General features: G+C 50.8%; 3 protein-coding genes and 2 pseudogenes across 20 annotated transcripts in view; 3 read left to right on the top strand and 2 right to left on the bottom strand.

The window, feature by feature from the left end:
- Positions 1-14,482: 14,482 nt before the first annotated feature.
- Arap1 (ArfGAP with RhoGAP domain, ankyrin repeat and PH domain 1) lies at positions 14,483-78,383 on the bottom strand. Of its 10 annotated transcripts, none has more exons than XM_027942842.2 (36): positions 78,294-78,383; positions 64,323-64,407; positions 60,429-60,492; positions 53,158-53,710; positions 42,939-43,081; positions 42,124-42,191; positions 41,400-41,521; positions 41,114-41,263; positions 40,681-40,750; positions 40,278-40,398; positions 39,674-39,876; positions 39,213-39,319; positions 36,457-36,656; positions 34,418-34,503; positions 32,778-32,960; positions 31,558-31,732; positions 30,265-30,399; positions 28,086-28,221; positions 27,686-27,788; positions 26,655-26,850; positions 26,341-26,392; positions 26,069-26,232; positions 25,755-25,967; positions 25,344-25,449; positions 24,805-24,952; positions 24,629-24,715; positions 24,475-24,543; positions 24,067-24,184; positions 22,649-22,762; positions 22,276-22,421; positions 21,708-21,740; positions 18,125-18,207; positions 16,979-17,029; positions 16,729-16,792; positions 15,301-15,450; positions 14,483-15,051 (listed from the first exon to the last, which is right to left on the bottom strand). In XM_027942842.2, the coding sequence occupies exons 4-36, from the start codon at positions 53,664-53,666 to the stop codon at positions 15,034-15,036; spliced, it is 4,323 nt and encodes a 1,440-aa protein (XP_027798643.2). In that variant the 5' UTR covers positions 53,667-53,710; positions 60,429-60,492; positions 64,323-64,407; positions 78,294-78,383; the 3' UTR covers positions 14,483-15,033. The 10 variants fall into 10 exon arrangements, with proteins under 10 accessions (XP_027798643.2, XP_027798642.2, XP_071472567.1 ...); XM_027942841.2 differs by lacking the exon at positions 78,294-78,383 and adding an exon at positions 65,186-65,269; XM_071616466.1 differs by lacking the exon at positions 78,294-78,383 and adding an exon at positions 65,186-65,236 and having other exon boundaries at positions 64,323-64,485.
- Positions 78,384-80,294: 1,911 nt separating this feature from the next.
- Positions 80,295-114,983, bottom strand: Stard10 (StAR related lipid transfer domain containing 10). 2 transcript variants are annotated; one of them, XM_027942863.2, is made up of 7 exons: positions 114,906-114,983; positions 103,546-103,867; positions 84,064-84,211; positions 83,371-83,474; positions 82,621-82,738; positions 80,920-80,972; positions 80,295-80,697 (listed from the first exon to the last, which is right to left on the bottom strand). In XM_027942863.2, the coding sequence occupies exons 2-7, from the start codon at positions 103,750-103,752 to the stop codon at positions 80,452-80,454; spliced, it is 876 nt and encodes a 291-aa protein (XP_027798664.1). In that variant the 5' UTR covers positions 103,753-103,867; positions 114,906-114,983; the 3' UTR covers positions 80,295-80,451. The 2 variants fall into 2 exon arrangements, with proteins under 2 accessions (XP_027798664.1, XP_027798663.1); XM_027942862.2 differs by lacking the exon at positions 114,906-114,983 and adding an exon at positions 104,246-104,334.
- On the top strand, positions 112,408-118,062 carry LOC139706994 (uncharacterized; annotated as a pseudogene).
- Positions 118,063-118,531: 469 nt separating this feature from the next.
- LOC114098649 (U6 spliceosomal RNA) lies at positions 118,532-118,630 on the top strand (annotated as a pseudogene).
- Positions 118,631-129,489: 10,859 nt separating this feature from the next.
- Atg16l2 (autophagy related 16 like 2) overlaps positions 129,490-139,716 on the top strand; it is a 13,419-nt gene continuing 3,192 nt past the window's right edge. For 5 of the 8 annotated variants that reach the window (XM_027942854.2, XM_027942856.2, XM_027942857.2 and 2 more), the window contains exons 1-10: positions 129,490-129,662; positions 131,562-131,661; positions 132,344-132,446; positions 135,569-135,642; positions 135,923-136,174; positions 136,367-136,432; positions 136,737-136,850; positions 137,842-137,904; positions 138,495-138,603; positions 139,040-139,145. In XM_027942854.2, the coding sequence (XP_027798655.2) occupies positions 129,545-129,662; positions 131,562-131,661; positions 132,344-132,446; positions 135,569-135,642; positions 135,923-136,174; positions 136,367-136,432; positions 136,737-136,850; positions 137,842-137,904; positions 138,495-138,603; positions 139,040-139,145 (1,105 nt within the window). In that variant the 5' untranslated portion in view covers positions 129,490-129,544. Of the gene's footprint in view, positions 129,663-131,561; positions 131,662-132,343; positions 132,447-135,568; positions 135,643-135,922; positions 136,175-136,366; positions 136,433-136,736; positions 136,851-137,841; positions 137,905-138,494; positions 138,604-139,039; positions 139,146-139,716 lie in introns of those variants that run through there. The other 3 variants (XM_027942855.2, XM_027942858.2, XM_071616469.1) reach the window with 2 other exon arrangements.

The following is a 139,716-nucleotide window of genomic DNA, read 5'->3' on the forward strand; positions in this document are numbered from 1 at the left end:
CATAGCTTCCTCTGAACCAGGGTAGCCATCCAAAGAGTGAGAGCCCAGAAATCTCAGGATGCACACATCTCAGCGGCTACACTGTTAGGAAGTCCTCTCAGATATCTGACTTAAGTCCCTCCTGCTTCAAAAAGCCCCAGTTGCCTCCTGTTTTCCAAGGAGGGCAATAAGAGGGTGACTTCAGGGACTTTAAGAAGTGGGTCACATCTCTAGGGACCTGGCCTTTCCCAGGGAGTAAGCAGCTGAACAATGGGAGATAAATGTGTGAAAACATCCCTGTTACTAAATATATCGACTTCCCCAGAGGCTCGGGGTGCTGACAGGGAGCCTGTGGGCCCCGCCCTGGAGGCCACAGTCTCATGGCTCAGGCAAGCTGGGGTACTCAGAGCAGCAGATAAGGCTGTCTGGCTGGCCAGAGGCTGGGGCAGAGGGGGAGGAGGCCAACATGGAAGGGGTGATGTCTCATGCTCCCAGCCAAAGCTGCCAAGCTGGAGCTGGCTCATTTGCATATTACTTTGCATTCATTTGCATGCCACTTTCTGGAAGGGACCCATATTCTTCAAATGCTGCCTCTCCCTCATTTCCAGAGTCTTTGCTTGTTCATACCCATTCTCAAGTAGGATGGTCTCCTTGGCAGGCCCTGGCCAGGGGCACTGAGAGAGACCAAGATGTCACAAATTTACAAGGATCTCCACATGTCAAGGCTGCTGGGGACACTTTCACAGCAGGAAAGTGCTTCCTATAGTCTCACCTCAATTCCCCATGCCTGTCCCACTCCGTCTCTGCCCAGTGCTTCCCTCCAGCGTTGAACGTCATCCTTTGGCCACTCTGACCTCCCACAGTCCTGGCATAAATAACACCACGCTAGCTCTGCCTCCAGGCCTCTGCACACGGCGGACGTCTTCCTGGTGCTCCCTCTCAATTCAGCCTGAAGTGACTCTCCCTTCTAAGGACAGTCCCAGGGGCACCTCCTCCTGAATGCCATTCCTTGACACGCACAGGTAGGGAAGACAGCATCCCCCTACATGATCAGTGGCTCTGTCCATGTCCCTCCAGGGCCACCATGTTCCTCTGGGCACAAGCCTGCAAATGGCTCTGTGAACAAATGAGCCCCCACTCTCCCTCTCCCTAGCTCAGTCTACTTCCCTGCAGAAGGGTCAGGGATGGAGAGCACCTGTCTCCCACTCCCCTCCTGCCCCGGGACACTCTCCCGGCAGCCTCACAGTCCATTCTCTTGTAGCCAGCAGATTTCACAGCCCTTTTGCTCAGGAAGGAAGTTCTTCCTATTGTCTCTCCTCACTCCCTATTCAAGTCATGCCTGTTTTGTGTGTGTGTGTGTGTGTGTGTGTGTGAGAGAGAGAGAGAGAGAGACAGAGACAGAGACAGAGACAGACAGACAGACACTGGGAATCAAACCCAGGGACACTCTATCACGGCGCTATATCCCCAGCCCTTTCTGTTTGAGACAGTGTCTTGCTAAGTTGCTGAGGCTGGCCTCGAACTTATGATCCTCCTGCTTCAGTCCCCCAGGTAGCTGGGATTACAGGCATGAGCCACTGTGCCCAGCCCATGCCTGCTTCTTTATCATTATTTTGAGATAATGGTAAAGAGAGGAATCAGGGCCTAGCCCTACCTCAGTTTCACTGTGTGTAGTTGAAACACAAACTGCCCATTTCCCCCACTCTCTAGGATGTATTTGAACCACTCCTGGATCATTATGCCCCAGCCCGGCTCTGCTTAGGAGAAAGACAGCGACCCAAGATGAAGAAAGGGGATGAGGCCGGGCCAGGTTTGGTGAGGGAGCCAGGCCCTGTAGAGAAGGCCTAGGGCAGATAGAAGCACCAGGATTAAAGGAATGAGCATCCTGTGCCCAGGTGTGCAGGCAGGGAACTGGACAGATCCATAGGCACACAGCAGACAGGAGGGAAGTGGTTGATAGAAGGCAGCTCTTAATATCTCCTCCCTCTTAGAGGCTGCTCAGCCCTGTGCCTGAGAGGGGTGGGAGAGCCAGATGAGGCAGCTCCTGCCCTTGAGGAACTTCCTGATAGGCTGAGTAAGGCATTCCATACAGGAGACGTGGCAGGGGAAGGCCAAGTTGGAGTCACATTCTTGATCCTATACCATTAGGGACAGAAACATCAGAGTAGGCCTTGAGGTCAGAGGGAGGGGGTAACCAAGGAGGGCTTCCTAGGGGAGGCATCCTGTTCAAAAACCTTTCCCCAACTCCTTTCCTATAAGGAAAAGTCCAAGGCCTTTAGCATGGCATTGGAAATCCTAGAGAATCTGGCCCCTTTCTTCCTCTTCGCAATGTCCCTTCTCGCTTCTATCAGCCTCAACCTTCTGTCCCCTGAACATGTTGCTCTTTCTTACCTGCCCACTTTTCCATGCTATTCATCGCCTGGGCCATTGCTGCCCATCCCACAGGGTCTAGCACTGCTCACACTGTGGGGCTGTAGATTTCCACTCCTGGCTCCCTCAATGGCCCAGTGCTCTCTAACAGCAGGTTTGTGTCTTCTCTGTGTCCCCAGTGACCAGCCCAGTGGGCGCCAAGCAGGCACTGGGGAGCCCCTGTCCAGTGAGTGAATGAATGAATGAAGGCAGTAATGGGAGCCTGCAGAGTGGGTGGATTTCATAGGCCCAAGCAGCAGAAGTCTGGGGAGACCAGGCCTGGCCTGACAGCAGCATGGCTGAGGGTGAGACTCCCAGTCCATTAAGACTGGAGGGGTTACTGCCGGGAGTTCTGCTCCCCGCCCCAACACCATTTGGCTAGATCCCAGCCAAGCCATCAGCAGTCCCTGGGGACAGGAGGCTGGAGTGGGAAGCAGGAAGAATTGCAGGAGCTGCTTGGTGGGTAGGGGGAACTGGGGGTGCAGGGAGCGTAACGGCAATTAACCCTGAGTGAGCTGACCCAGCTCAGCTGCCCAAGAAGTTCTGGGCAGGGCCTGAAGGAGAAGGATACTGAGGGTCAGGGCTGATGAAGGGGTTCAGCCCAGCCTTGCAACCAGAGGAGACTGACAACCTGTTTCTGTCTGTCAAGAGAGGCCTCTGTGACCTCTGACCCTGTGTGTCCTAGCCAGAAACTCCTCAAGGGTCTGTCCACAGCCTGAGCCCACACCCAGCTGGCCTGAACCTGACAAGAGCTCTTTGTCCTGAAATCCTGACTCTCTGAGGTCCCCCCACCCCCGCCACCCAAAGCCTGAGCACCCACAGTGCTGCCTGCTCCATCCCCCTTTGTCCAGCCTGCCCCAGGTCCCCAAACCTCCCTGCAGAAAGCCCTGTCTGGTCCTTGGCCTCCTGGTCCCATCCCACTCTTCCAGTTCAACCTTGACAGCACCACTGAGGCAGATTTCTAAAACCCAAATCTGATGGTGTCCCTCCCATGTAGAAAAACCTTCCCAGGCTCCCTGGGGCCCCTTGGACAAAGCTCAAAAGACCTGGTTTAAAAGCCCACAAATCCAGCGTGCCCCAGCAGCCACGTCCCGGGCCCTCTTCTCTTCCTCGCTGCTTCAGTCACGTGTCCATCCCAACCCAGGGCCTTTGCTCATGCTGTTCCCACACCCACCCCACCTGTTAATTTGATGCTGATCTTTACTACCTAATTATTCGCCAGCTATTTTATGTCTATGAAGCTTAGGAGGCCCCAGAGGACAAAGCCATTATTGCCTATTTCTTTTCGGCATCTCCCCACAGGGTGTAGAATGAATTGTCCTGGGCTCTTGGAAACGGTCACACATTCAGCCACCTGCTCCTGCCTCAGCAGGCCAGTGTCCCAGCTGTGTCCTCCACCACCAATGGAAGGAAACAGCCACCCACACACTCACATGAACACACACATAGTTATACACATGCACACTTGCACACCAGCCACAGAAGCGCCAAGATACACACACATGGATACACACTGGCACCATGCTCACATACCCACACCTGAACACTTGTGCTACTACAGACACCCACCTACACACACAGCAACACACTAACAAATAACACGCAAACAGGAACGCACACACTGGATCAAACAGATGTATTGAGTCACTAATTTTACAGACATAGCACACATATTAACACGCCCACCAATGAGCAAACCCAGCCCAACGCACATACACACCAAGCTTCACTCAGACACAGGAGATGAACACCCACAGTCAACACGGCACTCCCGAACTCCAACAGGCGGCTTCACATCGGAACACCAAGGACCCCAGAACCCTACAGGCCCCTCTACACCCACCATGTGCCTAACACCCCACATGCATACGCACACGCATACACAGATATACACACTCACATAGCTTGGCATAGATCTACACCTCTGACTTGGGCACATGTGCGTGCATGCACACACGTGCATGCACACACAATCATCTGCCTGCCACCTCAGCAACCCTCGAAGAAGCACCTCCACCGAGTCCACCCTTCATCTGCATATGCACCCCTCTGCACATGGGCAAACACGAGGCTGGCACGCAGGGGCCTCGTCCCATCCAGCTTTGTAGCTCTCTCTACCTGGTCCTGGGATAGATGCTGTGTGGTAAAGTTGCATAAAGTGGTGGCTCTGAACCCCAATTCCCAATTCCATGAAGGCTGATTACCCCGACCCTCTCTTGCTGCAGGGTTACTCTTCCTTATGCACATTCTTTCTCTTCCTTACTCTCTCCTACACACACACACACACACACACACACACATACACACACACACACACACAGCCCTCGTGGTCCAAGACACTATCTTTCTCCAGAGTCCTGAACCATTCTATCTCAGCTCCAGAGCTCCTTGTAACTCCTGTTCCCTGATCCTAGACCCCAGGGGACTGTTCAGGTTCATCACCAGCCCCTCCCCAAGCCAGCATTCCCTTCAAGGAGACCCCAGTCTCAACACCTCCAAGGTTGATGCCAGGCATCCCCACCCTGCACAGAGGCCCCCACGAGGCTGCAGTCCTGCAACCAGTGCCCAGAAGCAAGATCGATCCTCCCACGTGGCTTAGCTTCATGTCAATCCCAGTCCTTGGAGGGACTCCCAGGACCCAGTCTGTGGCGCCTCTCAGCCGCTTTCCTAGAGCCCCAGCCCCTCGCTAGTACTCACGGCTCAGCCGGTCGCGCTGCCGGGTACTGCTGGCTCCTGCAGAGGATGGAGTGGCCGCATGCCTGCCCCATCACTCCTCATCGTCTGCCTCCCCAGCCAGACTAAGGTGGCACCTTGCCCTGTTCCCTCACCCCTGCCCAGAAGTCTGGGCAGGGCGCCCCCAGCAGGCACAAAGACCAAGAGCGACAGCCTGTCCCCGACTCAGCCTGGACTCAACACCCCAATCCAGCTCTGCTGCCCCGGCGGCTGCTCCGCCTCTCCCTCTCCCGCTGCCACTGCCTAGGCTGCTCGCTGGCTCTGGGAGGAGGTTGGAGCAGGTCTGATAATGCAGAAGGGGGAGGGAGGAGGGAGGAGGAACTGAGAGAGGCCCAGACAGAGAGAGAGGAGAGAGAGAGAGAGAGAGAGGGAGAGAGAGACAGGGAGGGAGGGGTAGGGAGACTGGAAGGGAGGGAAGAAAGACTCACACATGGAGGGAGAGACCGAGAGATAGACAGAGACAGGAAGGAGGAGAGAAGCATGAAGAAGAAGAGGGGAGAGGGATCATAGCCTCAGAGACATCAAGATGGAAATACAGAGATCAGAGAGGCATAGGGGAAAACCCACACAGAGGAACAAAGCCAGAGGAAAAGGGGAAAAAAATAAATCAGAGGCAGAAATGGAGGGAGGGAGGGAAGAAGAGGTGGGAGAGACAGAGGGTGAGGATGAGGGATTTGCAGTCATGAGCTGGGGACTTGAAGGGCAGGTGGACATGACCCAGACCTTCTGCTGCCCCATCACAGAGTCCTTCAGGGTGAGGGACATGCCTGTCTTCAAGTCTGAGAGGGCCAGGCCTCATGCAGACTAGTTGCTACCCGCTCTGTGTTTGAGTCATGTCCTAGGGTGCATCCCAGCATGGACATGGTACGCAGCAGCCTAGGGGGAACTTTTGTAGATGGCCTTTGGACTCAGAACCTGTGATAGAGACCCCTCATGGTGGCTCTGCTTGGCTGAAAGCTAATATGTGAACATGGACGTTTACTAGAAATTGTGGGCACCCAGGCCACGGTATACCCCTCATGCCCTTCACCGCTGGGCTTTAGGCATGGGGGAGGCACCCTGCACCTCTGCCTAGTCCTCAGAGAAGACTCCTCGGGACAAAGCTTTAACCCAATGAATTAGGAGCATTTCGGGCAGTGGGACAGCTAGGGAGTTGTCTCAGCCGAGCTCCTATTGTATTTAGGAGGAAAAGCTCCAGGCTTGAGGCAGAAGTCAGGGGGCAGGGTGGGTGGAGCTCTGGCTCCACAATTAATTTAGTCATTCATTTGCAAACACCTACCACTGGTCAACCCCATCAGATACAGCTCTGACTGTCCCTTGCTTGTGAGAAGCACCCAAACTTGTAGGCTATGACAAAGGGAAGCACAGGATCTGTAGAGCCCAGAAATGGCCTCTGACCCAGCCAGGGGAGTTGTCAAGCATTTCCGGGGGAGAAGATCTGAGCTGTGTCTTGAAAGGCAGAGGGTACATTCCAGGGAGGAGGAACTACAGTGACCCCACCACTCGAGTCTGGAGTCTCTTCTCTCACAACTCCACTTCACTGGCTTGAGGAGTCTTCACTGGCTGAGTCTGAAGAGTTCAAAGAAGGGTGCCTCCTGGGCAAGGGTGGGTGCAGGTGCGGCGCCTCACCTGGCCCTCAGCCCCCTTTATGCTCTCCCACTCTGGAGACACTGGTGGCTTCAACCTTAGAAATCTCCTGGGAGTATGGAGAGAGGGTCTCTGCCCCATCCTAACGCCACACCAGATACCCCAGTTGCCCAGAAGTAGGGTCTGTAGGAACAAAATCAAAGCCCAGGACTTAGATGGCCTAAAGGACTTTAGACTCAGAGTGAGGCAGGCAGGATTCAAATCCCGGCCCTGCCACGTGCCTAGATAAGTGATTTCGCTTCTCTGAACTCCAATTTCGTTTTCTCATTGAAACATGGGATCACAATTTCCAAGCCTGAAGGGTTGTGAGGTTTGAGAGATGTCTCTGAAGTTCCTGGTAAATGGTTGTCCCTCACCTGGAAAGTGGAATTGATGGAGCCGAGGGAATGAGAGCCCTGTGTTGGCGTGGGGACGGGGAAGGACAGGAACAACTAAGCTTGTGCAGGAGGCTGTCCAGGCAGAGTGCTGCGGGAAGCAGCGGGGCAACACGGACAAGGGTGGTGCAGAAAGGGGCGAGAGCTGGGTCCAAGACCGGTTTTCTGGAGCTCGGGCCCCGCCCCGCCCCCCCAGCTGCTCTCCAGGGTGCTGAGCCCCGAGAGCCGCGTTCCCAGGCCCTGACCCCCGCCCGCGGGCGGCCAGCCGACTCGGCTCCTCGCCAGATGGGGCGCTGTAGAAGGGACTGGGAGGAGCCAGGACGCGGAGTAGGGGAGCGGAGTAGCCGCGCAAAGTGATGGGGCGGGAGTTCACGTCTGGAATCGGCCTCTGCACCGCTCTCCTAGCCTTGGGAGGACCGCAGGTTCCCGGGCTCCAGCTATCTCCTCCTTGCCCAAAAAGGCGACTTCTCAGCGCCCGCCCCCGCCCCCTCCTACGGGCGACCAGATTCCTCCCACTTTCCAGACGGCCCCTCCTCGGTCTCCCTCGCTGGCTCATTCTTGGCCCCCTCAATACCGAGCTTCTCACAGGGCCGCGGCGGTCTCTCCTCAGTCTCCACCCCGCCCCCACCAGGAGGGAACCTTCCCCCAACATAGGAACTCTCGCTTCCTGAAACCCAGGTCCCTCTCTGGCGCTCCAGCTGTAGGCCCCCTGGTCTCCGGGAATAGCCCACTCATCTATTAAACATCCAACACAACTTTGGCCTGTATCAGAGGCACCAGCAAACTTCTGAAAACTCCAGAGTCGCTTGGTCTCTTCCCTGCCCTCCGCCTTCTGTGCCCAGTGTGTCCAGAGGCCTGTTGGTTCTCTCACATCCTCCCCTCCCTCCATTCCCCATGCACCCACTTCCTCCCCCTTCCCCTGGTCACCTCCCAGCCCCCTACTCCAGTCCAGCCTCTCTACCCAACATCCAGTCTGCACCCGATGGCACTGTCCTAAGACACCTGTGTGGTCGTGTAATGTCTTCTCAAAACCCTGCTCAAGGCAACACAGTGTACTCAGGACCAAAGTCAACCTCCTCACCCTGGCATTTAAGATGGCTCCTTGATTTTGTACATTGTTTCTCCTCTCAGACTGACTTTCCCTCATCTTTCTTTTCTGTGCCAGCCCCAAATCCTGGTTCACCCTTCCTGGGTCAATTCAGCACACACCCTGCCCACCATCCCCAGGATTCTGTGCTGAGGGGCTGGGCAGCCTTTGGCTGAACTTGCCATCTGCCCCACCACCTCACCCCCCACTGCTCAGGTTCACCTCATTTCTTCTACTCGGTACTGCTTTCCTTGAGGACAGGCCAAAGTTCTAGTCAGCTCAGTCCCAGTCCCCCGACTTTGGGCAGCCTCAACAGGTTTGAGGAAGAAATGCTGGTGGAGGAGTCAGAGGGAAGGAAAGAGAGAAATATGGGGATGAGGTGCATGTCAGAGCTCAGCCCAGGGCCACCTAGAAATGTGGCCTCAGTAAGAGGCCATAGGTGATGGGGGAGCGCAGGTCATGTGGAAGGCCCTCACTGACCTGCTCTGTAGCCATGCCTTTTCCCTGGGCAGGCTGAGGCTGCAGAGGGTGAGACAGCTCTAAACTCTCTGGGGAAAGGCTGGTAATTGCAGAATGTGGATTTCACCGAGAGTTGGCCTAAACATTCCTGGATGACTCCCTCTGGATGGAGGCCAGGTTAGGCCCACATCTGGGTCTCGGCAACAGGAGCCCAGGAGAGGGAGGAAGGGGTGGAGCAGGGAGCTACTCACAGCATCCTTCCCCCTCCCCTCAGTCAGGAAGCTACCACCTGGGGCTCCTACAGCAATGGCTAGAAGGGTACCATGCCCATAAGAGCTTAGCACAGTCCCTGCACTCCTACAGTAAGCATGGGCCCTATCACACCATGGATGACAAAACACTGGCTGACAAAGAAATGAAAGGTCATCACTGCCTCTGCGACCTTTTCGCCATCTCTTCTGGAAGGCTTTGGGAACTCAGACGCAGGGATGAATAGTCATGTTTCAGCTTCAGGTTCCGAGTTCAGTCAGTGCTGCCCTCTGAGGGAAGGGATGACCCTAGGTGGGGGTTGTGATCTCATCATGCTGGGCAGGGAGCTGAGGCAGTTTATTATCATTTTAGGAGAGAGGCATCCAGAGGCTGCTCAGTCACTCAGCTCAGAATTCGGTGGCACTTCCTGCCTACCCTGTTCCATGGTGGGAGTGTGCTGAGATGGCTCAGAAAGAACGGGTAGATTGGGAATGAGCAGAAAGAGGGAAGTCAGAATGGAATGGAGCTGGGCCCAACACTTGGAAGCCTCTTGACTAAGTTGGTGTCATCTCCAGAGACAGAAATCAGGGAGCGTAAGATGCTAGGGCCAGTGGAGTTCAATCCCTTGTGGTACCAATAGGGAAATGGGTCAGAGACGTGCACAGGTCACAAAATAATAGGCAGGCCTGGGCCTAGGACCAGGGACTCCTGGCCAATGCTCCCCAAACTACTTCCTCCTCTTCATAATCTACATCTCTCCCTCACTCACCTCTTCCAGTTGGGACAAAGCCTAGGAAAGAAAACTGGATATAGCTTGAGGCTCTGGGGAGGGTTCCCCAGGAATGTGGAATTTCAGTGGCCATGGGCTAGGGCAGAAGTGCCCCTGAAACTTCATATTCTAGGAATGGTTTTGCTCTCCTTGAAGCTCGAGCTTCTTCATGACCACCCTCCAAACCAGCATAGCAGGATCCTCCTTGCCAGGGTCCCCCACTCAGCCCTGATCTCCTCCTCCCCCTTAACTCCCCGCACCTGAGTGGGGGATGGAGTGGGTGTGACTCAGTGGGATAAAGGCAGCTGCTATATTTGAGTGATTACATAAGCTAGCTGCAATGTGACAGTTCCATCAAGGTTGGGAGACAAGTTGAGGCCGGGCAGGAGGCAGGGGCCTTCCCCTTCTGTTCCCAGGCTCCAGCCTGGTCAGTAGACATGGCTTTGAGAGGACCTGGGGATTGGTAGTTATGTCTCTGCATTGTTGGACTGCAAAAAAAAAAAAAAAAAAAAATCTCTTCCTTAGATCTAACCACATGAGGAAGGATGCTTCCTCCATCTTCCTAGAAAAACAACCCTCTAGTTTCTAGAAACCCTAAGGTCAGATCCAGATTAAGCCCCCGATCTTCCCCCATTAACTCTCTCTAGTAACCAAGATAGAAATGAAGACATTTGCTGTTCATCAAGAGCACAGCACCTGCTCTTGATGCTTGGGTCCTCCATTCCATCAGGGAGGGACATTGTGTTTCTGGCCTCACTAGGCCACTCACTGGTCATCTTCCTCTTGGAGACCCTTCTGAGAATGACACATGCAAAGATTAGCACAGGAGGAGGTAGTGCTCTCCCATGACGGACCAGCACTGTCACTTGTATCATCATTATTGCCAACACAAAGGGCTGGCTGGAGACTTCTCAGGTGGCTGGAACCAAGGTTGGACTGACCTCACTGCCCCCAGTGACTGGTGGCACGCAGGAGACCAGAAAAGAAATGAGATTTGAGTCAAGAGCTTGGCTAGACTTGCTCTGTGACCCTGGGCAAGCCCCTGCTCTCTCTGGCCCCCAGGTCTAGAGTTTAGCTTGTGAGGATTCTCAGCCCCAGGGGACTTGCAGCACTAGAGGCTACAGGTGCACCCTGGTAAGGTGTCCTGGGGGTGGTAAGGGATGAGGCAGACGTGGCAGCCAGTTCCAGGCATGAGCACAAGGCCACCTCCTCCAGGCCTCCTGGCAGCTCCTCCTATAGGCCCCCCAACCCTGAAGGAAGAAGAAAACTATGCCCACCCAGACTGTGTTGCCATGACGCTGGTCTCCATGGTGCTAGGCACACAGCCTCCCCTCACCCAGGAGGAGGGACTGAAGGTGACAGTAGCTGAGGATTCAGGCCCCTGGGCTTCCCCAGCCTGTCCCTCTCATCTTCCATTAGCTAGTAAGGCCCCCAAGCCTGACTCAGGAGAGCGAGGAAGGGCAGTTTTCACTCCAAGTCAAAAGAGTGACAAAGAGAGAACTCAGAGTGACTTATGTGGAGAAAAGATAGGAGTGCAGAAGTGGCAGAGAGGGGGAAGGCAGGGAAGACTGGGGAGAGGGGGCACACTACAGTCACCAAGGGGAAAATGCTAAATGCTTCCCAGCTGACAAGAGGTGGGAGGCACCGTCCAGCCCATCTCTTTGGTTTCAGGGTTTGGAGGTGGGTGGTGGTGGGTGGGCAGAGGAGGAGGAGGAGGAGGAGGGAGGAGGAGCACATTTCCTAGAGAGTTCTTTGTGTGTAGGTGTTCTTCCACATGCTGTGTGTGTGTGTGTGTGTGTGTGTGTGTGTGTGTGTGTGTGTGATGCACTTGCAGACCCAAAAGTGCAGGCTGAGGTGTATAGGCACGTGTGTGCAGAGCATGAGTGTGTGAGTGTGCATGTGTGCGCCTGTGCCACTGTGTCTCCAGGGTGATAAATACAGCAGTAGGAGCTGTAACCAGGGCAGAGAAAGTGTGGAAATTTCCACAGGCTGAAAGTGGTGTGGGAAAAGGGACAGGCCAAGGCTAGGCCAGCCTGTGCTGATTGGAGCCACTGTTCCTTACAGTTCTTTCCTGGGGCATTCCCCAGCTAGGTGCATGTGGCCTACCTGCCCCCACAACACACACATGCACAGTGTACAGTGGGATGGAAGAGCAATCCAGAGACCTTCCTGAGGAGGTGTCCTCTTGAAGGAGGGTTGTGTGATTCCCTCCAGCTGCACTTGTATGAATGAGAGAAGCAGTCAGTCAGTCCCCAGAGCAGGGCCTGGGTCACTCAGGTCACAGAGATGGATAAGAGAATATGAAGTATGTCTTTTTCTGATGGGGGAAGGTCCCAAGGAGCCCATTTGGCTGGGATGTGGTCATATCTCAGAGCAAGGGATAGAGCAAAGATCCAACAGTGGAGGAGTGGAGGAGAGGGCCTGGAGTACCCAGGGGCACTAGGCTCCAGCCACAACAAGCTGCAGGTCACATGGCCTTGCCTATGCTCAAGCCATTCCCTCCCCTGGAGATCTCTTTCCCTCTCAGCTCCACCTACAGGAACACCGTCTGTCCGTCTAGGTTCCCATTCCCTATGAGGCTTCTCCCTGATCAATATCCCCCACCAAAGGGCTCCCAACCCAACCCACTTACTCATCTGTTCCCCACCATGTGTTCCAGGAAGCTCTACACATAGTGGGTATTCAATGAGTGTTTGTCAAATGAAAATACATTGGGCCTAGAAAAGACTCTGGATGCCATGATATCAGACATATTTGGAGAGAGAACCAGCAAGGGACAGTGCTAGGTGCTTCACACATCAGTTCATTGAGTCCTTCTGAGAACCCACTAGGAGGCATCCACTATTAATATCTCCCACGTACAACACAGGGGTCAGAGCCCTAAGTACCTCCAGAGAAGCCGCTCAGCTTGTAAATGGGAGTATGGGCATCCACAACCATGCTTTAGTGGGACAGCAAGCTGTGGGTAGGGTCTGTAGCCCCAGGCCACCTGTGCCCAAGGGGAAAGGGAGTGGGAGGTTGGGCCCAGCTTCTCTCCTCCCCTGTCCCATCCATTTCCTGCGAGCCCAATGGGTCTCCTGAGGGCTCCTCAGGCCCAGAGGCTGGACACTGCAGGACAGGAGGGCTGAGCTGGGGGGAGGAGGAAGCAGACCTCACAGCCGCCTGCTCCCTCTCTGCCTTCTCTCCACCCACAATGCCCTCACTCCTCAGCCTCTGATTGTCCACAGCCTTCTCTCCCAGGGTTCCCTGTGGTCTCCTGGGGCAGTGCCTGGACATGGGTTGGCCCTCAAGCCCTGTCCTCCTCTCTCAACATCAATCACCAAGAATTCCCATCCCGAGAGCGGCTCCCCACCCCTATCTCTGGATTCCTCACCCACCTCTCTCCCCAAACAACCTTGAACAAGAGCACAAACCACCCAGGATCCCAAGAAGCCTCCTTTTTAGGAATTCTTGTGACAGGATCAGCAGAGTCTCCTGCTCTAATCCACCCAACACTGCTGTCACAGGCACTTGTCATTAAGGTTGAGGCCCTGAAGGCTCCTGTTGGGGTACAATCCCCATTCCAAGGGAAAGCAGTCTGCGCTGGCATTGATTCCTGCTAGCTCATATCCCCTTCCTTCAGAAGCACACATGGCTACTCCTGAAAGGGGAAAACAGTGCTGCAATCAGGAACGGAGCCAAGAGAGACTCCTCCAATGTAGAGCAGTGGAGGTCCTTAGGCCTGACTCAAGAGAGCCTCCTTCTCTGGGCCTAACTTCCTCCTTGGCCAAGAAGAGATGGAGCACACAGCAGTAGTGCAGACTCACAGCAGGTGCTTGGTCCAGGGCTGCTCCCTTCTGCTCTTAGAGCCCCAGGGTTTCAAAGCACATTGCTGTACTGAGCTACCTTCTAGATATCACCACCTGCAGTCAAAGGCAGAGCTAGGTCCTGCTCCACTCCCCAGCAGAGCAAAACCTAAGCCTATTCAGAGACAGGGATGAGCAATCCATGGCTGCCCCCTGGTGGCCCATAGCAGCCCCTGCAGCCAGCCCCTGAGCCAGGGCAGTATGAGGCTAGCAGGAGGCAACTCCAGTTTCACCCACTCTATGGGACTCTGCGGGTACCCAGGCCTCCCCACTGAGCAGGATCACAAGAGTCAGGGATCGGTGGCCCATTCTTGATCAGCTTTGCCCAGCTCTACTGGCTGAGGCAGGGAGGTCAGCAGGTCTGTTCACTGACAACGAGGCTCTAGGAGAGACGGGAATCTAGCACCTTCCCCAAGAGTCCCAAATCTATCTGTGAACAGCTTATTATCTCCCCTGCTGGTTAAGACCTTGTCTGCTTGGAGGAGATGGCCAGGCAGTATCCAACAAGGGCAGCTCCCTGAAGCAAGATGAGTCCTACCTCTGGAGGAGTGTGCTCAGGGGCTAAGGAGGACCTGAGGCTCTCCTTTTGAGTTTACTAAAACTTTTGGGAATCCATGGCCTTGTGCCTCCTTCCCTGAGTCACTGACTTGCATACCCAGGCCCTGGCTCAGACTGCAACAGGGGCAGGGGCTCAAGCCAATTTCAGTCCAGCCTGGCTGCATAGTGGGACAAGGGATGGCACAGAGCCAGGCCAGGGCTTGGCCTGGGGCAAGGAGGAGTGTCTAATCAGCTCAGGGTCCAGAAAGAGCTGCATCCAGGCTCCCAGCCTCAGAGAACTAAGCACCCACCTCTGTGCTTCCAGACCAACTGTCCCCACCTGCCCCAGGACACACAATCCCCCCAACCAATCACAGGCCTCAGCAACACAGGGTAAAATATACAGATATATTTATATTATCAAAAAAACCCCAAAGTGGGGAAGCCCAGACTGGAAGTGGGGCTAAAGTTCCCAAAGTTCAGCTCTCAGTCCTGTAGAAACTTCCCTAAGAGTTCCCTTCCTGCCTGGCTGAGTGCTCCTTTAAGGCCCCACTTCCTAAGGCTCTGGAGTCTGTACAAAGGGGTAGGCTCCCTTCCAGCGGGGGCCCAGGGCCTCCAGACTCTGAAAGGTTGATGTCCTCCAGAATTCCTGGTTCTGCCCATCTCTCCAACCCCACAAACTCAGAGTGGGTGAGCAAACTAGGCCAGGAGGGCTGCACACCTGAAGAGCCAGAAGGGTCCCTCCCTGGGCAGACCCCAAATCCCCGCATCCCTGCCAGGAAGCCTCATGCTGTGGTCAGGATGTGGGATGTGGGGTACAGCTTCCTCATGCGCCCCCTGCTGGCTCACACCAGGAATGCAGGGCATGAGGGTGTCTGGACAGGAAGGCTTCCTGGTCGCAGTCGAGGCAGCAGAGTCAGTCCCACAGCCAGGCTGGTTGAGTGCTCAGACATTGCGGAGGAGCTGTAGGAAGCACAGAAGCCCAGATTCTGTAAGTGCTTTGTGATGGTCGAGGAACCAGGCAGCTAGCAATGGAGGGGTGGCCACAGAAGCTTCACCAGCTGGTATCCCTAGGCCAGGTAGGGGGGCTTTTGAACCTACTCAGGTAGAGGATAGGTATTGAAGGCTACTCAAATAATGAAGAGTGGGGTGGAAGGCAGGCATCCATCGAGGTCCCCAGCCCCCTGCCCACAGGGACGAAGAGTCACTCACAGAAAGGGGGTCAGCAGCAAAGGCTGCTACACTCCGACGCATTTCATTTTCACTGCCACGCAAGGGGATCAGTGATATGCTGCCAAGCCGGACCTCAGGGGCTGACCGGGACACACGCGAGGGCTCTGAGGGCCACACCAGGCCATCATGCTGGGAAACAGGGAAGAGGAGGGCTGCTGGGGTCTGGGCCATGCCTCAGCTCACCCAGACACTCAGCTCTGGATCCACCCACACTTCCCAGAAAAGCCTCCAGCTATGATCTGAGGTGACACCCTCAGCTTTGATCCCAGCCGATATGAGAAGCAGCTGTTAGCAGAACAGGACCATATCCCCAGCGAACAGCCAGACTCATTACTCAATGACTCTCATCTCCGGATCCACAAACCTCTCCAAGAATGCAGCACCAAGAAAATATTTCTCCAAGAGAAGAAACACGTTTGTGCCTCCTCAGCAGAAACCAAGAACTACAGAATCTACTGTTTCCCTTTAGGCCTTGACTACCAGGAAGCTCAGATCTAAAAAGAATGTAGGTAGAGGAAAGAACTCAACCCAGGGTCCTGGTAGTTTTGTCTTCCTTTTACCTAAACCATTCTGAGGTTCCAGATGAAAATCCTTGTTCTAACTCATCTGTTTTAAATCTGAGGAGCTTCTGTCCCAGCTCTGGCTCGGGGGTCATCACCACCCTGTTCCCTTCTATCTGTGCCACTGTAGCAGCCAACTCCCTGACCTCCTTACCCCAGGCTCTATGCTTCAGGTCCTTCTCCCCTACACATCCAGAGGGAATCTGAGAAGACTGCACACACACACACCCCTCTCTCCCTCTCCCTCTCTCTCTTCAAACTCTTCCACTCCCTTCTGGGGCAAATTCAGCATCTGGGTGTGGCCTTTAAGGCTCTTGGGGCTCCTGCTCCTGACTCCCTTTCCAGGGCCGACTTCTGACCCTCCTGGCTTCTCCCTTTACACCCCACTGGACAAACTGTACTTCTCTTTCAAGTCTCCAGATCTTTGCATACACTCTTCCCTCTGCCTGGAAGCCATTCCTTTCCTGGTAAACCCTCCCCCATGCCCAGAGACTCAGCTCCCATGACACCCTCTCCCTGGAGTCCCCCTCCCACTCGAAGCCCACCTGGTTAGGTTCCTGGGCTTCCTTCTCCCACCACAACACAGATCACATTAGAATATAACGAATCACTTCTGGGCCTGTTTTTCTTCCTGCCTGGGGAGTGCCCCAAAGGGCAGGGGCCTATGTGCTGTCCCTAGCAGGCCTGGTTCAGGGATGGACTATGCAGGCACTAGGAAGGGCTTACTGAACATACAGGTAAATGAATTAAAAACAAGTAGAAATCTCCTTGAAGCAGTGGATGGCCTGAGAGAAGGAAATGCACCCTTCTCTATAGCAGAGCCTCCCACACCCCCTGCCCCTGGTACCTGCACAAAAAAGAAGGTGGCAAACCACTCCCGGAGCTCCATCTGTGTGTCACAGCAGAGGTACCTGCAGGGAGAGCACAGGTCTGGACACTGCCAAGGGCCTGGCTTGAAGGGGAGTTACCCTGCCCATCTCCCCAGCCCACGGTCGCCCAGCAAGTCACAGAGCTGGGCAGTGAGGGGAGACCCAATTGAGGGGCCCATGCTACCACCTCTCCTCAGCCCGGGGTCTCAGGATGGGGCCCTTGCTCACCATTGCTGCTTCTCATGTTTCTCTGTCTCGTGCACCACTGTGAAGCCCCAGCTGCAGAGAGGGGTGGTGGGGGTGGGGTCATTTGACAGCCTGCAGCTTCCTCACAAGGGTAGCATGCCTCTCTCTCTCAGCCCCCACTAACCACTAGGCCCCGAGCTCTCCAATCTCCACCAGAGGCCTGGGCTAGGGTCACAGTTCAGGAGTAGAGCACTAATTTACCATGCTCAGGACTCTGGGTTTGAGCCCAGGCACCACAAAAAAAAAAAAAAAAAAATTACTGATGTCCTGTTCCAGGTCTGCCCTAGACCCAGAAATAGCCAGGCACAGCTAGCAGCTGAAGAAAAAGTCAGAAAACCAAGTCTGGTGATTGCAACATGTAACGAAAGGTAAAAGTGGCAAGCATCACTTCCCAATGTTTTAAAATAAACGATCACCCTTAGAAACAGGTGTACCCTCAGGGTCCCTATTCCACAGCTAAGAAAACTGAGGCACAGAAAGGCCCCAAAGAGAGTCAGAGACAGGATTTTAATCCAGGCCATGAGCCAGCACCAGAGCTCCTTGGACAACTTGTTATTTAAAATAGTGCTGCCCCCTCTGCACCTCAGTGGTGCATGCCTGTAATCCCAGCCTCTTGGGAGGCTAAGGCAGGAGGATCAAAAGTTCAAAACCGGGCTGGGGTTGTGTCTCAGTGGTAGAGCACTTGCCTAGCACATGCAAGGCCCTGGATTCAATCCTCAGCACCACATAAAAATAAAAAAATAAAGATATTGTGTCCAACTACAACTAAAAAATAAATATTTAAAAAAAAAAGTTCAAAGCCAGCTTCAGCAACTTAGTGAGACTCTGTCATAAAACAAAAGAAAACAAAACAAAAGGAGCTGGGGATGTAGCTCAATCCCCCAATCCCAAGGGTGGTGGGGTGAGGAGCCTGAGTGCTGGGCCTCATCCCTAGAATCCAGGACTCAAGAGGGACCTGAGAATTTGTGTTTATAAGGTGTGTCCAAATGATACAGCTGGCCAAGGGGACCACAACTTCAGAACCACAACAATGACCCGTCAAGTTCAAAGCCCCTGGTTGTGCTTCCTCATCAGTTCTGAGCCCTCAGAGGCCCCAGTTTCAGGCCTGTCTCCCCAGTTCCAGCTCACCAGGTGGGTGGCCGGAGTTTCTTCTTCACACCCAGGTAGACTTTAAGACTCTTGACAGGCCACTCCTTCTCAGGCCGGTGACTCTGGGGTGGGGGAGGGGAGAAGAGGGCACTTCAGTAAGGGCCAGCAGGCACAGGGACAGATCGTCACCCTAGGCACCACCCTCCTCCTGTTCCCCAGCCCCCTCTGCACCTCAGCACAGGGCACCTCCTCCAAGGAGCCTTCCTGCCGCATCCCTCCCTGTTCACAATCCAGCCTCAGTCCCCTGGCCTCTCTCCCTAAGGCAGCATCAGACAGTCAACCCTCAGTCCCTGAGGCAGCCAGCCCAGCTGGGACATCTAGGACAGCAAATCCCAGCCCTACCCTGCTGTCCTGCACAGTGGAGAACTGACTCGTAGCATCGCCTGAATCAGATGGTGCACAAGGGAGAACACTGAGCATCGTCCTCAGCACCAAGCTGGAAAAGGCGGGCATGATCTGAGCGCCTCAGCGGGCTGATTGTGTTACATCTGTCTTGGTTATTCACTCCTCACCCCTCCCTGCCCCACAGAGGCTCCAGGGTTGACCGTGTGAGCAGAAGGCTTGAGGATCAGCAGTTACTAGCTCTTTGGTTCCATGAGAAGAGCTCATGACTCAAGCCAAAGCAGAATGACTGTTCGGTAGACCAGAGGGAGAACTTCCCAATGATCTAGGACAGGAAGCAAGAGACCAATGTACTGGGGAGGGGCACCAGATCATTGACACGCTCCTCTCTGGGCCCGCCTCTGCATATGGGTCTGGCTTGGAAGGAGCAGGCTGGCTCAGAGGCAAGGGTAAGAGAGCAATGACCCCCAAGGAAGAGGCTGTTTGGAGATGAAGCTAATGAGCCTTCCTCTTGCTCTGGAGTCCATTTGCTTGAAGCCCTCCCCATGCCAGGCACCTGTGGAGCCAGCAGGGGCACCAGGATGGATGGCAGGACAGGAGGATCCACTTACAACCAAAACTGGGGGTCCAACACTGAGCCACCCCCACTTTGTTCCCACCATTGCTCCCAGCCACCCCCAGGCATGGCTCCTCAGCAGGAGCAAAGAGAAGACTAGGGCACGACCAAGGGAGCTGGGAAGACTCACAAAAAAGATGGGCTATCTAGGGACTAGAGACTTCCATGCTGTCCCAGGATGTAGGGTTTAGGAGGGCCTGAGTAGGGACTTTCCAGGAACTCCCTGACAACCAGGGCCTACCGAGGAGCCCCATGTCCTATACAGACAGCACCTGACCTGATAATCGCCATCTACTCAACAGGACCTGGAACAAACCTGGTTCTACATGTGGGAGGAGCAGGGCTCGCAGGTAAGGAGGAAGCTGAGCAGGAGGGAGGGAAATGAAGCCACAGATGTGGGAAAAATGAGGGGTGGGGAGAAAACAGCATGGATGAAAGGTGAACAGGGAGAGCAAAGGCCAGTGGGCTGAGGAAATCAGCCTACAAACTAGGAGACCTGGTGGTGCGTGTGGAAGACCGAGACAGGCCACGATGGAGAGTAAGCTGCAGGCCAGCAAAACACAGGCTTGGACATGATGGAGGAAGGCCGTGGGGAAACGCGGCTCCCGGTAAACACGGAATCGTGCTGAGTGGGAGGGAAAAGAACTAGGAGCAAGGAGTAAAAGAAGTCAGGGTGGAAGGTGCAGGTCCATGGTGTGACAGTGATGACCCTCTTGGCCAGGTCAAGCATGTTAATCAGGCTGAGGCTCCCTGAAAATCTGAAAACAATCCTCAGGCCCACACTTCCTTGGGATCTGGGGAGTGTGGCTACGTGTAGACCATGGGAGGGAGGCCAAGACAGGAAGGCTGAGGGGGTTGTGGGGTCAGGGAGTATCAGTCAACACAATCTCCTTTTGAGAATAAATCCCACAAGAATTTGACTTCTACCTCATGTTTCTGGCATCTCTGAGGGACAAGGTCACAGGCAGAGAACACAGCTCACCCCTGATGCTCAAGGATCTCTGCTAAAACCAAGATCTTTCTAGAACATGCATTTCCCGGTGTCTCAGGGCACTTAACAATGGGAGACCCCAGGATGAGGCCTGGTTGTTCATGGAGCCTGACTCACCTGGGATGTCCTAATTTCAAATATTTGGTTGTCCCATAAAGCAATTAATACTAGAATTACCAACGCCTCAGTGGCCAAGGCACACCTCACTGTGAGCTTCTGCCTGGCCAGATGCACTGGCTGTCACTGGGGTGTGGAGAACATCACTGAACAGCCCTCCCCGCCATGTCCTTGAGTTCCTAAACTTCTAGGAATACAAAACATGAGTTTCATAGCTCAGACTCCATTCTGTCACCTGGAGGTGGCCAAGTGCAAGTCACCAAAAGCCAATCTTCTTACCTGTGCAGGCAGAGAATACCCCTCTCCTCACAGGACAGTAGTGTGGGCCACATGTCTCAGGATGTGAAGCGCAGGCATCACTCCTGGCTCATAAACATCAGATCTTCCCTTTTTCTAGATTTCCTACCTTCTCCCTTCCATGTGGAGGCACCAGCAGCTGCCTTTCCAGGAGCCTCAGACACTCTCCCTTCCCTCTGCCCACATTGATGGTCTTGCTCTGCTCCACAGTGTTAACTAAGCACCTCTCAAGAGAGGAGCCAGGGAGGTGACATCCCAGAACCATGGGGGACTGAGTGGAAGGACAGATAGGCTCAGAAGTGAAGATGCGATCACAGAGGGCAGCAAAGAGAAGAGGAGGTGTTCTTCAGGAGGCCAGACTGTATTAATACAGGTATAACATGCAAAGATGAGGAGGTGAGGGTCCTGCTCCATCCATGGAAGCCAGGCCAGTCCATATGTCCTCAGGAGATGCACTGGGCAGGAAAAGGGTAAAGACACTGGTGGATCAGCTGTGGAAGCTCAAGCTAGACCACTGGGCTTGGAACCATGCCTCTCTGGCCTGTTTCTGCAGAATATCTGTGCTCTGAGGCCCCAGAGACATAGCTGGGACCCATAGGGGCATGATGGGAGGCAGATTCTCAGCTGGAGTAGAGTATGCACATTCTCCTAGATAGAAGAATCCCATTAAGGATAGGGAGACCTCAAGGGAGGGGTGGAGAGCTCCGTTCTCCCTGGGGTATGCCAAGGAAAGCTGAGCGACCAGCTGAAGGGGCTGCAGAGGACATAACCACCACAGACAGGGATGCCATCCCCCAACCCCAGCACGTTAGGATCAGGAAATGGCAAGGACATTCTGATAGCCCAGGGTTGGAAAGAGAGTGATTCCAAGTTGATGGGAGAGGAGGATCAGAGCCCTGATTCAAGCTTTGGGGTCTCCATTACTGCTTCATAATTTCTACACTGAATCCTACAGAAAATTCTAATAGAGCATCACACTGATAAGGGACCCTATCTTAGGAAAAGGACCCTGGGATGGAGTTACAGATTAAGGACAGAGCTTGGGTCCCAGGTCCCAGGGTGGGGGGCCAGTGTACACTGGCAAGGGGGCAGGGAACCATGCCTGAAGACAGCTGGGAGCCCTGCAGTTTCCCATACTCCCATCCAGCTCGCCTGGCCCCCAGGCGGTGTAAGGCAGCTAAGAGCACACAACTACTCACGGTCTCAGGGGCCCCGCTCCACGGCCTCTGGCTCTGTTTGATAGAGGATCAAGGGTTATGGAAAAAGTCGTCCGAGGTCTAGCACCAGGACAGTGTGTGCACTGATGCACAGGGGCATGGCATTTATGTTCAGAAGTTGGGGGGTCACTTAGATACTGTGGTATCTGGTCTGGGACAACACCCAGCATGTAGATGGAGCGGGTATGGAGAGAGGGATGGAAGGCCTCGGACCTGGCAAGGCAGGCCTAGACCATGGCCTGGGACTGTCATGTTGGAGCAAGTTCCTGGGGTGCTGTGATTGGCACAGGCACAGGTGAAACAGCATGTTGTGATATGATGGCACCAGGTACCATGGCTTAATGGGGTACAGGGCACAGTGGAGTAGCCACCCAGGCCTACAGCGGGAGGATCTCTGGGAGTCTACAGTTCTCCCCCACTCCTGTGCTATCCCAAGACCCCAAGGTAGGGAGACTGCCCCTTGCAGACCAAGGGGAATACGTGTGCTTGGGTGTCTAAGCACACTCAGGATGCAGGCGCCCATCTCAGAGTAAGACTCAGCTCCACTTACCCGAACCTCCTTGTAGAGCCGCAGGCAGCTGCTGTTGAGGATGAAGTAGCGATCGTGGAAGCCGCCTGAGGGCAGCCCCAGACCCAGGAGGCTACGGTCCTCGCGGAACTTCATCATGCCATGCTTGGTGTCACCCACACGGCTGGCTGGGAGAGGACTGGAGTGGGCATGAGCTGCACCAACCACACCCCCAGATCCACATGCTCCAGGGCCAGATCCTCACATGAAGGAAACTGTCTCATCCTGTCTCCATAGGGTCACCAACTTGGTGCTCTGCATCAGAGCTGCTCCTCCCTGGTGCCACCAGGTCCCTCCCACAGGCTCTGGATAAAGAAACTCCCTCAGCCTGCCCCACCCTGCCAGCCCCACCTACCCAGGTACAGCAGCATGGCCTCCATGGCCTGGTGCTTCTTCACTACCAGATGGCTGTCTGTGCCCAGGCTGTGCAGGATTGGAAGCACCTTTTCAGCAAAGTGCAGGGGCCGCTCTGGGGAAAAGTCACACCCACTGTCACTAACATCACATGGCTGGACATAGAGCCAGCATGTCCACTTCCGGGTCCACTAGCAACACAACAAACCACCATCATGACCACCCTTCCCACAACCACACTTCTGGCTGGACACTCCTGACTGTGACCAAAACCAAGCCCATGGTCATCCCCACGTGTCCAAGTCATTCCCATGTGTCCAATCAGCAGCACTGCCACCGGGCAAGCCGCTCGAGCCAGAAATGCTCCTCTGCTCCCGCCACCCCTCAGCATGGCAAATCTGCTCTGTCCCTCTCCACTATCCCACCCTGTCCACATTACTGGCATCTTCTTAGACTACTACTAAGGCCTTCAAAGTGGCCTCCTGCATGTGTTCTCATTTCTCTTGTCCCACCTCTCCCCCAGCATCAAGGCCTCGCATGGTCAGACCTGCGTGGCCACTTCTGCCTCCATCTCCAGCCACCCCCAGCCGCACCCTCTCACTGCTTCCACCTCCTTGGAGGGGCTGGCCTTGCCCACGCAGGGCTTTTGCCTGTGCTGTTCCTGCTGTCTGGGAGCACTTTCCCCCCAGCTTCACCAAATAACTTCCATCTTCCTCCACATCTGGCTTAAAGAATCCAAAGCCAGAGACCCTGTCATAAGCTCTGGAGACTCCTGGGACCTTTCCTCTACACCAGTTAACATGGCTTCTGTTTTCTCAGTGTGCTCATGGGATTAATGGATCAATGTCTCTGTCCACACCAGACCGACCCCCACAAGGGTAGGGATAGTTAGCCTGGCCCCTCAGCCCAGTGCCTGGCACTCAACAAACAGCAGTGAAACATAAGCCTCCACTGATGCCGCGCCCCCTTGCTCAGCCCCTTGCACCATCAAGGCCCTCCACACCATCAACGCCACCCTCACCTACACCGCCATCCCCTGCATGAAGGGTCACCACTACCTACCACTCTCCTTACCACCAAGAATGGTGTGGCCCACAATCCCCTACCAAACTCAGCACTGTGACTCCTACAAGCAGCACCACTCTCTGATACCTGAGAAAACCTCGTCAGCTGACACATCTACCCCTTCACTATCAGCCTCCTATTAGCCCTGTTACAGTCTTCACCTCAACCCCTGCCAGCTCCCTGTCACCACCATCACAGAGACCACAGCCTTCACCAGTGTGTGACAGCAACGGGTGTCATCACAACCCTTTTCACACCATAGTTGCTATACTGCAAGGGAAGGAGGACAGATGGGCTGCAGATCAGACGAGATGGGCCACACCGTGTGTTCTACCAGTCCTGGTGGCCACCTACCTGCCTCCTCCTTCTCACTGACTTCAAAGCAAGTCCAGTAGTCCTTCTCCCTGATGCCCACATTCCGGCGGTCCAGGATCTCCAGGGTAAGCTCCTCAGCTGTCATGGATGCAGGGATCTGCAGTGACCAAGAAGATCAGCCTACCCTGGCCCCAATCCTACTCTGTTACCACCTTACTGTGTGATTCAGGCCTAACCCCACCCCTCTCAGCGTCTTCTGAGTCCTGGGATGCAGAGGGGTGTCTCAGAGGGTCCTGATGAGTAGGGGAAAAGACAGGACCAAGACCAGTACCTGGTCCCAAACTGGGCTCTCCTTGGGATGGAAGCTGTGCTCCCTGGTAATGTGGGTCTGCCCCTCGCCCAGCCTACCTCTACTGGCCCCCTGGCCTCTAGGTCCCCAGCCCCCACCTTGACATGCTGCTCTGTTTCTGCCTTCTTCTCCTCCAGGTACACTGTGCAGATGAAGTCACCGGCATGCTGCAGGGAGACAGGGCTCAGATGGAGGTCTGGGCAGCAGGTACAGGCAGCCAGCCTGAGACCCCGCCCAGGCCCTGGCCTTCACCTGAGTCCCACTGGCAGTGCCAGCCACTCTCATCTTCACAATGGCAGTGACCTCCTCTCTTTGCTTCCTCAGCTCCTCCTCGTCCACCTGGGGAGGGGAAAGGGAAAAGGAAAATGATTGCTGCCATCTGAGAGGCTCAGCCCTCCACTCCCCCCTTCCACGGGCTGGGGACGCACACTAAACACCACCACGTAATGGCTAATAAGGTCTTCCACCACCCGGCCAGCTTTGTAGTCCTGCCCATCTGTCTGGAAGAGTGTAGGCCCAAACACAATAGCCAGGTTGTGTGTGTTCATCTGGTTCGTGTCTGAGAAGCACTGGACACTGGACGGGGGAGAACAGAGGCCATGAGTGAAGAGTCCAGCCCAGAACTTCCCTGTCCCATCTTCTTAGTTCCTGACAGATCCAAGACTGGCCACTAGAATGACCAGGAAGGTCCTGGTCAGAGTAGACCCCTAGTTAAGGGTGGAAGGGAACATGTCTTGGGTCCTGGCAAAGAGTAGAGATGGGCAGCTGGGAAATCTAGACAAGGTACCTCAAAATTCCTCTACTCTCCCATCCCACAGGAAGTAAAGTTGAGATCAGGACAGATCATAGTCAATACTCAGTCCCCAGGCCTACCTGGTTCCCAGGGGAGGGCAGTCAACCAGGTTGGGAGTAGAGGAACCTTCTCCACCCCTTCCCCCCACAGCCTTGCATCAGTATCAGCCCTCACCAGTACAGGTGGCTGATAAGGGCTTTCACGGTGGCCCGGTTGACAGGAGGCAGACGCACCAGAAGCTCTCGGTACCTGGAAAGTTTCTCTTCCTCATCCTCAATCTCTGGTAGGGGAAAACAGATTGCGTCAGGGTCTCCTGCAGCCACCTCCTCTGTCCTACCCTTTGGCAGCTCTGCCTCTCATACTGGTGACAGCACTCCCTGACCCTCCAAGTCAAAGCAGGCCAGGCACTCGGAAAAGACAAGGAATTACCCATCTCTGAGGGGCCTGTCTCCATGCAGTGACAACAGAAGAAAGTGGGGCGGGAGCCCACCAGCAGAGGCAATGCCTAATCCAAGTGCATGACAGGGACCAGGAGAGAATTCAGAGATATAAGGGGACAAGGCTGGGCATGGACTGCAGGCTCACCCGAGGCCTCTAGCCAGGCCAGCCGTTGGGCGCGAGTGAAGAGCCCATCCGGCAGGTCACGTAGGAAGCGTTTGAGTGCAGAGGAGACATCATCCACGTGCTGTTCACCCTCCTTGAGATGCACAGAGCGCGCATCCTGCCGCAGGCTCTCCAGTAGCCGCTGCGTCTTTGATGTCTGGCCACACTTGCGATAGATGCCCTCAGAGGTCAAGCCTGGGGAGGGCCAGAGACATGCAGCTACTTTCAGAGGGATCGTGGCCACTGGGGGCTGGGTATCTGAGGGGTGGAGCCTGGGCAATAGGGGAGGGGCTCACCACACTGCGTGATATAGTCCACACAACGGTAAACAATCACAGGGATGTCGGAGTCCCCAAGCTGCTGCTCAGACAGTGTGTCCCCCAAGCTGGCTGCTGCTTTCTGGATGGCCCCCAGCCAACCTGTGAAGTCCAGCCGCCGCTCTCCTTGGATGTATAAGGTCCTGGAACAGGGACAGTCAATCACTGTCGGTCTATCCCCCGTCCCACCTCTTCCCAAGCCTGTCAGACCCTCTCAGCCTTCTCAGAGCCCAAGGGCAGCAGTGACTCACCTCCTTCGCTCCACCAGCACCAGCACCTGGTTCTCACTGTCACCTTGGATGGCTATGGAGAGGCCAGTCAAGGTGAGGCCCAGTCCCTGGTCATTATCCCCAACCTGATCCCTCCAGAGACTTTCTGAGCACACCCACCCCGCAGCATTCACCCGCCCACCTGGAGGATCACTAAGATGTACCCCAAGGGCAGAAGAAGACAAGGGAGGACAGGCTGGCTCCTTCTGGCCAAGCCAGGATAGGGTTCAGACTTCCAGGCAGGGGCTGGGATAGGGTGCCCTGGAGGTTAGGGGTCCAGGCCCGAGTCCACGCACAAAGTTCCTGCAGTCTCCGTAGCTGCAGTGGCTCTTCACAGGGTCCCTCTGGAAAGACAGCACGGAGCTCAGAGCCAGTGAGGGCAAACCAGCCTTCCTGGGCACGCTGGAGGCTCAAACCAGCTTTGTAGGGCAGCCGCCCAAGCCGCTCAAAATCCCGGGTCAGCAGATCCTCAGCCAAGGGAGACACGAATGCCTGGTGAGGAAGATGGCCACAAGAGACCCCATCATCCAACAGCACTGCCTGTCCGGGTATCCCAGCTCCATGGCTTGGAGCAAGAACCCTCTTCCCACCCAGCTGCTTCCTCTTCTCTTCCAGGAGGAACCCAACAGTGATGAAGCTTTGGTATCATGCCCATCCACTCAGATGTATCCTCCTCTGGAAACCTTCCCAGACACCGCCAGGGATGTCCCTGCTCTGGGCCTCCACAGTGCCAAGCATTCTGCTTCTGTTATGGCGCTGACTACACTGTTGCTGCTGTCTGGACCCATCTGTCTCCCCCGACCCACATGGGAGCTACTGAAGAGCCAGGACCAAGTGGCTCATCAGGTCCCCTGGACTCTGAGCACTGATCCTCAGGGCCCAGCCACTGACCAACAAACAAGTGAATGATAAAAAGAGCTCTAGGCTTTCACAATACAGGGGACCCCAGAGGGCACTTGGCTCTAGTTTCCAAGGTAGGGCTCTTTTCTGGAGGCTTCCTGCCTCCTTCCTCTAGCCTCTGCTTACATGCCTTTAGCTACAAGAAGCCTCCCCTGATCACCTACAGATGCAGCATTGTCCATTCTAAGATGGCTACTCATCCAACACGGATCCCACAGCCTGAAGGATTGACACAGGTCTCCTAACGTCCCACCACAGGGCTGCAGACTATCTCCAGCCCTTGGCCTGAGAGGCCTGTTCCCCATCATGTAGGCTGCCCTTTGTCCAGCCCTTGCTCTATCAGAGATGTGGGAGCTGGGGTTCATGGGATCAGCCAGGAGGTCCCTCTTGCCTCTGTCAGACACCAGCCCTGCTAAAACAGACCTACCTTGGCAATGCACTTGACCCATTCATGAGCCAGCTCCGCACTCTCCAGCCCAAAAAGGTACAGACGTTCTCCCTCTGTGTATACCTCAAAGGTGTGCTCAAAGCTGAAAACACACAGGCCAGGACTCATGCACCTCACCCAGGCCCACCCCCCACCCAATACCTACCATTCTCCAGCACCCCCCACTGCCCTTACCATTGTTTTTCCCCTGGCCCCTTAAGAGGTGGTAGAAAAGCCTTGGCCTAGAGTCTCAGGAGCCTGGGTCAGCACTTGTACAGCTCCAGTTTACTGTATGGCCCTGGACAAGTCCTGCCCTTCTCTAGGCGATTTCCTTGTCTCCCCACTTGGAGGTTGGACCACACAGCACCAATAGCGTGTGATTCTGGCCAGGGGTGCTCACCCATGAGTGTCAGGAGGGGGCACTGCCAGGCACACAATCTCACTGGCCCGAATCTCCCCGTTGGGTGTCACTGTGCGCTCATTCTCATAGTAGCTCAGGACCCCGTCACTAAGGACACACCAGCGTCGACTAAATTCTGGAAAGAAGTTGTACAGAGAAGGTATGAGGGATTCTCCCACATCACCTGAAAACCATCTCTGTATGCTCCCTGGGTCCCTACTCCTCCTGCCCCATGTCCGTCTCCCCATTCCATTTCCCTTTCTTCAGCCTTAACACCCCAGCCCAGTCTACACCTCATCTTCTCCCCCAGATCTCTACAGTAGCCTCTTCATTGATCTCCTGGACTCCCAGCAGCCTCCTCTGCTTAAAACCATTCCCCAGGACAGTCTGTGACATCAACCTGGCACTCAAGGAGCTGCCGGGTCTGACCTGCCCACCTCTCTGTCCACCTCCAGTATTTGTTACCTCCACCCATGGCCCAAATACCACAGGAAACCTTCTATGCCCACCCCTTGCCCCACCCTCTTTTGCCAGAAGCTCCCATCACTCCAGATACTGCCTCTTCCTACATCTGAGGAGACCCACAAAATCCCATACAAGAAACAGAATAGGGAGTCCAGACCACGAAAGGTAATGGAAAGAACAGAAGAAGGTCAAGGCCATGAAGGCTTATACAGTTCACAGCACTGAGCTTCACCATGGCTCAGAGCTTCCTGGCACCCAGGGCAAAAAGGATGACTCAGGCAGTTACATAAATGACATTATCAGACAGACAGAGGTAGACCAGGGCAGTGAGGTCGTGAACAACATAGAGTCCCAAAGAAATATTTTTGGATTTGGAGGGATTCATCCCAGGGGTGCTTCTTGGAGGAGGTGCTGAGGGATGCAGTGAGCAACGGTCTCTGTTCCCATAGCAAACTCTTATCTCTCATCTCATCTAGGAGGGCCCAACATTTGCCCACTGAGGACGATGTGTCTATGAGCCTGTCCCCAGGATGTGCTCCCTCCCGAAGTGCCAGCACTGCCTTTCCCTTCATTCTGCAGACATGTTCCAAATGCCACTGGGTAGGCACTGAGCACTTCCTAGGCACTAGGGTTCCATTGGTACAGAGTATACAATGTACACTTTATTAAAAGACAAACCATTGTCATATAAATGGTTCAAAGAAAAAGTCAGGTCAAGGGACAGATGGGATAAGGTGGTAAGGATGACATCTCTGTGGAAGATTTTTTTAATATTTTAAAAAACTTTTCGTGGGGCTGGGGTTGTGGCTCATTGGTAGAGTCTTGCATGTGCAAGACCCTAGGTTTGATCCTCAGCAACACATAAAAATAAATAAGTGAAATAAAGGTATTGTGTACAACTACAACTAAAAAATAAATATTAAAAAAAATTTTTTTTGTGGTACTGGTGATTGAACCCAGAACCTCATGCATGCTAGGCTACATCCCCAGTCCTTATCTTAAATTTTGAGACAGGGTCTCTTTAAGTTACCCAGACTGATCTCAAACTCGCAATCCTCCTGCATCAGCCTCCCATGTAGCTGGAATTATAGGAGTAAGCCACCATGCCCATTTAGGACTAACATTTAAACTGAGATCCAAATGAAGTAACTAATCATGCAGATGTTTGGAGAAAGCATTTAGGGCACAAGGGAACAGCAAAAGGAAAGGTCTTAGTGGAAGATAATCTGGCATGTCTGAAAAATTACAAGGCCAGAGAGATGGCCCAGGGGAGACAGTCTTCAAGGTAAGGGGCTGGGACAGTTGACTGTGGGATGAGGTAAGGACTGTGGTTGTATTCAGGATTGAGGAGTAAATGGAAGGCTGAGATCAGAATAGGATGTAGCTTCAAGTTAGTCGTCTAACCTTCTACCATCCACAGGTTCCAAATACCAGATGCCCAGCATGGAACCACACCCAGAGGCTGAGTCCGGGCTTCTTTAGTGGAAAGGAAACTCTGGCAGTGACCTGCTCTGCACTGCCCTGCCACACCCCCAATTAGCCCATCTTTTAAGCACCTACTATGTACCAGAGACATACCCAGGGAGCCTTCCAGGTGACTCTGCTAGTCCATTTGGCACCCTCATGGGTCCACCAGACTGTCTAGCTCTGGCTTCCCTGGCCCTGCAGCCATGCCAGAATGCCATGGCCAGGGTGGGGGTGGTATAGCACCCACCTTCCCGGGCACGACGATCCTGAAGCAGCTTGCCAGCAGAAGCAGTCTTGTAGAGGAAGCCGCTGTGGCTCACGGTTGGCAGGACAACTGAGTAGTGCTTTTCCAGGGGTTTCATCGAGTCCAGTCGTGGGACCTCTTTGGAGCAGGGGAAAGAATGGCTGGTCATGATGGCCATCCAGGAGGGTGGCTTCTTGTATTGGGCACCCAGGCTCACATTCAAGTCCCAGCTCAGCCCCCCAGCTTCCTGAGCAGCACTTCCAGGCTCCTAGTCACACCTCCTAGGTTCCGTACAAGCTATTTCCCCACTACTGCCCACCTGTGGGAGCTCCACTCATTCCCAAAACCTAGCTCCAGGACCATCCTGACTCCCAGCCCCCCTCCTACTCCCAATTGGAGGCACAAGGCCAGGCATGCTAGAATGAGGGGGGCTTTGGGCCAACTCAATAACAATCCCTGGAGATAGGTTTGTCCCAGACAGCATGAAGCCCAGCAAAGCAGCCTGGCTCCAGCCTTGCTCCCAGTGGTCAGCAATGCAAGTGAGGGGGGAGTGTCCTACACCCCTCCAGACCAAGCCAGCTGGGTGGTCTCCTATGCCTCCTGGACACCTGGGCTCTCTCCAACCCAGCATACCCCACCCGCCCATGGCCCAGAGCCCAGAACCCCAGCCACTGAGCTCCACCCTCAGTCCTGGGATGTGGCTCCAGAGGCTAGGCCTGGGCCATGACCAGTGCCATTCACCCCCACCATCCCCTCCTCACCCACCCAAGGAGTGGGAGCCAAATGGGACCCAACCCAGGTCTGTGACTGGGCTCCACCCAAACAGAGCAGTGGACAGGGCTGCCATGTCCACTGCAGGTCACACACACAGAAATGCAACACTGCCTCTACACAGCAACAGACACACACTGCATGTGCAAACCTCAAAGCCCTCAACACCCCTCCCCGCCACAAGGAAACAGACCCAGAGCAACTCTGAAGCGTGCATGCCCTGACACACAGATGCCACCCTGCAGGACCCACCCTGCAAGTCAGGAAGGGGCACACAAATACATAACAGTCACAGAGACACAAATGAACACATATATGAAGCACAAGTGTACACAAATCCAAACACACTCCACATCACATACTGCTGCCCCAGGGTGCCTCGAGGACCTGTGACAGCAGTTTCAGAGTAGCCTATAAATCAAGCCTCTGGTCCTTGTTGGACCTTCACCCCACAAATCCCTCCAAAGGGCCAGTCCCTATCAGCAGGAGGATCTGACAAGGGGAACAGTCCCACCAGCCACTCACCCGTGTTCTGGTTGTTCCGAAGGAACTCCATCTGCAGTGTTTGCCCAGCCTGCTCGGCGAGAGCCAGGGGCGTGGGGGCCTGCGGGTCCCCTGAGAAGCAGCTGACCCCAGCCCCACAGCCCAGAAGTGCCTGGGTCTCTGCCAGATCTGTGGTGGTGACTGCAGCACACAGGGCCTGGGAGAAGGGAGGGAGGGTGAGCTCAAGCAGAGAATGAGTGGGGATGGGGTAGAGGAGAGGAAAAGAAGAAAGAGGAAGGAGTCACCCAGGTCTGGGGTGGCTCCAGATAGAAAGACTCCTCAGACTGAAAGAACAGAGGGAAGACAGAGAATAACAGAAAAGACAAGGGGAGGGAGGGCGGCCACAGGTCACCTAGCAGCGGCCTCACCCAGATGGCAGCCCTGGGACACAGCTGTCGGTCAGCCTTTGGAGGAGGATCTCAAGCTCCCTCTGCCTTGTGGAGGGGCAGAGGGGGACTCTGTAGCTAAGTCCTCCCACATTTGAATTCCTCTCCGCCTGCCTGACCTTCCCAACCAATGGGATCTGCCGCCCTCCTGGCTTGCAGGCCAGACTGGGCTGGGCTGGGGGCAGGACGCCTGGGTCCCTGGGAGGTGGAAGCCTGGCTCCCACTGGGCTTCTAGAGCTAGACTGAGCCTGCTGGGATGGGGCCGGTTGGGGGAGGGACTGAGGGCTGACCAGAGGTCACCAATGGCATCCCCCTGCCTTGAGCAAGCTGCCTCCCACCCAGGCTGAGCCAGATCAAGACAGAAGACTTGGCTCCCAGCCTGTCAGGGCCTGGGGCCCATATGGGGCCTCATCTTGAATAGGGTGTGGATAGGGGTGGGTCGGCACAGTCCAGCTGTTTTTCATGAGCCTGACAGGAAATAGCATCCCCATCAAGTTCACTCCTTTTGGCAGGATTCAGAGGGAACAGGACGGGGTGCGGGAGACAGAGGAATCCAGAGGGAGGCAGACAGATGGTAGGAACATGGTACAGGCCCAAGGCCTAGCTCCTCCTACGTTGCCCTAATGTTTCCTTAGGTTCTTCTTCCCTCTGGGCCTCAGTTTCCCCACTTACCAACTCATTGTTCTGAGCTGGTAGAAAAGATGGGTTGAGATAGAGAAATGGAGTGGCAAGAAGACAAGGGATAGTTGCAAGGGGTCCTGACAAAGCAGGGACAAGGGGATGAGCTCAAGGGCCCAAGAGGTACAGTGCCCTGACCTTGTCCAGCTCCTCCTGGTTGCCAAAGAGCGGGTGGTAGCGGCGGTATTTGCCCTCCCTGTACTTGGCCTCCAGGTGGTGCCGCCGGGCAACGGGGCTGCTGCTGGGCTGCAGGGCCTCGCTGGGGGGCACATTGGCTGCCCAGAAGCGGTTCCCAGCACCATTGCCCAGCTGTAAGAAGAGCTGCGGGTATGGGAAAGAGGTCAGAGGGGGTGACCGATGGGGGAGGGGGTGGGTTTCCCTGAGGTTGTGGCCTTGGAGAGCTAAGACACTCCCCCATTCCCCAATGGGGAAAGAGAGGAGTGGCCTGGCCTGCTGGGAGCTGTGAGTGCCCCCAACTAAGTCATGGGCGCTAAGCCAGTTCCTTGGCTCAGCACAGGACAAGAGGCAGACAGTCTGACAGGTGAACGCCCCAGGCCTGGTGCTTGGTCCCTGGGGACCCTGTCATTGCCCCACCCAGCCCCACATCTGGAACTCTGCATTCCTGAGTCTGTCCTGGGTGGGGGTGTTGTCAAACCTGTCAGCCAATGGGATAGGCAGGGGTTTTGGAAACATCTCCTGTCTTGACATTCCTGTCTGGGTGGGGGGGGGGGTGCAAATTCTAGGAGAGTGCAGGGGTCCAGCATTTGAGGAGCTAGTTCATTCTTTTCTGTGCTCAACATTCATTCCACAGCAATTTCCTTGGTTTCCCACCTCCCCTTTCTCAGGTCCTATGCAGGGTGCTGGAGTCACAGTAGAGAAAAAGCAGAAATAGGCCCTACCACTACAGACTTGCTTTGTGGCTTTAACAAGTTATTTTTCTCCCTGAGCCTTAGCGTCCTCAACTGTATACTGGGTATTTAATCCTAACTCACAGGATTGTTTTGAAAGTCAAGTTAATTAACAACTGCAAAGTCCTTATGTACCACACACACACGGTGAGGACAGAGCAAATGGATGTGACGCCCAGATTGCTCTGAAATCCCCAGCTTGGCTGATGCTGTCAGCGATGCCCTACGAGGTAGGTCCCTGGGACTAGCCTCCTGCTCCACGTTCTCCACTGCAACTACCACACATCTGGGTACCAGGGAACTTCAAGTACGCTGAAACACATGTTTACATCTGTGTGTATCCCAAAGCCTGCCTCCTCATATCCACTGGTGTGGATGAGTTCAGATAAGGTGAAGGGGAAGAGGCTCTGAGGGGATGTCTGAGGTGGAGGAGAAGGCCCAGGTCAGCCAGGAGGTAGGATGGAGAGGGGCAGGGCTGTGTGGTCGGTATGGATTTGCTGGGTAATCTCAAGCCCACTACAGCCACATCTGTACAATGGGATGACAGTTGAACTAGATCAGGGCTCAGCAAATCCTCCAAAAAGGCCAAATAATAAATAGTTTTGTGTTTTACAGGCTTATACAGTCTATGTTACATCTTCCTTTTTTTTATAACCCTTGAAAACTAAACACATTCTTAGCTCTCTGGCTAGTTTGCTGACTTTGCCAAAAGTCAGTTTTTCTAAGATCCCCACCCATTACATTATCACAAAGGTCTCCCTAGCTCCAAGGTGCTGGGGTCAGTGAGATGGGAACAGGAGGTGGGAGACCCAGAGAGCAGCTGAGGGGGGCAAATCTTAAGTATTGGTGGCAAGCAGGGGCTTTGCCCACCTCGATGAGTGTTTCTGTCCACACCTTCCTGTCCATCTTCAGGCTCCGCACCTTGGAGACTCCAGCGCCCAGGGCCCGGTGCTCCCCTGTAAACAGAGGGCCAGACTCCAGTCACACGGGCCCTCCCCTTCATGTGAGTACCACCTACCCCAGCAGGCCCCAGGGCCCGGGTCTGAGGCTCTACCTGAGGCATAGCTCTGGAGCCTGATCATGCACCCCTGCTCCCCACATCACAGCACTGTGCCTTGCAACTCTCGCCAGACCTCCTCCTGCTCTCCATCCTGGACCCTGCAGTAGTCCCCCAACTGGTCTCCAATCTCAGTTTCTAGCCACCTGTCAGAGTCTGATCCACAAATCTGACCAGGTCCCAGTGCCTCACACATCCTCTCACCTGGACTCTTGCTGCCACCCCCATCCCACCATCCCGCCACCACCCTGCCTCCCTAGACTCCTACTGGGCTGGTTCTGTCAGGCCACTTTCCACTCAGCCCTGCAGTGAGATGGCTTTAAAAGGCATATCCCTCTTTACAACCTCCAGTGGTCCCTGGGACCAATCTAAATTCCCCACACTTCCTCCAGCCCCATGTTTCTGCCTGGACTCCCATCCCCATCCCCCAATGCCACTCCTTCCTGTCCTTCAGATCTCTACTGACACATCACCTCCTCCGGGAGGGATTCCTGGACAACAGCACATTCTCTCTAGCACTCCCAGCACTTCTCTTGGTTTTTGTGTTTTCTGCCTCCCTGCTAGAATGTCAGCAGCCTGCAGGCTGCCCGAGTCCTGCCTGCCCTTTTCAGGGCTTCATCCTCACTGCCCAGAACAAAGCCTGGCATACGATAAGCACCAGTAAACCTTGGCAGAATGAAAGGAGGGGCTGCAGGGAATGAAGCCTTGCTCAACTACAGGTAACGACAGGGACCCCTGGAACAGGGAGGGGAGTTGGGGCGGCTCTGGCCTTGGCCTGCCTCCCTTGGAACACCTATGTTGTCCCCTCCAGTCAGCCTCACGACTCCATGAGCTGATGCCCTTCTCATATGTTCCCCAGCTGGGTCATCACTTTCCTGTACCCCAACCTCATGGCCCCAGACCCCTGAACCTTTGCCTTAGAAGTCCCACAGGCCTTGGGGTTCTTCCCCGAGCTTAGTGCTTTCCCCAGGCCTGTCCCTCCCCATGGATCCCCACTTCAGAGGATTCCCACTTGCAGTCAACCAAAGCCACCACCTGGGCACTGACAGCTCCCATGAGGGTTCAATGTCTGGCACAGCATCTGGCACAGGGAAACCCCTTAATAAATTCATTGGGGTGAATGCATCCGGGCTCCACCCTCTCATTCTCACCCTCCTCACTGAGACTTTTACAACACAGATCTTAAACAACCCTGAGTACTCATCCCTTCCCCAGGCCAGACCTCCCACTGCTCTCTATCCTGGACCCTGCAGTAGTCCTCCGACTGGTCTCCAATCTCAGCTTCTAGCCACCAGTCAGAGTTTGATCCACAAATCTGACAGGTCCCTGGGTCTCCTGCCTCCTAGCCCCTCTGGACAAACAGCAGTTCTTTCCACCCGCCTGGCTGACCTCCCCCTAGTCTTCCAATGTCACAGGGATACCAGACCCAATCGGCCTAGGCTTAAATCCAGACTCACTTAATTGTTGGGTGATCTTCTTATATATATAAATAAATATTTTTTAGTTTTTATGGACCTTTATCTTATTTATTTACATGCGGTATGAGAATCGAACCCAGTGCCTCACACTTGCTAGGCAAGCGCTCTACCACTGAGCCACAACTCCAGTCCCTGGGGGTGATCTTGAACAAACCATTTTCCTTATCTGTGCCTCAATGTCCTCACCCATGTTGTGAAAATGGAACCCCTGCCATGCTGTGTAAGGACTTAAGGTTAAACCTGGTGAGAAGGGCTTAGCGGGAAAGAGCAACTTTATGAACAGTGACTCCAGTCCCTTTTGCAGCACAGGCAACCTGCTGACCCAACTCACCAACCCTGACCCCGTATGCCTGGAGCCCCTAGCACACACACACCTGCACAGCGCTTGCAGATGACGACGCAGAGGTTGATGGAGGCCCAGTCGGGCTGTGCAGCCCCGCAGTCAGCACAGAACCTGTTGGGGGCTGCGGCCCAGATGCGCTCAGTCACTTCCGAGGTGGACAGAGCCTCAGCAATGGCTCCCTGCATGGCCTCCAGCCACTGCTCCTTCTCTAGCTCTGACTCGGCCGAGAAGCTGGGAACACAGGAGTAAGAGGACTGCTGGGAAAGGGCCCAGAGGGACTTGGGGCAGCAGGAAGGAGCACAGCATCAGGGCGGGGAGGGGTGCAGAACAAGGCTTTAGGAGTTCCTGGAAAAGAGAGGCCTTCTGAGTCTGGTGAGGAAGGCAGGCATGGACAAAGGAAAGGACACTGAATCTGAAGTATAGATGGAGCGGGGGGACTCTGCCCAGGCCAGGGAGGTGGAAAGAAATGATGCATGGACTAAGACCTGATAGATGAGCAGGGCTGAGCTAGGTGAATGGTGGTGGAAGGGCATTCTAGACAGAGGGGACAGTATGTGCAGAGGGGTAGGGCAACATGGGCACTCCAGGACCACATGGGCCTGTGCTAGGCAGAGGAGGTCAAGGCGTACCCCCAGCACAGCCGAGCACCTATAGTGGTTTGAAGTGGGAGTAAGGGAAGGGTACAGATATGTCTCTAAAAGACCCCTATGCCATCCGCATCTTTAACTGCCTTCCTATTCCCAGTCGACCCAATATACACAGATACCTGGAGCCCTGCCATACCATTTCCTGCTCTTCATGTAGAAAGTCCTAGATGGACAATAAATGGATGAGTGTCCCCCACCCTAAAAAGACCCCCCTGGCTCTTTCCCTGCTGCCACCACCACCTCCAAGCCACACGTATATTCAAGATTCTGCACCACATGCACCTACCACCATGCTGAGAAAGGCGTTACTGATAGAGAGGTAATGGATGTCAGCACCACTTTACAAGAGGGGCTGAAGACTCCCCTTATCCACAAAAGCCTGTCACTGGAATTCCCAAAGCTTCCAAAGCCTAGCAAGTTCCAAGTCTATCTTTATGTGCCTGCACCCAACCATACCCTGTATTTCAGGTGGGGGAAGCCCTTTGTGCTGAACATCCATCCAATCAACCTAATTAAGGTTGATGAGGAGAGTGAGTGGCCTCTGTAAAACAGAAATAAAGGGGAAACCCCATCACATGGGTGGTTGCAGTTGTGTGCTAATTAAGAATTCTGGGGCTGGGGCTCAGCGGTAGAGCGCTTGCCTAGCACGTGTGAGATCCTGGGTTCGATCCCCAGCACCACATAAAAGTAAAAAAAAAAAAAAAAAGGTATTGTGTCCAACTACAACTGAAAAATGAATATTAAAAAAAAAAAAGAATTCTGGACTGCCGGTGCAGTGATACACACCTGTAATCCAGCTACTAAGGAGGCTGGGGCAGGAGGATCACAAGCTCAAGGCCAGCCTCAGCAACTTAACAAGACCCTCAGCAACTGAGCAAGACCCTATCTTGAAGTAAAATTTTAAAAAGGGCTGAGGATAAGGCTCAGTGGTAGAGTGCTTGTCTAGTATGTGCAAGGCCCGGGGTTCAATCCCTAGTGCCACCAAAAAAAGAAGAAGGAAAAGAATTACAGCAAAAATCTCAGGCCAAGATGTCATTAGTACTTCAAATGTAAGAAATGGACAAATAAAAACTTGGCTTTCAACGAAACGGCTAACACTCTATGGTCACAGTGGACAGAGCAAAGTGGCACAGTCAGCCACAGAGTGAAGACGTAGGGGTCTGGGGTCAGAGGGCCAGTCAGGCCCAGGCCAAGAGGGTAAGGGCAAAGGAACAGGAACAGATAGAGGTGGGGCAAGACAGGGGCGGTGGCAGATTTGCACAGTGGTAAGGAGACGCAGGGATTCTCAGGGGTAGAGATGGAGCCCTGGGAGGATCAGGGGACCCTACAAAAGGAGATGTCCACAGAGCTGTCAGACACACAGGCCTAGAACTGGAGAGCCAGCTGGGCTAAGGGTAAAGATGGTGGCGGTGAGAATGGTGATACAGAGTGGTTCCCACAGTGTTGGAGTCCTCAGTCTCTAGGAAACAGGGGCACAGACAAGACAGTAGTCTCCCAGGTCACACAACTAATCAGAGGTGGGCCCATGGTTGGGACCCAGGCACAGCATGGTGCCTCAGAAGTGGCAGCTGAAAGTCTGGAAGTGGTAAGGCTGCTCAGGGAGAGAACAGAGGATAGACGCAGACACTGAAGGAAAGCTGGGGACCAGGGAGGAGCATCCAGAACGTACCCTCAAGACAAAATGAGGAACCTTTGAGTGGAGGGAATATTCATGACAGCAGAAGCACTATCAAGAGAGCAGGGCTGGGCTGGGGAGTAGCTGAGAGAAGAGGGCTTGCCTCGCATACACAGGCTCTGGATTGATCCCCAGCACCAATGGCGGGTGGGGGGAAGCAGGGCAGCCAGAGGACAGCAGGGGGGAGTGGAGTGGGGGAGCAGCTGGCTGGTGAAGCAAGCTGGTAGGGGCGACCTGTGAGCTGTGCGGTAGGCATGGGGTACGGGGGGACCAGTGGGAAGCAGAGTGCAGTGAGGCGTCTACTTAGAAAGGAGAGACCCGAGCAGCTCAGCAAGAAAAAGCAAAGGACCTGCATAGGTGGGGCAGGGCCGGGTGGGAAGAAAACCATCCTAGCAGGGGCAGCTCCACATACATGAAAAGAACACTAAAGGCGAGGATGCAGGCGAGCCTGGGGGGCAGGCACACCTGAAGATGCGGTAGGGCGTGGTGAGGTCAAAGCTGCGCCGATCCAAGTCCTTCACGTTTCCCACACTCATGTCGATGAAGGTGATGCCGATGCCCAGGTGGTATTCCTGGCAGGAGAGGGAGGGATGAGGGTGAGGCCTCAGTGGACTAGAAAGTGCCCAGGAAAAAGATAAGGGAGGACTCAGGGATCGGAGCATAGGGAAATGGCCTGCGCTCGGGGTCCAGAGCAACGAGGAGCAGGTGCCAGAGCCAGGAGGTGACAGGAGGGCAGTGCTCAGGGAGCAGGCAAGGGATGGGCTGAGATCCAGAGGCAGAGGAGGGGAGGCAAAGTCCTGAGCTCAGTGCCGGGAAGGTGGAGCTGAAAGTACAGGGCTCGGAGAATGGGCAAGGGACAGGAAGAAGGACCAGGGTGGCAGTCATGGGTCAGGGGGAGCCTCAGTGGCCTGACCCAACCTTCTCACCTCCAGATTCTTATAGAGCTGCACTTTGTCACCGACCACGGTCACATATAGCTTATTTTTAAAGCCACGCAACTCCAGGCTGCCAGCATGCTCTGGCTGCTCTGAGCCTCGAACTCCCAACAGATAAGCACCAGCCGGCCGGGCCCGAGCACGCTGCTCAGCCACTGCCTGTTGCAGGGCCTGCATCCACTCCTGCCGCTCCACTAGGCAGAGAAGAAGGGATAAGTCTGAGCTCAGCCTGGCAGGGAGCCCCAGGGTCTCCTAGCCCTAGGCTCCTTGGGAAACACCTCTGCCAGAAGTCCACCCACACTGGCGCTTCTTCCTCTGCCTGACTTCTCTGACTCAAACAAGTTCAGGCCCCTGTCCCAGCTTGGGCCACTTAGGCTGGGTAAGTCACTTCACTTGTCTGAGCCTGTTTCCCCTGCATACGGGAATATGTGGTTCTGAGAGACAGGGAGTGTGGGGGGCCAGTCAGAGCAGCCCCTTCTTTCCCTCCCTCCCTAGGTGTGAGGTAAGGGAGCAGATGTCTCTTCCTCCTCCTTATCTGACCAAACTTCCAGCTTCCTCTCCCCGCTCCACACATGCAACCCCTCCCACTCCCCACCATCACTCTCTGCCCGGAAAGCAAAAGTCCGGTTGTTAGTGATCACTTCAAACTTCTGGTCCCCAATGGCAGTCACACGGGAGATGCAGGCCACAGAGATGAAGCGCTTAGAGTAGGCATCCTGGGGAAGAGACAAGAGCTATATTTCATGGGGGCGGTGGGGACCTCCCTTGCTTCCCTCAGCCTCAGCTGAACCGAAGGCTGCAGAGGTCTCCGGCAGTGATCAGGGATTGCCCTGTGCTGACCCCAAACATTGCCTGTGGGCCAGGAGGACACAGTTCAAAGAGTCAGACCACACTGTTAATGAGGACTCAGTTAGACTCCACCTGGATCCAACATCAAAGTTTAGCCCAGGCCCAGCCTGAGCAGGGGTCAAGTCAGGACTGATCTAAGTAAGCCTCACCTTGTTACTGTCAAAATATCGCAGGTGATCAGCATCCAATCTCACCCATCGCTTCTGATAGATATAAGATCTGGAGAGAAGAGGCAGAAGGACCACAGATCAAAGGACTGGACGTCACGGGAGAGGTTCCAGCATTACCCTAGCCCCACCACCCCAGCAGTCATACACAAAGTTAGGATCAGCCAGGTACAAGGGAGGAATGATCTCAAGTAGTCACTGAGAGGAAGATGGGCTTTCCCTATAGCAAGAGTAACTGAAGTCAGACTCAAAATAGAACTTCTTAAGAACAATAAAACATAGTGGTTAGGGCATGTCAGAAGGAGTCTCCCTCAAATAATCTTGGAGCCCACTGATCTCTGGAACCATGACACCAGTGTCTTGGAGCACGCCCACCCCATGTGGACACCAGCAGGACCCAAGAGGCCTCACTCACCCCTGTGGTGGGTTCTTGTCCAGCCAGCCAGCCTTGATGACCGGTGTAATGGGGCTGGAGCCCCCAGGCAGCTCCTCCATGGGTTGTGGTGGGAGCTCAGGCGTCAGGCTGGGCAAGGGTGAGATCAGGCCACTGGTGTGCCATCCACCACTAGGAAAAGAGGAGGGAAGGAGAGCAGTGGATAGAGATTCCCTCAGGATGGGGGCTGGGGAGATGGGAGGGCTGGGCTGGGCTTTGAAAAGGAGGATGGCTGGGAGGGGGAACTACCAGAGGAGTAGACACTCACTTGGGGACACCCTCGTAGGCGTGGTCATCCTCATCCTCCTCGTCCCCAGACAGTTCCTCCCCCTCACTCAGCAGACTGGCCACGCGCACGGCCCGTGGGACTTGGCGTGGTGGGGGCTCCTCCTACCCCCCCAGGCCCACTCAACATCAGGCTTCCCTTCAAGCCCCAGATCACAGCCCCGGGGGTTGCCACGTGCACCTCTGTCCACTCCATCCCTTCCCTACACAACTCAGCATTTTTACTTCTGCTTCTTCCCACCCCCACCCCTGCCAGCTAAGACCATGCTGGGACCCAGGCTCATAAGGACCAGAGACCCAGTGGCACACAGAGATCTAGGACAGGGACAAAGACAGAAAGCTAAGAAAGAGAAAGACTCAGGACGAGGGAGAGAAGACAAGCACTGAGAGAGGGTGGCATGGGAACACAGAAAGTAAAATAGACAGAGGGACAGCTGCTCCAAGACAGACACAGAGGGAGGGGGCAGGCCACACATATGTAGATACAGTTGAAGCAGAAGCCCCAGAGCAGAGCCCAGACCCCTGGTTCAAGGTTCTGGGGTTGCACTGGACTCTACCCCTGCATGGCAAGACAAAGAAATGGGAAAGGGAACTCCCTTGGGGAACAGCAGCCCACTCTCTGGTGGTCCCCAGGTCTAGGAGGCAGCTGGGCGGCCCTCCCTCCATACCAACAGCAGGCAACCCAACCTGCCCGCTGTCCTGCCCACCTTCTTGGTCATCACTCTGGCCGGGGCCCTAGGCCCCTCCTCTGGGATTTCATCATAGTCCGAGTCATCTGGTGAGAAAGAGGTGGGGGAGACCCTGCAGCGAATGGCTTGGCCATACCTCTCGAGACTTGGCAGCTTGGCTTCAAAAAGCCCACCTCCATACCGCAGCTCCCACCCCCACCCTGGCCTGGCTTTCAAAAAAGGCACAGGGACAGGAAGTGCTATTTATATCAAAGAAGAGGCAGGGCCACCACAGGGAGGTCTGACCAGGCAACAAGCTTGGAGGTCGGAGCAGGGACGGCCCCCAAAAGGCTACAAAGGCAACAAGAATTAAGGAAAGTAGACCACCCCACAGTCGCAAGCCGGCTCCACGGGAGCACTCCCTACCCTGAAGCCAAGGCTCACTCAGGCTGTGTCCCGCCCGTAGTTGTCAGGAGATCAGGCATTTTATTTATTTAGTTTTTTTTACATTTTTTGGTACAGGGATTGAACTCAGGGGCACTTAACCACTGAGTCACTTCCCCATCCCTTCTTATAGTTTATTTAGAGACAGGGTCTCGCTAAGTTGCTCAGGGCCTCACTAAGTTGCTGAGGCTGGCTTTCAACTTGCAATCCTCCTACCTCAGCCTCCCAGACTGCTGGGATTATAGGCATGCACCACCACGCCTGGCAAGCAGTCTCCATTTTGCAGATAAAAATGATACTCAGGGAGACCCATGACCTGCTCAGGCAGCAATGTAAGCGGCACCCTCGCATGCTCTCCAGGGCTAATCCCAGGTAACTTGCCAGGAGCCCCATCTGGCTGCAGTACCCACCAAACTCCGGTGGCTGGCGGGGAGGCTTCGGAGGGATCTCTGGGGGGCAGGGAGGCCCCTGGGGGACGGTGGATGCAGGCTTCTCTGGCTCTGGCTGTGGATGGGATGACACTGGTGGCAACAATTCCTCCTTGGAGGGAAGGCTGGGAACAGAACAGATGCTCAGTGTCACTAAGCGACAGAGGCAGGACTCAAGCCCTGGGAGCCAGCTCACCTGGCTGCCGCACACCCACACCCTACAGACGCCCCCCCACCGGAGCTCCTCACATAGCCCCTCACCTTACTTTCCTGACAGAGACCTTTCCCGGCACAAAGTCTAAGGGAAGCGGGCGCCCTCCTCAACCTGAATGAGCTGGTCATCTATCCCCAATATTCCAGAATTTAGCCACTGGGTGTCCACTCTGGAGGAAGGATAGAGACTAGAATGGAGATCAGAAAAGGCTTCCTGGGGGAGGTGATGCTGAATCTGCACTTTTAATGGTAGGAAGGCATTTGTTGGCAAAGAAATGAGACAGAAATGAAATGGACATTGAGGCTGAAGGCACAAACCACAGTCTCCAAAACCAACTCCTGAGCCCCTGAACTGTGGGTCTCTGGACTAAGGCTAACTTCTCTCTTGTCCAGACTTCAATACTACCTCCTGGGTACCCTCAGACCCCTCAACTCACCTCGCCCCAACATACTCATCTCTCATGACACCACTTCTTCATCTCCACTATCGCTCTCCTCCCCCGACTCTCCAGGGACAGGTTCAGGACCTCCTGGGCTCTCACACCACCTGTTTCTGACTGGTCTTTGTCATCAAAGGCAAGGTCTAAATATCGCCTCAGTCTCTTTAGCTCCTGTGTGTTCTGGGACAAGTGCCGTGCCTCTCTGAACCTCAGTTTCCTCTTCTATAAAATGGAACTATTTGCACTAGGAGGGTGGTGGGGGATTAACAGACAAGATATGACACAGGACAGTACACAGGATGTTCAGGCAACACCAGCTAGAACAAGTGCAGAGCCCTGGAGGCCAGGTCCCACCACCTGCCTCTGCCAGTGTCCTACAGGGGCCAACAAAGAGCATCAGAGTGGGCAGCTTCCCTTGGTTATTTTTGGTCTGGTCTGTTCCCATATTCCTGGCAATGACTAACAGTGTGTTAAAAGCAAGGAGGACTAGGAGGGCAGGACTGGGTCAACATGGGGCTGTTGTACGCCCTTCTTCATCTCTAGATCAAGTCCTCCTCTGAAAGTCTGCCCTGAGCCCTCCCGTCTGCTCCCCTAGTCCCTATGTTTCCCTCCATTATGAACTTCATACAAAATTATTCCAAATGATACTTCAAAGTCCCTTGTGACAGTTACTGTGCTAGTGTCTAAGCAGATCTGAACCCCTAGCTCCAACCCGTGTTTCTTAGGACACGTAACTACTTCCGAATTGTAGTGCATAACCAAAGGGAATGTGCCCACCCGCTCCTGTGCAGTCTGACCTTCAGCTGGCTTCCAGCCCTCTCCCTCTGGACACTCCTCCTGGTGGCCTGGCAGCCTTGTTACTAGGCAGCACTGCACCGGCACGCTGGCCTGTCAGTAGACTCTGAATCTGGGAGATAAGCCAGAGCTTGAGCTTCCCCCACTGGTACATCCTAAGCAGGGCCTAAAGCCACGCATGTGTGGTTACCCTCTTGGCACAAGAGGTTTCTACACCAGGCTTGGCTCCCTGCAAGCCACATGTCCACTCTGATTCCTCAGCTCCTCCCTCTGAGCTGTCACCTGGAGGACCATGGAGAACGTGCAGATGTTGCATGTATGCCACGAGGACCCCATAGCAGAGGAAGACCTGCAGCTGCTGGTGGCAAGCTGCTCTGGACCCTGTCTGCCTCTCTGAGAATCTGATAACGAGGGGGCTGTTGTGGTCTCAAGGGGGCTGTGGTGGTCTCAAGAGCTTGAACATTTAGCTGAACTTAAGAAAACCCTCTGGTGGGCACAGTACCATTTGACCTATTCTCCCCCATTTGACCCTTAGGTCCCTTTAGAGCAGGGGCAGCATCTGACTCAATATTCCCACTATCCAGGGCAGGGAGGGCCTGGCTGAGTTGGTGGCAAGAGCACGTTGGACAAGGGGGTGGGAGGAAAGGTAGTCTATAGGCAGGTGGGTAAACTGGTCATTAGGGTTGAAAGAGAAGCAAATGAAGTACGAATGATGACCAAAGAACCAAATGACTGAGTGCCCACAGGCCCAAGAACATGCCCCAGCTGATCAGAACAATGTCCTTGGAGACTGCTTGACAGGCAAGTCCATCAATCACTCTGCTGCTTCCCAGATGCCGAGAGCACCAAGCAAGGCTGAAGGGGTGTAGCTCCCAACACCTGCCCAGGTCTAAGGGCTGATGGGAAGAGGGGGACAACAGGGCCAGGCTGCCCACTGCTCCTCACTGTTGGTATCCAGGTGGCATCAGCCCCTTCACTCTGGTTCCCAGTCTGTCCTCATCCCTATCCTGACTATCTTGTGGCAAGGGGTCTACCATACTGAGACCTCTGCCTCCACCCCACCTTCTCAGTTCTTGTATCCTCAGAACTGAGCAGAAATTTATAAACAAATGACTATCTAGATTAATTAATTCTTATTAATAAATGATGTGTGTCTATGTATGTGTGTTCCCAGCCACCTTCTAAGTACTTTACATGGATTCATTCATTTACTTTTTTTCAAGGGCTCTATAATTTAAGGCTTGTTATCCTACTTTACAGATGAGAAAACTGAGGTGCAGAAATTTTAAGTAATTTGTCCTTGGGCCTACAGCTGGATTTGAACCCATCCCAGCACTACAGCCTGGCAAATGAGGCCTGAGAAGTATAAGGACTTCTCTGAGGCCTGTCTCCTCACAATAGCCACCTAGGCTGAGGGTCTAGCCAGCTCTAGAGCTGACACTCTATCCAAAGGGAACAAAATCACAGCTCCGATGGCTGCCCAGTGACCAAGGCAAGAAGGGAGAGGAGAACACAGGCAAAGGGCTCCTCTCCCAGCAGGAAGGGAACTATGTCCCAGGAAAGGGGATAAAAGGGCTTCTAGTAAACCTCCGTGCCCTATTCTAGCCACCTCCTCCAGGAAACCTCCTGGCTGACCCCTGCCTGCCTAGCACAGGGTATCAGGGCCTGCTGAGTCAGGCCTGGGCCCAGGAAAGAAGAAGTGGTTTCCGGAAGGCAGAGCATGTAGGAAAACCCCAGGGAAGGGCAGTGTCCCTCTACCGAGAATGGGGCCCATGGAGTGCCCTTGCCAGTCTCGCAGGGCTTGCACCCTAGAAGCAGCCGCCAGCCCAGATGAGGTCCAACTGGGGTGCTGCTCACTGGCCTCTGCCCCATTCCAGGGCACAAATGCACGATCCCACCTCCAGGCCATTGCTCACTATTTCCTCCTGCTCTTGCCCTCTTCCCCACATCGTCATCCATGGAAGCCTACCTGCACCTCCAGGCAGTCCCCAGGATGCCCCAGTGGAGCTCCTCCCCAGCCTCCCTGATGCCACTGGCTTCCCTGCTCCTTCAGTCCTTCCACTTCTCGCCAAGAGGCATGTGACGCCTACGCCCACAGCACAACAGGGCACCCTGAGCAGGGTTGATCCACCCCAGACTGGGCCTGCAGTCCAACAAGTCTGACTTATGGGACTAGGGAAAATACCCAGCAGACCTTATACCCAGGAGCAGGGGAACATGAAGGTCCCAAGTTGGAAAAAAAGAGCAGAGTGACTGTTTCATTAATCACAAAAAACAGAAATAATGACAGTTAAAAGTGGCACTGTTACTAACCACGTCAAGACAGTAGGCACAAATAGGGCCTGTCCCGGGCAAAATGAGATGTGTGGTCACTCTAATTAAGAGACAGAGCTTAGCTGGGCATGGTGACACATGCCTGTAATCCCTGAGGCTTGGGAGGCTGAGGAAGGAGGATCGGAAGTACAAAGCCAGTCTCAGCAATAGTGAGGCACTAAGGAACTCAGTGAGACTTCTAAATAAAGTACAAAGTAGGACTGGGGTTATGGCTCAGTGGTTGGGTGCCCTTAAGCTCAATCCCCAGTAACCCCCCGCCCCGCCCCCAAAAAAGAGAAATAGGGCTTTGGGCTGGGATTACAGCTCAGTGGCTCATGCCTATAATCCCAGCAGCTGGCCTCACACGTGTGAGGCACTGGGTTGGATCCTCAGCACCACATAAAAATAAATAAAATGAAGGTACTTTGTCCATCTATAATAAAAATAAATAAAAGAAACAGGGGCTTGGTGCCAGGCAGATGTGGGTTTGAATCTCACCTCAACCATCATCAGTCTCTGACCCCAAGCTACTCCCTTCACCTCTTAGCCTGTTTCCCCTCTGTCCTGCCTCCTTGCTTATGGATACCTCAATAAGGGAGCACCATGCATCACCTGCACAGCTTTCTCACCTGGCTGTGGGTGAAGGAGACTCAGTCTTACAGGCTAGGCCAGAGGCAGCTGTCCAGCCTCCTCCTCCTCTAACTGTCTCTGACTCCCCTTCAGATTTTTCTCTTTTGGGGGCGGGGGTATTCCAGGGATTGAACTCAGGGGCATTCAACCACTGAGCCGCATTCCCAGCCCTATTTTGTATTTTATTTAGAGACAGGGTCTCACTGAATTGCTTAGTGCCTCACTTTTGTGGAAGCTGGCTTTGAACTTGTGATCCTCCTGCCTCAGCCTCCCAAGCTGCTGGAATTATAGGCATGTGCCACAGCACTTGGCCCCTTCAGATTTTTCAATCTCCACTGATCTCTGGCCAGAGGAACCAGGTCTCACCTTGAGGGCAGGTAGGCTGCAGAGAGGGGTAGCCTGAATATCTTGCTGGCCTTGGACTTACTAGCCAGTCACATTCCAGGCCTCCTTGACTGAGCTACATTCTATAAACACATCTTTTTTAAAAAAAAAATATTAATTTTTTTTAGTTATAGTTGGACACAATACCTTTATTCCATTCATTTATTTTTATGTGGTGCTGAGGATTGAACCCAGGGCCCTGAGTATGTTAGGCGAGTGCTCTACCGCTGAGCCACAATCCCAGCCCATATAAACACATGTTTGCATGCACTGTTCCTTCACTTGGAATACCCTTTCCTGTCTGGCCAACTTCCTACTCTTCCTTCAAAAGGCACACAGCACACATTCTCCCCTTCCACTGTGGGCCTCCCCTCACACTTCAGGCCAGTGCAGGGCCTCCTTGGGGCTCCCCCAGTCACCATGCTTCCTATCACACAGCATGTCTGTCTGTGCTGCTCACTGAAATGACCTCAGCGGACCAAATACTCTGTCTATACTCCAGCCTGGAAGCAGGAACTTGTCCCTAAGATACCACATGGGCCTTGAAAGAACCCAGGCCAATCCCAGCCCCCCAGACTCTCACCAGCAGGGCTGCAAGGTGAGGCCAGGCCCAGAGATCTGGGGACATCTGTGTCTTTCCCTGGTCTCCCCTACCCATGGGGACAAACTTTCCCAGTTGCCCACTTCCTCATTCGTGCCCTGGCCTCCTCAGCAGCCCAAGCTTTAATCCTATGCCTCTTGCTTCCTCCACGGCTGCTCTGTCCTTCTGGGCATGGTGACACATGCCTGTAATCCCTGCTCCACAGGCCAAGCCCTCTAGCACTCCCACAGCACTCACTTCTGCTCAGGCTGCAGCATACAAAGCCCCTCCTGGAGTCTCCCTTGCCAGAATGGACATCTGCAGCCTGCCTCTCCTGGGGCCAATCCTTTCCCTGCCTCCAGTATCCAACAAAGGGGGCTTAGTGAATATGTACTGAATGACCACTGCCCTGCCCTGCCCACATCCCAGTCACAGAAAGGTCTGCCCACCAAGCGCCAGGGCCCAACGTACAGCCAAGGCACTTCTCCTGAGGACAAGCCTACTACTTGCTATGCATAGTGTGCCAGGTTTCTGCTGGGGGCTTTTTACATTTAATGATCAGAAATCATCACCTCTATGGTGCTCAGAACATGCCTCTTCCCTCCTCTAAGTGCACAGGCCTGCTGGGGCCTCAGTGGCACTCCCACTGCCAGGCCTATGTGGAGCTCCCCACAAGCCAGCCCTGCTGCTGTGGACAGGAGGCAGCAGAGGCCTATTGCCAAGGCAGCTCTGTGTACTTCTCAGGCCTGGCCCTGTGCTGGCTCCTGAGGGCAGGAAGGGGAGGAAGTTCAGCCCCCAGGGAACTCACAGACTATAGCTCACAGAACTCCACCACCATCCCGGCTGCCCAGGTTAGAGGCTACTCTATGTCCCCAGTGACCAGAGAGCTGCTGAGTTCAGTAGAGATCCACAGTCATGGGGACAGCACTCCACAGGCACCCACCACACTAGAGCCCTGGACAGGAGAGGGTGGAAATACACAAACAATGTGCCAGCCCTCTGCACACCTCCCTACCATGCTGGACTGGAGGTGGGGGTTCAGAAAAATGCAACCTTGAGGGGAACAGTAAGTTAAGGCAACCTAAGTCTCCCCAAGGGAATTGCCAGAGGGGTGCTGAGAGCTAGGAGTGGACACCAGAACTGAGGAGGTGGGCACCAGGGCCCTACAGAGCAGAGACCCCACAGGGGAACAGTGAGGCAGAGTCTGAGAAAGGCCCAAAATAGACACTGTGGGCTCTTAGTGGGCCCAAGAAAAAGGTTATGGGGAGACAGAGACATGGAAAGCCCAGGGGAGAAGGAGAAGAGAGGGGAAAATAGAAGAAGTGGAGAAACTGATAGAAGATAGGAAATTCTAAAAGCCAACAGAGAAGGGGGAGCAGAGCACCCTAGAAAATCTGGCCTGGGGGTAACAGCCAACCAGACAGACAGACAGGGACTCCCGGGCCCTTAGGCTCCCTCCCATCCACCCGACAGCCCAGCCAGGCTGCTCCTTGCTCACCCTCAGAGGCCCGCTGGGTCCTGGGCCCAAGGACTCCAAGGCTCCAACCAGGCAGGCTCAGTGTGTGCTCAAGTGTCGTGTCCTGCCCAAACAAGCCTGTGTCAGCCTGGGCTGGCCTCACAGACTGCCTGGGCCCTTTTCCCAGGTGTGTCTGCGGCTGGGTTCCCTTGGAGATGTTGGAGCCCAAGAGTCTCTCTGTGCCTGTGATTTGTCTCTGAGTATTTATAAATCGCTTCTCTGAGTGTGTATATTTCTGAGTTTACCTGTGAATCTGTCTGGGAGAATGAGTGTGTGTGTGTTTGTGTATGTGCATCCAGCTCTGGTCTCCCCAGCTTCCTGCTCTCTGCCTCCCCCACCCCCTGAAGCCCGGGCCAACACACACACTTCCTGAAAACACTGACTGAGAGAGGAAAGTCACCCAGAATCCCCTGGGGCAGACACTTCCTACCCGCCCCCTTGCCCCCACCCCCAAGCTAAGATGGGACAACCAGCAGTGTCTGCTGGTCTTGTGAGGTCTTACAGGATGGACGCCCAGGAAGCCCTGGCCTTGGCTGGCCCCTGCAGTAGCCTCTCCCACTTCCTACGCTCATGAGAAACCCCAGAGAGGCTGAGAAAGAAGTTCTTCAGAGGGAACAGGTTCTGCCCCAGCAACAAGTGATCAGTCTTCAGGAAGACCAAGGATTGGCTGGGTGAAGGCAGTTAGAGCAAAGGAGGGAGACCTTGCAGTACGACTCCAGCTAACAGCTGCCCCCTCCAGGCAAATATTTCCTTTTTCAGAGGTATCTCCAGGCATCCAAATACCAGAGGGGGAAACTGAGGCTAAGAGCAAGCTGGGAGGGGCTCTCTGGAGTGACCCTCATGTCCCTGATCAGAAATGACCCCTATAGAGACCAGCAGAGTAGAGGAGAGGGACCATTGGAAAGGAGGAGGTGAGGAAAAGGGGAAATACTGGGGAATGATATTTACCAAGTTATGTTGTTATATCATGTGCATGAACAAAATAACAAATCCCACTATTAAATATAACTATAGTGCACCAGTAAAAAATATGGAAAAAATTTAAATGTCTTTGGTAGGGAAAAAAAAAAGAAAGAAATAAAGCAGTGATCTCTCTGTGACTCTCAGGGAAGCTCAGAGTTCACATCTATAAAAAGGAGCTGATGGGCTGGGGCTGTAGCTCAGTGGTAGAGCGCTTGCCTAGCATGCGTGAAGCACTGGGTTCGATCCTCAGCACCACATAAAAATAAATAAATTAAATAAAAGTATTTTTAAAAAAAGGAGCGTGGAGACCAGGAGGCAAGGTTGAATCCTTGCTTCCCCTCTGCTTGGCTGGGTGAATATGGACAAGTGTCTTAGCATCTCTAGATGCTAGAGGAAGGAGGGTAAGCAGGATGAGTCCTCTTAGGTGTCCAAGGATTTGGGACATTTGGGGGTCCAGGTATGACAGGAGCACAAGTTCAGCAAGTTCTCCACCAGAGGTTTAAATAATGGTAAAGAATGCAGACTCTGGGGGTGAAGTGGGTCCACTGAGGCCAGGCAGAATGGTGAGCCTGGCTCTGAAGAGTCCCCAGCCTTACCAGGCCAAGAAGGAGAGACAACTCTTGCTTGCTTGCTGATTTGCCTACATGTTGGTCTCTGGCTGAGGATCTTACCCCAGCCTATTCCACCCAGTGGCCTCCTCTGTGCTGTCTCCCTTCCCAACGCATCTGAGGTGACACAGGTTGGGGAGAAGGGATTTGGAGTGGTGAGCCCAGGACCGTTTAACTCTGTGTCCTTTTTTGAAATTTTTTTTAGTTGCAGTTGGACACAATACTTTTATTTTATTTATGTTTATGTGGTGCTGAGGATCGAACCCAGCAGCTCACATCTCTACCACTGAACCACAATCCCAGCCCCTCAGTGTCTTTGACAATAGAGTTAGTTGAAGGACAAAAATTACTCCTGCATACAGAAGAATGGCCAATAGAGGGCACAATTGCACCAGGAAATTCCCATCTAGGCTGTGAGCCAGGCTGCTGGGAGATTCGAGTTCCCAGTTGTGTGAACCTAGGAGAGGCACAAACCTTTTTTGTGCTTCCACCATCCAAACTTCATACCACCACAGACCTGGTTTGACCTTCAAGGCCCCCTGACTTAATGCTCCTCTCTGGGTTGGGAGAACCTCCCTGACCTTCCTCCCAGAATAATACATTTGACATGGATCCAAACAGTGCCTCCCATCCCCTGTTCTGAGCCATAATGTCCCTGCTTAAAACCAGGAAACAAATCCCTCAGAAGGCTTGTTGCAGGGATCAGTGAAATCATGTATACAAAATGCCCCACACAGCATCCAGCAATAACCAGGACCAGTAGACTGCATATCCCTTCCTCCTCTAAGAAATCTTCCTAGTTTAGCCTGACTTGAACCAAGCACTCCAACAAATCCCCCCTCCGAACACAAACCTAAACCTCTTGGGGAGGCTCCCTCCTGGCTGGGCACCCAAGCAAATGGTAGGAAAGAAGGTGTATGTGAAGGAGACAGTATAGAATGTCCACAGAAGCAGGAGAAACCCAAGAAAAGGGGGATCAGGGGTCATGGAGTAAATAGTTTGGAAGAGGAAGGAGGGTAAGCAGGATGAGTCCTCTTAGGTGTCCAAGGATTTGGGACATTTGGGGGGTCCAGGTATGACAGGAGCACAAGCACAGTTCCCACCCTACCCTAGGATCCCAGGCTTTCCATTTTCTCCACACATTACCTCCTTGTGACAGAACATGCCCCGAGTCCCCACAGTATCTCATACTATCCAGGTCCTTTGCTGAATTCAGACTTTCTCCTGAATTTACTTCTACTTCTGGATCCCAAATCTGTCCCTAGGAGCACCCAGTCACCTGAGACAGAAAACTAGAAGTTGTCGCGGCTCCCCCTGCCCTCGCTGCTCACATCCAGGCAGCCACAAGTCCTGGCCCTTCAAGATTCATCTTCACTTTCTAACAGGTGCATCAGCAGAGCCTGATGCACCTGGGACCTCACCTGATCTTGTGACCACTCACTCACCTCCCAGCCTCCCCCCAGCTCCCTAATAAGCAGCCAGAATCATGCTCCAGGCCCTCAAATTTCATCCTATCATTTTGCTGAAAACCTGTCTGGCATCCCGGCCGGGCCTTCACAGCACTATCCCTAAGCCTCACCCACCAACCCAGCCACACTATTGTTGGGGGAACCTGGAGCACTTTCCTCCTCTGAGCTTTGCACAGGCTGTTCCCTCCAACTGAAGTGCCTTTCTACCCCAGTGTGAAGGCCATGAACTCCACACCTACAGTCCAGAATCCTCTGCCTATGTTCCACCCACATGAATGGCACCCACTCACCTCACCAGCAGGCGGGGGGCTCCTGTGCGAGGAGGCACTGGAGGAATGCTCAGCTCCACCAAATGTCGCTTGGCAGGCAATGGGGGCAGCACAGGGTCTGGGGCTGCTGCGGATGGGGTGGCAAAGCAGGCCGGCGGAAGGCAGCTCTTGCGGGGTGGGATGGGCGGGGCAGCAGATGGCACCTCATCCTGCCCAGCTGTGGGCAGTGACTCAGGTGGAGTGGTGGACACGGGCGGTGAACGGAAGACGTGGCGCTTCATGGGCACAGGTCGTGGTGTAGGGCGGGGTGCAGGAGCTGGAGGTGCATGGGCACGGAGCAGGCCAGCCAAGATGCGGCGGCGGTGTCCCGGGAGTAGCATGCCCATGTCCATCAGGCGGGCATCGCTGAGGCCTTGGCACTCAGTGGCCCACACCAGTCCGTGCTGCTCAAAGAGCCCAGTATACTGCTCCAGGTGCAGCGCCCGCAGCCACTCGGCCACTGACAAGGCAGCGTCCCCGCCCTCCGCCATGGTTCCTGCCAGCAGAGGTCCAGCCAGGAGGGTTCGAACCAGACCTGGGATAGACAAGCACAGGTCAGAGACATGGTGGCCCAGAGCAGTTCCCCTAATCAGCATCCCTCTGTGTTCCTTCGTGGCCAATGTCACTCTTTTTCTTTTTTCTTTTTTTTTTTAAGTTTTTAAAAAATATATATTTTTTTAGTTATAGTTGGACACAATACCTTTATTTTATTTATTTATTTTTATGTGGTGCTGAGGATCGAACTCAGGGCCTCACACATGCTAGGCAAGTGCTCTACCACTGAGCCACAACCCCAGCCCCCAATGCCACTCTTTCTCTTTTTTAAAAAAATATTTTGTTTTAGTTGTAGTTGGACACAATACCTTTATTTTATTTTTTTATGTGGTGCTGAGGATGGAACCCAGCACCCTGCAGGTACTAGGTGAGCACTCTACTGCTGAGCCACATCCCCAACCCCCCCAATGCTACTCTTAATCCTCAAAAGACAAGATCCCAAAGGCCAATTCCAAATATTAGAATCCCCAAAGATCAAAATCCCTAAAGTCTAAAATCCCCAAAATTACAATCCCAAAATATTAAAACTGTAAATGGTGAGATTTTAAAAGCCAAAATTCCAAAACCCCCTCATGCCATGGGTTCAAGTTCAATCCTTAAGCTTCCTCCCCTGTGCCCCATGTGCCAGGCAAAGCCAAGTACTGGCAGTTCCCAAACACGTAGGCTTTTCCCTCTACCTAAGTCACCCCCCATCACACTGCCCCTGGGGCCTCCTAGCACTCTGACCACATCTTCCCTAGGAAATCTTCCATCACCTCCAAAGTTGGCATCACACCCACGCCCATATGCAGCCTGGGCCACTCCTCAAGACTGGCCAATGGCATGTCTGATGCTGTACAAGGTACCCCCTCCCCAATGCCCTCAGCAAGAGCCAGGCCAGGGACCAAGTCCCTCTAAGGTAAGTCCCCAGTTGAGGGCCAAGCCCAGGGGCTTAGCCAACATGTGTGGAATTGAAAGGCACTACTGATAGCCCCTCTGCATGCCCAGTGTGGGGACAGAGCCTCACCTCCCTCCACCTCATCTCCAGTGCCCACAGAGGAAGTGGAATGCTCCAGAAGACAAGTCAACCAGATCACACAGCCTCTGGGTTCCTGAACCCCTAAGTCCCCTTTTCCTGCCAAGGAAGGGGAAGGACATTCATTCATTTGTTCATTAAATACAGCCTTGCAGGGAGCAGTGGCACACACCTGTAATCCCAGCAGTTTGTGAGGCTGAGTTAGGAGGATCTCAAGTTCAAAGCCAGCCTCAGCAAGGGTGAGGTGCTTAGCAACTCACTGAGACCTTGTCTCTAAATAGAATACAAAATAGGGATGGAGATGTGGCTCAGTGGTTGAGAGCCCCTCAGTTCAATCCCTGGTACCAAAAAACAAACAAACAAACAAAAAAAGCCTCACACTTGTCAATGGGGACTTGGGTTCCATATCCCTGCACTCAAGAGCTCCTGGCTTGGTGGGAGTACAGAGATGATTAACAGATCAAAAGTCATCCAATCATCCCCAGACACTAAAGAGGCACACCATGAAACTTGACATTCACCTCTTAAACAACACCTGACTAAAATAGCAACAGACAAACTCCTTAAATAAAATCTAACACTTTACTTCATGGAAAAGCAACAGAAGAGACCCATTACAGTTTTGGATGAGACCAGAGTATCCACTTCATTATTAGTATTATTATTATTGCTCTAAATGTTCTAGACAACAAAAATAAACAAAGGTATAAAAATTAGGAAGGAAAAAAAACTATCATTAATTGAGAATAATATAAACTTTTGAAAGCCCAAGCAGTTCAACTAATAAAATATTATAAATAAGAATTTAGTTAGCTAGAGTTGTGGCTCAGTGGCAGAGCACTTGCCTAGCACATGTGAGGCCCTGGGTTCGATCCTCAGCACCACATAAAAATAAATAAATAAAATAAAGATATTGTGTCCAACTACAGCTAAAAAAAATAAAAGAATTTAGTTAGGTGAGTTCAAAATCAATATTTCTAAGCAATAACCAGTAGAATTTAGGATAAAATTGGATAGAATTTAGGATAAAAGAACCCATTTACAGTAGGATCACAAAACATAAAACACCAAGAATAAACTTCATAATAAATATACATGGTCTGGGGGATAGTGTTAGAGTCTGTAAACAAGTCAAAATAACACCTGGCATTTAGCCAGGGGAATGTTAGAGTTCGTAAACAAGTCTGGATGGTGCCTGGCAAAATGCCAGAGGGAGTGGTTTGAGAAGTAACAAAAGTGAGCCATTAAGTGTGGAGATTCCTTATTGGTTGACTGATGTATCTAGTTTATGCTAATTAGATAAGCTGTGTGGAATGTATAAATACTGCTCCTGTCCTGCAATAAACGGCTCCTACTCCTGCTGTATCAATGTACACAAGTTGCTCGTCACCCCCCTGATTATTTTGCTGCAGCCAGCAGGACTGCGGCAGGATAGCTCAGTGATAGGGCACTTGCCTACCACGTGCCAGGCCCTGGGTTCAATCCCAGTACTTGGGAGAAAAAAAAAAATCTCACTGGGCACAGTGGTTCATACCTGTAATCCCAACAATCAGGAGGCTGAGACAAGAGGATTGCCAGCTCAAGGCCAATCTGGACAATTTGGCAAGACTCTGTTCTTAACATAAAAATCAAAAGGAGCTGAGGATGCAGCTCAATGATAGAGCATCACTGGGTTGAATCCCAGTACAAAAGGAAGGAAGAAAGGACAGACAGACTAACACAGTAGGGAAAGAAAAGAGAAATAAACAAGGTCTACATGAAGAAAAAATGTAGTGTTCTTGAGAGACAAAAAAAGGGAGGAAAAAAGACTAAGACAAATGAGAAGACATAATAAGTTCTGGACAGAAACATCACAAAGGTATTAAGTCTCTTTAATTTATAAATACACACAATTCTACTCAGTGTGTACACAGAAATTCCTTTTAAACTAGACAAATGGATTTGAAAATTCATGTGGAAAAATAAAAAAGCAGGAAGACCCAGGAAAGCTTTGGCAGCAGGTAGAAATCTGCCCCATCACATATTAAAACATACCACAGAGTCACAATAATTAAAACAGTATATGCTAGCAGCTTGGGAACAAACTGATTAATTAATCAGAACAAAAGCTCAAGAGGAGATGGAAGAACTGGTACACAATGAAAGGAGAATCTCAAACTAGTGGGGGAAAGGGGTTATTAAGTTGTTGGGACAGCTGCAGAGAAATCTAGAAAAAAACTAAGGTGTTCCCCTCTGTGAAGCCCTGTTCTGTTTTTGTTTGCCTCACACCTTACAACTAGATAAGTCACAAATGGATCAAAGATTTCAATATAAAAAAATAAAACCATGGAAGGATTGAAAAATCACCTTAGAGCAGGGCATGGTGGTATACCCCTATAATCCCAGCAGCTCCAGAGGCTGAGGCAGGAGGATCACGAGTTCAAGGCCAGCCTCAGCAATTTAGTGAGACCCTGTCTTAAAATAAAAAATAAAAAGGGCTGGGGATGTGGCTCAGAGGTTAAGTCCCCCCTGGGTTCAATCTCTGATACCAAAGGGGCGTAAAAAACCCCTTAGGTAAAAATATTTTGGAAAAGATATAAGCCCAGAAGGTATGCAGAGAAGCCTGGAACATTCACCTACTGTCACAGGCCATATAGTGATGCTCCCATCAGTGATGGATCACATAGATGACAAGAGGCCCAGAAGATTATAATGGAGCTGAGAAATTCCTATCACCTCGTGGCATCGTAGCCAAACTATATTCCTCTGGGGTCTGTGGTGATGTCGGTTTAAACAGGCCTCCTGTGTTGCCTGTCATATAAAAGTACAGCCCACACATACTTGATAATGATAATAAATGACTATGGTATTGGTTTATGTGTTTACTACTCTCTATTTTTTATTCTTATTTTAGAGTATATTCCTACTTATAAAAGAAGTGTATTATAAAACAGAATGCCAGCTCACCTGGCAGCAGGCTCATACATCTTGTGTTTACTGCAAATTTCCTGATAGCATCGAGGCTGCATGGAGTGACTGAACCAGACCTTCTAGGTCTGAGTTACTATACTCAGTGATGTTCACACAATGACAAAATTGCCAATGATGCATTTTTTAGAAATGTATCCCCACTGTTGAGCATTGTGTGACACTGTAGAAAAAAATAAACATGCCAACATGGTGGAGACACCATATGCAAAGCAAGAGGTAAATGAGGACCTAGAGGACATCTCACATCCTACTCATTTCAAACAAAAATCTAGTAGAAAAACGGGCAAAGAATATTGACATCAGGAGAAAGAGAGAAGGCTGGGAGGATAGGAGATGGGCCCCTGGGTAGCAACTTCCTGGGCAGTACAGCACCAATAGCACCTGCAGATATTTCCTAAGAAACTTACAAAAAGGCTATTTTTAAACTAGGACCTGTGTCACTGGGGTCCATGCCTCTCCAAAGAAGGAAAAATCCAGCTAGGTGCCATGGCACACACCTGTAATCCCAGCGGCTTAGGAGGCTGAGACAGAAGGATTGCAAGTTCAACGCCAGCCTCAGCAATGGCAAGATGCTAAACAACTCAGTGAGACCCTGCCTCTAAATAAAATACAAAATAGGGCTGGAGATGTGGCTCAGTGGTCGAGTGTCCCTGAGTTCAATTCCTGGTATCCAAAAAAAAAAAAAAAAGAAGGAAAAATTCCTGCTTGATATTTTGATTAGACTAAAGGCTGCATGAACACCATGAGGTATTCATGGTATTCATGGTATTCAAGCAGCATTGGGCAAGGGGCTGACTTCCTTAAACCTATATAAAGCCCTAGACAAAAGCCACTCTTGAGCATCCCTCTCTTAGGACCCCTCCCTCTTCAGCAGTTCTGCTTTCTATTACTCTAATAAATCCTGATGCTTTACTCTCACCATTTGTTGTGCATGGATTTTACTCTTCAAATTCATGAGATAAAAAACCCAAACCCATGCTCTGTGTTACAAAATGACAGAGACAAGCACAGAAAGGAAAATGTAAATGGCCTTTAAACATATGACAAGAAACTTAACAAAATACAAACATCAAATATAGTACAATGCTACTTTCCACCTATGAGAATATCAAAGAAAAAATATTTTAAAATGCACAGCCCTGGTAATGGGGTGGGGCTACTCCTGCCTGGCTGGTGGCTGTGCCTCTAGGGAAAGCCATGCCACAGTAACTACAAGATCCTGAGCTGGAAAGCCACTGTCCTTTGGCCCAGATACCCTGGGTCAAAGTACAGACACTTACTGTACAGGTTTACGGGAACACATCTGCAATGACGGAGGTAGATAGTTATTGGCTACAGCACTGTGTATAATAACAAAAGACTGGAAATAACCAAAATGTCCAACAATTGTAGAATGGTTAACTAGATTATGGGGCAGTCTTCTGAGAGGCCCTAAAAAGGAGAAAACTCCTTACACATGGGCACAGAATGACCTCCAAGATATGCTGTTAAGTAAAGAAAGAAAAGTGCAGGACAGTTTCAAAACATTCTGTTTTTTTGTGTGAAATAAACAAAAAGAGAGAGTGGCTCAGCACGCACGCACAGCAAAATATATGAAGAGCCTCTGCAGAGGCCCAGGGGGTCCAGCAATACTGGTTACCACTCTCCTCAGAGGTGGAAAACAGAGCTGAGAGGACAAGAGGGAACGGAGGCAGATGAGAGCTCATGGGTCTGACGCTTACACAATCCAGATGCCCTTTGGGGTAAAAAGAACACAAGAATATCTCACTTTTGCAAATTCACAAAAACACAGGACCCATGTGTCCACATTGTTCAGGCCCCCTCTTTGGATCCTAGAAGGACCCCTGAATGTCAAATTCCACCTTTCCTGGAAATCTGCCTCTGACAGGAGGAACACTTTTCACTTTACTTAGTCTATCACCTAAATTTTGAACTCTCTGAATTTTAAAAATAAGAATAAGAATATAATGGATACTTGGGAGAGCCAAAGGAAGTTATAAACACAAACATTCCATGTTCTTGGATACAGTGGCTCCTAAAATTATAAAGACATCAGTTCTCCCGGGGTTAAGCTATAACTTGAATATAATTTCCCAACTGAAATTACCAAATGGAATTGGTTTAGACCAACAGGTTCTAAAGTTCATATAAATTAATATTAAAGATTTATTGTTAAGTGGAAAAGTAAGGTGCAGGACAGAGTTATATAACAACTGAGTTTTTTTTTTTTTACAACTGAGTTTTAAAAAAGAAATATATACATATGTACACACACACACACACAAATATATAATAGAATACTCTGGATAGATACACAAGAAACTGGCTTTGGGGAGAGAATTGACAGTTGGGAAGACAGGAGACACTACACCCTTCTATATTTTTAAAATTTTGTACCATTTAAAAACTAAACAAGCAAAGTTTTAAAAAGATAATGTGATAATCATCAATAAAGCCTGGGAATGAAAAAGAAACCAAAACTCACCAGGCAAGGAGGGAAATCAAGTCAGCTTATGCTTCCCAGTCTAGCCTGCTGGAGCCTGCCCTGTCCCTCCTCTCAGAACCCTGGAGGAGGCTCTTAGCAAGCCCTCAGGGCCTCACCTTCTGCCTGCAATACTGGTTCTCAAAATGGAAAGTCCCAGCCTCCCCAGCTCAGGCTTTGGGCTTAGCCTGAGAACTCAGCCCAGCTCCATCCTCCCAGTTCCTCACTCACCGGCTGATCCTCCCAGAAGTCACAGCTACTCCAAAGGGCTCCTCATGGTGGCCTGATGTGGAAGCTGCAAGGACAGAGATGGGGGAGAAAGTCCATGAGGTGAGGCCACTTGGAGCAGCCAGAATGCCAAGGAGGAGGAAGAGGAGAAGAGACAGGGGGGAGAGTGATGAGGAAAAGCAAAGAAAGGGGAAGAAAGCAGAAGTGGGAAAGAGGTGGAAGAAGAAGAAGAAAAGGAAAAGAGAAGGGTCCAGGGAAGCTGGAAGCCAAGCAATGGAGGCTGGACCAGAAGAAGGCCTCCAGGGACGAGGAAGGCAGCCAGACAGACCTTCTGGAGGTGGGGGCTGCACAGGTGTGAAGGGGAGTCAGCACTTCCACTCTCCACGCCCCTAGGACCAGTGGCTGGGTTGCATGTGGGGGCTAGCTGGCAAAGAGATTGCCCCCCAGGAGGTCACCAAGAAGGGACAGATGCAGCTCCTTGGCTAAGGGAGTCTCCCCTAACCTGTGGCCTCTCGGGAGAGGTGGAGCCCAAGATGCAGGGCCCTCTCCACTAAGTCTTAGGACCACAACATGTGCTGAGGGCAGAGATGGGGCAACTGAGGCAGGGCCTGAGACCCCAGGGCCATGCTCATAAACTTGGGAGGGAGGTGAGGAAAATGGGCCAAAAAAGGGGGTTTTCAGGGGAGGAGAAAGAACAGGCCAATCCTCTCAGCAGGCCATGACTCCTACTGCCCAGGCAGCACAGGCTCTGTGGGGCTGGAGAGAGTGGGGTGCAGTGGAATGGACAGGTCTCCCTCCCCTGTCCTGGAGTCAAGTCAGGTCTCCTTGCCATAAGAGCAGGGTTAGCCAAAAAACTCCTGTGTTCTGCAAAATGGCTTTGGCAGGCATTCCTGACCATTTTACAGTTTACTAATAGGTATTTATCTTATGTAGACCCTACAATTATCATTGCTTAGGAAATGGTAAAAACAGGTATGTGCTTCTAAGTAGGTACTATAAAAACAAATTTTAAGAAACTGGTACTTTAGATGAAACTGTTGGCAAAAATGGCAGTGTTACTCAAAAAACAAAAAGAGAAGACAAACACTGCTTATTATGCCAGATACCTAAGCACTTTACATCAACTCAACATCACTGCAACCTATCAGGTACATTTGATTATTAGTCTACTTAAAAAAAAAAAAAAAAAAACCACTAAGGCACAGGGAAGTTAAGTAATTTGCTTAAAGTCACAACGCTGGGAAGAAGCAGTTTGAGTATAGTCTAGACCTGCCCTGTCCAGTACAGTAGCCAGCAGCACCCACAGATGGCTTGATTTTTTTTTTAATATTTATTTTTTTAGTTGTAGTTGTACACAACGTCTTTATTTATTTATTTTTACATGGTGCTGAGGATCAAACCCAGGGCCTTTCACGTGCTAGGCAAGCACTCTACCGCTGAGCCACAATCCCAGCCCCATAGATGACTTTTGAATACTTGAAATGTAGCCCCCCAAAATGAGGTGTACTGAATTTTGAAGACTCGGCACAAAAAGAAGGTAAAATAGCTCAAATTTTCCTATTGATTATATGATAAATGATAATATTATGATTTAGATTTAAAACGTTAATAACATTAACTGCACATGGTTTCTAATTCTTCTCACCCCACCCCACCCGAGCCCCCAGTACAGGGGATCAACTCAGGGCCTTGCACATGCTCGGCTACTGAGCTACACTTGCGGCCCTGGCATCTTTTTCTTTTAATGTGCCTATTAGCAAATTTCCATTGCACTTGTGGCTTGCACTGTATCTCCATTGGGCAGCACAGTTCTCAACTCCTAATCACTCAGCTCACTGCTTCTCAAAAGTGATAGCAAACACGAAGGAGGACCTGTTACAGGCCAGGCACCTGACTGAGGTGTAACACAAGTGGACTGATAATGGTCCCAGCCACCTGACCGGACTGGTCAAGGGAGACAGGAAACCACCCTCTCCCTGAACAGAGCCTGGCCCCCACTGGGCCTCTCTCAAGTTCCTATTCGTTCACTAAAGGGCAAAAGCCAAGGTCAGAGACGTGAGGTCTCACACTGACACCCCTTTATGACTTCCCCATTCAAGGAGCTAGAAGCATGAACCAGGTGCCTCTAGAAACTTTGGGCCAGAAGGGATCAAACACCACCAGCTCATGAGATCAGCCAGGGGGCCCTCACCAGGCTGGGGTCAGGGGCAGCTCCCTGGAGAGGGAAGCTCCTGGACACAAGAAGAGTGGAGCACCGCTCTACAGAGGCTGGGCCTCTGCAGGCCCAGTCAGCAATACTGTCCTCTCTCTACTGAAAACTGTGATATTTTATAATGTTGCTCATCATGTATTTTTGGCATAAATTTTGATTTTTTTAAATGGCATTAAAATATCTTATACCAGGTGTGATGGCACATGCCTGTAATCCCAGCAACTTGGGACAATGAGGCAGGAGGATCACAAGTTCAAGGCCAGCCTCAGCAATTTAGTAAGGCCCTTGAGCAACTTAGTGAGACCCTGTCTAAAACTGAAAAATGTGAAGGGGTGTGGATGTGGCTCAGTGGTAAAGCACCCCTGAGTTCAATCCCAGTACTAAAAAGAAAAAAAAGAAGATATACCTGGATGATCAGAGGTCTTTAGTCCCCCCTTAAATTTTACACCTCAATTACTCTGTCCTCACCCTGGCCCTGGTTTAGGAATTGAAACTATGCTGCTATGACAAGTCCTAGAGAGTCATTACCCCCAGGGAGGCAGGGTCAGGGCAGAGGCAAATGTCTTCCTGTAGCAAGGGCACAGCCACAGCTGGGGGGCTTTTCTCCCCCACCCAAGGGCCCAGGCCTCCTCTCTCGCTTGGCTCATCTCCCTCTGCCATCGCTGGCTGTGCTGGCTATGGCCAGGGTCCCAACCCTGCTAAAGTTCTGCCAGATCCCTGTGTTCTCAGGAGCTCATCAGCTGTCATTCTACCTGGTTCAGCCCTGACTATAACGGAAGAAGAAACAAACACCCACAGGGAGGAAGTGACTTGCTCAAATTCTCAGTGACATACCCCAAGCCCCAGGCAGGCTGGGCTGGCCCCCTCCACAACTCTCTCCATGTCACTTCCTATACCAGATGCTGGCCTGGCTTATGGGGGCCCCTAAAACTGTCAGCTGATAATGAGTAAATAAACCACACCCTCCCTCCTCAGAGCACTGGCTCCAGGCCATCTCTTGCAGAAAGTCCTCCTTGACTGCCCCTTGGTGTCCTAGGCCTCTGTACAGCCATACAGCTCAGCACTGTTTCTGTTTTCTTTGGTTGCTCTCTTTGCAGGGATCCACCTCCATCCAACCAATGTGGCCTGGGGTATTCTAAGAGTCTGTACCTCTTCTTGTTTCCCCTGCTCTCCACAGTGGAGCCCAGCACCTGGATGGCTCACAAGGGCACCCAATCCCAGTTCAGAAGTAAGAAACAGTCATCTGGAATCTCTAATCCTTGCCAGACAGTCCTTCTTCATGTCTTGCTTGAGTCCCTCTTGTTGGAGTCAAAGCAGAGTTTAAATTTCAGAGCCCCACTTCTGTCCCAGCTTGGCATCTCCCTCTCAGCACTCCTACCCACCGCTGATGGATGGCACCATTTTGGTAGCCCAGTAAGAATGACAACCATACCCCAGCTTCTTGTATCTCCTAAGTGCCACTGTGTGCCCAGCCTCTGCAGACTCCCACCTTCCTCTCACTCATCCTTGTAACCATCCCAAGACCTGGGATTTGTGTGTGTGTGTGTGTGTGTGTGTGTGTGTGGTGCTGGGGATTGAACCCAGGGCCTTTTGCATGCAAGCAAGCACTCTACCAACTGAGCTATATCCCCAGCCCTAAGACTTAGGATTTTTACCCCCTTTCACACCATGTGGTGGAAACTTACCCAGGTTACTTGTTGGAGCCCACAGAGCCTTCAGAGGATATGGCTGCCTCTGTCTTGTAGAGTCAGAGAGGTTTCCTGAGGGATCCTGTTCCAGGCAAAGGGAACTGAATGTGAGAGGCCCAAGGACAGGAAAGGACCTGGATAACCTGAAGTTCAGAGAGTTCTGCAGGACGGGAAGAGAGGACACCCAGAGAAGCTACGGCAGGCTGCTGACCCATGCGGTTGTGTCCCTCTCTGAGGCGTCCCTCAGCTTCTTTGCATTCTGCTTCGCATGAATGAGTCATCCTTGGTCAGGGCACAGGGCAGCTTTAAAGGTCCTAACTCCTTCCACACTCAGTTCTGAAGTCCTCTGGGCCAGAACATCTCCCCAGACTGAATCTCCAGGGCCCCCTCTGCACAGAGCTCCACTCTGAGTTCAAAGAAAGATCCAACCCTCCAGGGGACAGGAGACTGAGGTCTCAGCTCACTCACCCACCTCCTCCTTCTCTGCATGGCCAGCCCTTTGCCCCTTGCCCCAGGCTTCCCAGCATGAGCAGGTGGGCAGGAACCTGAGTATACAGACCTCAAGAAACCCCTCGGAGCTGTCTACACAGGAACCAAAAACATACATAGTCACACCCCAAGAGTACCACAAACCCATACTTTGCACTGCCTCCAGGGCACACACCTCCTACCTACCCGACAGCCACACAGCACAACCACCTGCCCCACCACACTGCACCACACGGCCTTCAGATCTCGGGCTCTCCACCAACAATCCCACTCTGCACAACTGCCCTGGAGCCCAACATGCTCCAGACCCTGGACATGCCCTAGACCCCGATGTCTAGCCCTCCCCGGCCCAGTCACCAGGTGATACCTACAGGCAGGGTCACCCTCCTGGACATCTACCAACCGCTTGGGCGCTTGGGACTCCACTAGCTCAGGCTAATGCGGGCAAGCCTTGGAGACACTTCCTGTAGATATGAGGAACTAGGTGGGGGTTGGGTTCCCAGCCCCAAGGGTGCAGAAGTGACCCCCGCCCCTGCAAAAAACAGCTCTTGGGCTGGGTTTGTGGCTCAGTGTAGAGTACTTGCCTCGCACATGTGAAGCCCTGGGTTCGATCCTCAGCACCACATAAAAATAAATAAATAAAGGTACTGTGTCCAACTACAACTAAAAATATTTAAAAAAAAAAAAAAAGCTCTCTCAGCACCCGCACCTGCCTCCTGCAAGACAGCAAGTGCAACTCCCAAATGGTTAGTCAGCTGGCCCTTGGGCCAAGAGACCTGTTTTCTATCTCTCAGGGATAGATGGCCACTGTTTACAAGTCCCAAGAAGACACACCAGGGCTCCTGTCCTGCTCCTGCCTGTGTCTCTGCCCTGTTAACCTTCCTAGCACCAAGAGAGTCCCGTCCCATCTGCAGTACGGCCTGTCTAGAGTCCCTGAAGCATAGGAGGCTGATGGCAAGTGTCCCCAGGGTCCACGTAAATGAAGAGCTGCCTCAGCTACCTAGCGGGAAGCTGGAGGTCTGTGGGCAAGTCCCTGGGCTCCAGGACTCAGGCACCCCTACCCAGTATGCAGAGCAAGTCTGGACTCAGTCCCAGCTCCACCACTTCTTGCCTGAAGCCCTGGGCAAATCATGTGATATTCCAAGCCTCGGTTTCCCTCTCCACAAAATGAAGCGTTCAGTCCCTGCCCAGCACCCAGACAACCATGACGCGTCACCACATGTGTACTGGAGGCTACACTTGCTCATCTTCTGCTCACTTCTCTGCTGCTAAGGCAGTCACTTCCTGTCCCTAATCCCAAGGCCTTGGCCAGTGCTGACCAGAATAGCCCATGGCACTGGACTTACAACCAGAATCTAGTTGGGACCCCCAGCATCCCGAGGTTTTCAGTTACCCCCGACACCAATGACTACCTCACTCACCTCCAGCCATGTCCCTCTGCACCCATCATTCCAGACCAGACACCCACTGCCTGATGGACCTCTGCCTGCCATGCCCAAGACACCACAACCTCCCATCCCAAACCAAACACACCTGCTCTTTGGCACCCTGATCTGAAAGAAGCGCTTTCAACCCAGGTGGGGCCCTTAAACAAATTAGATAGAGAAGGCTTCCTTCTCTGCATGGCCAGCCCTTTGCCCCTTGCCCCAGGCTTCCCAGCATGAGCAGGTGGGCAGGAACCTGAGTATACAGACCTCAAGAAACCCCTCGGAGCTGTCTACACAGGAACCAAAAACATACATAGTCACACCCCAAGAGTACCACAAACCCATACTTTGCACTGCCTCCACGAATCCTGCACCAGGGCATACAGCCCAGCAAGCAGAAGAAAGGCTGGGTTTCAGATCTTCTTCTCCAGCCATCACCTCCACCCATCCCCCAGTACCCTTTGGCAGTGCACAACACACATCCACAGAGTGTGGATGAGAGACATGATTTTTTTCAAATTTTAATAATATTATTTATTTATTTATTTTGGTGCCAAGGGATTGAACCTAGGGGCACCCAACCACTGAGTCACATCTCCATCCCTTTTTATTTTTTTATTTTAAGACAAAGTCTCACTAAGTTGTTTAAGGTTTCACTAAATTGCTGAGGCTGGCTTTGAACTTGCAATCACATCCCTAGGGTGTGCCCAATGAGACATGATATTTTAGCAACCTTCTTATGGTAGCCCCACCAGCATCACCCTGATAAAATGATAAACCACAGTTTTATTAATGACTGAGAGACACCAAAGACTAAGGGACAATAGACTGCCCAGGTCGTAATTTCATGCCTAATGTTAACTTTTGACCCATCTTGAAAGATTTTCTACAAGTTTGATGTCTGTTTTGTTTGAAGTTTTTACAACTGTGTATCACTTTTATAATCAGAAGGAAAAAAGAGAAATGTATTTAAGTAACTAGCACTGAGTTTCTTGCAGTTTGTTCCCTAACACTATCATTATACAGTAGCTTCATTTTAAATAAAGCATGCAATAGATTACTAAGAGAAATATAAACAAAATTGCTGATATGCTGGGTCATCTAGACTGGAGAATGAGAGACAGAGACCCACAGCCCCCTCCCCAACTCCTGAGGATCTCACACACAGCTATCAAATAAGGTCCCCCCCAGTCTTCCCCAGGCCTAAGAGGCCAGAGGCAGAGCGCAGCCTCCTACTCCCAAACCAGAAATGCACCGAGGCCCACCAGTAAACCCAAGGCTCCCCGGACTCCGTGGTTTGTCTTCCAGACAGCATCTGACTCCACCCCAGCCCTGACACTCACCCTTCGGCCCCCTCATGGCTCAGTGCCCTCCGAGTAGAGGGTCAGGTAGGAAGCAAGCTATGACTCCAAAGTCCCTCACTTGCAAAAAAAAAAAAAAAAATGAAGCTGAAAGTAAAAAGGATTTGATTTTAGGCCTCATGAAAGTCTGCCACATTCTAATCCCTCTCCTCCTGTCATGTACCCTTCCCCAGATGGGCCACTTGGGACCACTCCCCTCTCCCAACTCATTCCTCTATGGCATGTTTTGTCACACCTCTCCCTGTCACCTTTTACAACAGGCCTCTGCTGGTTTATTTTTGCAGTGCAGGGGATGAAACCCAGGGCCTGTGGTAAGCACTGGCCACTGACAGCTATACCAGCCTTTGGCCTAGCTCGCCTGGACCCTGACCCCTTGTCCCTGCCTCCCGCTTTTCCCTACCCACAGCCAGCCTGCCCTCAAGTCCACGAGGTGAACCTGATATGGCAAAGGTCCTGCCCCAACCCACATCCATATTCTCTGCCCCACTTCTTCATCCTCCAGGGCCGGCTCAGGCCCTTCCCACCCATGACCCACACCTGCGCTCCTGCCAAAAGCACAACAGGGCACTGGCCTGGCCCATGACCCTCAGTCACTAACATGGTCTCCTGGGGCTTGGGACTTCTTCCCAGGGCACCTCTCACACCACAGAGTGTGTATGCTGAGCAGAGGCAGGCCTGAGGTGCCACAGGGTGACTCCAGGAAACCCTCTGCTGTGACCGCTACCCATGGGGAGATAGGAGGGGCTATCAGCACTGTAAATGAGGCAGAAACAGGAAGACAGCAGAAGGATGGGAACACAGGGCTGACCACAGAATCACTGGTGGCAGGAGCAGACAGAAGGAGGGTGACCACTGCTCTTCTTGCCAGGACCCTTGGCATACACTGGAGTGGCCTCGGGCCAACATGGCATTGACAGTAGAGAGAAGAATTGACCAGAAACCAGAGGCTCCTGCTTGCTCAGGAGGACTTGGTGGGCTCCTCTGCACCCCAGAACTGTGGCCCAGGGGAACAGGGACCCAGACCTGCCCCTCCCTAGGTGGCCCCTAGGAGAATGGAGAAGCCGGAAGATAAGTGGGTCCCTCGCTGCTGCCACCTGAAAGGGGAAGCTGCTGTGTTGGGGGGTGGGGGTGGCTAGAATGGCAGGGGAAGGGGCTGTGACTGGAAGGGAGGAGGGAGATGGGAAACCATTCCCACAGGCTATGGCCTCTGATTTCCTGTGTGACCTCAGCTTTCCCCACTACACAGCCAGCAAGACAGGAGGACTCCCCGACTCAGCCTTCCTCTCCAAGCCCTGTCCAGCAGAGCCACAGTGGGGCATCCTAACCTGCTCCCCTGGTCAGCCTTCCCTGCTCAGAGCACTGTGAGGACACACTATTCAGTGGCTACTATCTGCCAAGTACTGTATCCACAGCCACCATACCACACACATCGATAAAGCGGGTGGTTTTAGACCACTTTACAGATGAGTAAACTGAGCCTCAGAGGTTGCTCAAGGCCACACAGGGGCCAGAATCTGAATCAAGGACTGCCTGGATCCTTTCTCCACCCCATCTCCTCAGAAAGACACAGAGACACACAGGGCCCAGGAAGGGGACAGGGAGGGCAGGTAGAAGAGAGAGAGCAAGTGTAGGCTAAGAAAGAACTTGAAGTCTAACCTAAGATGCTCATTGTTACTGTCTAGATGAGAGGAAGCCATGATAGGCAGTAGAGTGTTTCTTGGACAGAGTGCGCGGCCACAGACGGTGAGACAGGGGAATCCACATAACTTCTCTGAGCCTGAGTTTACACATCTGTGTAATAGAATCATGACAGCTTTGTCTTGCATGCTAGAAAGGAATAAATTTAAGCCTTCAAAACAGATCCACAGCTGACCAGCTCTCACTCCTTTGGAGTAAAAGCTCCATCTGGCACACAGCCTCCTGGGCCTGTGCGGTCTGTCCCTACTGGTTCCTACCTGCTTGTTCTGGATGCTACTCCAATACCACATACTGCATGGGCTCCTGCCTCAGACCAGGTGCTGGAGCTCCCTGGGCCTGGAATGCTCTTGGACAGACATTGGCACAAATCCTTCCCACACTTTTTCAGGCACCTTCACAAATGCTATACCTTCCCTGATCAATGGACCTATAAAAGCACCACTAAAAGTCTCTCTCTCCTCACCCTGTTTCATTCTTCAACATCTCATTTATCACTACCAGACATCACTTTATATATTTGTTAATGTCAACCTCCTCAGCCAGGAGGCACAGGCCTTGTTTTATGCATAGCTATATCCCTAGGAGCTGGAGCAGTCTTCCAAAATATGCTCAATAACTATAGATGAAAGATATTGACGGAAATCTACGAAGGCCTGGCTTGCAGCAGGTGCTCAATATGTGACATCTGTCAGTATTTTCAGCCTTTGTTCCTCTCCCTCCTGAATCCCCCTCCTCCTCTGCCTCACATCCTTCCCCCAAAAGTCTCGGAGCTGCTGTGGGCAGCAGGGGCTGAGCACACACACAGAGGTGGGCAGGGCTGGGCAGGGGCTGCAGAAGGTTGGACCTGGGAGGCATTCTATCTGGGGCTGATCCCAGCTCACCCTGGTGAGGTAGACAGGTGAAGGTATTGGTCAAGATCTATGGCAAAGTTCAGACTGGAGGGATAGAGTCAAAGATTTGACTCTGAGGCTCTTTTGACTCTGCGGCTGGGCTTATCCCTTCTTTTGACCTCTGAGGCTGGCCCAGCCACTTCCTGTTGGGCTGGCCCAATAAACACTTCTGGGGAGCCCCCCAACACAGAGGGAAGTGCTGATTCTCAGGACACCCCACCCTCCCATGCATCACTCAACAGTTCCCCAGAGCAGGTCAGAACTACAACAGGCTCTCAGGAGTCTCTGAAACCAACCACCACCCACTAGGCAAGTGCTGCCTCTCCCCTGCTTGCCTAATTTTCTGTGGCTCCCCATTGCCAGTTGGGGTTCAGTGGGCCCCCACCCACTGGCTTCTGCTTCTTGTCCCTCATCTCTGGCCTTATTCCCTCCACTCCCAACATCAGCACTACCTCCCATCAGGCCTTTGCTTATAACCATTCCATCTGTCTAGAACCTTAGAACATCTTTTTCTACCTCACCCTGTCAGATCAAGTGCCACCTGCTCCAGGAAGCAGTCTCTGACTCCATGACAGCTCTGATCACACCACTGGTCAGTGTGACTCTATCTGTCACATATTGTCTCTCACCCCCAACTCTGACAGGACCATGATCTGATTCCCATGTCCCAAAGATGGCACACAATGAATAGCTATTGACTGAAAGGATACTCCCCAATTTTACACATGGAGAGCAAGTAGCCCAGATCATCCTGCAAGTCAGCAACCCAAGTGTGGCTAAAGTCCAGCCTCTAGCCTCCCAGCACCATGCCCCCATCCTGCTGGGGCCCACCAGCTACAGCTCTACCCTCCTGCTGTCCCATCCAGCCCTGCTTTCCCTCTGGCACTTTGTAATCCCCAACCATCCATTCTTCCCACATTAAGAACCACCACTTCCAATCCTCCACATTTCCAGAAGGAAAAGTTAAGTCCCAAAGAGGGCAAAAGCTTAACTGGGCCACACAGCAAGTCAGGAACAGGACCAGGCCTGAGCTTGGAATAACTAGTAGGCAGATGGTCCTCAGATGACTTCAGAGATAATGGAGCAAACCAGTATCTCTTATCCAGTAACCTGCCCCTCCAAGTGGGCTAAGCCAGTTTGGCCCTGAGAAATGTGGGTTTTCAGGCCACCAGCAGTAGAGGCAGGTCAGTGTCCTGATTCACATTTCTGGAACAGACACTCCCTGGCTTAGCATGTCCATCCGTAGAACTGAGGAAAAATGAAGAAGCAGGAGGAAGAGCCCCAGCCTGAGTGGGGAATTAGAACTTCAGCTGACACTCCAATACCCCTTCACCGAGCAAGGGACACTCCACCCCAAGCTGTCTTGTCATTTGGAAATAATATCAGTTCCCAGCCCTGACTCCAGAGGAAAGGGTCCCTCTCTCCCCACCAGGCCCATGATGGCCTCTAAAAACAAACTTGCATTTTAGCTGCCAAACCACACAGCAGCCAGCTAGAGGTCACCCCTAAAGAGAACCAAGGCTCATAGGCTGAAAGCCTCACCCAATTCACATCAAGGGGTGCAGGGTTGGGCTCCAGCCACCCTAACCACTGGGGCATCAACTGCTGAGCCCACCTCACAGAGTCCCCACCAGAGGGAAGTGGCCAGGAAGGGGCTAAGAAGCAAGCCCCAGCAAGGAGCTCACCCAGCCAGGGAGTCTCCCAGGAAGCACTCCTGTGCCTAAGGCCCTTTGAGCACAGGACCAGACAGCACTGGGAAGAGCTGGGGGAAGCATCCTGAACCACCCCAAGGCCCTCAGCCAAGACCCAGGCACCCTAAGGCCGGATAGTGCTTCCCCTTGGGCTCCCTGACACAGATTTCTGCCAATCACCTCTCTTCGTAAGTGTTCTTAAGCCTGACTAAAGCTTCAAGGCCTGATCTGGGTTTGCTGAGCCACATCTCATGCTGGCTTTTACGCCCGCAGTATGATGCTGACCTTGCTCTGTGACCCAGCCAGTCACCACCTTCTCTCCCTGAGTCTCCATTCAACCTGACCTGGTGTCCATGGGGACAGCCCCACTACTCCCAGTCAATGCAGAGGGGGCCCCTGCCTTCCAACCACAGCTGTCTCTTCTGCTCCCACCCTGTCCTTGTGGCTTGCTCCTCAGATTTCTGGAAAGGGAGGCAGCAGGGTGTGTGTGCTGGGGGTGGTGTGGGCAGAAAGCACGGAGAGGCTGGAGGCCAGTGGGGCTTCTTATTCACCCAGCAGCCTGCAAAACTCTCTGATCCTCGGTTGAACACCAGATTGTCTACAGAGTGGCACGAGGCTCAACCTCAACTCAGGGTGATCCACCCCAACTCCAAGCTGTGCAGGCTCTTGGAACTTGGGACCTTCAGAAATTCAGAAGCTGAGAATGACAGACATAGCAAAACCCTAGAATCCTTGAAATCTCTGATGATTAGAATCTCGGAATCTTAACATCCTGTCAGCCATTGTGGAGAAAAGGAGGGAGCAGAGAGGAAAGAGAAACTCTCCTCTACCTCTACTTTCACCTCCCACCTGTCCAGTTTGGTTGGTTTCTGCCCTGTGCTGTCCACATCTGGGGCTGGTGAGCCTGGAATATCCAAGGAGCCACTTCACCCTGCCCTCCCTGAAGCTCAGGGAAGTTGAACTTAGCTAGAAGCCACAGACAGACCCTGAGTTCCTAACTCCAGGCCCCTCGTGCTATGGTGGGAGGAGAGTAAGGGACACACAGAGGTGGGCCAGGAGGGAAGCTGGCTAGAGACACCCATGGATCTGAAGACCAATGTGCAGTGGCAACTCAGCCCTGCTATTGTCCCATCAGGAGCTCCCACACAGGCGTGATCAGAGGAACTAGGGCCAGACCAGGCCAGGATCCTCCAGGGCCTCTGGGCAGCTAAGATTCCAGGTATGGCCCCTGGTCCCTGGCCTGGGATGATGACAGAGGAATGGTCATAAGAGGTCTCCCCCTCTTGCCCTTACCTTTGCCCTCATGACAATGAAGACAATGATAAGGAGGAAGACTCTACCATATCCCTCTATGGGGGACTCTGACCCTTTAAGCCCTCCTTGGACCCCTCTGGTCATGAGCATCACATTCCTGATCACAGGTGGGCTCTGCATCTTGGCCTCTTGGCTCTAGGAATATTTCCTAGGTTTGGTCAGTCACTGACACCCTACTGTGGCAGATCCCAGGCACCTTAGGAGGAACTGGTTCTGGGTTTGGTCAGGAAGAAAGATTGGCTTCTGTTGCAAGTCAATGTGGGAAGTGTCTGAGGAAGCTCAGGGCTTCAGGGGGTTCAACCAGGCCCCAGGCAGGGGTTGAGTACATCTTAGAGCCCCCCCCAGCCCCCACCAACTTGGGTTCCTGTCCCAGCCCTCTGTTTTCTTGGCTCACTGCTAGTAAGTCACTTACCTTCTACTGACCTCAGTCTCTTCATCCAAAAACCACTGTATTACCAAAAGTCAGGTTGGACCAAACAGTACAAGAGCAGAAATCAGTCTTCCAGAAGGTGCCCTGGGCTCCTGGGGACTCCGGACTCAACAGTAATTAGTCCAGTCTGCAAGCAGGAAACCCTTGATGGGATCCTGGCTCCACAGCTGGGCACCAGTGTATCACCTGAACAGGTGGCGCTCTATTCTCTGCCTGTGACTCCAACTGGGAGTCCCCAGGCTGGGACTGCAATGCCTCTGTCTGCAATGCCTCCCCATGCTCAGGGTTCCCACTGAAGCAAAAGAAATTCAAATGCCCAGTAGATGGTCCTGGGCAAATCACTTAACTTCTCTGGGACCAGTTTCCTTATCTATAAAATGGGAGTGGTGTTTACCCCATCAAATTATTGTTAAGGAAATCAGTATGCAAAATTCTTAGCACACTGCCTGGCACAGCTTCCAAGAAACAATAGTTATGCTATTATAACTATAATTAAATAATTTACTTCTACTAAACTAAATCACAATGTTATTGAACTGGTTACTTAAGTCCATATCCCCTCTCAGCCACTCTTGACCATCCCAATGATCCAGGGCAAATGTCCTAATGTGTTTTTTTTTGTTGTTGTTGTTGTTTTTTTACTTTTGGTAATGGGGATTGAACTCAGAGGTGCTTTACTTTACCATTGAGCAACATCCCCAGCACATTTTTTATTTTGAGACAGGGTCATGCTAAATTACCTGGGCTGGCCTTGAACTTGCAATCCTCCTGCCTCGGTCTCCCAAGTCGCTGGGATTATAGGCATGCACTACGGTGCCTGGCCAGATATACTAATTATGGGAGACAAGCTTGTCCTTCCTGAACTATCACCTAAAAGATGAGAGACATTGCAAAGGAAGACTGTGCAAAGATGAACCAAGCATTATAGCCCCAGACTCTCCCAGACACCTGGCACCATCTGCCTCTTTGAGCTAGGACTGTCTATCCCAGAGTCATTATTGGAATGTACAGGTCTGGGGGTCTGCCCAGGGGTGAGCATAGATGGACAAGATGTCTTCTTTGACCAGAGCTGGAGGACCCTAGTGTTGAATCAGGGGCAGGCCCTGAGCTTCGTGGGGAGTACACACTGGAGGCAGATGTCTGGGTCCCTCATATCCTTATGTTGTTCAGACCTACGTGGCCACTCTCAGTGAAGAATCCCTCTCCTCAGTAAAACATGAAACCTCCCTCTGTATAGGGCTGTGGAGGGGGCTGAGACCAGAAGATGGGGTGCAAGGAGCTGCCCAAGGGATGGATTCTACTTCTGAAGGAGGGCCCAGGGCTGCCTGATTGGGGACACACTTGGCTCAAAGTGACACTGGCCATCACCCAGGGAAAGTCCCTCACTGAGCAAGACCCTGGCCCCAGGGGTGACAGTAGCCTGGGAGAGGGGAAATCAGGCTAAAGGAGGCAAGGAATTGCCTGAGTCTTGATCTTGTCACTACCCTAATCCACTGTTACTAAGGCCAGTTACTCTGCCTCACTCTGCCTCAGTTTCCTGATCTGTAAAACAGCACCTAATCTTTCTGGTTGTGGGCAGGATAAAATTGGTTAATATACATAAAAGTAGTTGGGTATGGTGGTGCACACCTGTAATCCTAGTAAGTTGGGAGGCTGATGCAGGAGGATCTCAAGTTTGAGGCCAGCCTGGATAACTCAGTGAGACCCTGTCTCAAATAAAATGTAAAAGGGCTGAGGATGTAGCTCAGTGGTAGAACACCCCTGGGTTTAGTCCCAGAACTGTGTAAATGCACATGTGTGTATGTATATGCATATCTATATACAGACATGAAGATGCCTACAACACTATATGCATGTTTGCCGACATAGTACTCACTAATGTAAGTACTAAACTCTTTCAGGCTCAGTGTCTTCCTCTTTGTTTTTTTTTTTTTTTTTTTTTTGTTTTTTGTTTTTTGTTTTTTGTTTTTTTTTAAAGAGGAGAGAGAGAGAGAGAGAGAGAGAGAGAGAGAGAGAGAGAGAGAGAATTTTTTATATTTATTTTTCAGTTTTCGGTGGACACAGCATCTTTGTTTGTATGTGGTACTGAGGATTGAACCCGGGCCGCACGCATGCCAGGCAAGCGCGCTACCACTTGAGCCACATCCCCAGCCCATTCTTCCTCTTTGATTCTCCTCTTAAGCAGTGATAGCCTCCGTACCTGGTAGATTCTCAGAGAAAGTTTCCCTCTCTTCTTCCCTTTCCCCAGACTAGGAGTCTACTTGTCCTGATACTTCCTGCCCCCTGCCCAGGCTTCCTGTGTGATCCTGGTCTGATCTCAGGGCCCTTAATTCTGTGTCATTACCTACAAAAGAAGCTTCTGAGCCAAGTGGTGTCTAAGTGTTCATGGCTGTATTTGCCATAGGGGGCCTCTCCCCAATCCCTCATCCCTCCTTTCTTTCCCATTTCCAACTGATACCCTACTGCATTCTCCCATGGTTCACAGAACCCTTGAAAACCTAAAACAAGGTAGAAAGAACCCTTGAAAACCTAAAACAGGGTGGGCAAGAAGCACCAGCCTTCAAGCAGCTCAGAACCCAGTCCAGGCCCCCAAGGGTTAAGACCCAGAGAGAGGGGCGGGGGCCAGGGTCAGTACTGGACGCTGGACAGACGGGCCTGGAGCCCAGGGCCTGCCTCCCCTCCCCCTCCCCTGGGAACACAGGCCACTTGTTTGGGCATTGGCGGCTGCTTTGAGCTTAGCCAAGGGAGAGTGGAGTGGGAAGGGGAGAGGCCCAGGAGGGTGATGGGGACTCCCCTCCCTCTAGCCAGTGCCCTAGGCCTGGTCCACCACTGGCCCCAGTACTCTGCAGCCCTCCTGAACTGACCACTTTTCCTGGGTTCCTTCTTTCCTTCACTCAAATGCTCAATGCTGGGGGCAGGATTTATTTTCAGATAGACCATATTTTTGCCCCAGCACAGTCTCTCTTTGGGACATGAAGCCAGGGATTACCACCCCATCCTGCAGATGGGGAAATGAAGGATCTGAGAAGTATGGGGTCTTGCCAGACAGTGCTTGGTGGTGCCCTGGGACTTCAGGTCCCAAGTCCCAGTTAGTCCCATGGTGCTGCAGTACCTTATTCCACAGAGCTCCAGGAAGACCCTTCCTAACTTGTGCTATTAGAGAGGACTGAAAGACTGGGCTGGAAAGAGTGAGCAGCCCATTTCTGAAAACTAAAGTCCCAAATAACGTGGGATATGGATAGAGAGAAAACTTCTGGAGGGTGTGGGGAGGACATGCAATCTGCACAAAAGGATGATTCTTGATGTGTGGAGAAAAATAACTAGAGCCCAGATGGTGAAAGGTAAGGCTGGGACTGAGGGAGGAGACTGAATGCCCAAATAAAGCCTGGGGGCAATGAGGGACATTGGACCTCTGCCCTCCTCTACCACACACACTATAGTTGTCAGTACTCTGCCTGGGACACCTCCCTCCTATACTACTCCAGTGAGCAAATGGCCAATGGGGAGGCAGGGTCCCTAGGCTAGGGTCTAGACAATCCCCAGTGACCCTTGGAATATAAGGATGAGTTCTCTGTACACCTCTCCCCTGTCACCCCTTGCAACCACACCCATCTCCATGCCATTTTTCAAACACACCATCCAGGTTCCTGCCTCTGCACAGCTATGCCCTCACCTGAAGGCCCGTTGACCTCACTAATTGCCACTGACCTGCCAAGGCCCATTCCAGTCATCTCCTCCTCCCTGGGCCTGTACCTGTCCATACCTGTCTTCATGGCTCCACTGGATTCCTTCTACTCTATAATGATCTTGCTGGGAGGTCTCCCCCAGCTTGAGTGCTCTTGGCTCTTGAAGGACAGGTATCATGAGTGCCTCAGTCTGGGACCCTGAGACTGTAGGCATTCAAATACTTTCCTAAACATCCCTCCCATGTCTGCCCCTGAAGCCCTCCCTCCCCACCAGTGTGGCTCCCCGAGAGAAGGCTCCCTAGGACATGAGATTTGGGTGAGTGCATGTAGTAGAAGCCATCTCTGATGGCTCCTGATTAGAGTTCCCCAGCACCAAAAACTACTCCTGGAGACCTGGGACCAATTACCACCCTGTGTCCCCAGGTGGTACTCCAAGCCTGTGCTCTACAGGCCCAACCACCTACTTCCGGCTTGACCCCATTCAGTGAACACAGCCCTCCTTTTTCCAGCAATTGGGCCAGGTAAGCTCTTGGGAGGCCATGCCCCCATTTACCGGCCGAGAATTAAGGTGCAGACACCGGAAGTAGCCTGCCCCGGGTCTAAGGCCCTGGGTCAAACGGTTCTGCAGAAAGGTTAAGGGTCTCAGCAGCAGCCAACGGGGTGGGAGCTTTCATTTTACAATTAAGAATTTCAAGGCTCCCGAGAGCGAGCTGGCTCCGGAGCCTGGGAGCCTTCATGCTGAGGGGCTGAGGGCTGGAAGCTCTGTGTCTGCCCGCTCTGACCCAACAGTTCATCCTTAGCAGCGACCCCCACCCCATCCCACTCCCGGCCAAAAGCAAAGCAGAGGAGATAACCCAGGGAAGTGGGAGCCCAGCGCTGGGTAGCCGCGCGGCTCGGCGTTCCCTTCCGAGGTATGGGAAACTGCAGACACACCAGGAGAGGGGACTGCGGACCGGGGGCCAAGGAAGCCAGAAGCACTGACCTGTGAAGTGTCCACGCGGGGACCTGAAGTCCCGGGGCCGCTACTGACTCCAGCTGCCACCGCCAACTCGCGGCAGCCGGCCGGTCGCGCCCACCCCGCGGGGCGCTTCCGCCAGCCCCACGTGACGCCCCGGGGAGGGGGGAGCGGAGAAGGGGCAGGGACCCGGCCCCGCCCCGCCCCCAGCCTGGTAGCGATCCTTGAGTCCGCGGGGTTGGTCCGCCTGCCAGACCTGTGGGTCTGATTCTCTCTCCTCCCTTCTTGCTGCTGGCAAGTCCTCGGGTCTCCTAAGGCCAAGTCTGCCCCCCCCCCCCACCTGCACACAGGCAGCCGAGTCTCCGTCTCTCCCGGAGTCTCCCTGCCTCGCCACCCCTGTTCCCGTGAGTCAGCGCCCTGGGAAGGGACACGGACATACAAACACACCACACGCGAAGGAGATTTGGAGGGGGGGGGGCGGTGGAGGATGGAGGACTGTGGTCCCTGAACGCCTCCTCCAGGAGTTCTTCCCACATTCTTTAAGAGTATCCCTCCTCTCTCCCTGGACCCACATCCCCCTGGGTAGTGGGAAAGAAAGAGTCCTGTCACAGGATCACTGAGCTGTATCCTGCAGCCTGAGGTACCTGCACCTAAGGCTCCTTCAATGAACTTAAAATGGAAATTCTTCCTCTCCTTCCAGTACAAAGAGGAGGACCCAGGGCTTGGCAGGCACTTCTAGGTCCAGCTAAGTCAGAGACATTAACTTTCTCTGGGTTTCATTGTGTATTTTCCATATACACAGTGGGGATATTTGGAAGAACAGCTGTCACTAGGATGGGTGTAGGGGTTTACCATAAGAGAGAAATGCCCTTAATTTGAATACCTACTATATGCCAGGCATAGTGCTGGGCAATTTACTCCTTTTATCTCAATTCTCATACTTGCTTGAAGGCAAAGATTGTCACCACAGTTTATGAATTAGGAAATGAAGCTCCAAGAAGTTCCCATGCTTTCCCCAAGTTACAGAACCAGTATTGAGCAAAGCTGGGATTGGAACCCTTCAAGGTAAGTGACAGAATTTCCTGCCCACCCTCATTAGCCATCTGCCTTTCCCCTCAGAAGGACCTGACTCTGAGTAGATTATGTCTTCCACTGGCAGCACTAAGGCAAGCAACTTTCCAGAAGGAAAAAAAAAAAAAAAAAGCCAGACCTTGGGGAGAAATTTTAAGCCCCAAGTTTGCATAGGACCTAAATTACCGGAGAAGAGCAGAACACAGGGCCCTCACTCGGGCAACAGAGAGGCCACAAAGAACAGATAAAGCCTAGGCCTACCTCTAGATCTAAGAGTAGTCAGGTGAAGCACAGGGCAAGGAGGCTGGCATCTGGCCACTAGAAAGGGGATGGAGGCCTGAGGCCCCACCATTTCTGTTAACAGAGTCCAGAAACCTTCAGAAAAAACTAAGAAGGGTGCAACAACAGAGCCTGTCCCTTCCACTGCAGTAGAGTCAATGACCCTCACCTGCACTCATGAACTCCCTCCTCTATAATATACTGCCTCAGCCTCAGCTCTGAGACCCATAGCTCTGTGGCCTGAGACCTACAGATCCATCCCCTTCCCTTCTGTGATGACAGGAGATCATCAGATATCCATTCCATAGGTTGAACCTAAGGGGCCTTGAAACAGAGGTCACATTGTAGAACCCCACTCTCCAACCCATGATGAGAGGCCTATAGTCAGGCCTGCTCCCTCCCTTAGATCAGTTGAGGGCAATCAGATAGCCTGGAACAAATGGCAAAGTGAACATGCAACAAGGACAGGTGGATGTATGAGTGAAAATGGACAGAACAAGGGGGTAATAACTGCCCCAGCTACATATGGGCAAATAAGATGCCCAAAGGATCAAAGGCCAGGCAAGCAATAATATCATTAACAAAATTAACTGAAGAACCAGGGAACCAGGGCAGTGGCAGTGCTGGAGCAGGTGGGAAGCAGGCACAGCGAAGAGCCAGCTGAGGCTGTGGGATCGGGATCGTTTATTGGGGCTGTGTCCAGCCAGGCTGCAATGCCGCCTGGGCGCAGCCCAAGGCCCCCAGGAGGCAGGGTGAGAGACAGGAGGAAGTGCGGGAGGATCCATGCCCCAGGGCTCAGCCCCAGTCCGTCTCAGTCCATGCAGCAGTGCTGCACTCAGGTGAGCGAGGTGTCATCATCACTGCCCTCGCCACCTGCACCACCCACTCGCTCCTCCCTGCTCTCTGCCACTGCGCTCTCGTCGATGTTCTCCAGTGAGTCTGCGTGCTGCACTGACAGCTCCGACAGTGCCAGGCTGGGCAATGGGCTCTGCTCTGGGTGCAGCCATGGCTTGAAGTGTGGCTGATGCTTCTGCTTCCACTCAGGGTACTTGACACATGCCTTGTACATCTTCTTCATGGCCTGCAGACCCGATACCCGAGTGTCAGGGGTGCCAGCAGGACTAGGAATTTCCCAAACCCCTCCCAGCACCACCAGTTTCCCAACTCTTGTGGGTTTTATAACTTGGTCCCTTATCCCCTGCCCCCTGCCCCAGTGTCCATCCCTGTTTCCACCCCCTCACCCTAACATCCCCAATGTCCTCTCCCCCAGCCTCCAGAACCTTGAAGTCTCAAGGCCACTCACCTTGGGAGCCAGGAACTGAGAAGATTTATTCACTACCCACTTGGGTAAGGAGCCTAAGAGGGCAGGGAAATGTGGTGAGAAGGGAGGAAGAAGCCTCAGACACCCAGCCCCCATCAATTCCCAGCCCCTTCCCTCAGCTTAGCATTCCTGGAAGGCCTCCCTTTACTCCACAGGAAGGGATGAGTGAGGCAATCCTACAAGACGTCTTCCTGACTCCTTCCCACCTCACTCCTCAAGGTCCTGGGGTCAACTCTGCCCCCACTGTCCCTTTGCTGAGCTCCAAGAATGCATGAAAGAAAACCACAGGGTCCTAGGTAACCCCAGGCTACTTGTGGGTTGAATTTCTGACCCACCAAGCTCCAGCCTGCCTCCTTCCTCCTTTTACACTGATGTCCCTTCTCATTCTTAACCCCACTACCATAACTGGGCCTTGATGCTCAGCCCCTCCTCTGGCTGTCCTTCCATCCCCTGTTCTAACTATGCAGGCATCTTATTGAACACCCCAGCCTGGCTTGACCTGGAATTTACAGCCCAGCTCTCCAACTACCTCATTGCCAAGAATCTGCTCTGCCTCTGACAGCCAATACACTCAGTGAGACCTGGGAACCCTGCACTAGGACCACTATGACTCTGGGGACTTGAACCTAGCAAGGATGTTCAAGATTTAACCATCCTTTAGTCACTCATTCAGTCACCCACTCACTCCACATTCACTGTGATACCTACCCTCAACCAGCCTTGGAGATCCAAAGAGGAACTCACTGTCTGGGGGCTCAACCATGTGCCAGGTATTCTAAAGGGAAGTGGGCCAGAGTAGGGAGCAGGTACTCCCCTGAGCATTAGTGACAGAAGAGGTGACACCTGAAGCAGGCTTGGAGGGCTAAGTAAGGGAAGAGAGGTATATCTGAAGGAAAAGTCAGGGGAGTGGAAAAGTGTAGGGGCATGGAGGGACTAAGAAACCTGGGGAGGGGGTTCAGACTATATCCTGAGACATCAGAGAGTCAGAGAGGCATTTTAAACAGATGCACTCATTTTAGAAAACTTCCTCCAGTAACTGGTACGGACAGATAGGGCAGCTGAATATGCAGAAAAATGGCAGATTCAGGAGCTATGTCTGAGGCAGAATCATTAAGAATCAGGAACTGGATTTGGGAGCTGAGGCTCCAGCTGACCAGGTGGGGTGACTGGAAGGCAGAGACTTAGGAGAAGGAGAGGTGGAGAGGGGTGATGGTGAGCTTAGCTTTGGATGCTGAGTCTCAGGTACCAAGAAGACCTCCTGAGGGAGAATGTGCAGGAAATCAGTGGCCACGGGGACCTGTATCTCAGCAGAAAGAGATGTGTGGTCAACTTCAAAAGCAGCCCCAGGAGTGGCTGAGCCCTCCCAAGAAAAGGCAGTCCTAGAAAACCCCGGCTTCCTGAATAGACAGAGGATGGGAGCCCAAAAGACAGAGCTATAACAGATAGTGAACAGAAACAGATCTGAGCTGGAAATGTGAGGGCCCAGGAAGAAAGTTCCAAGTCTCCTCAGAGGAGCAGAAGCTACCACCTTGGCCCATTCTTTTCATTCCATTGACTTTGGGTAGAGATGCCCAAGTACAAGACATCTCCTAACAAATGGCCTCTGAACCCCTAGTAGATCAAGCCCATCCCGTGTAGTATAGGGAAGGATCCCATGACAGGCTGCCAGGGCCAAGCCCTCACCTTTGGGGTCCACCTGGGCCAGGTAGGTGATGACGCAGCTCTTGGGCCCAGTGCTCTGGATGAGGTAGCCCGTCTGGATGGACACAGCTCGGACCAAGTCTTTTCGAGGTGGGTATTTCTGGGGATGGAAGGTACAGGGAGGTGAGACTCAGCATGGGGGCAGAAGAGATGTCTTTGAGATACACACACACACACACACACACACAGTTAGTTCACATCCTCTGGTGTCTGTGCCAAGCCAGACCTGATGCTGGGGCAAGGAGAAAGGTAAGAATCAGATCAGATCATCCTTGCCCTTCTTAAGGCTTTCCTTATTCCCATAGGAAATCTCCCAGCCTGGGATCAAGGCTTATGAGTTCACATAGACACTCAACCCTTGTCCAGGCCAACCATACCTGCCTATTCTTCCTGCCCAGGGTGATTAAAATGGCCCCACCTCAGGGAGGTCCACAGGACACTGCCACTCACATCTTGCTTCTCTATATTCTGTCCAGCTTCACCCAGTGCTCAATCAAACCAAGGCCACCCCAACCCATCCCCTCTCCACAGAAATGGCCCAAACTACCCTCTTCTGATGTACCTGAGTGCCCAAGCAGGGAGACAGAAGCCATTATCCTGTCAGAAAGGAAACTGAGGGCCACAGAGCCCCCTGCCTGCCCAAAGTCACAGAGAAGTCATGGTGTCAGCCATGGCCCAGCCTTGCCTGGCACCTTGCCTCACCCACCCAGCAAGGAAGGCAGATGGACTCACAGGATGTTTGACTGAGTAGTTCATGATGATGTAATCAGTGCCCATAGGGAGCCAGGAGCGGAGGGTGATGACATCACGGTTCTTCAGAGGCTTGGGACACCTCCCTGTGGAGGGCAAGGGACAGTTCAGCCAGACCACTGGTCCTCCTGCCTGCAAGTGAGGGTGTGGCAGAGGCTGGCAACGGAGGGATGCCTAGTTAACTGCCAGCTCCTGCTGATCCAAACAGTTACCCACCCCCACCAGGACACTCCCACATTGGAACCAGAGAAGAGACAGAGAATATCCCTTGTCCCTACTGTCTAGCTATCCCTGCTCCTCACAACCTCACACAGCCCTTACCTTGCTGGTCTGGCCAGTTTGTATATATGAATATGTGATGAGAGAAAAACAGTATTATTATGAATGTGTGTTATGAAAATATATGCCTAAGGATGTGACACATTTTATGGGTTGTGTACACAACTGTGTGGATGCATGTTTGTATGTGTAGTCTTCATGAACATGTAACTACATATGTGTTAGTGAGTGTACCTATGTGTACCCAAGTATCTAGAAGCAGGCATCCTTCAGTCTCAGGTGTCTGAGCAGCCTGGCCATGGGAATGGCCACAGGGAGGGAAGGTGACAGGAGGAGGCTTGGGGGAGGTCTGGATGGAGGCCAAGGGGTTGGGCTCGGTGTGCTGCGCCTGCTCACAAGAATAATAGCCCACATCAGCGTTGACTGTCAAACGGGCGATGTCGAAAGTTTCAATGACGTTGCTGTCCCATTTCTTTCGGTACTCAATGTCGTGTAGGACATCGTAGAGTGTCTCTGCTGGCACATCACGGCACTCCATACGGCACTGCAGACAGACATGGGTTGTCAGTATCACACAGGGCTCAGGGCCCTAGCCAGGGTGGAGGGTAGACAGACAGGCAAAGGAGGAAGGAGAAGAAGGAGAAAAGGATCAGGGACCTCTGAAGCCAGCATGGACTCACTTCTTACCATAAACCTTCTCCAGAAGCCTCCTGTGCCAGGAAACAGAGCCCCTGTATCCAAAGATCATCTCCCTATTTTCAGCCCAGTCTCCTCCAGGAAGTCTTCCCAGTCAGACCTTCCAGGTCCCCACCCTGAGTCTCTGTCCATGCCTTTCCAGACCCTGGTGAGCTCCTTGGGGTCAGAGGCTCACAGCTGATTCGCTGTGGAGCCTGGGATGGCTATATGTCAATGAAATGAGAGCACAAGTAAAAAAACGAATACCTAGATGGATGACGGCTTCCCTCCCTAGTACTTATCACCTAGCCATACCACTTGTCCTCCTGCATGTGTATTTTCATTCCACAAACACCTCTAGATGTCTTACTATTTATTATTATTAGTTTATTAATTATTTATTAGTCTTGCCTGCAAAGAGCTTTCCATCTAGGGGAGAAACAGCCAAGCATACCTTGTTTTATTTAACTTTCCCAACAACTCTACCAGACAAGAAATCCAAGGAGGAATTTGAGGCTCAAAGAGGTTAGGTAATGTGCCCAAGGTCACCCAGCTGGTAAAGAAGCAATGTAGGGATTTAACCCAGCTCACATGTCTGGGAAGCAAGTAAAATCAGAACCAGGTTTCTTGAGATTTGCACTCGCAAAGAAAAATGAAACTCAGTCAACGTACTTGTTCTGTAATTTTTTCTTCCTACCAAAGAGCACAGCCCTCAAGATCAAGTTATCCTTAACAAATTGACAAGTGTTTTTGTGTAGTCTAAAAAGGGATTCTGGGTTGAGCATATGACTCATTAAGAGTAGAGTATTTGGGGGCTGGGGTCCTGGCTTAGTGGCAGAGCACTTGCCTAGCATGTGTGAGGCACTGGGTTCAATCCTCAGCACCACATATAAATATAAAAGTACATCAACAACTAAAAAAAAAAAAAAGAGTAGAGTATTTGCCTAACATGTATAAGATCCTGGGTTTAATTCCCACTACAGAAAAAAAGAAAGAAAGGAAAAAAAAAAAAAAAAAAAAGGTCTCCCAGACCTGGCATTCAGCTGGGCATGGTGGCACATGCCTAATCCCAGTGGCTCTAGAGGCTGAGGCAGGAGGATCACAAGTCCAAAGCCAGCCTTACTAACGACGAGCTGCTTAACAACTCAGTGAGACCCTATGTCTAAATAAAATACAAAATATGGCTGGGGATTGTGGCTTAGTGGTCGAATGCCTCAGAGTTCAATCCCCATTACCCATCCCCCCCCAAAAAAGAACTGGCATTCGGAGTTGGAGAATCCTCACATATTACTTTCTTTTTTTTTCTAATACATATATAATTTTATTATTATTTTACAGCAAATTTAAAATGCTAATCATTTTTTTTTGTTTTGTTTTAATTAGTTACACATGACAGTACAATGACTACACACATATTACTTCTACTCACAAGGGGATGCATGCAACCCTAAGAGGTAGGCCTTGGTGCCACTAATGGTGACAGGAAGGCCACACCACACTTGTGGGGTATTCTAGGTACCAAGAAACTCATCAAATCCTGTACATAACTTCAGATTACAGAAAATACAAAGGTCAAAGGTACAAGCTAAGTGACACCATGAGACTATAACCAGACAAAGCCAAATACTGAGACATTCTTTAGGGCTAGTGGCCTGCTTTCTTCTGCAGGTCAATTTCATATGGACAGGTCAATGTCATAATAAAGGGACTGGGTTTAACGGACAAAGAACATAACAGCCACATGTAAAGTGTGATCCTGGATTGCGTACTGATCTGGACACACCAGCTATAAAGAACATTTTGGGGACAACTGGAGAAACATGAAGGTGGTATTAGATGCACTAAAAATGTACAGAGGAGAGTTCTGCCAGGAAAAAAAAAAAAAGCAGATTACAAAACGGAATGTACAGAGGCTGGGGATGTAATTCAGTGGCAAGGCATTTGCCTAGCATCGTGAGGCCTGGGGGGGGGGGGCGGGGGGGGGAGGGGAGGATAAAAGAAATGAACAGTATAATCTCTTTGTGGAAAAAAAGATATAGATAGATAGGTAGACAGATAGATATAGATTAATTGGTTGATTCAGAGAAAAGTTCAGGAAGCCAGGTGTGGTGGTATACACCTATAATCCCAGTGACTCAGGAGGCTGAGGCAGGAGGATCATAAGTTCAAAGCCAGTTTCAGCAACTTGTGAGGCTCTAAGCAACTTAGCAAGACCCTGTCTCAAAATACAAATAAAATGTCTGGGGATATAGCTCAGTGGTAAAATGTCCCTGTGTTTGATCACCATGAGAAAGGAAGGAAGGAAAGAAGAAGAAGAAAAGGAATGGAGAAGGATCTCACTAAGGAAGCACAACTATTAAGGTGTTAACAGTGGTAATCTCTATATGGTTTTATCTTCTTTTTGCTTATCTGTATTTCTAATCTTATAATACTGCTTCTAAAATAATGAAAAAAAGTTTTTCAGTACTGGGAATTGAACTCAGAGACACTTTACCACTGAGCTACTCCCCCAGCCCTTTTTATATTTTATTTTGAGACAAATCTCACAAGATTGCCTGGGGTAGCCTTGAACTTGTGATTCTCCTGCCTCAGCTTTCCGAGTTGCTGGGATGTGCCACCCTGCTCAGCTAATAATAAAATTTTAAAAAAATAAAAAGATCCCCAGGGATAATGTGACATATACTATACTAAATGTTTTATGCACAGTACCTCATTTTCTTCTCATAGCAATGCTCTGAGGTCTTAACCTCACTTTAGAATTAAGAAAATTAAAGCCTGGGCTGGGGGCACTTCAGTGGTACAGTGCTGCTTAGCAGCACACGTAAAGCCCTGGGTTCAATCCCCAGTACCAAAAAAAAAAAAAAAAAAGTCAAAGGGCAGACTCCAGCCTGCAAAGTGTGACCCTGAACAAGTCACCCTTCCTTTCTGCACTGTTTGCTTTTCTGCTGCATGAGAGGGTATGACTAGATCCAACCATTTAACTAGCAACCCCCTTTCAGCACAGTCCTTAGCCCAAAGGAGTCAGAGATGAATATGAGGCTTGTCCTTGGGAAGCTTCCAGGTGCCCTGAAATGCTCAGTGGGGGCTCAGAAGAGATTGGCTCCTGGGGTGGGTGGGGGGCTCAGGTTTCACAGAGAAGCTCAGTCTAGGAGCAAGGGGTTTGCCAAGTGGTCTTGCCAGAGAGAACAGCCAGGGCAAAAGCCCAGAGGTAGTAGGCAAAAATACAGGGGTTTGCCTAGGACTCTCCCAATTTTATCACTGAAAGACTCGAATCCTGGGAAACTCCTTAATTCCAGCCAAACTACCATGGGCTAAATTTGTGACAAACTGTATTTAAATAATGATAGCAACAGATTATACTCCATTGAGTAAAATAAAAAACCAAAATATACCCAGGTATGAATAAGGAATGTTTGATGAGGAATAGGGTATATTTACAGTTTCCAAGTACCTTCCTATTAGAAGTTATTAATTACAAAGGGAAAATGAGTAACTTTATAATATAGAAGACTGACAGATACCACCTCAATTAAATGATCAAAGTGAATAACATTAGTAACAGGAGAAGCTGCAACCAGGTGTCACCTGATAGGATGCACTGAAAAAAATTCTGGAATCGCTTATGTGATATCTCCACCAAGAGTGCATAACATTAATCATAAGGAAACATCTGACAAACCCCAAATGGGGACAGTTTACAAAAGAACTGGCGTAGAAGTGCCATGATTGTAAGAGCCAAGGAAAGACTCGAGAACTATACTAGACTGAAGGAGATGACTGAGACACGAGGGAGTGAGTGACCAAAGTGATGGAAAGGATGCAATGGTGAGAAAGGAGTTGGAGAAGACAGCAGAAGCCAGATGGGCACCACCATTAGCATCCAAACAGCCTTCTCTTGAGCAGCCACGCAAAGGTCCAGATGCTGCACTAACATTCAGCGTGTGCTCATTCCTCACCTCAAACTTTTGTTATCATTCCTGTGCTACAAAACAACACAAAGCCCAGAAAAGTAAAAAACTTGCCCAGATCACATAGCAAGAAAGCAAGAAGGCAGGATTCAAAACCAGGTCTTCCTATACCTTAACCATCAGGGAGCACTCAGTGTGACTTCTGAGGAAATCAAAGTTTCTCTAAATCCAAGTTTTGGAAGCTGGACTGGTTTTGCAAGACCTCAAAACATGTTATGCTGGACAGTGAATGTACGTGGGGCAGTGACAACAAAACTCTGCTTCCTTTTTTTTAATATATTTTTTAGCTATAGGTGGACACAATACCTTAATTTTATTTATTGATTTTTATGTGGTGCCAAGGATCAAACCAAGTGCCTCACATGTTCTAGGCAAGTGTTCTACCACTGAGCCACAACCCCAGCCCAAAACTCTGCTTCTTAAATTAGAATCCAAACTGTAACTGCACCTTCTCTGGAGCCAGGCCTGACACCACCCAACCCCCAACCACACAGCTGGATGCACCCAGGAAAGGGCTGACACTGCCCATCCTCTTCCCAGAGACTACTGGATCAGGGCTATTGTGGCTCCAGAGCCCAGAGCCCTCCCCATTCTGGGACAGCAGGCAGGAAGCTAAACTTGCAGAACCACAAGAGAGAAGAAGGGCCCACTAGCGTAAACACTGCACTTTACCTTGAAGATAAAGAAGGAAACTTCATAGATTTCCCATGCTGGTGGCAGATTGTTTTGGAGGAAGGCTAGCAGCAGGACCCTGCTGGGAAGGTGAGAACCCTGGCAGCAATGGCCTAGGTGAGAAACTGAGGCAGGCTGAGTGCCCAGGTAAGGTAATTGTCCACAGACATACCAAGCCCATGGCAGCTGACCTGGCTCCTAGCCAAGGGGCTTTCCACAGGCCCGAGGACGCAGTACCTCAGTGCCACATGGAGGAAATTATATCTGGTTTTGTTCCTGTGCTGGCAGTGTTGGCCACACCCCACAAGGTGTAATTCTAAGAGGCTTTAGGAGGGACAGGTGCTGGGGTAGAGCTGAGTCACTGCAGACTGTGGGTGAGGTATGACCAGAACCCACAGTCATTGGGTCACAGGCAAGCCAATTCATCTGACTGAAACCCTTGAGCTTCCACTGGAAATGGGAACTGAATGGGAGGTGGGTGTTTGGCCTAGGAACCATGCTGGGTTACACAGTCCTTAAGGCCTGATTAGGGAAGAAAGCCTGACATGCTGCCATTTTACAGCTGAGAAAATCAAGACCCAGAGGGAACAAGTGTCACCAGAGAAATTACAGGCTTATCCCCAGCATTTCACTCTCTAAAATCCCATGAGATGGAGGTCCCCATGAGTATCTGGGATTGCCCAGAACCCCTGAGAACTCCCCTCCCCTACAACATCCCCAGTCTCACAGGCAGAAGGAACTGGAAAAGCAAGGAAGGCCACGAGGGGAGATTTACACAGTCTTTGAAGCTGGCAATCTTCTGACCTAAGACCAACTCTTCCCCTTGGGCACAAGATTTAACAAAACTCAATTTCCTGAAATGAAAACTGGAATAAAAGTACCTATCTCCTAGCTGGGTATAGTAGCACATGCCTGTAATCTCAGGGACTCGGGAGGCTGAGACAGGAGGATCGCAAGTTCAAAGCTAGCCTCAGCAAAAAGCAAGATGCTAAGCAACTCGGTGAGACCCTGTCTCTAAATAAAATACAAAATAGGGATGGGGGTGTGGCTCACTGGCAGAGTTCCCCTGAGTTCTATCCCTGGTATCCCCCCAAAGAAAGTATCTCCCTCCTGAGGATACCATAATTAAGTAAGATGATGTAAATGATATGCCTAGCACATAGTGAATGCTCAAAAAATAGCTGTTACTACTCAGCAGGCTTCCTGAGAAGCCATTCATCCTTCCACACTAGAATGGATAAGGTCAAATTTGCAAGGACCTCTTTATATTTTGTGCTCTGGGCACCTCTCTTGATTCACTCTGGTCCCTGCCCTTCTATTCATCCATTCACCACTTTCTGAAGACTGCTGTGAGCCAGGCCTGAAACTGGAAGTGGGTAACCAACCACGGACAACCAGACCTGGGTCCTGCCTCAAAGAGGCCCCACCAAATGGAGTGGTAAGAGAGGCTAGGACCCGAACACAGAATCAGCTGGGTTGAAAAGGGGAGACACAGGAACTGTGGGGGCAGAGGGCAACTGAACCCCAAATGATAAGGAGCTGAGGCACTGCAAGGACACAGGAGAAGGCCAGGAGGCTTAAACAGGTTCAGAGGAGGATCCAAAGTCCAGGCTGTCTCTTCACTCCTTACTCACTACCCAATAGGTACTCCCATGGATCTCTACTACATGGGAGACAGGAATTTCTCCCAAGACCCAGATGATGGCCAAATAGAGTTGGGAAAGGAAGACAGGTCACCTCCATTAGGCTGAGCCCTGGTCTTGAGAGCCAAAAGCCAGGACAGTAACAAGCACATGGACACACACAAATGGACCCAAGTCTGACCCTCCCCACAAGACCTCACATGGTAGTCTCCAATATCTTTGCCCATAGGATGTGTGGGGCATGGATTATCCCAAAATCCTCAGAATCCAGGAGATAATCTCTTCAACCACCATTTTTCAGATCATCACTGGAGAAACTGAGGCCCAAAGAAGGGTAAAGCAAATATCCCATAGACTATACTAATTCTACATATAACATTTTAGCACACAGTTTTGTAGTGGAAGTAACTTAAGCAAATCCCTTTCCCAGCAGAATCATACTTAAACAAGAGGAAATGTTCAACAGGGGATGGGGCTCAAAGGATCAATCCAATCACAGTCCTGGTCAATAATCCCAACCTCAACAAGCCTTACCACATGCTTTGAGTCACTGAACAATTGACTGTCCCACAAAGTGGACAGGAATACCTGGACCTGGACCTCACAGAGAACTGGAATTTAATAAACAACAAGGGTACCTAGCCGCATCCTTTGTAGACAATGCCTCTTACCCTCCAATACCTGGGTGGGAATCATCATTCCCATCTGAAAGATGATGAAATAGCCCCAGAGAGTTACAATGACTGGCCAAGGCCACACAGCTAACAGCAGTGGGGCAGAGAATAAGAGTCAGGTGTTCCTGACTCCAAAGTGCTAAGACTTTCTGTCACCTTCATCAGCGTAGAACTGGCCCAGCTAAAACAAACATGCTAGAAATTGGAGTCTGCTTTAGTTAATTGGTAGTTATCAGGCAGTGTTTACTGAATACAGAAGGGCTTGCTGACCAGGAAGGCCCAGCTCACATATTCTTCTTCTGAACAAAGTTTCTGACTCAATCCCCAGACCTCACTAGCTCAAAGGCAGGACTGTGCTTTTCTGAAACCCAGTGCCGGGGTGCTGCACCTAGTAACCTCCTCTGAAAACCCTTCCCCATCAGGTTGCCCTGCTGGTCCCAGCCAGACCCACAGACCCATAGCTTACCCAGAAATCTGGGTGGTCTGCATCAGGCAGGCATCTGCCTCTCATGTTCTGGCTGTATGGCCTTAATTTGGACAAAGAACAGAAATTCTGAGTCCCAGTGTCATCATCTGTCAAATAGGGATCATCCTCCCCTCAGAGTGGTACTATGAGGATAAAAGGAGACTTGTACATAAACCCTCTGTGGCAGCTGCCCTTCTTGGAGCTCTCCAGCAATTTTCTCTGACTCTCCAGGCCCTGCCCAAGGGAGCCTTCCTGCTAATCCCCAAAGGGCAGGATATAAAAGGACTAGGAACAAAGTTTTTAAAAAATACTGCCAAGATCCCTCTACAGGGTAGGCAGACAGAAAGGGGCTGACAGCCCTCCACACTAGAGCCCTGAACAGATCTACCCACTCCAACCTCATGACCCACAGCCAGACCCTGTCCTTACCATGTTGGACCAGGAGAGGAAGCTCTGAGAAGCACAAACTGCCCAGGGCACACAGGAAGTCAAAGGCTCAGTACCAGGGACCCTTTGCTCTGCATTTCTCTGCTCTCAGGGCTTGCTTACTGCCTTACTCCCAAAGCCCCATGAGGTTAGCACAAGACCAAGCTGAAGGATGACCTGCCACTTGCCTCTTGGTTTCTGAGGGTACCAGAATGGAGACTCCCAAGACTTTGATCCTCATACCCTTCCCCACCATCAAAACATCTTAAAAGATGTTTCAGGGTGCTGACATTCCAGGGTGCTTAAGAGATTTTCCAGGGAAACAGGGGAGAGGAGATAGGTGTGTCCTCAGTACAGGCCTGTAATTTCAGCAACTCAGCAGGTTGAGGCAGGAAGATTGCAAGTTCAAAGCCTGCCTCAGCAACTTAGCAAGGCCTCGAGCAATTTAGCAAGACCCTGTCTCAAAAGAATAAAAATAAAGAAGGGCTGGAGATGTAGCTCAATGGTAAAGTGCCTCTGGGTTCAATACCCAGTACCAAAAAAAAAAAAAAGAAGAGGGGCGGGGAGATGTATATCAGTCCTGCCATGAGGGGTACTGAGACACTTCCTCCTCCAGGTGTACCCAAAATGTATCTTCCCCAGAATGCCCTCCCACTGAGCAGAGGCAATGGCCAAGCAACCAGTCTGTACCTCAGAACTCAGATCAGGCCTGGTGGTGAGCAGCTGCCAGAAATTTTTGTGAATTAACAACTCTGTAGCAATGTGAGAAACTTCTACAGATAAAATGTTAAATGAACAAAACAGGATACAAACTAATACCTGTGCATGGTTTAAACGATGTATAAATTGCACCTGTGAAAGACAGCTAGAAGGAACCAAGGAAAAGTTCTAGGTGATTTATTTTTCATTTATTCATATTTTTATTTATTTAGAGATGGGGGTCTCCCTGTGTTGCCCAGGCTGGCCTTGAACTCATGGGCTCAAGTGATCCTCTTGCCTCAGCCTCCCATGTAGCTGGGAATATAGGCACTTGCCACCTCACCAGACTCTTATTTTTGGATTCCTGTTACTGTTGCTATAATATAGTTTCTACAATATATTTAAAAACACACTTTTAGAGGAAGTACTGGGGATTGAAATGAAGAAAACTAGGTTATATGCATTTATGGATATATCAAAATGAACCCCACTACTATGTGTAATTCTAATGTACTAAAAAACAAATTTTAAAAACACTTTCTAATAAAAGTGTTGTCCTGTACCCACAAGTCCTTGTTCCTGGACCTGAAAGCCTGGGCTCAGCTGAGCTGGGTCCTGAGGCTGCCTGAATGACACTGAGGTAATGAAAATGCTCCACAGCATCTGGTTGGGCCAACATGTCACCAAGCTCCTCAAAGGCTAAGGATACTAGACTCCCCCAGAGCAGAAAAAATAGCCAAGCAGCTCTGTGCCCTGAGAACCCAGAAAACTGTGCTGAGACCAGGAGCCAGAAGGGACTGGGGCCACCCACCCTTGGGCAGGAGGTGGGTGGGGCAAAGGGGAAGGTTAGGGCAGAAACAGAAGGAAACAGGAGATACAGGTACAGAGAGGGGCCTGAAAGCTGAGCCCTAAAGGAAGACCAGAAGAACAGATGGTACTCAAATGAAAAGGGGTAGGGGGAGAGGTTCCTGGCAGAGGTAATGGCACAAACCTGAGAACTAGAAATGGTTGAACTGGTCAGGCGAAGGAGAGAACATATGACCCTGAGTGAACAAGGATGAGGTGACAAGTGGAGCTGTCCCTTGGGTACCTCAAACTCTTTATTCATTCATCTACTCAACAAGTGTTAAGAAGGTACCAGCTCTGTGCCAGATTCTTTGCTAAGGGTTTTATTGACCCACCTAATTCCATCCTTTCAATTGCCTGAGAGAATATTATGCCCCTTGGTAAATGGTCATTCAGAAAAGTGAAGTGGAGGAACCCAGTGTGAACCAAAGTCCACCCCTGAAACTGATCCCCAAGAATCAGGCTCTGTTTTATGAGGGACTCAAGGAATCCTAGGTAAGCCAGTGCCTTGCTAAAAGAGGTCTGTTCTCAAGGCATCCATACTAGAGTTTGGGACTTTGTGGGTGAGTGGAATGGGAAGGGGATGTCAGGACTGGCTCTGCCTAGGGTGGGGGGATACATAAAGCACATGTGCTATGGCCCTTCCCCTCCTTTGGTTCAATATTTATTTCTACCTATAAAATGGTCAGACAGTTTCTATGGCTTGGTCCTCTGATGAGAAGAAGATCTGACAGCAGCTAATTCAAGCTTATATTTCCACAAAAGTGGGCTCCCTGAGACAGTATGGAGAACGGAGGTGCTGCCATGTCTCCCTAGACAGAGCTCCCCAAACAGACCCAGCGGGGCCCTCTGTGCTGCTCTCCATCCAGGGCTGAGTGACTCATTCCTGCTCTGCCTTCTCCACTCCCTCCTGCTGGTCTCCAGCAGCCTCCCTGGACCCCACCCCCATCCCAGGCTCTAAGGCAGCAGGCCCCAGCTCTGCAGCAGTAATGAACATCTTGCTCTGACATTGCAAAGGCTGACCTCCTACTCTGGACCTCCCGCCTCCTCACTCCTATCCTGGGGGAGGAGGGGGAGCCAGATGGAGGAAAGAGAGAGCTGAGAAAGAGAGGCAGAGAGTGGACAGGCCTAGAAGATAAGACAGGGGTCAGAGCTGCCGCTGGACATCAAGACAGACAAAGAATAAAAGGATAAATACTTCACAGGACTTCAGGGATGACCAATGGATGATGCCCCCTGAAAATCTAGTAAGCTCCAGACTTCATCTTCTTCAGCCTCCTGGGCCTCACACCCTGGACAGCCAACAGGTCTCTCAAGCTGACCATGTCCAGGGCCAGCACATTTCTTCCCCGAATACCCACTCTCCTCCCATACCCTTCCTCCTGTGCCTGAAACCTGGGTGTGATTCTAGACGCATTTCTTTCTCTTCTACTCTTACCAATCCTGCCCCTTGGGTTCTGCTCAGACCCAGCCTTCCCAGAAACCCCTCTCTGCCCATCAAGGCAGGCCTCACCAACACTGCTTCGGCCCTATAGCCACATCCTTTTCTTTGGCTTCCAGGCCAATCAGTTCCCTGTAGCCAGGGAGCTTTCTAAAGCCCAGAGCTGAAGATGGCACTGCCCAGCTTAAAAGCCTCTGCTAGCTTCCTCTCAAAGATTTTTTTTTTTCTCTCTCTCCCTGTGCCTTCAAGATACAATCCAAATTCCAAAATTTCCTCCCCACTCTGGCTCTGTCCCCACTCTTCCTCACCCTCAGCCTTGTATGCCTACCAAACACAGGCAGCCTATCCCACTGAGGGACTCACAGGGCCTTGTCAGCTTGCTGCCTGACTCCTGCTGGGCCCCCAGGCACCACCCAGATCCCATCTCCTGGTGAAGCCTCTTTCTCTCCCCTACCATGCTGCCAGTCATTGGCCCCCTTTAGCCTCAGTGTAAGCCTCAGTTCCAGCACTTCTCAAGAAGGGCTGCCTCCATTTCTGTCTCCCCACCAGGTCTTGAGTCTTTTGGGAGGAGAGATGAGGTCTTATTCATCTCCAGGTCCCCAGCACCAGCATAGTGACTGGCAGAGTAGGGTAGGAGGCAAGAGAACAGGTTTGTTCTAAGAAAGAAAAACTGGGAAAATGTAGAGAAAAAGGGACAAGAGGCAGTAAGCATAGAGGGAGAGGGGAACAAAGACAGGGATAGAAAAACACACCTAAAAGGGACACCTTGAGACCCACCAACAGTCCCAGAGGTGAGAACAGGAGGCTTCACTGGGGGCAGAAAGGGGAAACCAAGGCAGAAACAGAGTTGAGTCAGGAGGGCGAGTACCGCCAAGAGACATCTGAGGAGACACAATTGGATCAGAGACAACTCTGCTTCTGCAGTGAGGGGGTGTGACTCACACACGGAGTAAAACCAGACACAGAAACACAGTCTCACACTCAGGCACAGACACAACCACAGTCACACGCACATGTATTCAATATAGATTGACTGATCTTTGTCTGGTGCCTGCTCTAGAGCTGTTAACTGGGCAGGAAGAGGAGATGGGCATCCTGGTACCTGCTTTAGGGGGTTCACAGTCCATCCAATGGTCCACATCACACACAGTCATCCACAATCCAGCTCCACTCACAAAGCCCTGACATAGAATCCTCAACCCCATTACATTGTCCTGTCCTCACACGATTGTAATCTGGTCTCTTATTCAATTGTTTGCTTCCCTTTTGCTGGCTTCCCCTTCAGGATGTAAACCCCATGACAGCAGGGTCTGATCTGTGTGGTTTGATGCTAAATTTCTGGACATAACACATACTTGGCATATGGTATGTACTCAGCAAATGTGGGGAATTAGTGAATGAGTGAATGCACGCATGTTGGAGACACACAGAGAGCTCCACCCACTCTGGCTAGAGGGCCTCTGCCTCAAGACTCATCACCTCCCTCACTTAGTAACAGGTCCCAGGCAATCTAAAAGGACCCAAGGACAGAAAGCAGGGACCAGAAGATGTAAAAAGGGATCTGAGAGTCAATGGCAGATGGGTGTTGTGTAATGAAACACAAAGGATGAAATTAAGTAAGTGGCCTAGGCACCATATGGGAGATCTGAGGCAGGAGTCACTCCCACTGCCCAAAAGTGCAGAGGTTGTTCACCTGGCCCCAGATATAAGCATTCTAGAAAGATGTCAGAGGTGGCAGATATCTGCCTTTAGCAAGCCCAGGCTGAGACAGGAAAGCAGTGGTATGTTAAAGTCCCAGAGAAATGTGCCAGCTGCCCCAGACTCTCTTTAATGACAGGTGAGAGGACCCTGAATTTGGCATGGGGCCCTCCATGCCCATGTTTCTTAGTCTCCAGGACTCCAGAGCATCAAAGCCAGTTCAAGCATGCCAAGGGAAGGCATGAAGAAGAGTGGGGACACCTCCAGCCTGACACCTGGTCTGATGCCTTCCCCCCACCAGTTGCCAACGCATGATCATTTGCCGGGTCAGAGGCAAGAGTGAGTGGTCAGAGCTTGAATAGGTCTCTACCCATCTATTCTAGGCACACAGGCCTATGACCACTGTCCCTCAGAAACAGCCTGGAACAGTCCAGCCAAGAACCCAGATCCCCACAGAGTGCCAGGCCTCTGGGGTCATGAAGCATACAGCTCTGGCTCCAGGCAGCCCAGCCAGGCGTGGAGATGCAGGGGAAAGAAAGAAAACCCAGCTGTCTCCAGGATTCCTCCTTTCTCTCATCTCCTGAAACTTTAAAGACTCTCGGCTAGAAACTGAGCTGGGGCTCGTTAAAGTTTAAAAGCCAGAGCCTGGGGAGCTGGTTGTGGAGGACAGAGAACCAGTCTGGGGGCTGGGGATCTTCATCTCCCGACAGGGACAGACTGGAGGCACCCCACCCCACTCCTAGGGCAGGTGCAAAGAGGATGCACATCCCTACCACCTAACACCCCAGCCTGCACTAGTTCACAGTTCACACATTGCACAGAGTTATGTGGTGACCACCATGTCCCCTCCGTTACCCCTCCTAAATCTCTCTGGATGTAATTCTTAGCCCTACTTACCACAGCCCTGCTTTGGTATAGGGTTGGCACCTCTCTCTGGACACACAGGGCAGCAACAGCATTTCCCACCTCCTCCTTTGTTTAAAACCCTCCCCTGCGACCTCACAACCCAGGCCCCTGGCCTAGCTCTCTAACCTCCTCCAGTCCCCATACTCATCACCTTATAGTTCTCCACATGCACTGCCTTGTTTTCTGCCTCAGGGCTTTCATACAGATCTTCTATGCTTCTGATGCTATCAAACTTGTACTTCTCTTTCTCCACTGAATTCCAAAGAGATCACCTCAGAGTTCCTCCTCTGTGAAACCTTCCCTGACCCCCAAGGCCTGACCCCTCTGGATTTCCACAGCTTCTGTGACAAGTGTCTGGCTCAGCATCCAACTGGGAGCGCCTTGAGGGAGGGTCTGATTCCCCACTATCCCCCACCTCCAGCAGAAATCCAGGCAAGGAAAGGCTATCACACTGAAAGAGTAAATGAATGAACAAAGTACCCAAAGAAGGCAGGGCGGCCCGGTGCTACTATCCACGTTTAAAGAGGAGGAAATTGAAGCCTAGGCAGAGACAACCTGCCTGGAGCCACATAGCCAGGACTCTGATGCTCTCTCCCCTATATCCTCAACTCAACCAGGCACCTCTGGCAGGAGGGCTTCCCTAATACCTCCATTCACCTCTAAACTTTCCCTGAGGTCCCTACTCCAAAGTCTGGAAACTACCTACCTAGGGCATGATCTCTGGCAGCCTGTTCCCTAAAGACAGCTCTAGAGCTACCTCTTGCAGTTTCCCCCATGCCAAGACAGTCTAGAGCTAGCAGGGCTGGGGTCCTCAAGACCTAATTTTGAATTCAAAGCCCCCTCATGGCACAAATTATCAAGGCCTTAACATTCATCAGTACTCTGTATCTAGCAGTGAAGTCTTCCTACCCTGGCCTAAGGTTAATAAAGTCTCTACAAAGCTCCTGCCCAGAAACTTTCTGTAGAGATGAGAAAACTGAGCCCCAGAGAGTGCAGAGGCCAAGCCTGGACCTGAACTCATATAGTCCAAGGCCCTAAAATCAGATTAATTCCTGCCCCTGCCACATAGATAAGAAAATAAAGCCAGCCAGGCATGTTAGCACACACCTATAATCCCAGCTACTTGGGAGGCTGAAGCAGGACAATCATGGTTTGAGGCCAGTCTGGACTACTTAGTGAGACATTGTTGTCAAAATAAAAATAAAAATAAAAAGGGCTTGGGATGTAGCTCAGTGGCAGAGCACTTGTCTAGCACCAGTGAGTTCCTGGGTTCAATCCCCAGCACCAGGAGAAAAAAATAAAATAACAGAACAAAAGAAAATGGACCCAGGAAAGTAAAATGGCCCCCCAAGGTCACACAGTAAGGAATAGGCTCTTGCCCAGCTGGGAGCCCTCCAGGGTGCCCTCCCACAGTGACACAGCACAGGGTGACCCAAGGATGAAGGGAAAGATAAGTTCTGAGCCACAGGTCTGGAGAGAGAAGGGCCTATCCACATTAATAACTAGACCCAAGTTGCCAAGGGAACTCAGCCTTAAGGATCCAAGGACCTGGGTTCTGACCCAACTTGAGGCAGTTCTAGTTGTTTGGCCTTACACATGAGAATTCCTGCTCCAAGCCTCAATTTCCATGCCTGTTTGATGAAGCTAATAGCCATACCCTGTAGGACAGTTGCCAAGAGTCCTGGCCCTGGCCCCGCCTTCCCCAAGACACTTTTAAGTTTCAGGCTGTAAGAATAAGAAGAAAGAGTAAGCAGCAGGGCCCACTGGCTAAGAGTAAGAAGGGCCCTTGGAGATCCCTGAGTGAGCTGTGTTTCACAGAGGCACTGAAGGGAAGGGAGCAGGGAGTAAGACCTGAGCACTGGCTTGAGTTTGGAACCCTTAGTCCCTTCCTTAGTCCCGTTCCTTAGTCCATTCCTTCCACCTTCCTTCCTGGCCCAGGCACTGAGTTCAGAGAGCCGGTGATGTGGGGCAGGTGGTCAGTGAGACAGGGCTGAAAGGGGGCCACTACAGCTTCCTTCAAAGGGGAAGGGGAGGGGCTGCAGACAGGAAGTCAGTGGAAACAGGTCCCCACTGCTCAGTTTCCTGTGGCAAGAGGAACTTCAGGTTCTCTGCTACACTCCCACAAGAGATATCCCACACCTGCTTTAGAACCAAGACTCTCAAGGGCCCTCCAACCCAGCCTGCACCCGGCACCTGTCCTAGGTATGAACTCCCACCAGGCCCCAGCCCTGCCTCTGAGTAGCCTGTGAATATGTACCCTGTGTGGTAGGCAAGGGTCACCTGGAATTTTCTGTTCCCTCTCCAGCAGACTCTGGAAAGGCCCAGTTCTCATCCTCTGCCTCCTCACATGGCTAGCCATGCACAAGGCTAGGCATGCAGCAGAAATAAAGGGCCCTGAGCACATGGCATCCAGGCTGAGCAGGCCATGTCATCTGCTATCTGCCCTCTGCTCCTCGTCTCACTTTTCATTCGCTTTGTTCCTTAGTCCCGTCCTTCCACCTTCCTTCCTGGCCCAGGCATTGAGTTCAGAGGCCTTTGGGGTCAGAAGGGCCCACTGGCACAAATGGACAAACGGTCCAGAGATAGGCAGGAACTTGTCCACAGTCACACTTGGCAAAAGGACACCATAGCTAAGACTGGTTCCCCAGATGGCCCTAGTTGAATGATGGACACAATCTCTAGGTTTTCGTTTCTTATACCTCTAAGGGAACCATGGGGGAGCAGGCCTGGCATTTGGGAGACCTGGGTTCGGGTTCAGGTTCCAAGCAGCTCTTTGCCTTGTACACAAGATCCATGTTCAGTGTCTGCCTCTGGTACAAGGCCTGAACTCTCAGGAGGCAGTATCTGACTCCTGTCCAGTACCTAGAATATGGTACAGGCCTGGGGCCAGGCCAGAATGGAAATCAGAAAAAGGGAAGAGTGAAAGTGGCCTCCAACAGCCCCTTTCCTTTGTCCTGGTTCCAACTGCTGGGCCCAGAGCCAAGTGATGGCTTCCAGGGACCTCTGGACACCAGGGTAGGAAGAAGAGGAGGAAATCAATCAAATAAATAAGTAGATGGATCTCTCCACACACATGCCTTTCCCCTTCCATTATGAACACAGGGCATGTCTAGGGGCAGCTGGCTGGGACAGGAGAGAAGAGGGAGGAGAGGAACAAAGCTCAACAAACACGTGCAGTTGAGTCCAAGCCTCCTGGGGTGACCCAGTCATCCCTGGAACTCTGGCTTCAACCTGCTGTCTGACCTTGACAAGTCACTCCCCTTTGCAGGCTTCAGCTTTGTCATCTATCAAACAAGAAAGGGATGATGAAAACATTGTGTCCTTGATTCTTCAAAGAATTATTGATGGGGTTAAAGGCCAGATGTTGCCTAATGATGTGAGCCTATGCACGGAGGGGCAGAGGCTGTGGAGCCAGTTGCTTCAACTGCTGTATGACCTTAGGCAAAGGACATCTTCTCTTTCAGCCTCAGTTTCTTTGTAACAAGGCAACAAGTCTACTACTGCCCAGGACTTGCCTGAGGGTGAATTAGTTGAAGGAGAAACATGCTTGGCTCAGAGAAGAAGCTCTTATCAGAAATAGGATTAGCTGCATGGCACCTGAGAGTCCTGGAATTTTGGGGATGGGTAGCTCAAAGAGGCCTTTGCCTTGCTCCCAGAGTTCCATCTGCTATGCTGAAAGGAAAGGAAGGGGGGCTGGCCCTGGGGATGCTTATGACCAAGGTGTTAGTCTCCTCCATAGGTCTAGGCTCTGCTCACCTCCTCTACTGCAGGGAAAAGAGCTGGGGGCAGCATGAGGAGAAAAGTAAGGGAGAGGGTAGGACTGGGAGGCTAGCACATCTGGGCTCTAAGCCAGCTCTGCTAGAACTTGGCTGTGTGACCCTGGGCTGGCTCCTGACTCCTCTGGGCCTCACTACCTGTACCCCAGTGTGGGGGGAAGGGAAGTATGAAACAGGGCTTTCAAAGGCCCCTCTGGCACCTCCAGCCTCTGCTCAGTCTGAGAGGGAAGTAGAGCCAGGATATACACCCTGCCCAGAACATCCCAGTTTTTCTAAGACTTCCACCCCCAAGGAAGGCCACCTGACAAGTCTGACCTGGTCACATGGGGTCTACTGTGGCAACTTGGCCCCCAGACCTGCCAACTCTGGGCTGAGTTGGGTTTACTGATTAACCAAGCCAGATGGAGGAGACAGCTCCACCCTGTTGACAGAGGTTGGGAGTACCCACCCCCCAGAACCAACCTTAGTGAAGAAACTACACTTTCCCACCTCCCTGAGCACTACCAGCCAAAAGCCCTTCTCGGGTCACAATCAGGCTCCCTTGTATCCACCTTACTCAATTTTCATTAGCTTTGTTCCTTAGTCTCTTCCTTCCCCACCTTCCTTCAACAAACATCCCTGCCCTGATGGTGGGGAAGATAGAATCTGTCCCTCCTGCCTCAGGCAGTATCAAGCTAGAACCTCTTAGCTGCCCTATCCTTCCCTGCTCCTCAGTTCAGACATGGATTTGAGAAATCCCAGCCCAGGGTCCTCCAGCCTGGGAACAGACAGAACCCCCTCTTGCTGTCCCCCTTCCACCCTCACACATGGAAACACAAAGAGAAAGAGTCCGATGGCCAGGATGTAAGCAGAGAGCTGTGGAGGAGAAAAGAGAAGGCAGAAAGAGCAAGCCACATCATGTGGGGACAAGATGGACAAAGCAGTAAATGATTAAGGCAAAATGAGGCAGAAAGGCACAGGATCAGAAGGGAAAGGTCAGACAGCTCAAGTTTGGTGTGAGGCAGTATACCCAAATGAAGTCAAAGATTAGGTCCCAGGTAGGAGGGGTCCTCCCTAAAAAGACCACCATCCTGGCCCCTGGCAACAGGAATGTACTCCTCCACATGCTCCAGGTCAAAGGGAAAAGAGGGCAAGGGAAAGGAAGCAAGAAGCCCTCTGAAGGGAAATCTACCCACCCTCAAAATGTGTTACTCAAAGCAACACCAGAGGTGTCAGGAAAGTTACTGTGGCCCCTACCCATCTGTCCCATCTACCCATCATACCCCAAGTCTACCTCATGACTGAGAGAGAACCATGAAGCTGCAGGGGAGTGAGAGGGTGCCTGTGAGGGGCTGCTGTGTCTGCAACTGTCCTCTGAGCTGGCTTCTGACCTGACCACAGGTTCCCTGCTTCCCCAGCCCACCCCAGCCTGCCTCAGTGCAAAGCAGGGACATCAAAGCCCTGCCTTCATGATCTGATAATCACAATCTGCCAGCCACAATGCTGAGCCCCTGCTGGAAACTCAGGGAGCTGCCACGGAGGGAAGGGAGAGAGAAAGGGATCAGGCTGGAAAGATCAGGCAGAGAATAGGAGAGGAGACCCAGCTCAGGCTGAGAACTAGGAATTAGGAAAAAAAGGGGGTCAGTCTCTGGCCTGGGGTGACTCAACTCAGGGGCCAAGTGGAGGCTTGCTGGACAGAGGGGTCCCTGGGGGAGACCACTCTCCTGGATAGGCCTAGCAGCAGTCCCCCTCCTCAGCAAAAAGGGGCATGCCTGGTTTCGACTGAGTGAGCCAGAGTGGGTCACATCCCCTTTCCAGGCCTCAGTTGGCCCATCTGTATAATGGAGACTTGGCCCAGTAGACCATGCCTCCTCCTAGTTCCTGGCAGGAGACTCTTTCTGGGCCAAGATGCACCCCCAGGGGTCTGTGGCCCTGCAGCAAGAACAGGAGACCCTGGGATGAGGCAGTAAAGTGTGGTGGAGGCTGCAGGTGCAGTAGTGCACCCCTACCTTGATCTTGTGTAGAGTCCGATCCATCTCCATAGCCTGCACCCACACAGACACGCCAGCCTTGCTGTAAGTCAGATTCCAGCCCACCTCAGCCTCACACTCTAACCGGAAGCTGCGGAAGTCCTGGTCGTCCGGCACCTGGACACTTTCACGGCCCAGGACTGGCCGTGGCCCTTGAGGCTCTGTTGAGGCCGCTGACTTCTCCATTGGAAAGAGGGGAGGCCCAGCACCCTGGTCCTAGTCCGGTTTTCCTGGGTCCTTCGCGGAGGCTCTGACAACGTTGTCGACGCGGTTGCAGATGCTGACGCCACCTTCCTGGGACCTGCAAGACCGGTTTGGGGACCGGAGTCAAGAGTGCTGGGGGCGCGGGTGGAGCTGCTGGGGTCCTGAACTGGTGTAATTAGACAGGGGCTGGCCCCTGGGGCAGGGCGGACGGGCACAGGACAGTCATGGGGGCTACCCGCCATGAGCGACCCCAGACCTCTCTGGGTCCGGCGCGGGGGCTGCGTATCGGGTGCGGGTGGCCCGCGGAAGCCTGTCGGGACGCGGGTATCCGAGGTGACGGACGGTCTGGCTGGGGGCCCCGCGCAGTGGTGACCGGACCGGCTCAACTAACTCGGCAGCGGCGCGGGCGCGGGAGCGGGATGCGCGCGGGTGAGCGCGGGGGCGGGGTGGGGCGCCGGCCGGCAGGGCCACTCACCTGTGTCCGCTGCTCCGCCGGGGCCCGCCGGGGCCGGGGTGCGAGTGCCTCCGCTGCCGCCGCTGCCCGGGCGACCGGGGGCCGCGCGGGGGCCCTGGGGGGAGGAGCAGTGGGTCCCGCCGCTCGGCCCCGCCCCGCACCCCCCGCCCCGCGCGCCCCCTCCCGCGCTCCTCCCTCCGGGCTAGATTGAGGGCTCCCGGGCTCGGCTTGCCTCGCTCGGTATTTTCCAGGCTGCGGAGGTAAAGCAGACGGAGCTCCGAGCCCCGCCCCGCCCCGCAGGGTCCTAGTGCCCGCCCTCACACGCCCCGGGAGAGGACCCGGCGCGCGCGGGGGCGGGGGTGCAGTCCTCAGGCAGGGCTTGGGGGCTGGGTGAGGAGTGGCCAAGACAGAGTGGGCTCTCAGAGGAAGGAAGGCGAGGTGTTAGAGAGGGATTCTGGAAGTTAATTATGAACCGCCTCTTGCTGTCCCCCTCCCACCCTCACAGGTACACACCTCTGCAACAACCTATTTACATAAAGGCACTCCGTCCCCAGAACACCTGAGACCCAAAGATGGGCACACACACAAACGATAATCAAGAGATTAACTCGCAGGGATGACAGCCCCACAGCAACTCAGGGATTCCCAAAACTTGCAACCCCAACAACCAAGAGTCACACCAAGCCTATACACACCCAACCCAATTCCCTTTGGAGTGTGCCAACCCAGCTGGAAGTTGCTCTCACTTGGCTCAAGGTTCACAGGCTAGGCAGACTTGGGCAAAATCTCCTCTCTAGTCTCACTCCCACCTGGGACTTTTACCAGGACTCCTCCAGCCCCTTACTCAGGCTGTTGTCCAAAGTCACCGTTTCTCAGCACACATCTCCCTTGTATTAGACAAGATTCTCAATAAATAGCATCAGGCCCCAGACCTCTAAGGCTTCCTGGTCCCTTCCCAGGCTGAACTGATCAGAGCTTCATGGCCTCTGGGGAGATATGTCCACCAGCATTCCAGTCACCCCTTCCAGCCTGGAGGCTGCCCCCTTGCTCCCTGGGTCCTAGTGCCATCTCTGTATGCAGCTACTCTGTGTGAACTAAGGCTAACAGATCAATTTCTCTGAGGTCAGGTCAGTATGAGTGTGGCAACCTGTCCCATGACTGGCCCTGGACTAAACAGGAGCAGGAAGGGCCTCTGCTGAGCTCCGTTGGATGGGCACCTAACAAGGTCCAACAAATACTTACCACTGGCCCAGTATCAAAGTGAGTCCATAGCTATCTGACACAAGCCCACTCAGCCTCCTCCTACCCAGGGCTCCTTACTCTACTTGCTTATCTCTGGGCCTTGGTTCCTCCTATACAAGGAGGGAATCAGAAGGCATATCCTGGCTTCACCATCCAGAGCCCTGGGATAGAACAGCTTTGCTAACAGGCACTAAGAGTAAATATAAGGAGTCAGCATGGTGTGTTCACAAATAGAGGTGTCTCTTCCTGAAGTGCTCAAGGCTCTGAGATGTTTGTAAATCAGGCCCAATTTTAAAAATGAGTGGGGGTGAATAGGGAGCCATGACAGCAAGACAACAGCAAGACATTCAGCAAACTGAAGCCTGTACAATGAGCTGCAGGTCCTTATGAGGCCCATGTGATGACTCTAGATCTCTATCAACCACCTCCAACCTCCAGAATCACACTCCTCTCCCCCCCCCCACACTGGGGATTGAACCCAGGAGTCACTCCTTTTTATTTATTTATTTATTTATTTATTTAGTGTGTGTGTGTGTGTGTGTGTGTGTGGTGCTGGGAATCGAACCCAGGGCCTTGTGCATGCGAGGCAAGCACTCTACCAACTGAGCTATATCCCTAGCCCACTCCTTTTTATTTTTGAGACAGGGTCTTACTAAATTGTTGAGACTGGCCCTGAACTTTCAATCCTCCTGCTTCAACCCCCTGAGAGGCCCCCTGAGTAGAGGCCAAGGCAGGAGGATCAAAAGTTCAAGGCCAGCCTCAGAAACTTAGTGAGACCCTCCCTCAAAATAAAAAATAAAAAGGGCTGGGGATACAGCTCAGTGGTATAGATCCCATGGGTTCAAACCCCAGTACTGGAAAAAAAGAAAGAGTGTGGGACTGGGGCTTTAGCTCAATGGCAGAGCTCTTGTGAGGCACTAGTTTCAATCCTTAGCACCGCATAAAAATAAACAACTAAAATAAAGGCATGTTGTCTATCCACAACTACAAAAAAAACATAAAGAAAAAAGAAAAAGTCTGGAATGATTAGGTGTTAGGGCAGCTAGCTCTCAGCTGGGGAGGACCAGGTTCTGACTTCTAATCTACCTCCCCTGCCCTTGGCCCAATTCTAGCCACGTTACTGTCTTCCCCAGGCCTTGAGGAAGACACTTTTGCTTCCGGGCTGGTAGGAGAGCCACAGGGGACCCCAGCAGACCCAAGTCTGGTTTGTGGAATTGGACTATAACCTGTGGGATCAGCCATGAGGAAGAGATGGCAGCACTGGTCTGGTGGCTTCTGCATTTTTAGTGTCCCCCCACCCAGCACATTTCAACAGACAGTAAGATAAGACTGGAGTGACAGCAGGAGGAGGCAGTGAGGGCAAACTGACAGAAGGAACTCCCCACCCCAGAAGGCTGCCAATCTGAGGAAGAGACAGAAACCCAGGAAGATACAGATGGCAAGATGGCAAGAACCAAAACATCACTCACATCTAAACACAGATTAAGACAAGAATAAATCTTTTGGGTCTTGGGTCAGTAAAGGTGGGTGATCTGGCACCCTTGGGCTCAGGTGGCTATGCCCTGGGCTCATCCCTGGGTCTTGATTTCAGATGAGATTGGCTGGCCAGCAGGTAGGCAGAAGGGCATCACTCCATTCTACTCATTAATTTGCCCTTGCAAAGGATGCCCTAGGAATTTAAGTGTCCCTGATTCTGAGGCTCTTTACATCTCCTTGAACATGACAGAACATACCGAGTCTCACAACACCACTGAGCAGCATAGCTAAGGGCCTGCTATTCAAAAGTGGAAGAGTAAGGAATGGGAAGGAGCCTGGGGACAGAATCTGGAAAGAAGTCCCAGGCCTAGGCCATCCCTGCTTCCCACAGTCTGTCAGTAGACCTAGATTCAAAACTTTTTCTAGCTGTGTAACCAGAAGCAGGTGACACATTCTCTCCAAGCCTGTTTCCTCATCTGGAATAATAATACCTTCTGAGAATTACTGAAATGAAGAGCTGTATATATGCCAGTGTCACTCAAAAATATAACTCGGGGATAGGGTAGGGCATGGAGGAATGCACTGGTCCAAAAATGTATGGCTCCAACAAAAAGCATTAAAGTAACACCTTGACATGTTAGGTATGATTCTCATGAAAGATTAAGCAGTGAAAAGGGCTGGCAAAGTATGACCTCTGCTCTCTGCCCATTCAGCCCCCTGCCCCAGACCCAAGTCCCACAGGAGGTGGATGGAGGTGCCTCTGTGAGCCCAGGGCAGAGCCCATGTCTGACTGCTCTGGGCCCCAGAAAGAACAGCACTAAGTGGAGCCGGGTGGGTGTAGAAGGTGAAAGTGTGTACAAGAAGGTGCTTAGCAAACTGAGAAGCCTCCTCATGGGAGTGAGAGGAATTATTACCCTGGGCACTGAGCAAGACTGAGTCTTATTATGCTCCTCCTAGAGAGAGCAGCTGAGGCTCCAGGAGGGCCCAAATCATACACAAAGCAGAACCCCTCTGGGTCCAGCCCCTAGACTGTGACCCCAGAACTGGGGGGGTCAGTGAGTTGTTTAGAGATTTACACCAGACTTTGCTCATAGGCCCTGACAACTATTGGAGTAGGGGTGAGGGCATCTGCCTAGAGTCACCCCTTGGCCAACTCCCCACACTAGATCTAAACCCCTCAGACTAATGTCATCTGGCTTCAGCCTCCCAAAAAAAGAAACAGAAGGCCCAGCTAGCAGAGTCAAGCAGAAATAAAAATCCCAGGACTCCTGACTCCTAACCCCCATTACATACTACTCTTTCCATTTGCCTGTGGGTCCTTAGCATTGTCACCACCTTCTCTAATCCTCAAGATTTAGTTTCCATCCTCACCACCAGTGCCTCCCACCCTGACCATGTCCTGTACAATAGGGGTCCTGCAAGACTTGACTTGCTCCTAGGTACACATTTCTACTCACCATTTAGCCAGACAGACAGATGACTACTTCAATTTCCCCTCTGGGAGGTAAGAAGGCCCACCACTGGTGCCTTCTGCCCCCACCTCCTCCTCAGGGGTATGCTACCTGTTAGTTTGGGTGGAGCAAATTCCCAAGTTGTCTAGGGCAACAAAGCAATATCCTAGGGGCACTATTCTAGAAGATTAGACAGTGACTTGTGTGATGTCACTAGGAAGCAGCAGAGCCTCAGTTCCACAGGCCCTCAAGAAAGGTCCAGGACAAAGCACTCTGAGGCCACCAAGGATGGCTTAGCCTGGAGAGGGACGTGTTCTTTACAGTGGCAATAGGAGCTACATCTCAGTCCCATACAAACCCGGATCTAAATGTTTACCCAAGGCGGTCTCCTGGCCCTCATGAGCCTCACTGAGCAAACAGCCCACACTGCCCTGAGGGCGCTGTTACAACCTCTGGGAGCTACAGCCACAACATTCATCACCCAGAGTTACCCACATCCTTACTCCTCCTGGTGACACTGTCACAGTCACATACATCACCCCAATGTCTTATCAGAATTACACACAAATACACACCATCTCATTCTCAAACATGGCCAGTCCAGCACAGGTACATGCACATACATGGTCACACACAATATCAGAGTGAAGTTGCCAGTTTAAAAAACAAAAAACAGAATGTGCTGGGAAGGTAGCTCAGTGGTAGAGTGCTTGCCTAGCATGTGCCAGGAACACACACACACAGTATGGGACACCTAGTGAAATTTAAAAATTTAAATTTCAGACAAGCAATGATTAACTTTACTACATCTCCAAAATTTGCTAAATCTGGCAACCTTACATTTGAGGCACTGCCACACCCACGTCACAAAACCTTGAAGCATTATGCAGTCACATGTCAGTTCCCAAACAGACCTCAGATGCCTGCTGTGTCAGGGGAATATGCACATTGCACTCAAGTCATAGTGGTGTATAAGTTGCCATGTACACACACACACACACACACTCCTCTGCACCTTCTTTCTGTGACATGGCACTAGACCAGGGTATGTCTTTCATGCTCATTTTGTCTCACCTTCACACCTTAAGTGAAATGTTAGGCAGGGATCATTAGCCCCATTTGACAGCTGAGGGAAAAAAAAGCCAAGCAAGAAACAGAAGCTATCCTAGGTGTCCCAGTGTGTTTTCCCCTAGCTATGGGAAATCAAGCTATACCTGGGCCAGGCTATGTCCCCTGGTGTATCTGAGTTTCCCAGACTCACCAGCAGCACTCAGGCCAGCAATGTGTCCCAGAGGAGCCTCTTTCTTCTGGAAAGATAATAGCCTGGGGGGTCTTAGGTGTGGACTCCTGACCTCGCTTATTACCCAAAATGTGATTCTGACTTCTTCCTGGAAGCCCCTCTAGTTCCAGGAGATGAAACTGTACTGAGTCAGAGCACTGAGGGCCCAGGTTTTAGATTAAAAAGGAACCAAAAGAAGGAAGTCATGTGGGCTGTCAGAGAGGGGCTGTAGTCTCAGGACTGGAGTTTCTATCCACCCTGCAGAAAGACTGAACAACCTGTCCTTCCTGAAAATACTCAAGATACCTCCACCCTCTTAGCCTGAGCACAAATCCCAGAAGAAGGCTCAAGGTCAGCAGATGGATCAGGCACCTCTGAAAGGAAATTCTAGGGCTTCTAGAAGGCAGCATTGACCCAGAGATCGAACTCAGTTCTTGCAGACAGCAGGTCCCAGCAGATATTGTTAGCAGGAGTCCTAACACAAGCCTGGGGCCTTCCCTGGTGGGGAGTCCCTATGGTTCTGCTGCAGTCCTTCCTACTGCACCTCTCTAGGATGTACTCCTGTAGAATGGTGGGGCTCAAGAGGCCTCCCCCACAGAGTTAAGGAGGATGCCATCAATTGTGAAGTCTTGCATAGCGGTGTTGGGGGCCAGTTAAACTTGTCCTTTCCTGAAGCCTGTGGGTAACCTGGGCAGCAGGATCCTGCATAGCCCCAAAGATCTGCTCCCAGGGTTCTGGGTGCAGGGACTGGAGGATGGGCCTGGAAGGATGGAAGAAGAGGCCTGACAGATGGGGTAAAGAACCTAGCTCAGCAGTCTAGGAAAATGACTTGGGCCAGGGAGCCAGACTGTCTGGTTAAAACACCTTACTCAGTGTGTGATCTAGAACATTACTCAACCTCTCTGTGTCTCAGCTGTCCCACTTTTTTTTTAAACCTAGGGGCACTTCACCAGTGAGCTACATCCCCAATCTTTTTTTTTTTTTTTTGGCAGGGGTACCAGGGATATAACTCAGGGGCACTTGACCACTGAGCCACATCCCCAGTCCTATTTTGTATTTTGTATTTTGACAGGGTCTCACTGAGTTGCTTAGTGCCTCGCCATTGCTGAGGCTGGCTTTGAACTTGCAATCCTCCTGTATCAGCCTCCCTAGCCGCTGGGATTACAGGTGTGCACCACCATGACCAGCCTCCAATCTTTTTTATTTTGAGACAGTGTCTCACTAAGTTGCTAAGCCTGGCCTCAAACTTGGGAATCCTCCTGCCTCAGCCTCTTGAGTCACTAGGATTATAAGGTGCCACTGTGCCCAGCCAGCTCTCTGACTTCTTTTTTTTATTTTTTTATTTTTTATTGTTGGTTGTTCAAAACATTAAAAATTTCTTGACATATCATATTCCACACTTTGATTCTCTGACTTCTAAGATGGGTGGACTACAAGGATTTCCATCATTAGAATGAGGACAGAGCACTTTTCTCAGTGCAGGGGTCCGGTTTTAGGGACTGGAGGATGGGCAGGGGAGGATGGGCAAGGGAGGATGGAAGAGGAGGCTCTTTGAATGCTCAATGAATGCCACAGCAACTGTCTATCTTATCTCCTGAGCTTCCTTACCCCCAGGTCTGGTATCTGTCCCCAAAGCATGTCCTCCTTGATTCCTCTCCCTTCTCCTGACCTGTGTTAATCTGGAGCCTGGAGGGTTGAGAATAAGGCAAAAGTGGATATGATGACATGTTGTCCCTCTCCCTCATCCTCAATTCTCAGAGGAGCTTGCAAAAGGTCTGGCTGGGTCCCCTTTGAGAGACCTTCACTCAATGGCATTAGCTTCTTACATTCACACTCCTCTCCTTGGTGTCTGATAAATGGATACCAGAATGGCAGCACAAGCGGCACAGGGAGCCTGGCCATGCCCACCCAGTGGGCAGCACGGTTCTGAGATGTCCTCACTGCAGAGGCTGGTTCTCAGGACTGTGTGAAGGGTTTGAGTGGGTGGGTTCCCTGGGACTCTAAGAATGGGACTGAAGGCTCTGTCCTGTGTTAAGGTTCATTCTGGGTTTGATCTACCCCTGGAACAGGCCTCTAGCAGGCTCAGTTATAGGAGGGAGTGCTACAGTTCAGGGAACTCCTGCCAACCACTCCTTCCTGCCCTGAATCCCTGGTGCCCCTGGGTCAGCAGGCATCTCCAAGTCTTCCCCAGGGGAAGGCTGCCTCCTTCAGCACCTTCTAAATTTAGGGCCAGGGCTCTGTGACTCATTCCTGAATCTGCTTTGCTACCCTCCTCCAGGAGTGTGCTCCCACGGTATTTTTATCTTCTGCTACCTCAGACTGATTAATAAGGCCCCAGAATCCCACAAGAGCCACACACCAAGAGCTCCCTGCTCCCACTCGCCCCAGGTCGGCTCTGGCCTTCTTTTTGTCTATACCCCTCCTTCCCTGATGTCTCCACATTCCCAACTCCCTCAACCCCAACTAGAGCTCATGTGCCTGGGTTGGGTGGCCACATTGAGGTCTGGCTCAAAGCAGAACTAGGGGAAGGAGAGGTGAAGTAAAGCCCTGCCCACTCCAATTCATCTGCTGGGCAGAGCCCTCACCTGAAGTCAGAAAGCTATATACTGAACCAGAATCCTCCCTCCTCTCTGAGGCTCTCAGTGAGTTCTTGGCAGTGCTAGACTTTTGTTTCCTCCTCTATAAATAAGGGGTTCAACCAGAATTTTATTAGTGAATCATGGATCAAAGTTGAAATGACCACTGTTTCAGGCTTCCATCTTCAAGCAGGGCGGGCTGGGGGTGGGGTGTCTGGCAGGCCTGTTTTCCACCTAAATTCCTCCTTGCCCCCAATCCCTGCTCCACTCAGGGGAAACACAGGTCAAGAACCTGCTGTCAGTCTTCTTGGACTTCTGCCCTGCAGGGAAGAGAAGTCAGGTACAACCCCCTACCCTGAAGGGGCTGGAGAGATCCCAGGGTCAGTTCTGGTCTGTCCAGGTATGTAACATACAACTTCAGGAAAGAATTGTCTCAACTCTGGGCCTCAGGTGTGGGGAATGCATGTGGAGGTGTTAACACTGGAGACATCTCTTTCTTTGCCAGGCTCTGAGGCCAGAGGAGAATATGGGGACCTGGGTCTCCCCCTTGGCTTCCAGAAGTGTGAGGGGCATGGTATGGAGGAATCAGGGACATAGGCAGACCTGGGGATGCTGCATGTCTGCTGGAAGAGAAACCATTTGCAGCTTGCCTCAACCTGTCTTCCCGAGGAACAACAGTGGCCAGTGTTTATTAAGTGCTTATTATGTGCCTGGTGCTGTTCTGTGCACTAAACAGGTTTTAACTTAATTTATAGTTAAACCTCAAGACAGCCCTGGATAAGGCTTACCACCTCCACTTTACAGAACAACTGGAGGCTCAGAGAGGGGCAGTGACTCACCCAGAATCACTGGGAAGGCTGGTGAAAAACCAGGCAGGTCTGACTGCAATCCTGGTTTCCATTTGCTACCCCAAGGAAGCCCTTCTCAGAGTATACATTAGATACCTAATAAATGTTTGATGTCATTATTACTGCTATGTGTTAAAAAATCCCTATTCTAGTCTTCTTGTCCCCCAACTCCTATGTGTCCTTAAGAGAGTCCTTTTTCTTCTTTAGTCTCAGTTTCCCTGGCTGAAAAACAGAAGCAAGTGAAGGCCCACAGAATTAGATACTTGAAAGAGGGGAGGATCTTGGATTTCCTATTTCTATAAATAGCCAAATTGCCTTACTTGCCTGAGGAGGTTTAAACAGCAGTCAAACCTCAGGATCTCCCAACTGTTACCTCAACCTACCCCTACAACCTCTAAGAGCTCTCCAGAGGGAAACAGCTGTGTACAGCCCAGCTCTACTGCTACAACAGAGAAAAGTTCACTTCCCTGTTGAGCAGCTGCATGATCCTGCAGGTAGCAAGGTACCACCTCTCTTCCATTTGTACTAGTGGCTCCCACAACCTCACCTCAATGTGCATCACTTCCTCTCCTCACCACCCAGGCCAGCTGGTGTATCACCTCCAGCTGCCACTGGCCCAACTGGAGTCATCTGTGCCTCTCAAGCTCAAAAACAGAGTCCAAGTCCTACCATTCCTTTCTATTTAATCTGTCCCCTTAATACTGACACATCATCTGTCACAACTGGGCTCCTGTGCTCACCTTTGCCAAGTCCCAAGAAGCAGGGTCTCTACATCTCCAGAAACACTGTTCTTTTCCCCCAGGATTCTCCTGATCCTCCTCAGTTTCCTGCTTCTGGTGGTCACCTCAACAAAGCAGGACACTCCTCCAATAGGCCATTGTGCAGAAGCCCAGGCCCTTAGGGAAACAGTTTATTTCTCTACACCTATATCCAACAAAGACACACTGCTCCTTTGGATTCAAAGAAGGGCTCCAGGCCCAAAAGTAGGAGGGTTGGGTTTCACTCTTGCTCACAGGCTGCTCGGACCTGAGGCAAGCCCCTACCCCTTTTGGCACTCTCAGTTTTGCAAATTGTAGAAAGAGGAAATGGGTCCCTCGGTCTGCAATCACCTAACTATAATAATCTTTTGCCTTTATAGACTGCTTGGGAATTTCATTTTCATCCCTGGATCTCGTTTGATTCTCCCAACAAGCTAATCCACTTATAAATGAGAAAGCTTAGGTTCCCAAGGGAACAAAAATACCCAAGTCACACAGCAAATCAAAGGCAAAGCCTGGATTAGAGCCCTGAAATCTTGGTCCTTCCCTGGTCCTTTACTCTCTGTGATGCTGGGACTCTTGCTGTGTGGCTTTCTTTGATTTGTCCCATTTGTAAAAGTACAGTGTGAGGATCTAATTAGGAGAGGCAATGAGGGGGGCTGTGTTTGGGAAACCATAAAAGGCTGCAGAAAGATGACAGGACCGCTACATTACTACCTAATTGCTCTTCTCTTGGCTGAAGCGCCCCCGCGCGTCGATCCCTAGACGCTCCGACTGCGCAGGCGCCCTTCAGTGTTTACAGAGGCCTCGAGGACCTGCATTTGCGCGTGCGCTTCCAGCCTCCCGGCCTAGCCAGAACCCCCCGGCGGCTCTTCCTCCTCAGATTAGAGCCTGCGCGCTCCAGTCTCCCTAGCGGTTGTGGCCGTTCTGTCACCAAGGCTCCCTGGGGACTCAGTCGGCTCCGCGTAGGTTGGGGCGTCTCCACAACTCCAGAGTGGTGGAGATGTTAGGAGCAACGGGCAGCACAGAGTGATCACTATCTCCTCCTCACCCTGTTTTCAGCATCTCAGTCGTCGTTCCACTGAACCTCAGGCGTCGATCCTAGCATCCACCGCCGCAGACCCGAGACCGTAGTCAATCCCACCGGAACCTCAAAGCACCGCCGCATGGGAGCTGTAGTTCGCGGCTAGGACCTTCCTGGGGCTGGAACGCTGTAAAGACTACGTTTCCCAGAAGTCCAGGAGTCAGAGTCGCAGAAGGACCCGCCGCCTGTTGGGAGATTAGAGTTTGGGGACCTTACTGGGGTTCTGCAAGCGAACCTCAGGCTCTGAACCTGGAGTGGCGGATTCGCGTAGCTAGCGTAGGAGTGCACAAACATTGCTAAGGATGTGTCTTAGAATACAACCCATTAGTTTGCAACTCCCACAGGGCCCCCTCCCCATCACTCCTCGGAGACTGCACTCTCAATTATCATCTTACTGCAATAATGGAAATGTTCTTTATCTGTATTATTCAATACTATAGCCATTAATCTGTGATTACTGAACACTTGACATGTGGATAAATGCCATGCATGAATTCAAATTTGTACTTAATTGAATTCATTTTGAAATTAATGTATTTTTTTTTTAGTTGTAGATGGACACAATACCTTTATTGTATTTTTTAAAAATATGTTGCTGAGGGGCTGGGGATATTGCTCAGTTGATAGAGTGCTTGCTTTGCACACACAAAGTCCTGGGTTCAATCTCTAGCACCACAAAAAACAAAACAAAAAAATAAATAAATAAATGTGGTGCTGAGGATCGAACCCAGTGCCTCACACGTTTTAGGCAAGCACTCTACCACTGAGATACAATCCCAGCCCTATTAATTAACTTTTAATTAATGTAAGCCTAAGTGGATAGCTGTCAGTAGGGTTACCATATGGAACAGCTCAGCAAACCAGACCTGGGGCTGTTGTATACTAACAGTCACCTTGCCCCCTGCCTTTGTGAGGCTCCTGTTTTAGTTTCTTGTGGTCTGACATTCAGTGTGCTTATCAGTTTGCAGCTCCCTCCTCAGTTTTTGTCCCTGGAAACTTCAAAATTAGTTTGGACTGTAAAAATCTGCCCTGCTATTCATCAGGCTGAAATAACAGACACATAGAAGGTGGTATTATTATTATTATTATTATTATTCCAGGGATTGAACTCAGGGGCACTCAGCCACTGAGCCACATGCCCAGCCCTATTTTTGTATTTTATTTAGAGATAGGGTCTCACTGAATTGCTTAGCGATTTGCCATTGCTGAAGCTGGCTTTGAACTGTCTCAACTTCCCGAACTCCTGGGATTACAGGCGTGCGCCACCTGCCTGAAGGTGGTAAAATTAACAAGAAATATTTTTCCTAAATACATACCACAACCATAAAAATGTCCTAACAACCCTTTGCTTTAAGTGACTACTTCTTCCTTACTTAACTGAGCAGCCTTGTTTTCTAAAATTATAGGCTATTGGAAACAGCTGTTTGAATTGTTTAAACAAGAATGAAACTCTTGCCTGGGGGATCTAACTCACTAAATAGACAGAATTTACACCCAGGGGCAGAGATTGAGATAAGGGGTTTCTGAACTTGTGTTCTACCTCTAACCAGTCTGGGTGGCCCACAACTGTAATCCCACACACTTGGGAGGCTGAAGCAGGCGGATCAAAGTTCAAGGCCAACCTGGGCAATTTGGTGAGACTGGTCTCAAAATAAAAAATAAAAAGGGCTGGGGATATAGTTCAGTGGTTAGAGTACCCTGGGGTTCTATCCCCAGGGCTGCCAAAATAAATAAATAAAATTCTAAAGAAATCTACCCATATTAACTTCATTGTTTCCAAGGAAACAGCACCTTGCATCCACTTAGCAGTCCAGACCTGATGTTGACCCCTTTATACATGGCTCTGGTTTGCTTGAGTCTATCACCTACTGTCCAGATGTGGTTGACTAAGGCCAGGTGGAGGTGCTGGGTCATGCTGCTGGAAGTGTAGACACTGTGCTGGAGGGCACAGTAGTGGGCATGTTGAGTGGCTGCAGGTGCCTGCCAACTACTTCCTGGTCCCTCTCTAGCCAAGGTTATTCTCTTTGCTATCACCATCAGCCTGAGCTTTACTGACTTTGGCAGCTGTCTTCCTCACCTGCTTGTTGCTCATGCTCAGAGCTTCCCCTTCAAACTCCTGGCTGTGGCTGTTGATAGGCACCTATCTGTGTCCCACTTGGGTGAATAATTTTAGTCACTAGGTCCTGAGCAGGGGGAAGATGGTTATTGCTGTCTTCTGGGTCTTTGCCTTTAGCTTTGGATTGACTTCATTCCTAGGGTGGAACAGTAAAGACAGTACCACAGTAAAGAAAGTCCCAAGATGGAACCACAGATGAAAGTTGCTGCTCTTTAAGAATGTGGTCCTCATTAATTATATAATATATTTCAATTTGTTTTTTTTAACCTTTATTTTACTTATTTATTCTTATGTGGTGCTGAGGATCGAACCCAGGGTCTCACATGTGCGAGGCGAGCACTCTACTGCTGCGCCACAACCCCAGCCCCAATATTTTAATTTCTTTGGCTGTGTCCTGCCCCCAGTGCTCATAATGTTGCTGATCAACATCAAGGTCTTTATGATGGCCTGCATGCAGCTTCAGTCAGCACACCAAGCTGATGGGCCACTAGAGGACCACTGTCCATCAGGAGATAACACTGCCAAGTCACAGACCTTTACTGTGGGAGTTTTGCTCTGTGCTGACTGTGCCATCAACTGTGTCACTCTTTTTTTTTTTTTTAAAGATAGAGTGAGAGAGAGAGAGAGAGAGAGAGAGAGAGAGAGAATTTTAATATTTATTTTTTAGTTTTCGGCGGACACAACATCTTTCGTTGTATGTGGTGCTGAGGATCGAACCCCGGCTGCACGCATGCCAGGCGAGCTCGCTACCGCTTGAGCCACATCCCCAGCCCTGTGTCACTCTTTTTCAGCCATTTTGGGCTAAGGATAAACCCAAGTGGGTAATGAACATGGCCTTTCTCCTGTTATAGCCAATTCAGTTGTCAATCCCATTGCATATGCCTCCTTGAACAGAAACTTCTGTTATACTTTTCACAAAATCACCTCCAGGGGTATGTTCTTTGCCAGAATGTCAAAAGTGGGAATGGGTAGGACAGGACACAGCCTGCTCTCAATGTGGGCCTATGACATAGGTTGTGGCCTCTTCCAGGAGAAGTCACAAACTCACAATAAACAAGGGACAGGGAATGACTGATTTTCATTGTGAATGACAGCTCCACCTCAAAATTGGGAGGGCTGCCTCTTTGGAGCACTTCCCTGGAGTTTCCACATATCTAGCTATATGTATGTATTAGTAAGCTCCAAGGGTTGACAAATAGATTTATGGTTCTATGCAGCTGTTCTTACTGCGTATATGATGCTGACAGCTTAAATGGATTCTGAAAGACTTTTTAAAAAAGAGTCTACCTTGGTTATGATAGAAAATGACTGAAACTATTTAACTGTAGAACTCTGTGAACTATTATAATGCGAATATTTTTAAACTTAGGGGCAATGGAAAAATAAAAGTTGGCTGTACTAAAAATGTATACTTGTTTCTAAGAAGGCAACCAGGAAAATAACAAGTATAATTCTTCAATCCAGAAACTGCCATATTGTGATTGCTTCAGCAGCACATATATTAAAAATTGGAATGATACAGAGAGGATAGCATGGCCCCTGCACAAGGATGACATATGAAGCAGTCCATATTAAAAGAAAAAAAAAGAAGCTGCTATATTAATCTAGGGAAATAATATTCTCATAAGTTCTTAGGTAGAATCATCATCAGAAAATCATGTCAAACTGTTCTTTTTCATTTAGAGAAACTACCCTTGAGGAAGAAACTGGAGAAATGGGATTCATTCTCTATAACATTCTCTCTTTAAAAACTAGGTAGCGGGCTGGGGATAGAGCTCAGTTGGTAGAGTGCTTGCCTTGCATAAACAAGGCCCTGGGTTTAATCACCAGCACCACAAAAAAAAAAAAAAAAAAAAAAAAACAGGTAGTGAATTTTATATCACAAGTTCAAACTTGGTCAAGTTATTGGACTCCCATGTATGAAAATTTTTACTAAGTAAATTTATATGAGTGCCTATTTTGGGTGAAATGAAAATAAAACAAAAAACAAACTTTACCTAATTTATGCCCCTCTCTCAAACCTACAATAATAATAAGGAAAGTAACTTTTCCTTTTATCTTTGATGGAACACTCATGGGGGTCCTTTGGTGTGTTGTCTGTCTCATTACAAAGGGTCAATAAACCTGACTTAATCAAATTGTGAGGTTTGTCCCTCGTGGGTGGGACACTATAAAATATTGGTGTCCTCTAGTCTCTGTCACAGCCCTCTCTTCTTCTGCAGGCTTTCTTTGGATGACCTCATTCACTTCCATCCAAACCCCCAGCTCATGCTTTTCTCCTTTCATGAAGACAATTCCCTCTGGTTGACCCACAAGTTACTTAAGCTCAATATGTTCAAATCTGAATTATCTTTTTTTTTTTGGCTCTTTTCTTTGGTTGGAGGCAACAACAACTCATTGATGTGTTCCAAGTAAGAACTAGACACTGACCACTTCTGGCTAGAGAATGGGTGGGAGATAATCCTCACTAGGCCAGGTACCTCCTCACCCATTGTACTCAAATTATTTCATCAGAATCAGCAATTTTTCACCTAATCAATGTCCTAAAACCTTAGAAAGTTGGGAAGATTGGGGTTAGGGGAAAGTAGAAGTTGGGCCTGATTTGCTCTACCCTATGGTTCCATCCTTTCAACAAGGAATTGGATCTTATAGTGGAGGTTCCACCTCTTTCCCCCTCCTCTTGAGACCCATCCAGTTGGTTTCCTCACTAGGTCCATTAATTTCCCAGTTCCTTTTGATGCCTTGAAAATCTCACAGCCATCCGAACTTGCTAAGCCTGACAGTTTTTTCTAGGGAACCTACTCAGATCTCTGCAGAGGGGTAGGGCAGGGTGTGGGCTATCTGCTGCTGGGAAGGAGGCTGAGTACTGTGGAAGGAAGTTTCCCTCTTGCTGTCCTTGGTTTTCTAACACTTTTTTTTTTTTTGTTTGTTTGTTTGTTTGTTTTGTTTTTTCCTTTTCTGTGGCTGGTGCTGGGGATGGAATCCAAGATCTTGTGCATGCTAGGCAAGCTCTCTACTACTGAGCTGCATCCCCAGTCCTAACACTTCTTGAAACTAAACGTACTTCTACAACTTGAGGGTTTAACTTCCTTGTGAAGGACCCTCTTGCCACTTCATCTGCTCCACATCCCATCTTCTAAATAAATTCGTGTTCCTCTTGTTCACAACACTTTGATGGGGCTTCTTTTAGAATAATATGGGGTCATTCTCCCCTTTGTTGCCTATTTCAAAGCATTTTTCACATTAGCCAAAATTGAATGAAGCTGAAATCACAGGTTTCTCCTCTTGGTGGGAGGAGAAACGTAGCTTCAGTTTACCTTTAAAGTAATAGTCAGTGGTGAATGTGTGTGGAGCTCAGGCATAGGAGCTTTTGTAGGGTGGGACTGTTGACTTCCCCTTAAACTTCATATGCTAGAACTAATACCAATGACAGTATTAAGAGGGTAAGCCTTTGGGAAGTGATTAAGTCATGAATGGGTTTAGTGCCCTTAAAAAGGGGGCTTCAGGAGCTCCCTGACCTCTCCCACAGGCTGAGGCAGGAGGCTCACAACAGGTACAAAGCCCCAGCCTCAGCAACTTAGTGAGACCCTGTGTCACCAAGAAAAAAAAAAAAAAAAGGAACTGGAGATGGGGCTCAGTGTAAAGCATCCTTGGGTTCAATCCCTGGTACCAAAATAAATAAATAAAAGTATTTTATTATAGTAGACTAAGACAGAATAGATGAAGACAGCTATAGATGAACTCTTCCCAACCCCTAGATGTTTTTAACTATTTCACACTTTTAAGCTATTTCATTTTTAATTCTACATTAATTAGTTATAATATTTGGTGGGCAATTAATTAACAACATAAACTGTTAATTTGCCTTAAGATTGTTACCAAAATTTTTTTAGTGTTATTTTAGTTGTTGATAGACCCTTATTTATTTATACGCAGTGCTGAGAATCAAACCCAGTGACTCACACATGCCAGGCAAGTGTACTACCACTGAGTCACAGCCCCTGCCCAAGATTGTTACCAATTTTTTTACAGAAATTTAAATTTGTCTGATAAAACTTCATATAGAACACATTCAGATGTCATTAAGACTGAGAAGCCAAAGCTAGGAAAGTAAAAAAGAAGCTACAATGCTATTTGTGTTCTCATGTACCGAGAATAAAGCCAACCCAATCCCAAAGGTATTATTTGTGAAAACTACTTGCAAACAGCAGTCTAAACCTTTGATGTTATCATTTAGAAACATAACATAAATATCAAGCAAAAAATAAACTTGCTGGGTTTTAAGCAGTATTATGAAGTATCTCAGACATATATTTCCACCCAGATCTAGCTCCTTTGGATTGTGCTGATTTCCTTATTTTTTTTTAATATTTAGTTTTTAGTTATAGTTGGGCACAATTCTTTTGTTTTGTTTATTTACTTATTTTTTAATGTGGTGCTGAGGAACCAAAGCCTCACACAGTGGTAGTCAAGCACTGAGCCACAACCCAAGCTCCTGGATTCCTTTTTATGGATGTATTGTGATAAAGTAACCATTCATCCTGTCCAGCCCTAGATTGCAACTTCTGGATCCAAGGGTGTGTGTATTTATCAGATGTGGCCAAATTGCCCTCCCAAGAGAGCAAATAAACCAGGTTATACTCGACCAGCTACAAATGGTGGACTCCATTTCCCATACCTGCATCAACTAATTTTAAGAAAAACAAAATTATTGGGCTGAGGTTGTAGCTCATTGGTAGAGTGCTTCCTCAGCACCACACAAAAATAAATAAAATAGCGGCTGAGGAGATAGCTTAGTTGGTAGAGTACCTTGCATGCACAAGGCCCTGGATTCAATCCCCAGTGCCACAAAAAATAAAATATAAGGTATTGTGTTCATCTGCAACTAAAAAAAAATTTTTTTAAAGAAAAAGAAAGAAAATTCTTCATTTGCCAATCTGAAGAATAAAAGATGACTTTTTCTGCCCGCATCCTGCATGAGGAGGGAGTGAGTAACTGTCAGATGTGTGGGCCGGCTGGGAAATAAAAGCTATGAAAGTAATATTAAGAGATTAGGGGCTTAGATATTGGCTCATCGATAGAGCGTTCGCCTAGAACGTTTGAGGCCCTGGGTTCGATCCTCAGCAATAAAGGTACTGTGTCCAACTACAACTTAAAAAATAAATATTACAAAAAAAAAAAAGAGAAATTAAAGACAAAGACAAGAATTATCTATTAAAAAGCAAGGGCTGAACAGGTGGATAGCCCTGATGGGTCTGATCCTAACAAAGAGAAAAACCTGCACTTGCTTTATTTATAGTGGTACAGACCAAGGGGGATAGTAAGGAGCTTCTTCAGGAAAAACAGGATAAGAATGTGGGGGAAAAACAATTTTTTTGGTGCTTGTCAGGTTCTGCCCATCTCCCAACTGACTGCCTTGTTTGAACCTGGGGCTTTGAGCTGAGGTATGGAGCCAGGATGATCTGGGCTTTCGCCATCCTGGGAATTTCACCCAGGAGTTCCCAGAAAAAGCAGCTTCCCTGTCTTAATGGCTCAATCAAAATCCATAGCTGATACAAGGCTCCCAAAGCCTTTCATTTGAATTTTAAGCTACACTTTACTAGTTATGTGCAATTTTATTTTCTGTGGATGACTTGTTTTTCTTCTGACAAAAATCACTGTTTCTCCCCCCCACACACACCAGTTCTGGAGAACAAATCAAGGTTCACTGAACTACATCCTAGTCCTTTTTGGCTTTTATTCTGAGTTTCCCAAAGTGGCCTTGAATTTGCTTTCCTCCTTCCTCAGCTTCCAAATAGTTGAGTACAGATTAATGCCATTGTATCTGCTCCACTGCTCATTTTTATAGTGGGTTTCTGTTTAGTTGATTTACAAAGGTTATTTATATGTTCTGGATTTTATTACTTTTATATGTATGCTGCAAGTAGTTTCCTCTCCATTTTTTTTTTTTTGTCCTTGCTTGCTTTTTTTGCAGTGCTCAGGACCCAACCCAGAGCCTCACACATGCTGCAAGTACTCACTGAGTTGCACTCTAGTCCTCTCTCCACCTATTGCCTCCTTTTTTTAAAAAAAATATTTATTTATTTTTAGTTGTAGTTGTCAATACCTTTATTTTTTTATTTTATTTTATTTTTTATGTGGTGCTGAGGATCGAACCCAGCGCCCTGCGTGCGCCAGGCGAGCGCGCTACTGCTTGAGCAACATCCCTAGCCCTATTGCCTCTTTTTTGACTTAGTTGATTGTGCATTTCTTTATTTTCTTTTCTTTTGAGACTGGGGATTGAACTCAGGGGCACTTGACCACTGATCCACATCCCCATCCCTATTTTGTATTTTATTTAGAGACAGGGTCTCACTGTTGCTGAGGCTGGCTTTGAACTTGCGATCCTCCTGCTTCAGACTCCTGAGCTTCTAGGGTTACGGGCATGTACTATGGTGCCTGGCCTGCATTTCGTTTTTGAGTGAGCTGTTTTTGCTGTTGTTTTGTGGTACTCAAGATTGAACCCACTGAGCTAAGTTCCCAGCCCTTTTCATATTCTATTTTGTGACAGGGTCTTGCTAAGTTGCCCAGGCTGGCCTCAGACTTCTGATCCTCCTGCCTTAGCCTCCTCAGCCTCAGTTGCTGGGGTTACGGATGTGCACTATCTCACTGAGATGTTTTTTTGTTTTTGTTTTTTTCCTTGAGACGGGTTCTTGCTCTCTTGCCCAGGCTGGTCTCCAATGATACTATAGCCTGAGCCTCCCAAGTAGTTGGGAGTATAGGTATGTGTTATCATACTGGCCCTGAGTGAGGATTTTTAAATTGTGGTAAAATATACGTAACATAAAATTGTCATTTTTAACTTTTTTTTAAATTTTAAATTCATTTATTTATTATAATTTGTTATACATGACAGCAGAATGCATTTAAATTCATAGTACACATATAAAGAACAATTTTTCATGTCTCTGGTTGTTCACAAAGGAGTCACACAATTTGTGTCTTCATACATGTACTTAGAGTAATAATGTCCAGCTCATTCCACCATCTTTCCTACCCCCATGCCTCCTCCCTTCCCCAAATTCCTGTTTGCCCTATCTAAAGTTCCTCCATTCCTCCCTTGATCCCCCACCCCATCCCCATTATGAATCAGCATCCACATATCAGAGAAAACATTTGGCTTTTGGTTCTTTGGGATTGGCTAACCTCAATTAGCATAATATTCTCCAACTCCATCCATTTACCGCAAATGCCATGATTTTATTCTCTTTTAGTGATGAGTAATATTACATTGTGTATATATACCACAGTTTCTTTATCCATTCATCTACTGAAGGGCATCTAGGTTGGTTCCACAGTTTAGCTATTGTGAATTGTGCTGCTAGGTCAAATGGTGGTTCCATTCAAAGTTTTCCAAGGAATCTCCATACTGCTTTCCAGATGGTTGCACCAATTAGCAGTCCCACCAGCAATGTATGAGTGTGCTTTTTTCCCCACACCCTCTTCAACACTTATTGTTGTCTGTATTCTTTTTCTTTTTATATTTTTATATATTTTTTTAAATACTTATTTTTCAGTTTTCGGTGGACACAACATCTTTATTTTATTTTTATGTGGTGCTGAGGATCGAACCCAGGGCCTCGCACGTGCTAGACGAGCACTCTACCGCTAAGTCACAATCCCAGCCCTGTATTCTTTTTTTTTTTTAATATTTATTTTTTAGTTGTAGTCAGACACAATGCCTTTCTTTTTATTTATTTATTTATATGTGGTGTTGAGGATTGAACCCAGGGCCTCACGCATGTGAGGCAAGTGCTCTACTGCTGAGCCACAACCCCAGCCCTGTTGTCTATATTCTTAATAGCTGCCATTCTGACTGGAGTGAGATGAAATCTTAGAGTAGTTTTGATTTGCATTTCTCTAATTGCTAGAGATGTTGAACATTTTTTTCATATATTTGTTGATTGATTGTATATCATCTTCTGAGAAGTATCTGTTCAGTTCCTTGGCCCATTTACTGATTGGGTTATTATTATTATTATTATTATTATTATTATTATTGGTGTTAAGGTTTTTGAGTTCTTTATATAACCTAAAGATTAGAGCTTTATCTAGTGAGCATATGGTAAAAATTTGTTCCCATTCTGTAGGCTCTCTATTCACCTCACTGATTGTTTCTTTTGCTGAGAAGAAGCTTTCTAGTTGGAATCCATCCCATTTATTGACTCTTGATTTTATTTCTTGCACTATAGGAGTCTTATTAAGGAAGTTGGGGCCTAATCCCACATGATAGAGATTAGGGCCTACTTCTTCCTCTATTAGATGTAGGGCCTCAGGTTTAATTCCTAGGTCCTTGATCCACTTTGAGTTGAGTTTTGTGTATGGTGACAGATAGGGATTTAATTTCATTTTGTTGCATATGGATTTCCAGTTTTCCCAGCACCATTTGTTGAAGAGGTTATCCTTTCTCTAATATGTTTTTGGCAACTTTGTCTAGTATGAGATAACCGTATTTATGTGGGTTTGTCTCTGTGTCCTCTATTCTGCACCATTGGTATACCAGTCTATTTTGGTGCCAATACTATGCTGTTTTCATTTAAGGTTTATTAACCTTTTTTTTTTTTGTTACTGGGGAGGGAACCCAGGGGCACTTTACCAGAGAGCCACATGCTCAGCCCTTTTTATTTTTAAAATAGTTTTAAAGTTTTCTTTTTAATTTTTAAATTAGAACTTTATAGTTATACATAGTAATTAGGTTCATCCCAATGAACTCATGCATGGGATTCAATTTCAGTTCACCATCCCATCCTTTTCTCTCCCCTTTTTTTCTCCCATTCTCCTTCCCCTTCCTTGTTCCCCTTCCTCTACTCTGCTAAACTTCCTTTTGCTCATCTAGTTATTTATGTTTGATTGGTTCTTTTTACTTATACATAAAGGTGAAGTTCCCTGTGGTATATTTATATGTACACAAAATTCATTCGGCATTGCCTCCCTTCTCCCATCCCTCCACTCTGCCTTTTGATCTAATACACTGCTGACTTTCCCTTTATCTTTATGATAGCCAATCCTTTCCTCCTCATTTCCTTTATTTTACTTTAGCTTCTTCATGAGAGAAAACATTTGACCTTTGAGTTTCTGAGTTTGGCCTATTTAATTTAGCATGATGTTTTCCATTTCCATCCATTTACCAGCAAATTTCATTCTTCTTTATCTCAGTCCTTTTTATTTGAGAAAGGGTCTCTTGCTTAATTGTTGAGTCTGGTCTCAAACTTGTGATCCTCCTGGCTCAGCCTCCTGAATCGCTTGGGATTACAGGCGTGGGATTCCATACTTGGCTCAAATCCTTGCTTTTGATTCTTGTGGATATATACCTAGGAGTGGAATTGCTGGATCATTTGATTCTTGTATGTTCACCCTTCTGAGAAACTTCCAAACTGTTTTCCACAGAAACGTATTACCATACATTTCTACCAGCAGTGCATGAGAGTTCCATTTTTCTCTACATACTTACTAACACTTTTTTTCCTTTTTTCCCTTATTGTATCCATCCTAGTAGGTGTAAGGTGGCATCTTGTTGTATTTTATTTGCATCTCCCAAATGACTAGTGATGTCAACATGTGCTCACTGGCCATCTGCTTATGCTGTTTGGAAAAATATCTATTCAGATCTTTTCCTCATTTTTTTTAAATTGGGTGTTGCTGTGCTGAGTTTTAGGAGTTCTTTATGTATTCCTGATAATAGCCCTTATCCGATTATATTTGCAAATATTTTCTCCTGTTCTGTAGGTTTTCTTTCCTTCTTTCTATTTTATTTAGCGTATTATTTTTTTATCTTTTAAAATTTTTTTTAGTTGTAATTGGATACAATGCCTTTATTTTATTTATTTTTATGTGCTGCTGAGGCTCAAACCCAGCACCTTGCACGTGCTAGATGAGCATTCTACCACTGAGCACAACCCCAGCCCCTATTTTTTTAATTTTAATTTTATTTTTTGCAGTGGTGGGGATTGAACCCTGGGCCTTGAGCATGCTAGGCAAGCACTCTACCACTGAGCCACAACCTCAGCTCTGTATTTTAAGTGAACTTTATAATACATTCTGTCATATTCTAAAGATGGAAAATATTTTCAGTAGAAGCCAATCACTTCTTTATTATATAATATTCAGAAATAACACAACTAGCCAGATGTGGTGGCTCTTGCCTATAATCCCAGTGATTTGGGAGACCAAGGTAGAAGAATTGCAAGTTCGAGACCAGCCTCAGCAACTCAGCAAGGCCCTGACTCAAAAAAAAAAAAAAAAAAAAATTTAAAAAGGGAATGTGACTCAGTGGTTAAGTACACTGGGTTCAATCCCTGGTACCAAAATAATAAAAAAAAAAAATAATAAAGACAGCTTGTTGCACCTCATAGTTGGGCTAATACACCCTCCAATGTGCATTTTCCAAGTGTCTGAGAGTTCGCTAGTCCTAAAATGAATTGGTCACTTTCACTAACTGACCTAGGCCTCCACAGGTACTGTGTCCTTTGACTGGGCATGCCTTTTGGTGATTGTTACTACCAACCTGCAACAGAAACAGTCATGTGAAATATTCAGGCCAGGCCTGGGCTGGTGGGAGGGATGCAGATACCTGGGACTCAGGCCTTATCCCAAGAGGAATTCCATAGACCACAGCACAGTTTTCCCTGGGGAGGTGATTTATGAATAGATGTACTAACTTGAGAGGAAGTTGTTCCAAAGTTCAGGCACAGCATATGCAAAGGCCACAAGGGCCCAAGGAGCCCAGTTTATTGTGATTTTAAAGCACTGTCCTGGATTATCACTAGCCTTTACTACTTTCCAAGTTCTGTGACCCATCCCCATTAGAATTTCAACAGACCTGTCACCTCCAAGGCCCAGAAAGCTACCTGACATTGCCTAATTTCTCTTTTGTTTCACTGAGAGGAGGACCTTCTGGGCCTTCCCCAGTATTCCTCAGGGTAAGGCTGGCCCAGTGAAGCGCTCTTTTGATTCCTCACCCAAGCCTGTGTTCTGAGAGCTCTGGATAGGCCAGAGACAATTTTATTACAGTTCCATGAAATCCATGATACACTGTCAAGTGTACCCACAAGAGATGTCTCTACTCCTCCAGAGGCTGCCCAAACAAGTTAACTCTTGGATCCTGATTCAGGATACTGGGCTACTGGCCAGGTCAGCCACTTACTCCATAAAACCTCAGGCAAACAACAAACCTCTTGTTTCTTTGGATCAAGGGGGTTTCCGAGATGAAAACAGCTGCATCCCCTTTTAATTTAATTAACTAATTTATTTTGATTTTGTTTTTGGTACTGTAGATTGAACCCAGGGTGCTGAGCTACATCCCCAATCCTTTTGAGTCAGGGTCTCACTAAATTTGAGACAGGATCTTTTTTTTTTTTTTTTTTTTTTTTTTTTTTATGGTGCAGAGGATTGAACCCAGGGTCTTATGCATGTGAGGCAAGCACTCTACCAACTGAAATATAGCCCTAGCCCCAGAGAGACAGGGTCTTGCTAAATTGCTGAGGCTGGCCTTGAACTTGGAATCCTCCTGCTTCAGCCTCCAGAATCACTGGGATTACAGTCGTGTTCCACCGCGCCCAGCTTGCATCCCTTTAATCTTAGGGACCTAAACTGTCTGTGACCAACCGGCCCCTAAACCTTGTTCCCCTCCATAGGCAGTTCTGACTCCTGACCTAGCAGCCCTCAACCCATGGGAATTTTTATGTCGTCAAACCTCTGAGCACTGCCCCCCCCTCCGCCCCCGGCCGAGAATCCTTTTTTCTCTCCTCTGGCCAACTCTTATCGGTCATCTCACAAACCAAACTCAAAAGCCATCATCCCCGGAAAGAAGGATTTCTTCCCTTCTGTCTCTTCCTCCTCTGTGCTTCTGTCATGCTGTGGGTGCCCTGGGTCTGCTTACACCCAAGAGTCCGGGTGTAATCCAGCTAGGGAGAGTCTGGTCGCGAGGCGGCGTTCCTTCCAGGAACACTTGTCTGCCCCTGCAATGAGTTAGGGCATCTGTGACACCAGCCTGGGTCCCTACAGCCCGAAGCATCCTCGGGACGGAAGAAAATAAAAGACTCTGGTTTTCTAAGCATCCTTCACTTTAGAGTTCAGTCCGGGCGCATTTGCGTCAAGGAACGCTGGACTTGGCCTTGGAGGCCCCGCCTCCGGAGCGCGCCAACAGGCAAAGGGGTAGCTGACCCAGGGGCCTAGAGTCTGGTCCCAACTTATTACCCCTGACAGCAAGAGGAGCACCCTGTGAGGCAAAAATTTTCTGGTGGGGCCCCAGCGGCGCAGACATGCGGCAGCTTCCCCCGAGGGGTGCACTCAGCTCCTCCGCCCCCACCACGCCCTTGGTACGGCCCGGGGATTCCCCGCCACCGCCCGACCCCGACGTCCCGGAGTCCCCGAGAGGTCCCGCCCCCCGCCCCCGCCCCCGCCGCTCCTGCTACAGAGCGCGGCGCCCGGGGCACTGGCTGGAGACCGGGCGATGGCAGGGCCCGAAGCATCCTTCGACCCCACCTCGGGTTGGAAGCGCCACATTGTGCGGCAGCTACAGCAGCGGGACCGCACGCAGAAGGCACTTTTCCTGGAGCTGGTGCCGGCCTGTGAGTGTGCCCTTGGGCATCTTAGAAAATGGCCATTGAGGAGGCTGGGCTCCCGGCCTGGGAAGAGGGTTTGGCTCTTCAAGCCGTGACCCAAGTGCTTCGGCGCCTTCTGGCTTCCGAGGCCTTTCGACTTGAACCTGTCTGCCACGCTCCACTTCTGAATGGCCAGGATTCCCGTCCCTTCCAATCCAGGCTCTGCTTAGAACTCTCTTGGGCGGAGAGATCCTTGTTGATACCCCCTCAAGGCTCGGCTCAACCCCCACGAGCTGGGTTTCCTAGAACGTTTGCCCTTGAGTATTGTTTTTACCAGGTCTTTTGTGCTTTCCTCCCTCTCAGATGGTCCCCAGGACCAGATCAGACCATTTAGTCTCTAACCCAGTGAAGGAAGGCTGGACTATCCAGAGCAGCCGCTTGTTGGTGGATCTAGGGTAACAGTGAAACTCTTATCTCTAAGGAGAAAACTCTGAATCTGGGTTCTGCTGCCGCCTATAGATGATTGGAACACATGAAGCTTCTCTGTGCTCAGCACACCCCAGCCTGAGGGAGAAGCAGGGGCCCGCAGGATTTCTAAGGGAGCTGGGAAGTCAGATTCTTTTGGAGCGTTCTGGGCAGCTGGAGTGTGCGTTGGGGGTAGGGGTGGGGCAGTTCAGTTTGGGATGAACAAGAGTGGATCTGTGTGTAGGACCATTGGTCACCTGAGATTGTATGTTTGGGGTTGGAAGTTTTAGTTTTTTTCACTAGTTCCAGCCTGCCCTGGAACTAGTGAGAAAAGTTTGGGGTTGGCCACAATCCCTGCTGCTATCTCACTGTAGCTAATCTTGCTAAGTCCCCAAGAATGAATCTGTTTCTTATCCTGGGAAATCACTCTGCAATCTTCCAGGTGCTGGGCCTTTTTCTTGATGGTCTTGAGGCTTTCCCCTACCTCCAGGCAGCCTCACTTAAGGACTCCGATAGACAGGGGAACCTCCCAGTTTTAGGAAAGAGTCACCCACAGTCCCTTTTTGGGACTTCCAAATCTAAGGGTCTGGAGCAACCCAGAAGGCTGAAATCAGAAAGACTGAAATTCCTGTTATCTCTGTGGTCTTGGGTAGTTCATGTCCCTAAGCCTCAGATTTATTCTATATAAATTAGGCATAATTTAACCTTTTTAAGATTTGCTGGGGACCAGTGCTGTGCCTTTACTACAGCTGAGGTGGGGTTTTGTATGAGAACTAGACTAAATCCAGGGACCTCTGTCAAGGTGACAAGCAGGGCCCTGGGTGAGGGAAGGAAGCTGAGAAGCTAGGCCTGGGCTTACCACCCCCCAGCCTGCTCCGGAACTGAAAAGAGGAAGTTATCGTGGATGGTGGTGGGTGTGTGTAATCCAGGGTCTAACCACCTAACCTAAGAAGGTCTGTTGGATAATTGCTCAAGGACTTTCTATTTTGACCTGGGGGAACTTGCACCAACTCTGGGGAAGTTAGGATTACTTTAGTGTGAAGTTAGAGCCCTTGAAGGGGAAGTGACTTGCTGAAGGTCATAGCTAGTACAGCTTTTTGTTTCATCATGCTCTGGAGCCAACCCTGTCTGGGGCAGAGGTGAATCAATCCTAGGCCCCTTGCATCCTTCAGGACCCTCATCAGGCAGGACTCAGCCATCCTGTTGCCAGCAGTAGGGGTCCTTCTGTCCTTGGGAGAACAGGTCTTCTCCTGGGTGACATGGTGGTCTATGCCAGCACTAAAGGTCCTGTAGAGATGCACAAACAACTCTCAGGCAAGGGGCACAACCCATCCACCAGTAGCTGTCTCAATCCCAGCATCCCTGGACTCCTGCAGCCTTTCTAGCCATAGGTAACTTGTATGCTAGGGGTTGGCTGGAAAGTGTCTATCTCTGCCCCAACTCACCCTCTTGCACCCCCAGATAATCATCTCCTAGAAAAAGCTGAGCTGTTGGCCAAGTTCTCAGAGAAGCTTCATAAGAAGCCAAATGATGTTACTTCTGCCACCCATCAGAGCTTCTGGTAAGTATATGTATCAGTGATCATAAAAGGCTGCCTGTTTCTAGTTCCTCCTGCCCACCAGCCCCCATGCTGGGTCATATTCTCCCAGCACCTCAATGGCTCCTGGCTGCTACTCAGGGGTGGTTCTGGAGAGGCAGGCCCTCCCCCAGGCCAGCTGCTTTAAAATCTCCTTTCTCCTTCTTTCTCTGCATTTTCCTATCCCTTTCACCTCCTAACCCTGCACTCCTATCTTTCCCCCTTAGCCTTTTTCCATCTCCCTGTTCCTTACCTGGTGCCTACAGAAAGGATCTTGCTCCCTATTCCAAAGAGAGAGAGAGTGAAGACTAGATCAAGGAATGGGTTGGGGCTAGAGTTAGCAGGTGTTTTTTGAGGAAGGTCCTTGGCAAGGAAACACAAGGCCAGAGCACAGGACTCCTGAAAGCTCATTTCTGAGATTTGCTCTTTCCTTTTTTTCTTTTTGTGGTGCTGGGGATGGAACCCAGGGCCTCTCCTATGCTAGACAAGCACTCCACCACTGACTGCTCTTCAGTCCTTGCTTTTTCCTTGAGTGGCTTTCAGGCTTCCATTTTCCTCAAGAAAAAGTTAACGGCTCTTATTTCAGGCTTTTCATGGGACACTGGGAGCCTTTGAGCATTGGGGTGAATGGAGGGGACATAAGCACCTCTCTCTGGTTGGTTGGCAGGGAGGAGTCAGGGCCTGACTCAGACCAAAGCTCACCACCAGGCACTCTGAGGGTGAAGTGGCAGGAGGAGGAGGAGGAGGGGCTCCGCTTGGACTGTGGTGAGGTAAGCTGGGAAGGGATCAAGAATGGGGCAGGGCCAGGATCCAGGACTTTGGGGCAGGGAGATACTGTCAAGGGAACCAGGAAGTGAGCAGAACTTCCTGTGTTTGCTGCATCCCCTAAAATCTGGTGCTGCAAGCACTGAGTGAGCCCTAGTATATCAGGCCTGGAAATGAAGCTGGGAAGGGTGTCAGTGTGCCCCTTGCAAGCCCTGGATGAAGTGGGTTCCGACATTGGCTGGAAAGAGTGAGACAAGACTTCAGGGAAGTGGATGACTTGTGTAGGGGCCTGGCAGCCTGTTCCCCCTTTTAGATGGTTTAGCCTACTCTGCTTATTCCCCCACTCACGTGCCTACTCTTCACCCCTTGTCCAGGCAACCCCAGGGCCCAGCATCAGGTGATGGTTAATATATACTTGCAGACAAACAACCAAGATTGATGTAGTCTGTAGGCAGGACTTGGCACTTCCACCTAGCATTACTGCCCTGCCTGTCCCCTGCAATGGCATCTCTTGGTTTCTGTTGTACCCTACTTATTTCCTCTGATTTTCTTCTTATATCTGTAGATTTTACTTCTGAGTTCCTTCTCTGGCTCCTTTCCTTCCTCCCTTTAAATGTGGGTGTTCATTTGGGTGTGCTCATTGGCTCCCTTGGCCACAGGGATTTTCTCTTTCTTTTTCTCTTCTGACTCTCGGACCTGTCTCTACCCAGCCTTCTTTTCTGCACACTGGACTCTTGCTCAGCTGAGACATCACATCTAAAATCATCTCCAGCTCTGGGTGATGGTGCACCCATAATCCCATGATTCAGGAGGTTGAGGCAGGGGGATTGTGAGCTCGAGGCCAGCCTAGGAAACTTATAAGACTCTATCTCAAAATAAATAAATAAAAAGAGCTGGGGATGTAGCTCAGTGGTAGAGTACTCCTGGGTTCAACCCCTAGGGCCACAAATAAAAATAAATAAATAAATATAATAAATGAAGTCACCATCTCTTCCATAATATAGCACTTGGCACTAGGCAAGCATTAGCTTAGTTAATTCTCTACATTGTAGGTACAGAGGGGGAAACTGAGGCTTAGAGAGGTGGATTCTAGATTTGAAACTCCACCCACACAAATCTACTTTTTGTGATTTCTTCATTCTTTCAACAAATATTTATTGACAGTCGCTATGTCCAAGGAACAGGGAGTGCAGCTGTGAACAGACCTGGCCCTGTGGAGTTTTCAAGGGAGGAGAGTGTGATGGGCCAGTAAACATGTGTCCAGTTACAGTAAGCCAAGTCACCTGCCCAACACAAGTGTGGGAAGGGGCTATAGACAAATTGAGAGCCTCTCCCCCAGAGCTGATGCTGTGGTTGCAACTTGATAATGGTGTGACATTATGCCATAACATTTGTAGATTTGTATTCATCAGGATACAGCACAATTTCTTTTTTTTTTTTAAATATTTATTTATTTATTTTAGTTATTGGCGGACACAACATCTTTGTTTGTATGTGGTGCTGAGGATTGAACCTGGGCCGCACGCATGCCAGGCGAGCGCGCTACCGCTTGAGCCACATCCCCAGCTCATATACAGCACAATTTCATCACCACCAGACATCCTTCTTGCTATCCCTTTTTAGTCACACTCACCCTTCCCCAAACATCCTTAACCACTGGTAGTAACCACTCATCTGTTTTCCACCTCTATCATTTGAATTTTTTTCCTATCATTTGAATTTTGACAAGTACCAATAAAAAAATATTGAGTGGTATAACACAACAGAAATGAAAGCAAGTGATAGGTGACGAGGATGGTGATTAGGTTGCTCAGTGGTGAGAAGGATTATAAATATTGTAAATTGGACCAGCTATGAAAGTAGGGGCCCTGTCTGCATGTGCAGGGGGTCTTCCCAGTCCCTTACCCAGGGAGTTGTATCAGTGCAGGTAGACAGCCTCAGCCTCGCACCTCAGTCCATCCTTACCAAGCCCTTGTGAGAAAGTAGCAGGAACAGATGTTAGCAATAAGAGTACCCCCCCACACCCGTCCCTTCTTTGTGATTATTTGCTGGGCCAGAGGTGCTCAGAGTCTGGCCCTCATTTTCCTCTTACCACACTGGTGGGCACTGCCTTGCCTTGGATCTGTTTCTCTCACTGACCCCTCAGCATTGAAAGAAGGGAACCAAATTTCATCTTCATGGCTGGCCCATCTCTTGGCTCTGGGGTTGAAGGAATGTGGAGTGAGGCAGGGGTAAACATGTAATGATTCTCACCCTACTTCTGGGCTGTCAGGGCAGCTCTAGGACTCAGTCTGGGTTCAGTACTCTCACAGTCCATTCCTGTTCTTAGCCTTGTGTGCTTCTGTATTCTGAGATCTGTGCTTGGGCAGGCCAGCAGTTGGTCAGGGATTGTAAAGAAAGCCAAATGTTGGAGAGGCAGGGAATAGAACTCACATCCCTTGAACCCTCCCTGTAGATCAACACTTTACTTGGAGCATGATGTAGTTAAGTAGCTTGAGTTCAAATATCAACTGTCACTTAGCTATGTGATTTTGGACAAGGCATTTAACTTCTCTGTAGCAATGTTCTCATTTGTAAAACGAAGCTGGTGGGTTTACTATATGGTGTTATTATGGGGATTAAAAGAGTTAATATGTGTAGAGTGCTCAGAATAAAACATGGCACGTGTAAATGCTAGATAACCATCTGCTATTATTTTAAATATTTTTCTTTATAATAGTTCTGGGTTGCTCTATGGAGGTAGGGTGAGGGTCATCTCATCTGTACCCCTGCCTCATTCAGCATTCCTTCAACCCTATGGAGGTAGGCACTATCATTCCCATTTTGCAGGTGAGGAAAACGAAGCTTGCTAAGGAGATTCACTTTCCAAGGGACTCTACACCCCTAGGGTCACAGAGAAAATAAGTGGCACAGCACAGCTAGAATTGAAACTCAGGAGTCAGACTTCTGAGCCTAGAGCCTCTGTTGCATCCTTATGCACGATCCTAAACTCATCTGAGCCTTGTTGGGAAGGGGCCGTGGAAGGTGGTGGCAGGCTCTGTCCCTCCAGCCTCTCCTGCCTGAGAGGGGCGTGAAGCCTGGTGTGAGCCCTCCAGAGGTGCCCATGACCACCTGTCCGCCCCCACAGATGGCCTACCAGGTGGTGAAGAAGAGTGCAGCCTTGGATGCCCTGCAGTCAGAGCTGGAGGAGCGGCAAAGCAGGTGAGTACCGGTAGGGTGAAAGGGACCGCGCCCTCCTCTGCCCCAGGTAGGGTTATTGCGTGGCCCCAACAGCTTTCCCCATGACTACCAAAGACCCCTGGTTTGTGTTTGGGGGATGCGAACTGCACGGCTCTGAGGGCGAAGGCTTGGCTGGGGACTTGGCTTAACCACCTGGCTGGCCGGTGGCCATGGGTAGATCTCTCTGGGGTCTTAGGCGGGTCCCCACTGGGCGGTGATGGAAGCTTTTTGGGATGCACTGCCTGCGCTTCGGGTCCTCCAGGCTGGCGGCTGTGGAGGCCCGCGTGGCGCAGCTGCGGGAGGCGAGGGCGCAGCAGGTCAGCCTCGTAGAGGAGCTACAGAAGCAGAATGCGGCGCAGCGGAAGGCCTACGAGGTGCTGCGCGTGCACACTGGGCACCAAGAGGCGGCACTGCGCAGGCTCCAGGAGGAGGCGCTCAATCTGCTGGAGCAGCTCTTGCAACGCAAGGAGCGCGCCGCAGCGGAGTGCAACTTGCGCAACGAGCGCCGAGAGCGGTAGGAGGGCTGGGCCCCAACCTGTTCTGTGGCTAGCGTCCTCAGAGTCTGGCCTCGCCCTTGCCTGAAAGGCAGCGGTGGGGACTGCCCCCTGGGGAGAATGGACTAAGTCAGGCTCGAACCTGAAGGCAGGGGCGTTTGTTACCCCGCCTTGGAATCTTCTGGCTCCTAGGATGCTTTTTTCCCCACTAGGGCCAATCAGGCGCGGGTGTCCCAGGAACTAAAGAAGGCTGCCAAACGGACTGTGAGCATCAGCGAGTAAGAGTGAGGAGGGACCAGATCTGACCCCTGTACTCTGTAGCTGCCGGACTGTCTGCCCATTTTTCCATCTTCCCCACTCCCCCACACTGGTACACCTGACTGCATGTGGACACAGCAGCGATCCAGGGTCCACTGGATCCTTGAAGATCTGTGTGAGCAAGTTCATGTGCCCACCGCACATCCTCCTTTCCACTCGGACCCTTCCATGCTCGGAATTCACATCTTCACCGTAACCAGTGCTTGGGCAGGGAGGGGCTGGCCTGTTGCTTTGGTCTTCCTGAGCTTTATTCCTCTCTCCCAGGATTCCACACACTCTACATGATGGGATCAGAGATCAGACAGAGACTCTGGCTCTGGCTATTAAGCCTGAGTCCCTGGAGAGTGAGGCTTGTGGGAAGTGGAAAAGGCCTTTCAGGTGAGGACCCAGTTGGCTGTCTCAGAATTCTGAGGCTGCCATTGTCTTCTTCTAGGACCTGGGGCCAGCTGGTGGGTTGGGGCTAGGAGTTTGGGGAGAAGCTGGGGTACAGCCCAGGACTGGTCTGACCTACAGTGCTTGGGGTAGTTGGGGTCATTTTCACTGAACATGCACTGCTTTCTCTTCTTCCTAGGACCAGAGCTCTGGGGTGGGGTTTAAGGCTTGTGAAGGGGTGTCATGAGGAGGGAACTGTGGGCAAGGCCCAGGGCTCATCTGTCCTAGGCATGTATATATGTAAACACAGGTGTGTGCATGGGTAGGTATACACAAGGACATGGGCATATGTATGCACGAGCTTGGTTGCGAATACCTTAGTGTGTATGAACATAAGAACAAATGTAGATGTTTGCTCACACTCTCAGTCCCCCCAAGTCTTGATTTACTTGTCATTGAGGCTGCTCTCTCCTGGCTCCATTTACCAGCCTGAAGGCTCTTCTCCTCAGTCTTTTCTTGTAGGTCCCTGGTGTCTAGGTCCTGGGATAGTGAAGGAACCTTGCGGAGGGGCTTGAGAAACAGGTCTCCAAAGTTCTTGGCAGCCCTGGTGGGCATTTCTGAGATTACTCAACAAGCTTAGGTTTCCCCTCCTCACTGCCCCCAGCCTTGTCCCAGCCTGAGGCCACTTCATCTGCCCACTCCCATATGCCCTAGCTCAGCCTCCCAGGAGCTTTTGTATGTGAGCATTTGCTGAGGGTGGGGGAGTTGGTAGTTCTTACCATCATGGTAGAGACTTCCATTGTCAAGTCTCTCCCTGCTTGCATTTTCCTGGGTTGGTCTGGCTTACAACCCTCCTGATCTTCAAGGAGTCAAGTTCTTGTTCTAGGCTCTAGAGATTATGAGTCCTCAGATCTCCAGCAAAGTATAGGGATGAATGATTGCTATCTGCACATCTACCAGCCAGTCCCTTAGCACGTGGTTCTCGGTTCTGCCCCAGGTCTGCCTCAGCCACCTCTCTGACTCTGTCCCACTGTGTGGATGTGGTGAAGGGGCTGCTAGAGTAAGTGTGTGTATTTGTGTATGTGAAGGGGTTGGGCCTGTTGGAGCCTCATGTCAGGCTTCTGGAGCCCAGGCTTGGTCTCTGTATGTGCCTCGTCTGTTCATCCATATGGTGCCTACTGTCTGTGTGTATCTCTTTTGGGCCCCAGAGGCAGGAGCCAGGTGTATGACCTCATTTTGAACCCCTACTCAGCTATCTTCCAGGCTCATAAGGGATCTGTCCTTATCCAAGGTCCTCACAGGGGACCAAGAGTTCCAGCCTGAGGCCAAATGGGAACTCCCACTCAATTGGGAAACTAAGGCTCAGAAATGTAAGAACTCATTCAGTCACAAAGCCAAGCAGTGGCAAGGCCAATACTAACCATTAGCCCTGAAGTTTCTCTGCAACCACCAATCCTGTCCTTGTTCTGTGCTTTTCTGTGTATTCTCCACTCCATCCCGGGTAGATTGGGTTGGGGAACAGGCTGGTTGGATCCTGGGGCCATATTCTGCTACTGCCATGTCTGTTTCCTGTTGCTGCTGCCTTTGGGGAGCTTGAAGCCCCCACATCAGAAGGCCTTGGTGAACATCCTCCTGACTCTACCTCTGCAGTTTCAAGAAGAGGAGAGGTCACTCAATTGGGGGTGCCCCTGAGCAGCGATACCAGAGCATCCCTGTGTGTGTGGCTGCCCGACTTCCTACTTGGGCTCAAGATGTCCTGGTAAGGGAGGAACTGGGCCACATGTGTGGGGGCCAATATGGGAGTGCAGGCACTAGGGGTGTCCCGAGCAGGCCAGGCAAGCAAGACCCCCAGGACCAGCAGGAGTTTATCTCCACAGGTCATTGTGGGAACTGCTCAGGCTTATTACAATGGGGGCATAGACTGGAAAGGGAGATGGGAAGCTGAGAGAGTAGGTGGCCCAATGAGAGTGTTGGGAGACACAGTTGGGAGGCTGCTTCAGGGGACCAGGCAGAAATGAAGATATTTGCTGGGGCTAAGTTTGAAACTCAGGATTTGGGCAGAGACCTGGGGTGTGGATACCAAGCCAGCAGCAGGCTGTATGTGTGCACAGGCACATTGAGAGTGAGCCTGTGAGGGGGCACAAACAAGCATATGTGGGGAAGGCCTGGGTCACTAACCTCCCCTTTCCCCACAGGATGCCCACCTTTCTGAGGTCAATGCTGTATGTTTTGGCCCTAACAGCAGTCTCCTGGCCACTGGTGGGGCTGACTGTCTTATCCACCTCTGGAATGTGGTGGGAGGTAAGGACCCCTCCCTGCAGCCCAACCCAGTACTTTCTCTAAAGATCTACTCTCAGCTTGCTCCTGGGTGGGCATCTTTGTGTTTGCCTCTACCTGGAACATTCCTGTGAGCAATAGCTAGAGAACCCCTCCGCAGGAGCAGGACTCTGAGGATGCCTCTCCGAGGAAGGGTAGAACCCCTAGGCCTGCAAGATGGGGAGGGCTGAGTGCAGATGGGCCTCTGTTGGGGGAGGGGGAGGTCCCTTATCAGTCTTACAGGGACAGACCTTTGAGGAACAAGTCCTTGGGTTCACCAGGCCATCACCTCTTTTGGTATTACTCCACCTGCCAGAAGTCAGGAGACAAACATTGACTGTCCATCTTGTGCTAAGCTCTGTGTTCTATAACTGGGTTAGGGACTCAGAGCCAACCCCTGGGGGCTTCCTAGAGGAGGCAAATCTCCAGCTGGTCTGGCCTGGCTTGCTGTGTGACCTATGGACAGTCCCTTCTCTCTGGTTTTCTCTAGCCCTGTCTGGCAAATGCCTAGCTTCCCCATGAGGCCCCTGCAGCCCAGGCTGTAACTGTACTCCGT

This window comes from Marmota flaviventris, chromosome 9 (genome assembly GCF_047511675.1).
Source record: "Marmota flaviventris isolate mMarFla1 chromosome 9, mMarFla1.hap1, whole genome shotgun sequence".
Taxonomy (NCBI): Eukaryota; Metazoa; Chordata; class Mammalia; order Rodentia; family Sciuridae; genus Marmota; species Marmota flaviventris.

Coding starts and splice junctions, on each gene's coding strand:
- Arap1 (XM_027942842.2), bottom strand. CDS start 53,666: ATGGCGGAGGGCGGGGACGCTGCCTTGTCAGTGGCCGAGTGGCTGCGG. Junction 41,522..42,123: donor CCAGAGTGATGACCAAGAAG/GTGGGCAGGACA, acceptor CTGGGGGGGTAG/GAGGAGCCCCCACCACGCCA. Junction 18,208..21,707: donor GGAGCGGGGCCCCTGAGACC/GTGAGTAGTTGT, acceptor CCCCCACCCCAG/AGTCACCGGCCTGAGAAGGA.
- Stard10 (XM_027942863.2), bottom strand. CDS start 103,752: ATGGAGAAGTCAGCGGCCTCAACAGAGCCTCAAGGGCCACGGCCAGTC. Junction 84,212..103,545: donor GGACTCTACACAAGATCAAG/GTAGGGGTGCAC, acceptor GTCTGTCTGCAG/TGCCGTATGGAGTGCCGTGA. Junction 80,698..80,919: donor CTCAGTTCCTGGCTCCCAAG/GTGAGTGGCCTT, acceptor TCGGGTCTGCAG/GCCATGAAGAAGATGTACAA.